Genomic DNA, 109335 nt, shown 5'->3' on the forward strand with positions numbered 1-109335 from the left:
AGTCAGAGGGTGGGGAATGGGGGGGGTTGAATGGGGGCAGGGGTCCTAGAGGGGCAGTCAGGAAGGAGGAGGGGTTGGATGGGGCGGTGGGGGGCAGTCAGGGGCAGGGGTTCTGGGGGCAGTCAGGGAGAAGGGGTGCTTGATGGCCTTGGGAGTTAGAAGTGAGCACCTTCTTTTGAAAACACCCTCTTTGAAAATAAATGTGGCAGCATTAAGACAACACCCAGACGGAAGCACTACGGATGACCAACTGACACAGACACAGATTTTGCATCTGGTACAGATTGGCATGAGAGGGAAGCTGCTATAAAAGTGAGGTGTCTTACAGAGGAACCCGGGTCTCGTCTTGTCAACATTGGAGCATCAATCCAGATCGACAGAAGCCCGGCTCCATCCCTCCCCCCATCTAACTCACCTGGCCAGTGCAGTTAAGGGGAGCAACTAGTTGGTAACAACATCAAGCCGGAGTGTGCTTGTGTGTGTATGTGAGTACATGACTGTAATATATATGATATGCATATGACACGGTGTTGATTGATACACGTATTACCAATAAATGTGGCCCTTTGCCTTATCCCCCTGAAAAGATCCTGTGCAGTACTTTAAGTACAACATGGGCTCTTCCGTTTTCAGATGACACAAACCTAGGGGGGTTGCCAGTACTTTGGAGGATGGAGTTAAAATTGGAGAACTGGTCTATAGACGACAAAATGAAATTCAACAAACAAATGTCAAGTGCTACATAAACCAAATGCACAAGTACAGAACGGGGGGGATCTGCCTTGGCAGCAGCACTGCTGAGAAGGATCTGGGAGTTCTGGTGGATCACAACCTCAACATGAGTCAGCAATGTGAGCCTGTTGCAAAAAAAGCAAATGCAATGTTAGGTTGCATTAACAGAGGCCTAGCAGGCAAGTTATGGGAGGTGGTGATAGTACCACTTTACTCGACACTGGTTAGGCCTCAGCTTGAGTACTGTGTCCAGTCTTGGTCACCGCTTATAGAAAGGATGTACTGAAACTGGAAAGGATCCAGAGGCAAGCAACAAAGATGATCAAAGGGATGGAACACCAGCCATACGAGCAAAGGCTGAAAGAACTGGGTATGTTTAGTTTGGAAAAGAGGAGATTAAGGGGGGACAGGAGAGTGGTCTTCAGATATGAAGGCTGCCATAAAAAAGATGGAGAAAAGTTCTCTTTTGCCACAGAGGTCTGACAAGAGGCATTGGGTTAAAAGTACAGCAGAGCAGCCAGATGAAATCTCAGGAAGAACTGCTTCACTGTAAGAACAGTAGGACGAAGAAACCGACGCCTGGAGAGGTTGTGGAAGCCCCTTCACTGGAGGTTTTCAATAGGAGGCTGGAGCCGTCTGCCTTGGGTGGTTTAAACACAACAAATCCGGCATCTTGGCAGGAGGTTAGACTGGATGACTCTTGCGGTCCCTTCTGACCCTGTGGTTCTGTGATTCTAGGAGCCAAAGGTGTAACAAGATCCAGTGGCTGGAAGTTGAAGCTAGACCAATGCAGACTAGAAATAAGGCACTAATTGTTAGCAGTGAGGGTGAATAGCCATTGGAACAATTTATCAAGCGTTGTAGTTGAATTCTCCATCACTGGCCATTTTTAAATCAAGATTGGATGTTTTTCTAAAAGAGCTGCTGTATGTGAAACAAGTTAATTCAGGGAAATCCTGTAGTGGAATATAGGTGGTCAGACTAGATGATCACGATTGACTTTACAATCTGAATGAAATCCAGAGACTGTGAAGGACTTTCCCACTGTGCATAACTCCATAACTAAAGGAACCAGCCATCTGGAAACTCCTGCCCAATTCAGGACACTACACAACAGATCTCTTAGTCTGTGGCTACCCTCTGGCATTGCCACCAATCTGACAACATGCAAGCAGCCGTAGCCATTCGGGATTACAAAGTCTGACAAGCTTGCTAAGTAAACTAAACGTGTGTAAGGCCAAACCAGAACTCTCTCTATCTGTGCTTTGCAAAAAAATAAATACTGAAAGAATTCTACAGCAAAACTAAATACTTCTTGCGTGATACACCAGATAGTGAAATATCACAACCTACTAAGCAATAACATTGAGATCCTGAGAACATCAAATGAACACTGAGGATCCTATATTATTTTTTGAATACTGGCTACTAGAAATATTCATGTGAGATCCCAAAGTGGATCCACTTGCCTCTAAAAGGGCTTGTCATGTTCCTAAAACAAGAGCAGAGCTGGTTGAAAGAACCTGACCTGGAACTGTGATCTGTTGTGCATCTCACTTGAGCAACAGTGGAAAATATTCATTCACTTGCACTATATGCTTACTTTTAAATAACCTGTAAATGACCACAATACTATTTCTTCTTGTCATACCCTCCTCCTGACAAGCTATGGGTGAGCATAATGTTAATATAGCCCAGTAAGCTAAGAATCCACTATGGTGATAATCTGTATCTTGCTACATGGAGGGCAGAGACTTCATTGGACTTAACAGAAAATAAGGACGTATATGGGATCTTATCAGCCCATTCAGAGCTAATGGAGATTCTCTCTTAAACTGTTTTAACATAGTGAAGGAGTGGTGGTATATTTAATGACATGCATCCTACGAAGTGGGTATTCACCCATGAAAGCTTATGCTCCAATACGTCTGTTAGTCTTAAAGGTGCCACAGGACCCTTTGTCGCTTTTTAATAATCTTTGTCTTTGAAGCATTTGATTTTAACTTTGTATAAAGTGATTTCTGCTATCCCTAAGTATTATGTCTAAAGGACAGTAAAGATCTCACCTAGACATTTAGGGCTTTGGAATATACTTTGTCTTATTTCTTCCTGATGCAAAACATGGAAAGTATAAATTGGAATTGTGCCTGTTTTGTAATAAACATGAAACACTGTGGACGGAAGCATGTCATGGGAGCAACATATTGCTTCAGGCTAATAAGTATAACCAGTTTATTTCAATTAAAATTTGCCAATCCATTGCTGGATGGCTGCAATGTGAACTCTGATCTGAATCAGAACTGGCCTATATGCTGTGCTGCCTTTCAATTGTATTTTCAGGGCATCTATACATGCACTATTCTGCTGCAGAAATCTGCTAAATATACTAGTTGGGCTATTTTGCACTAGTGAGATTAGCCATTTTTTCACTAAAGAAACATTTTAAGTGAGGGTGATGTTAAACACACGACCACCTACCCCATAGTCCAAACTGGAGAGGACACGAGCAGGGAGCGTTTTAACAATCAAAGTAGGTCCAAGCAGATCTGAAATCTATTGGTGTGCAGCAAGGGTTTTTTAAAAAAGTAATTAAAACTCACCCATGCCCTGCTGTTTACAAAATACATGACAATGGCTACGTGGCTGATACACTGCAACTGCTGCTAGTTCCACTAATGATAAACTTCTCACTGTTACCTTGTGCTTTCTCCACTGACCCATCCACTCAGCTGTTGTATTCACCTCTTGATGTGACACCTGAAGGCCGCTCAGAAGCCTCAGTGGGTGTGGAATGCAGTTGTCCATTTACACTGGTGCCTCCAGCAAATTACCCACAAGGGAGCCTGGTGCTGGAGTGAAGGGAAACCAAGGCTGGAGCGTGGATGGGTGTGGTAGGGGGAAAAGGGGAGCGGGAGGGTGAGAGCTGGGAGAGAAGGGGAAAAAGGAGTAGGGCCATAGGTGCTGGAACTTGGGGTGCTACTGTACCCCCTGGCTGGAAGTGGTTTCCATCATACACAGGGTTTACACTTTGGTTCCATGGCTCTCAGCTGCCCCACTATACACATTGTTCCAGCCCCTGAGTAGGGCCCAGATCCACACGGCCATGGATTTCAGGCTTTGAGGACAGGGCCGGCTCTGGCTTTTTTGCCACCCGAGGCAAAAAAGCCTCCCACTGCCCCCCCTCCCCGCCCCGCCGGGAGCACGGCAGGGGAGGGCGGTGAGCCCGCCGCGGCTCCGCTCTCCCCGGCGGCCAGAGCACCGGGGGGAGGGCAGCGAGCCCGGCCGTGACCCCGCTCTCCCTGGGTGAGCGCCGCCCCACTCCAGGTGCCGCCCCAAGCACACGTTTGGAGGGCTGGTGCCTGGAGCCAGGCCTGCCCTGTCTGAGGATGTGGGCTGGAGGCCATGGCTCATGGGTGGGAGGAGAAAAGAGCAGGGGAGACTCACTAGCTGTCCGGGGTTCAGGCTGACAGACTGTCACAGGGAAGGAGGGGGGAGGGGGCCCCTTTCTTCTGTCACCCACAGGTGCTAAAACTCTCACCTGCACGGAGGGTGACCGGAGTCCCTCAGTTAAAGGAACCGCCTATTAGTTCATGGCTTTGCCCCGAGGGGGGCCACCCGTCCCCGTCCCCGCTCTGAAGACGTGTTGACTGACACGTGTGTGACACCCGCTAACGAAAGTTCCAGGGCAACAAAGCGGCAGCCGCGGCCGGGGCCAAGTTTCCTCCGCCAGGGGCCGCTGCCGGCCCGCTCCGCCCCGCCGCTCCCGGGCCCCGGCAGCCAGGCCGCGGCTCCCCCCGGCGGCGCTCGCTCTGCTCCGCTCCGCCCGGCAGCGGGGCCGGGACCTGCCCGTGGCGAGGCGAGGCGAGGCGAGGCGAGGCGGCGCCGGGACTCTGCCCAGCCCGGAGCGGGAGCGGAGCTCGGCCGGGCCGGGCCGGGCCCGCTGGAGAAGCCCCGCCCGGGGGGGCCATGGCCGAGCGGGCCGCTGCCCAGGTAAGGGCCCGGCGCTGGGGCGCTGCGGTACGGTAGCCCCGGTGCCTGGCCCGTGGGCTCCGTGCAGAGCCGGGGCACGTTTGCCCAGCGCCCCCCGGCTCCCGCAGGGATTGGCTCGAGACCCCTTGGGCCGGGGGGGGCGCCCCTGACTTCCAGCCCTGGGGGGCGCGGGGCTGTGGGCCCCCTGCCCCGGGGCGCAGTTAACACCCCGCTTCCTAGCGCTAGCCAGGGCGGCCCTAGCACTGCCACTCCCCGTGTAGCCGGGCAGGGGGAAGGCCAGCAAGGAAATGCCTGGATTTAGGGTGACCAGACAGCAAGTGTGAAAAATCGGGATGGGGGTGGGGGGGTAATAGGAGCCTATATAAGAAAAAGACCCCAAAATCAGGACTGTCCCTATAAAATCGGGACATCTGGTCACCCTACCTGGATTCCTGGTTCGCGCCTCCGCTCACCTGCCTCAGGTGGGCTTTGGCGCTTGGGCAGGAGGGTAGTGGTCAGGGCCTGGCAGCTGCAGGGGGTGTTCACAGGGCACCAGCATCGCTTTCCGCAGGAAGCCCAGTGCAGTGTCCAGAGCGTTATCTAATGTCAGCAGGCTGGGTTCTATTTCGGACACTGCTACCGACTTGAGTGAGTTATTTCCAGGGCTTAATTTGTAATGAAAGTGGTGCTGGGGCTCAAGTAAATAGGTGCCGGGGTGTAAGCAATTTTTTGACTTTCATAACTGACCTGGCAAGGACAGAGGTGCTGGGGATATGAACTGCTAAGCCTAGAGGTGCCAGGGCCGGCTCTGACACAAATTAAGCACTGGTCATTTCATCCCTGACAGCCTGGCACACAGAAGCTGTAAACTGGGAGTGGGACTAGATTCTTATTTCTCACATAAGGATTTTGAAAATGCATTAATTGTTCTTAAAGTGCTCTGATGTGCAGGGTTGAAAGACTCTTGATTGGTAGGGGAGGAGCACAGTAGTTTGAACAGGTTGGGCCCAATGTTGAAAACTTTTAGATGTGCAAGTTTCACGTGCAGTTATGATTGTGCGCACAAACTGCGTAACTGCCAATGTTGTGTACGGTGTAGTTGTAGCCGTGTTGGTCCCAGGATATTAGAGAGACAAGGTGGGTGCAGTAATATCTTTTATTGGACCAACTTCTGTTGGTGAGAGAGAGGGTGACCAGATGTCCCGATTTTATAGGGTCAGTCCTGATTTTTGGGTCTTTTTCTTATATAGGCTCCTTTTACCCCCCTACCCCCTGTCCCAATTTTTCACACTTGCTGTCTGGGCACCCTAGTGAGAGAGACAAGCTTTTGAGCCACACAGAGCTCTTCTTCAGGTCTGGGAAATGAATGGAAATGACCAGAACCAGGCATATGCATGTGCAGTTACCTGGACTGTGTGTATGTAATTGTGAACTCATTTTGTATGGGCAGTTCCACACCTAACTTTTTCAAAACCAGGCTCGTAAAGCATTGCATAATTTTGTATTTAAAAGAAGTAACTGAATATTTGCATGCACTTGGTGTGGCTACACATCATCATTATAGTTATGTGCATGAAAGGGTTTTCTCTCTGCTTTTTAGGTGTCATTCAAATAAAAAGCCAAGGCGTTTGAAGAAGGGGGTGTTCTCGCGTCTTTGGATTCTGAGCGTTACACTGAACAGCTACAGTGTAAGAACTGTACTAGGAGACAAGGGATGCAACAACTCCCAGAGCTACTTAGAAACCTTTGAAGCCTCTTTCCTAACAGATCAGCTGGAGGAATCTCTAGAACTTGCCTGCTAGTGCCATTGTAACGTATACGTTACAAACCATGCCAGCCCGCTGCGTAGTGGCCAGGTGTTCCAACACCACCCAAGACGGTGTATCCTTGTTCAAATTTCCAAAAGACCCTCATGTTAGGAGCCTTTGGGACAGATTTGTTCGGATGAAGAGAGCAGACTGGAGAGGGGGACACGACCGCTCGCTGATCTGCTCCGCGCACTTCACGGATGAGTGCTTTGACATTTCAAGTGTGACGCAAAAAAAATTAGAATTTGGAAAGCGGTTACTTCTAACCAAAACAGCGGTTCCAACTCTGAACGTTTGCCCGAATGTGAACGGGAACCCACAGTCCCTATCGCAACCAAAAGGAAGAGGAGCCTTCCGGAAAAAAATCATCCAAGAGGTACCTAAATGTTGGTTGATAAATAACACTATGTGTTTATATTGAGAGGAAGAACAGATTCATGCCTGAAGCAAAGGATTGAGTGCCAGGAGTCATGGTTTCTGTTCCCACTTCTGTACTGACTTGCTATGTGATTTTTGGACAGGCCACTTGACCTCAGTTTCTCTGTCTCTACATGGGGAATAATACTTATGCCTCCCTGAGGTGGTTATGAGTCTTAATGTGTCTGTATTGGTAAATTGCTTTGAGATCCTCCAAGAGAAATGCAAAGTATTGGGATTAGAACTGGGTGAATATTTGTTGCCAAACTCTATGTGGAATTAGCTGGTTTTAGATTTTCGGAAACTTTGGCAAAAATGTAGCAGGTTTTTTTGGGGGGGAAAGTTGGTTGAGACAAAAAGAGGTGAGTGAAACTTCAACCTGGAGGATCTCTGCAGGCCTAGAGAAATGAGCACAGGCCTGTGACCCCTGAACCCTATTTCCATGTCTACTACTGACTGGCCTTAATAATCCTTTACACTTCTCTAGTGCTTTATAAGCAGGGTTCACGGCAGTCTTCTGTTTAATTGGGAGGGTGATAAATGGAGGTTCATGCTCTCACACACCTAGCTCTCCCGATGCTCTGGCCTGTATTTAAACTGCTGGACCACAATGCTCTTGAGGCAAGTTTCTTATCCCAAGCAGGTCTCAGTTTTCCCATCTGTAAAAACAGTGATAATCATGCTTTATTTAGGAAGCCAAGTAAGTTTGATGACTGAGGAGATCTTAAATCCTGTGTGCTTTCAGATTTTTAATACCCCATTTTACCGAGGGGAAAACTAGGACACAGTGAAATGATTTGCCTAGGAAGCACAGTGGTCTAGGGCATTAGGTATTGTTTGGGGATGGTTCTGGAAAAACCTCAAGTTAGTGACAAGGACATGAGGAGAAGAAGGGGACGTGGATTCAAATGTTGGTCCAGACATTTTTACTGTATGTCCTTGTGCAAGTTGCTTAACATTTCTAAATGCTGGAGATAAGGATACTTACCTACCTACCTGGGGTGTTGTGAGATTTAAGTTTGTACAGACTGTAGCACCGAGTTTGTACAGTTAGTTTGTTCCCATCCCGTCTGGTCACTGCTGGGATATAGCGCCATCTCCTGACGGGATAAATGTTGGTGCGCAGATGGGCCATAAGAGAGAGCGAGAGACCCAGAGTATGTCCACGCTTTGAGTTGGTTGTGTGATTCCCATTTTAAGGAGGCATATTTGCACTAGCTCTGATCGAGTTAGCATGCTAAAAATAGAGCACAGTTGTGGTGGTGCAAGCAGTGGGAGAGGCGAGCCCCCTGGAGTGTGTGCCGCTGGACTTGGGCAGTGTGTCTTCAGAACGGCTAGCGCTTCCTGCTACTCACTGCTGACACTTCACTTCTCTAGAGCTAGCGCTAGTATGTCTCTTCGCGCAGGGAATTCCCCCTCCAGCTCCAGTGCGGACATCCCCTGGGAGTGTCTGGGGCCCTGTGGCAAGGAGACCTCATGCCAGGCTCATTAATTCTCTTCTCATAAGACTGTTGTAGTGATTGACTCTTGTTTGTAAATGAACGTGATTAGAAAAGCTCTTGCCTTATATTGCAGTTTTCCTCAAACAAATTAGGACAAAACCCGAGATGCATGGGACATTTCAGTTCAATGCCATTCCCATTGACCCTTATAAATGAGGATTATAATGAAAATGTCAGCAGCTTTTTAACCATCACTTCTGGAATGTGAGCCGATGATGATGATAAAGATGCAACCCTTGAACAGTCTGGGCGGCCTATTGCATGTGAGCGGCTGCTTGTCCTGTTTCTTTGTAGCTAACTTTGCCGATAGGGAACGTGACCTCAACTCTGTTTTCATTTTCTGTCCTTGAAACAGGCTGATGAATGGGAGGTGGAATCGCAGCCCCTGGCCGCCTTACATCCACCAGTCCTCCCTGAGCAAACGTCTGTACAAGAAACACCACCTCCAAGTGCAGAGGCTTCCCTTCGGACTGTATTAGCCGCAGTCCAAGCTGTTGAGAAGAAATTAGATTCTCATGCCACGAGGTTGCTGGGTCTGGAAGGGAGAATGTGGATGGCTGAAAAAAAACTAATAGGCTGTGAGAGAACTGTAGTGGAGTTTGGGAACCAGCTGGAGAGTAAATGGGCCGTGCTGGGAACTCTGATCCAGGAGTACGGGCTGCTGCAGAGGAGGCTGGAGAACATGGAGAACCTGCTGAAGAACAGGAACTTCTGGATCCTGAGGCTCCCCCCAGGCACTAAGGGGGAGGTGCCCCAGGTAACTAGTATTATCTGAATGGTGGTAATGCCTAAGAGCCCCAGTCATGGACCAGGACCCTACTGTGGCAGGTGCTGTACAAACACAGAACAAAAAGACAGTCCCTGCCCCAAGGAATCTACAATAGAAATATCGGACGAGATGGAACCGGGGATACAGACAAGGAGACATTTCTTAGGGAGATATACCTATCTCCTAGAACTGCAAGGGACCCCGAAAGGTCATCGAGTCCAGCCCCCTGCCTTCACTAGCAGGACCAAGTACTGATTTTGCCCCAGATCCCTAAGTGGCCCCCTCAAGGATTGAACTCACAACCCTGGGTTTAGCAGGCCAATGCTCAAACCACTGAGCTGTCCCTCCCCTCCCTTGTTGATGTGCTTGTTGATGTGATTTGATGGGCAGTGGAGTGATGCAGAGAAGGGGGTGACATGGTCAAAGCGATGAGCTAGGAAAATAAGCATTATAGCAGCACATCTCCACTAGCACTAAGGAGGCGGAAGTCAGCCTAGAGTAGAAGAGATGGTCTTGTAGTTAATGCACAGGTCTGGGAATCGAGATCTGGGTCTAGTTATTATTTAGTCCTGCCTTGAGTGCAAGGGACTGGACTAGATGACCTCCTGAATCCCTTCCAGTCCTACCCTGCTATAATTCTATGATTCATTTCCCAGATCTGTCGCAAACTTTCTGTGTGATCTTGGACATGCCTCTTAACTTTTCTGAGCCTCATCTTTAAAATGGGGATGACATTTACCTCCTGCACAGGGGTACCTGAGGCTTAAGCCACCAGTATTAGTAAGGCATTTTTAGTGCTTCATATGGAAGGGGCCGTACCATGTTAAAAGATGTATTAAGTAAGTCCCTTCTATTACCAGATACACAAGGGATTTTTTTCACAGGCCCGTTCTTTTCCCCCATCCAATCTCTGTCTTCTCTGTTCTAAAAGTGCTCAGATTTGATGGGGCTTCAGAGGGTTTTTCGAGCCAACCGCCGCGCTGATCAGAACTAGTTAGACAACTTTCACCCCACGCCCTTCTCATGCTGGTGGGAGCAGTTTGGGGGGGGAAAAGGGAGGGAATGGAAGAACAAATCTAACATCTGGAAAAACCTCTCCAGATTAAGGAAAGCACAGAAGCCCAAAGTTCATAGCCAGAGAAGGGAGAAGGAACCCCCACTGTCTGTCTATTTTAGGTACTTATATGGCCCTGGATGAGAGTGCCTCTCCAGCTTTTAATGTATGTATCCTCACAACACCCCAGTGAGGTTGAGCAGTGCTATAATCCCCAGGTGTAAATCTCAGGCACACAGAGACTGAGATTTGCCCAAGGTTCCACAGAATATTCATGGAAGAACAAGAATTGAACCCCGGCTAGCGCTGTAACCACTGGACTAGCCTTCCGGTCTGCTCTTACCTGCTCTTTTCAGTTTTTGACTTTCCCCACTGCCTCTTTGCCATTTGAGAGCCTTCCTCTGCAGCACTCTGCACTTCTCTCAGGCAGAGCCCTCTGGGCCTGTGCATTTCAAAATGTTCCCCTCTTATCCCAGAGACCAGTTGAGCAGTTCTAATGAGCCTACCAGCCCGAAAGAGGTGGATTTTCCACACTCAAACTTTTCTTGTGTGTGTGAAACCCTACTTTGCCTCTCTCTGGTACGCTTTCCTGTCTGTTCTTCAGTGTGCCTTCAGAAACTTTGCTACACCTGGGAGAGAATTGTATAAATGGACCCATGAACAGAGGGGTGCAAATGGGAACTGCCTAGATCGGTTAACGTCCGTGTTACTCAAATGTAATGTTATGAAATTCCAACACTGTGAAAACAATCCATTCATATGTGCTCAGTTAATGCACCTTATTGATGGGCATTTACTGTGCCTGTCAGCTGAGTATGGTTCCTTGGAGCTGTTCAGTCAGATTCAGTCAATGTTAGTTAGACTCTTCTCACTGGAAAATCAAAGGTGCTTAAGCTGCAGATTGCAAAGTGAATCATTTTTATTGGATTAAACTCCCATTATCCTGCATGAGAGTGGATGGGTGGTTATGGGCTCAGACATTCTCTGCAGACAGGCATCCAATCACGGAAACCACTGGCACAGCTAGCGCTAACTGGTCCCTGGTTGGCAGATGGAAAAGTCAACGTCTGACTGGGCTGCAGACACGGAACGACCCTGTTCTTTAAATGTGATCCTTCCAGATGACAGTAAAGATGGGGGTGCCATTGCTTGCTCTGTGAATTAATAGAGGAGCTCAATGTTAGATTTGCTTTTATGAACAATTACCGGTAATTTAGAGATGGGCATGAACCAGAGCTCTGGTTTTAAGCATCCTGTTGCTATAATGGACAGAACAAAACCCCACATTCAGAAGAGTCCCAAACTGCAATGTTTGCAACCCAACATTTCCCTAAATCTGCATGTTCAAAGATAATCTGTGATAAACTCTCTGCTTCTCACGTGTTTCTGCAGCACCTAGGACAAGAGAGCTGGATCTTGACTGGAGCCCCTGGGACCTACTGTCATGTTAAATAATAACAATGTCAAGCTGCAAACTCTGACCCCTGGATGGGGCCAGATCCTCAGCTAGTGGAACTAGGCAGAGCTGCTTTGAAGTCAGAGGAGTATTGCTGATTTATACTAGCTGAATATCTGGCCCATAGTATCTTGATTGTGGCTAAACTCAAATTAAATTAACTTTAAAACATTCTTAGAGTTAAAATAAAAAGGAGGGTGTGACAGAGTCAGAAGGTGGTGGGTGTCTCCCCCTTGTGATTTCAGGTGCCGGTGACATTTGATGACATCTCAGTCTATTTCAATGAGCAGGAATGGAAAAGCTTGAGTGAATGGCAGAAGGAGCTTTACAAGAACACGATGAAGGGGAATTATGAGACCCTGATCTCACTGGGTAAGGATCCGTTTTCACTCCTTTATTAGAAGTGGTGAGATCTTTCATGGACTGGATTTCCTCCCGCTCACAGTTCCTTAGGTTTTTTTTGCTGGGCCAATGCCATTAGTCTTCCAGATTTTTAGGAAAGCTCAAGTTCCTCACATCCTTCTGTGGAAGAAGTACCAAAATATACACTGTTGGGCCTTAGGCCACCACTTCCTCTTATCCCATACTAGAAGCACAGTGGGATCTACATGTTCAAGTTCAATCTAGATACAGAAAGTTGCTAGTTTCCATGTCAGCTGTTGATGCAAAATCTCTCCAAAGAGAAACAACTGAAGAGTCAAGTCCAGGGTAATATAAACCCCAAGCAGGTGCAGATCCAGGGGAAGCATAAACCAGTTAGCACTGAGGATCCCGTCTGCACTGGGGAAGGAACAGTGCTTTAACTGGCATTGTGGGTTTTCCCCCCAGCATGACTGATTTTGTGTGGACAGGGACAGAATAGCTAATTAAAATTCACCGTTCTTGAGGAATTGTTGTTGCCCTCGGTGACTAAAGATGATGCTGATAACAGTGTTACGTTGGGGTCTAAAAGGCCGATGTGAGAGTGTCAGTCCTTTCCTCATCGAGGGCATCTGTAGCTCCGTATTGAGGAAGGGATTACGCTCTGTGCCTGCCGAATCCGCTGCTATGTATGACTCAGCACCTCAGGATCATGATCTGAGTAACCCCATCCCCGATTGCTCGCCAGCGCGATCTGTCTATTGCTGACAACTCCCAGCTGCAATGTTGCACTGCTTCAGATTGTGCTGCAGTGTGTCCTTGAAGCGTTTCTTCTGGCTGCCTCGTGTACGGTTACCCGCTTCCAGTTTTCCATTCCACAGCTGCTTTGGCATTCTGGTGTCCTCCATCCTCAACAGCATAGCTGTGATGCGATGAGCATGCGTCAATCCCTGTGGAGTTGCTCTGTTCTTGAGTAATATGCTGTATTGACATACAATAACTCTTGCATATAGGGACCCTTTCCCCCTTGGACAAATGACTGTATGGTGTAAAGAATGCTTGGAACCACTTAGAGTCCAACTCCCAGCCCCTGCTAGGAACAGAGGAGGAGGGTGTTGAATGATCGCTTCACATCCCCCACAGTAAACACCATCCCACAGTCCAACTCAGGCTCTGGCATCAAGCCTCGAAATAACCAGCCATTCAGTCATTCCCAAAGGAGAACGTAGAATGAACCTCCTCCATTGAAAGAGCTTCCAAGATCTTCCCCGGAATCTGGCCTCTCTGGAGCAGTGTCAGCAGTTTGGATGATGAATCCAGGCTATTCGTCCCAGCCTCATTATCCATAACATGGGGAGCGAAAAGAACCAGCGTTTGGGCAGTAGAGACAATGGGGCCCTGATCTTGTTTGGAGCCTCTCGGTGCTATTATATTGCAGGTAATAACAGCGATGACTGGGGAAGTTAATGGGCCTACTCACAGCAGTAAGTGCTGTGCTTGGTAGTAAGCACCTGCAGGATTGGCCCCTCACTAGACAATGTTTAAGTAAACCAGGTTCTACCTTTCATTGAAACTGATTGGTTATAAATGTGATATTGTTTTTAATAGCTAATGAATATCTCAGTTGAAAGGATTCTTTTAATCCCTGTGTAACTGATCTGAATAGAACATCCTACCGTATCCCACCTAATATCCTCTCCCATGAACAGACTATGCTGTTTCTAAACCTGACATCCTGTCCCGGATAGAGCGAGGGGAGGAGCCGTATATCGGGGATCCGCAGGCCTCTGAAGAAAGGAAAATCTCTATTGAACCATGTGTCAGTGAGTAATGGATTAAAATACAGTAATTTAGAAAGAGCACGGGAAGGACAAAGCGAGAACCAAAGTTCTCGTGACCCTCGGTGGTTCTAGCTTTCAGACATTGTAATGTGTTGCCAGCAGCTAAACAGATATTCGATAAACACAATGGAATTCTCTCTCTTTCCTCTCCCTCCCCCCCGAGCAGATTCTCCCGTTGCTGCACCTGGCCGGTTGTGCCAGACCGAACAAGGTGCAGAGCTGTGTGTCGGGGAACAGGGCGATGCTAAGGAAAGAGGTGTCCCTGCAGACCGCAGCACAGGTCAGTAATGGACTGAAACCATTCCAAAGGGTAAGATTCACCTCTTCAGACAGGGCACCTGCACAAAGGCTACACATCCCGTAAGTCCCATTGGGCTTGTGCTGTCCTGCTACACAGGGGTGAGTGAAGTAAAAAGTGGCAATTCTGCCCAAGCCTGACACCAATTGAATGCAACAGTAACAAGAAAAAACACATTTTCCGACTTACATTATTTTTGGTTGGTTAGCTGCTCTTGTAACTCGACAGTGGCTCACATTTGGGCCTCAACAACTAAAAGAAATTAAAGCTGTTGGAACAGCCAGAGTCAGACCAAATCAATTCCTTGGTCGCCTGCTGAACAGCTGTTCTCAAACTACGCTTGGAGTTGTGAGTTAGTGAAGAGGAAAAAGTGCGAGATGTTCGTATCAGTGGGGTAAAATAAATGCCTCTGAAATAGACACATTGATTGACAGCAAAATGAAGGTAATGGTGCGGGAGTAATCAGATCTACCTCAATTTACAGTATCTAATGCCAGCTTTTAACCACTGCCTAACAGCATGCATGCACTTACCACTCTACATTTAACATGTTTGATAGAAGGAAAGTTATTGATCTTCTGTCAAAATGCATGATAACGGGTAGAAATATTTACCTCCAAATACCCATCTCCTTATACCTGCTTGCACAGTGTGATCAGAGATGAAAAAAGTGGTGGGATTCTTCCCAAGACCCACTTCCAACCTCCGCTTTGCCATTTTGTGACTCCACAATGGATGACTCAGTTCATTACGTGATACTTCCCCTTTTTTTTCCTTGTGAGCTTTGATCAGCTGTGAAAGTTTAAAATGTTGGGAGTTCAGTTGCCATCAGTAGTCTCCAGAGGCAACACCTTGTCAATTTGAATAGGAGCAGTGTGTATCTTTCCAAGCTATTGTTTCAAGCTGTTTGCACGCTCAAGCAGATATAATTGTGTTGATTAAATTCAGTCGGCATGCCACCATGAGTGCCAGAATTTGTATTTATTTATTTATTTATTTATTTTTAAATGAAAGCTTAGATTCTGAAGCACAAGGTAACAGCAACTAGGAAATGTGGGCAGGCTGTCGTAGCCACTACAGACCGACCCAATTCAACCTCTCCTTATATATACCTGTACAGTACCTTCTAATTTAGCTAAGGCATTTGTAATACTCCCACTCTGTACTGATAGCATCAAGCCATATGTATAATACTATCTCTTTATCTATACCTGTGCCATTTATCGTGTGCTTGTATATACCTATTGTCTTTTGTATCACCAAGATCGCCTATACCTTCCCTTTTGCTAGTGTGTAGTTCAAAGCAAAGTTAGGGCTTGATGCAGAAATTGTTGGGTGATTTTCTTTGGTCTGCATTATGCAGGAGGTCAGGCAAGATATAATGGTCCCTTCTGGCATTAAAAATCTATGAATCTGAATACTTCAGTGTGGTTTGATGCGCTGTCTAGAGTCTGCAGCACTATCTAAATGATTTTTAACAATGACCTAAAGCTCTGTAATGTTGCACATGTGGTTATACCAATTGCCCACCTTTCGTCTTACCTCTGTGAGCATTCTCCGGATATCCACCGAGCGTAAAGAAAGAGAAACTAGCCTGCCAACAAAACCTTTGCTGGCTTCTACAGATTGTGTAATTCCCTGTCCATCTTGGGTATTTCTAGTGTGTCCATTGCTGGAGTAGCTAGGCCCTTTTATCATTTTCTACCATATCTATTTATATTTCTACAGCATCCATCGCTGCACTAAAGCACTTGTTACATAGTCAAGAGATATGAGAACACTTTCCAGAGTCTCCCCTTCTCTGTGAAACTGTCTTGGGGACTAATCTCTGCCCGTGTCAGCACTTAATAGGAAGGGATGGACAATCATGATGTTATTTCTAGTTTAGCCCTTGCGTGTGTGTGTCCAGATTAAAATCGCTCCAGGTGCTTGGTAAGAATGAGTCAGTGAGGTATATGAATAAAACACAGCCTCTATTTCCTCTTTCCAGGAACCAATTACACAGTCTCCGGCTGTGATGTTTTATCATGGATTAAACGAGAGGAACAGTCCAGTGCTGAGAATCAAGAACGCGTTGGGGAAGGAGAGCTCTCGACAGACCCCAGTGCTGGTGAGTGATGTGCTAAGCTGCCCAAATGGAGTGAAATCCAGTGAAACCTTTGGCCCAGACTCTGGCTGGTCCCTGGACAGATGAGCAAGAGATTATAGTGCAAGGAGCCTTCTCCTATCCTGGCAGTTGCAATCCTTGGTGCTGAGGTTGCTTCCTACTAGTCCCCCAGTGAGCTGTACCCCCAAAAGGAGACAATAGGTCCTTACCCCCTCCCCCCACCACTTCCACACCATCAGCAGGGCTGGCCAGCAACAGAGGTGAGTGCATGCTGCTCCCGCCAAAGGGCTGGTGCAGACTCTGGGCTCCCAGGGAGCTCGCCTGGGGCAATGCTGTTCTGCACAGCTCCATGCCTATCGGTACCACCTGCCCCTTTATGGACTCAGCCATCACCTTTGGATTTCCACCCCTCTCAAGTTCTCCCGGCTCTGAGCCCTTCTGCATTTGTTTCCTCTGGCTCCTCAGTGAAATGTTTGTAGCCAAGCAGAATGCGTGTCTCCTCCAGCCCAGAAACAGCACTGGGTTCCGATCAGTTTACGTTTCCTTGTGTATTGTTTGTGGAGATCAGCAAAGCAATACGTTACTCTGTCTGCCATGAACAGGACGCGCAGCTTCTGCACGTGACGCTTTCTGCCGGAGGGACGTCGAGGAAGAGCCAAGTGTGCCGGATATGCAGGTGTTGGAGGAAAAGCGACTCCATACAGAGCTCTGCGCAGGTGAGATGGATTGTAATAACTTCGATAGGCTGTGAAATAACAGCTGGAAATCCTCTTTCCCTCAAATCCAGGAGACGATTTGCAATCTCGACACTGTCAAAGGCAACTATTACAAGAGAAATGCTGTTTCCTAAGCTTGACAGTCGCATGATGTAGCTGAGTTAACATTATCAGAATCTTCACCTTTGCACCTAGTTCTTAGATCAAAACTGTGAGCCCAGCATTGCATTAACACAAGACTTATTTTGCATTTAATTTCTTTTTTCTTTTCTTTTAAAAAGACAGAAAAGAGGAAAAAAATAGGAGAGGCGGGAGAAGCTACCTGTGCTGCTATTGAGATGTGTCTGTCGGGTTTTTGCAACTCCGTACGTTGTGTTTGTTCGCAGCACTCTCAGTAAATCTATCAAATGCCTGGCAGCAGCATGGGACAGGGTAGCACAGTGTCAACTCTGCAGCTGTATTGAATCACGGACTAACTATTTAATAGACATTTTTACAGCACGTTCACAAAAAACACTTTTTATGTGTTATGACTTTACTGTTTAAAACTCTCCCCCCCCCCCCCCAAATGAACTAAGCAGTTATTCCTCACTGACTAGCCACACGTGACATTTGAAATGGGCTAGATCCTCCGCTGTTGTAAACTGGTGGAACTCCATCAAGGTCAATGGAGGAATCATAGGTGCCGACTTCTACTGGCGCCGGTGGATGCTCGACACCGCCCCCCGGCCCTGCCCCCTCCCACCCCCATTCCAACCCCTTCCCCAAAGTCTCCGCCGACTCCTTCCCCAAATCCCCACCCCAGCCCCATGCCTTCCCCGCCTCCTCCCCTGAGCGCGCCACGTTCCCGCTCTTTCCCCCTCCCTCCCGGAGCTTGCTACAGCTGTTTGGTGGTGGCAAGCGCTGGGAGGTAGGCGGAGGAGCGGGGTTGTGGCGTGCTCAGGGGAGGAGACGGAGGTGGGGCAGGGCAGGGAGCTTGGGATTTTTCCCCGTGGATGCTCCAGCCCCGGAGCACCCATGGAGTCGGCGCCTATGGGAGGAATGACAATTTATCCCAACTGAGAATTTGACCCACAAGTTTAAGATACTACTTAGCGCCAATATCAGCAGCAAAATTACAAAACTGAGAAGGTTAATTATCTTTTTTTCCATAAATGTCCAGACAGATCTCACTCAAACTTTTGGAAGGGTGGAAAAAGAAATCTCCTTTGGTTTCAGACCATGTATGAAAAGTTTCAGGGCAAAAGGGTAACTTTTGAAGACTGAGTTTCTGAAAATAGGATTATCATGGGAACACAATTACAACCTTAACTAAATAGTTTTTGCTCTCCAGTTGTCTAGACCTTCTGGACTCAGCGCTGACCCTTCATACGCCCTGGTACTTAAATACACCCTTTTCCCAGAGCTCCACCCAGTGTGAAGCTTCTGGTTTACAGACAAGTTTTCAGGCCAGAAATCTCTCAGTTTAGATGCTAATGGTCTGACTTTCAGAAGTGCTGAGCAGGAAGGGGGGTTGCTCTGCTGATTTGAAAACCAGGCCCTAGATTGCGTGTGCGCACTCATTATTTATCTTGGGTAAAGTTTTCAAAAGTGCCTAAATCCCAGTTTAAAAAGTTACTAGAAACTTTTTAAACGGGACTAAGTTTCATAAGTCCCCTGGGCTCTTTTGAAAACTGTACCCCTTGTCTACTTTATCGGCCAAGTTCAGTAAGCTGACACGTTTATTTTTTCTGCATCGAGTCACTGAATCAGCTGAGAATTCCTTTCTCTGGCTCACGCAGGCCAAGGGAGGGATGTCTCTGAGTCTCTCTCTATTGCTGCAGATGAGGTGATTGTGATGAAAACGGAGATGCAGGAGCATGAGGAAGATCCTGAAGACTTGGAGCCGCGTGACATGCTCCTGGGAATTTCAGGGGAAAGTGTTTCCCAGAGTCTGGTTGCTACAACAGCCTGGGAGGGTCAGTGCGGCTCTGTAACGCCGCCAAGGAGCCCGGCAGGCATTGTCTTGGAGGAGCCGACTCCACGTGGAAGAGATTTCGGTGGTATCAAGCCTCTCCATGTCCATCAGGCAAGCCACGCGGGAGGGAGGCCGTATATCAGGTGTACTAAGGGTGGGAATTGCTTCCGGTTGAAAGTGAGCTTTGGGAAACAGCCCAGGAGCCGTGCCAGAGAGAGACCTTGTCAGTGCACCGAGTGTGCCAGGACCTTCCGGTGCCATTCGGAGTTCAGCCGCCACTATGCGAGCCACACTGGGGAGAGGCCGTACAAATACACCAGCTGTGAGCAGACCTACAGCCGGAAGTGGTTCCTTCTGAATCACCGACAAGTCCGCGTGGAGGAGAAGCCATTCCAGTGCGTTGTGTGCGGGAAGAGCTTCCGGCTGAAGGGGAGTTTCCTCAGACACCAGCGGGGCCACGGGAAGGAGAATCCCCAGGATTGCACAGAGCACGGCAAGGACTGCAGCTGCCACGCCGAGCTCTGTGCGGGCCAGCGGCTCCAGGCTGGGGGGAAGGCCGGCCAGTGCGCTGAGGGTGGGGAGACGTCTGCTCAGAAGCAGCGTCTGCCCAATGGCCAGCGAGCGTGCTCTGGGCAGAGGTCGTTCCAATGCCCCATCTGCGAGAGGAGCTACAAGGTCAGGGCCAGCTTCCACAAGCATCTGCAGAGCCACGAGACCGGGACGCCCTGCAAGTGTGCAAAGTGCGGGGCTGACTTCCCAGGTACGACGGCACCACAGGATCAGCAGAGGGCAGACCAGACCGAGCAGGCTTCCCCAGGGCAAAGACTGGAGACCGGGAAAACACCAGGGGGTGGGATGGGTGACTAGGTTGTAACTAGCGCATCACGTCCAGACCAGTTCATCCCCGCGCTTGGTAGGCTGGAAAAGCACCCACAACCTCCTGTCGGCCTCAGGGCTGGAGTGTGAGTGGGTGGGGTGGGGCTCTCCATGGCCAATTGTAAATGACCCTGTTGGGCAGCAGTCTAAAGGACTGCTCCCCGGGCATCTCATCTTCCCACAGGCTCCCTGGCCAAACTCGTGAAGAGTGTCTGATCTCTGCTCCGCACCAGCTGACTAAAGCAGGCAAGATTGCAGTGCTTGCGGCAGCCCCCTCTTTGCTCGCTCGACGCTGCAGGGGAGGCAGGATCTGCCGAAGGGCAGGTGGTGTAAAAGCTGCTCTCTAGCTCGCCAGAGCCTGAAGAAATCTGCCTGCATGAAAGAGTTAATTGCTGTAGTTCGGCAAATACCTGGTACCTTCATAGTAAAAACCTCGGAGTGCTGAGTTCAGATCCTTCTTCCTAGGTCTGCCTGACTCCTCCCCTTCTCAGGATCATGCTCCCCCCCGGACCCCTGGAGCGGTCTCCATGTTCTCATCTGCACAGAGCCATTTCTCCTCTCCGAGCTACCCCTGCCCTTTCCTCCTCCTGCCAGTCAATAATCCCCACTGCCGCTCTGTTTTCCTGTGCCGTGTCTTGTCCTAATTCGCTGGTAAACTCTGGGGCCCTGGGGCTGTGTCCGAGTCTAGGTCTGTGCCACCTTGCCGTATAAATGACTTCTAAAAGCATCAGATCGAATGTTCACAAGCTTGCCCCACAGTTCACAGCGAGCTGGGCTGGTGGGGCAGCAGGTCTGGATCCCGAAGAGTAGAGTCAGGGCTAGGGTTTAAGTCAGAGTCAATGGGGCTGAAATCTCATCAGCTGTTCCTGCAAGATTTGTGTCCTAACACCTGCCCTCCTAGTGGGAAGGTGTCGCTGTCCTGCAATGCCGGAGCCCTTCTCTCGCTGGCTCTCCTCCAAAATAGGGTTCTTCTAGTCCAAGGTTCAGACGATAATCTCAGCATTAGGGCTGCACCTGGCCTGTCCTCCTCGAGTTTTGTTTGTTTAGGGTTTTTTTTCTTGCATCTCTCTGTGTGGGTTTTTATAGGGACGTGCGTTCTCACATGTATAATGGCAGCTAAACCCCATCATCGCTCACTGGTGGGAATAGCTGATGATCCTTCCCCACCATGAATGGTTTGCGGGGAATAATGGGGTGTTATGAACACTGAGAAGCTGAACTCGGATAGCGTCAACGAGTCTCCCAATGATGCTACGGTTTGGGAGCAGTTTCATAAATACTCTGAGCATGGAAATTCCAGGTTTGTAAAGTTATGGAAATGGTCCAGTTTTTCTTATGTAAGTGTGTGTATATTGCTTCTGATACCCCTTCCACTCGCACTGGTGTTTTAATAGCACCAGATGACTTACTTTCCCCTCTATTACTGCTGGGTTCCATTTTGCTTTTGCTTTTTGTACCATATGAGGCTTAATTTGGTTTTATTACTGCGTGGCCTGTATATAGTCTGCATCCGAATTGTCTTGAAATGGATATGTTTGCCATGCAAAGCTCGTTTGCCTTTCTTCTGTACCACTTTGTCTTGTCTTGTAACCTGGATGACAAATCTGTCATGTAACATTGTCCGTCTGACATTTATTCTGCTAAAAACAATTGTAACAAAAGTGAAATGGACATAAAACATATTGATTCAAAAAATAATTGTCCATTCTGGTGAGGGTTGGATGTGGTGACTACAAAAAACAGACGTGCCTCTTTGGAGGGCTATGGTAAAAACACACCATTCCTAAAGGTGAATTGCAAAGGGGATAGAAGAATTAGGTGTGCACCCTCTTAGGTTTCTTTATGGTGATGTATACAAAAGACCTGAAAGATTTTTATTACGTTCCAAAGAACGTTTCTTTTTCCTGCTCAACATCAAGTTTATTCTTCCCTGTTTTTCTAGAGGTCTTTTTGGAAGAGCTAGAAATGTAGATTGGGAGTTCTGTCAGCACTTAACTAGAAGAGCGAAAATGCTAAATATTTAATAGTGCTCTTTTTTTCCCGTTTTTGGTATTTGAGTTAAATGGCATGGAAGGTAAATTGGGTGCTTCTGTTTTCCCTGTCTCATAAAGAAAAGCAAGAGGATATCAAGTGAAATTGAAAGGCAACTAATTTAAACCCGATAAAAATAAATGCTATTTTACACAATAAATAATGAGCCAGTGGAACACTCTGCCACAAGATATTGTCAATGCCAGTTTCGTAGTAGGGTTCCACAAGCATGATTCAATGCTTATACAGATAATGAGAACAGCCACAATTACACTTATTAGGATAACAAGATATAACTGATCTAAACTCTCTTATTTCAGGGAATTTATTCTCCCCTGCCCCCAATGTATTATTTATACTATGGTTGAGCCTACAGGCCTCAGTCACCGATGAAGGTGCCATTGGATAAACTTGTCACGAACTGCCTGGGATTAGGAAGAAGCTTCCACTATGGAATTTGTTGTTCCCCTGAAGGAGCTGGTATTGGTCGCTGTCAGAGACGGACCATTGGATGTGGATGGAGAACTGGTCTCATCTGGAACAGCAATTCTTTTGTCTCCGACTTCAGTCATCAAGACAGTATATGAGAAGCAGCACATTTCAATCCAAAACCCTAGCTCACCTAGAATTTGGAGAGCAAAAATGAGCACCTGAAACTATTTATAAAGCATAATGTCTTGGTGCATTACTTTAAGTATGAGTTGTCCTATTGAAATCATAGTTGAGAGTTGGTAAACGTTAATGCTTGTAATGCTGTGGTAATCTAAAACCAGCCAAAGAGAGCATGTGTTTCAGAATCTAGTGTTTTTTATTCAAGTTATGGCTGCAGGTCTCATGATTGCCAAGATACACTCAGTTCAAGTTTCCAAGGTTAAGGGCTGGTCTTCACGTACACCGCTGTAGTGCTTTAGCGCCAATGTGAGAGCTTCTCGCATGGGTGTCGTTAATTCACTTCCCTTAGAGGCAACAGCTATGGGGGTGGGAGAAGCTCTCCTGCCAACAGCGCTGTCGATGGGCGGGGTTAGGTGGGTGTAACTATCGCTTGGGGAGTGGATTTTTCACACCCTGGGTACGTCTTCACTACCCGCCATATCTGCGGGTAGCAATCGATTTATCCGGGATCGATATATCATGTCTTGTTAAGATGCGATATATCGATCCCCAAACACGCTCACCGTTGACTCCGGAACTCCACCAGAGCGAGCGGCGGTAGCGCAGTCGGCGGGGGAGCCGCAGCCGTCGATCCTGCGCCATATGGACCCCAGGTAATTCGATCTAAGATACTTCGACTTCAGCTACGCTATTCGCGTAGCTGATGTTGCGTATCTTAGATCGATTCTCTCCCCCCCCCGCCCCCGTGTAGACCAGACCCCTGAGTGACACAGTTATACTGATATAGGTCTGTAGTTTAGACCTGGCCTAAGTCATGCAGTGTGACTTTCTTGTGTTGGCAGACTGTCTGAAATGACTCACCCTACACATCTGTATAGGGTGCTACCTCTGGAGCCTAACGGGTAATTTAAATGTAAAAATCAGTGTCTGCTACTCATTTTAGCAGAAACATCAAACTAATGTGCTTATCCTACAGTCTGAAACTGCCTTTAATGTCTCAATTCGTGCTAATCCTCCAATTTCCAGCTGCCTGAATCTGTCCCTCAAGACAACTTCAATGATGCGTGGTTGATATAAAAATCTATGGCCTATTGAATGCTGAAAAGGTGGGGGCAACATAAATTGTGCTCAGTATCCAAAGGAATAACATGCAGGCTCCTGTACTGATCATACTGTTCATTTCATATTCCGCTCAGTTAACAAAATCTAGGCCCAGCTCCTTAGGGGGTGTATCACCCTAGTTCAGCTGAAGTCAACAGAGCAAGGCTGCTCTAGGCCATCTGAGGACCTGACCTGTAATTTCTTAATTGAAACTAAACGGCTGTAGACTCCAGGCAGCCTGCTGCAGAAGGTGGTTTAGTTGTGAGGGAGGGTGGAGGGCTGGGTTTGGAAGTCGCCCCACTGAAGTCTTTCCACTGTTCACAAGAGCAAATCGAGGGAGGACTGAGCCCTTGATCTTCTCCGCAAGGTTGCCAACTTTGGCTGGACGAATTCCTGGAGATTTCATCACATGACATAATCTTTAATTCCTGGAGGGTTGGCAACCCTACTTCTGTGTGACCCTTCAAAGCCAATGGGCAGGGGCTCGCTCGGCGGGTGATCTCACTGTCTTAACGGCCCAGCCTGGACCCTAGGGTTACCATTCGTCCGGATTCCCCCGGACATGTCCGGCTTTTTCGGGTTAAAAATAGCGTCCGGGGGGAATTTGTCAATGTCCGGACTTCCCCTCCTCCCCCCTCCCATGCAGAGCGTGCGCGCGGCTTACAAAGCAGCCGGGGCTCCGACAGCCAGAGCCAGAGCCCTTCCTGCACGTCCCCCCTCCTCTCTCCTGAAACTTGACACCCCTCCCCTCCTCTCCCTCCCTGCATTCACAGATCGTCGGCCCTTCGCCGTCTGGAGCTCCGACCCTGCTCCCCTCCCCCGCTGTCGAGCGCGCTGCTCTGCAGCACAGTAAGGGGGCCGGGGGCCAGAGAAGCGGCAGGGAGGTTCTGGGGGGGGGGTAGTCAAGAGACAGGGAGCAGGGGGAGGGTTGGATGGGTCAGAAGTTCGGGGGGGGGGCTGTCTGGGGGTTGGGGGTGTAAGGTTTTGGGCAGTCAGAGTACAGGTGGGGGGGTCTCGGGAGGGGGCAGTTAGGGGACAAGGCACAGGGAGGCTTAGGTAGGGGCTGGGGTTCTGGAGGGCAGTTAGGAGCAGGGGTCCCAGGAGGGGGCAGTCAGGGGACAAGGAGCGGGGGGGGGTTGGGAGTTCCGGGGGGGCTTTCTGGGGGTGTGGATAAGGTTTTGGGCAGTCAGGGTACAGGTAGGAGGTAGGGTCCTGGGGGGCAGTTAGGGAGAGGGGTCTTAGGAAGGGGCAGTTAGGGGATAAGGAACAGGGAGGCTTAGGGAGGGGGTGGGGTTCTGGAGGGCAGTTAGGAGCAGGGGTCCCAGGAGGGGGGGACAGGGAGCAGAGGGGTTTAGATGGGTCAGGAGTTCTGGGGGGGGCTGTCAGGGGGTGGGGGTGTGGATAAGGGTTGGGGCAGTCAGGGGACAGGTAGGGGGGTAGGGTACTAGGGGGCCAGTTAGGATGGGGGGAGGGTCTCAGGAGGGGGCAGTCAGGGGACAGGGAGCAGAGGGGTTTAGATGGGTCGGGAGTTCTGGGGGGGGCTGTCAGGGGGTGGGGAGTGGTTGGATGGGGCGTGGGAGTCCCTGGTATCTGTCAGCGGGTGGGGGTGTGGATAAGGGTTGGGGCAGTCAGGGTACAGGTAGGGGGTAGTGTCCTAGGGGGCCAGTTAGGATGTGGGGAAGGTCTCAGGAGGAGGCAGTCAGGGGACAAGAGGCAGGGAGGCTTAGGGAGGGGGTGGAGTCCTGGGGGGCAGTCACAGGGACAAGGAGTGGGGGGGAGGGTTGGGGGTTCTGAGGGGGCAGGAAGTGGGAGGGAGTGGAAGGGGCAGGGGCGGGGCTAGGACAGGACAGGGGCGGGGCTAGGGCGGGGCTCCTCCCATCCTCTTTTTTGATTGTTGAAATATGGTAACCCTACTGGACCCTGCCCCGAGGGCCAGGTATTTACTACCCGCTGTGGCTATTTAAGGGGATTTCTTTCTGCTTTAGGCAGCCAGGAGTGCTTGGCTCAGGACAGGTAAGGGTGCAATGGCAGGGCTGGTACAGGAGCTCAGTCCAGGGGACTCTATGGGCCCTGGGGGGTTAAAATCTCCGACTCAATATCCGTATGTTGCAGGGTCAGCGCTGCCTGGCGCTGGGGAGGGCTCGCACACCGGGGGGATGGACAGGCCCTTTGGGGGCGAAGCTCCCAGGCCACGAGCTGCGTTCTCCGCCGCGCCCTGCAGGCGGCGCTGTCCGCTCGCGGCGGCCCTGCGGATCCCGCGCCAGCTGCTTCTCTTGCTGGGACCCCGCGGGCGAGGCCGCGGCTCCCCCCGGCGCTCGCTCTGCTCCGCTCCGCCCGGCAGCGGGGCCGGGACCTGCCCGTGGCGAGGCGAGGCGAGGCGAGGCGGCGCCGGGACTCTGCCCAGCCCGGAGCGGGAGCGGAGCTCGGCCGGGCCGGGCCGGGCCCGCTGGAGAAGCCCCGCCCGGGGGGGCCATGGCCGAGCGGGCCGCTGCCCAGGTAAGGGCCCGGCGCTGGGGCGGGGGAGCCTCGGGCCCCGGGACAAGGCGATCCCCGCCCGGCCTGGGCCCCGGGAGCCGGGCCGCGGGGAGCGCGGGGCTGCCCGGCCGGGCCGGTGCCGGGGGTTTGACATCCGCCCCGGGCGCGGTGTCCCCCCCGCAGGCTCCGGGCGCTGGAGGGAAGGAGCCCGGTTCCCGGGGGCGCCCTTGGGCGCACGTCTGGCCCAGCCCGGTCCGGCCCGGCGGGGGAGGTTCTGGTCTGTGCCGGAGCCTCCCTTGCCCCGGAGAAACCCGCCCTCGTGTTCGGGCTTCGTGCTGTTGTGTTCAGCCCCCGGGGAGCCGCCGGCAGCGGGCACCCTGGGGTGGGCACCCTGGGGTGCTGCAGGTCCCCGCCGGGGCAGAGCACGGGCTTGGGGACAGTGTCAAGACACCAGCTCCCGGTTTGCCAGTTCGTGTATCAAGGGCTGGGTCAATGGTGCTGACTGGAGCCACCAGGGTCCCCTTTGACCAGACATTCTCGCTGAAAACAGGCCACCTGGCAACCCTACCCGCCACCTGCGGCTTCAGCCCCTGCAACCAGGGCCGACGGGAGTGGGGGAAGCCGGTATAAATTACCGGGGCCCGGCTTCCCCCCTCTTGTGGGCCCTGTTTAGCCAGCCCGCCCTTGCTGGGTGGCCCAAAAAATTTTTTTCACCAGGGCCTGAACCCGCTCTCGGCAGCCCTGCCCGCAACCTCATGAAAACGGAGTCCGGTTTGCGACCCACAAGTTGAGAACCGCTACACTAGTTATTTGGCTCAGTATAGGGGTAATTGGGTAAAACTGAATGGCCTCTGGTGTGCAGGAGATCAGGCTAGATAATCAAATGGTCCCTTTTTGCCCTAAAGCTTATGAATGGTCCACATTTCATATGAGTCAGACATTGTGGGGTTTCCATTTCAAATCTGCTTCAGTACAGGAAGGGAAACAGTTCTTGGGCTATTTTTCGCTGATGCTGACTTTGTTTCTCTTCATGCAAGCAGACTCCTGCTGTTCCCGAACAAACTCCCGTGAGAGAACCCCATCATCACAGTACAGAGATCTCCTTGTGGACAGTAGTGGCTGCCATCCAAGCCGTGGAGAGGAAGGTGAATTCCCATGCCTCACAATTACTGAATCTGGAGGCGAGAACAGGGACAACCGAGAAGAAGTTAACAGGCTGTGAGAGGACAGCGATGGAATTTGGTAACCAGCTGGAGAGTAAATGGACTATTTTGGGAACTCTGATCCAGGAGAATAACTTCCTGCAGAGGAGGCTGGAGAACCTGGAGAACCTGCTGAGAAACAGGAACTTCTGGATCTTAAGACTGCCCCCAGGCACTAAGGGAGAAGTCCCCAAGGTAACAATATCCCAGCTAGTGCTAAGGGGTAGAAACTTAGGTACTGAACGGGCTTTCCTATCTTCTGATATGCAGGCCCTTTAATTCACTTTATTACACCTTAGATGCAGGGAGTGATCTTACTGGCCTCAAGGTGTCCAATAACTCACTGGCCAGACCCAGTTGGTCCAGTCGTTTGTGGATAATGTACGGGACTGAGAGTCAGGACATCTGGGCTCTGTTTCCAGCTCAGTCACTGAGTAGCTGTTCATCTCCAGCAAGTGCTGAGGTGGAAAAGTAATACTAGGAGCATACTTGTGCATCACTTCTGATGCAATTTGGTTGGAAATGATGCAAAGTGGTTGGAAACCTAGGCCAGAGCTGGCCCACCAGATGCTCTCAACAGACCACCTGCAAATGCTCCATTTGGTCAGTGGGAGGTGAGGGTGCTATGCGCTTTTCAGGAGACACATATCTTCTTGCTGAATTTGGCCCTGATTCTTCAGAGTTTCTGCTAAAATTAGTCCTCTGCTCTTGGTGAATCTAAGAGCACAGCACAAGATGCATTCCCTGCCATAAGGATCTCCTCCAAAACCTATGGAAGTCCGTGGCATTCACTTGAGTGAGCTTTGGGTCAGGTCCTTATAGTCTAAGAAAGAAGTTTATTATAACCCTTATGATTCCAGGTGCCGGTGACATTTGATGACATCTCAGTTTATTTTAACGAGCAGGAGTGGGAGAACTTAGAGGAATGGCAGAAAGAGCTTTACAAGAATGTGATGAAGGGGAACTATGAGACCCTGATCTCTCTGGGTAAGGATCAGTTTTCATAAGAACGGCCAGACTGTGTCGGAACAAAGGTCCATCTAGCCCAGTATCCTGTCTTCCAACAGTGGCCAATGCCAGGTGCCCCAGAGGGAATGAACAGAACAGGGAATCACCAAGTGATCCATCCCCTCTTGCCTGTTCCCAGCTTTTGGCAAACAGAGGCTAGGGACACCATCCTTGCCCAGCCTGGCTAATAGCCATTGATCCTGGCTAATAGCCATTTCACTCTCTGATTAGAAACAGTTCCTACTCTGGTTCCCGTTGCAGGTTATTCTCCAGTTTCTTTAATTTCCAGTGGATCACTACTTCCCAGAGCATTAGCAATAGACAGCTCATACCACACACCCTCCTATTTAAAACTAAATGGGAAACTGCAGATACAGATCTGGTCCAGTGCTTCCTAGCTGCAGATAACTGTTGTAGTTACATGCCGCAGAGTACGTGAATAGCCTGTTCATAGCTGTGATGCCGCTCTTATTCTAATACCTAGTTTTCCCAAACCCTTTGAAGCATGTCGAATGTCTCCCATTGACTTGAGAGGCCTTCAGACAGGACCGGCTTTAGCAAGTGCGGGGTCCGATTCCTGGGGCGGCACTTCGGATTGCCAGCTGGGGGAGGGGGGTCCATGGGGCTTGCTGCGCTCCGGCCAGGGCCGCAGGGCTTGCCGCGCTCCGGACGGTGCTCTGGCCGGGAGAGCGGGGCCCCCGAAGACGACCGCCGCCTGGGTGAGTGCGTGGGGCCCTCTTAGGTGTGGGGCCCGATTCCGGGGAATCGGACAAATTGGCCTAAAGCCGGCCCTGCCTTCAGATCAGGTTCAGCAAGTTTAAGCGACCTGTCAGGTCATGAAGGGAGACTGTGGCAGAGCCAGGAATTGAACCCAGGTGTGCTGAGTAGCAGGCCAGTGCCTGAATTACAAGACCCTCCTTCGTTTCCTTAACGAGCCAGATCACCCCATCCGATGGTAAAATCAGACTTCTGCTGATTTAAAATCTCCGTCCTACCATTGTATCGGCTAGTTCTTTGAGTGTATGTCCATAGGGTGCAGCACTGTAGGATGCACGCACACCATGCGTTCTTGACTGGAGACTACCAAGCACTGTCTGCAGGCCCATGCCTGCCAGAGTGGCGCCTTCAAATGATGGGATATAGGGGGGCGCAGACCTGCTGCCACTCGGTTCCTTCTCAACCGCCTGCGGCTCGAGATGGAGTGGTTGCATATCCGCTGGTTCTCGGCTTCCTGCCTTTCTCAATATAGTGATTTATTCTTCGTTTTTTCCTATGTTTGTGTAGTTCTTTTATTTCTGCTTTTAGTTTTAATACTTCTGTGTTTAGAAGGAAGATTATCCGGTCCCCTTCTTCTTTCTATCGTCCGCTTTGGTCCATTAACCTTCTGCATTATGCCAAAGATCCCGGGGTTTAAGTCCTGCCAAACCTGCCACGGGTCTTTTCCCTGTAGTGACAGATTCGAGTTGCTTTGGAGACAGCCACATTCTGTCAAGGTGTAAGATCAGTTCCGGGTTTAAAGGCAGGTCTCGGAAAGACAGAGAGGCTAGACTGAAGCTCCTTCTAATGGAATGCTCACTAGCCCCGGTGGGGCCTGCCTCCTCTTCCGTTCTCTCATGGATTGGTTACTGGTTAAAAGATGGGAAACAAAGGGTAGGAATAAATGGTCAGTTTTCAGAACAGAGAGAGGTAAATAGTGGTGTCCCCCTGGGGTCTGTACTGGGACCAGTCCTATTCAACATATTCATAAATGATCTGGAAAAATGGGTAAACAGTGAGGTGGCAAAATTTGCAGATGATACAAAATTACTCAAGATAGTTAAGTCCCAGGCAGACTGCAAAAAGCTACAAAAGGATCTCTCAAAACTGGGTGACTGGGCAACAAAATGTCAGATGAAATTCAATGTTGATAAATGTAAGGTAATGCACATTGGAAAACATAATCCCAACTGTACATACAAAATGATGGGGTCTAAATTATCTGTTACCACTCAAGAAAGAGATCTTGGAGTGATTGTGGATAGTTCTCTGACAAAATCTACTCAGTGTGCAGCGGCAGTCAAAAAAGCAAACAGAATGTTGGGAATCATTAAGAAGGGGATAGCTAATAAGACACTCCGACTGTCTAATGGTTGCAATTCAACTTGTTTAGAACCCGCTGCGATGCGGCCCCCTCACAGAGTGACAGCACACTCCCCCTGGACTTCAGTCCACAGCTATCGCTCTGCTGAAAGACATTCCCATACCAGAAATGTGTAGGACTACAACTTGGTCTTCCATTCCCGTCTTTGCCAAGCATTCCGCCATCTTACCTACTTCTAGGGATGATACTACCTTTGGTGACGCAGTCCTCTGAACCATCTTGGACTTGCCTCGCCGTTGAGTTACTGCTTGGGAGTCTCCTCTGGTGGAGCACCCATAGGGACATATGCACTCAAAGGAGGAGGAGAGGTTACTTACCTTATAGGACCTTGAGTTCTTTGAGATGCTTTGTCCCTATGGTTGCTCCACCTTCCTTCCCCTCGGCTGTAGGGGCTCTGCTAGGTGGTAGAGAAGGAACTGAGTGGCGACGAGTCCACTGCTCCTTATAGGCTCTTGTTTGGAGGCATGAGGGGCTGCTCTGCGCAGGCCTGCAGACACTGCTGTCTCTCATTGAGAGCACATGGCTGTGCACGTGTAACCTAGTGCCTAAAAAACTCCAACTCCCGTAGAAAAGCAGCTGGAGACAGAGTTCAGTCTAAGGCTTTTCAGCAAGGATTGCACAGGGACAACCTCCCCACATTCAAGTCCCCAAAAGAACAAAAGGAATGAACTTAATTAAGTACCAACATTATAATTATTATGATAAAGAAACAGTGAATAATAATAACTTAATTTCTACAACATAACATGGCAACTTTATAATCCACATACACTGTCTTCACAGTTATGCATAAACAGAAATAAAGAAAACAAATTAAACAGCTCAGCCTCCACAGAAAGACAGTGAGAGGAAACTCAAAGTTCCCAAAAGTTTAGGTTGAATTCACCTGAGTCTGAGTCTTTGACCACCAAATCTGTACAGTCTGCGAGTCAAAAGCATCATCTTCCCTCCACTTGCTGGCGGGAATCTTCAGTTGGAATCCAGGCGGACTCTTCCTCTGCTGAAATCACGGCTAGCCAGTCAGCGGCCTGATTAACCCACCACTCAGTTACGTGTCTAGATTGAAAACAAACCCTGTTACAAGAAAATGCAAAATATAAATGACTCCTTCCCCAGGATCAAATTTAAAGAAAAGCTGGGGAATCATACTAGTTGAGTTAATGTAATTAAAACACTTTGGATAAAATCAATACAACAGTCACCATATACAATTACAATAAAATAAATTACTTTTCCTTCCCAATTTCCCCTTTTTTAAATTAATACTGGCGGTGCTTCCCTGTTGTCGGGTTAACAACATCACTAACCTGCTGCAAAATGATTCAGAGTTAGGGAAAACAACCTGCTTTCTGCTCCTGGGGTCAGCTTCTCCCAACCCATGCAGGGCACAGGGCAGCTGTTTTGAAAAAGGCCCTGCCTGCTCGCCCTCCTGGTGTCTGACCCCAGCAACAGGGAACCTATTGGAGCAGACCCAAAACTACCACACCCTATTCCAGAAACTTCTGGATGTGGAGTTCTAAATCTGCCTAGCAACAATGACCCCGGAACAACTTATTCCTCTCCCCTCCCCTCATAGATCTCTTAAAGCAGTGGTTCTCAACTGATTCACCAGTGTGGGCTACATATGTAGAATCATAGAATATCAGGGTTGGAAGGGACCTCAGGAGGTCATCTAGTCCAACCCCCTGCTCAAAGCAGGACCAATTCCCAACTAAATCATCCCCGCCAGGGCTTTGTCAAGCCTGACCTTAAAAACCTCTAAAGAAGGAGATTCCACCACCTCCCCAGGTAACGCATTCCAGTGCTTCACCACCCTGCTAGTGAAATAGTTTTTCCTAATATCCAACCTAGACCTCCCCCACTGCAACTTGAGACCATATGTAGTTCTCTATATGTTAGGTGAGCCACATCCACGCAATATATAAACTACCTGTATGGCCCTCGGAATGTCACATGGGCCACAGCTGTGTGCTGATTGGGCTGCGGGTTGAGATCCACTGTCTTAGAGATATCTCCCTCTTAGGCAAGTTGGGTACACGCGCATCTTATGGTGAGCATACCCATAGGGATAAAACATCTCGAAGAACTCAAGTTACCGTACGGTAAGTAAGATCTCCTTTTGTGTCACCTGGTAATATAGCATTGAACATTCTTCCCTGAACTGGCTCTGGCATATCAACTCCCCTTCTATGCGGCAACCCCCGGCTCTTCTGTGGGGGAGCACACCCGACCACCACAAGGAATGGTATCTTTTTACAGGATCCTTATTAGGTATTGGCCTCCTTTCAGATCTGTCGTCAGCTCCAGCGAGAGAAGGGGAGCTGGATTTAAATCATTTAGCATTATTTGCAATGAATATTAATAGGCCATGATGTTCCCTTAACATCTGCTACCATGAACAGACTACGCTGTTTCTAAGCCAGACGTTTTATCCCGCATTGAACGAGGGGAGGAGCCGTGCGTCGGGGATCAGCGGGAATCTCTGGAAGGATTGGAGGAAAGAGTCCAGAAGAAGGAAGGGCTGGTGGAAAGAGAAATCCCTGTGGACCCCAGCGCAGGTGAGTTCTACCAAGTATCACAAACCCACACGTCCACTGTAAGGGCTTGAAAGTGCAGGGTTTGGGTGAGGGCTGGGAGAATCGTCGGCAGGGCTGCAGAGCCCAGCGCTTTGTTACTCATCATCCAACAAGCTGAAGGAAGAGGAGAGGAGCGGGGCTGCAGGCCAGTGGGCCACGAAGCGCCCTGTGCTCAGCATATGAGGCACTGAACTCCCTGTTGGAAGCGCAGCTCCAGAGCGCACTCAGGGGAACTGCTCCTCCTGGCTGGCAATAGGAGTCTCTCAGAGCCCTCAAAGTACCTGCCAGGCACGTCGTTTTCTTGAACTGGATTTGCACTTTAAAACCTACATGTCAGCCACGCCCTGTCTCAGCCCCTGCCACGCCCCCTTTTCACCCTAATCCCCGCCCAGGCAGAAGTTAACCCACTGAGACAAGAGGATGAAAAGTGGGCATGGCAGGGGCAGCTGTGTGGGCCTGCAGGCAACAATATTACAGGAGTGTAGGGATTCCTCAGGCTCCCCCGGGAAAAGCAATCCATTTCCTAGCAGAGATCTGCTTTCCTGAGGATCACCAGTTCTGCCTCTGTTCAGCTCAGGTTTAAAATCACATGTAAGTGCCTGGTGAATATGAATAAAACACTCCTTTCCCCTCCTCTCTGTCTTCATGAATAGGCCAGGCCATTTCCAACCCTGACATCCTGCCCCGGGCTGAAGGAGGGGAGGAGCCGTGTATCAGGGCCCAGGGGGGTTCGCCAGACAGAGAAATTCCCCTGGAGCCCAGCGCAGGTGAGCAGAGGGTTCGAACTCGGACTCAGTGAGGGGAGTGAATAGCCCCGGCCCATCAACTTGTATAACCGCATCTGTCTGGATGTGTTTGCTCATCTGTTTTTCCTTCTCTCCACAAAATGTCACTGATCCTTCCACCCATCCCAGACAGCTCCAGCCCCAAACCCTTTGCACAAAGAGGTCAATAGGGGTTGGTAAAACCCACTTGGATTTGTTTCTGTGTCTCATTAACATCATCAATCACCAGGTTCCACATCTGCCACTTCACCCTGGATCAAAGGAGAGGAAGAGCTGGATGCTGGGGACCAGCAGGAATTGGGGGAAGGAAGAATTCTCACAGGCTCCTGCATGGGTGAGCAATGGCTGGCTGCTCTTGTGCAAAACTCCCATTGGCTCTGAGGGGGAGTGGGTGTGACGGGTTGCCCCCCCGCTCCGGGGTGCCACCTGATGTACTGGGGTACCATTGCGCCTGCCTGACCCACCAGCCTGGGTTCCCTTAACACTGTACTGCTATGCAGCCTGTCAAGCCCTTCCCCAGGCTTCAGGCTGCACTTTACCAGCCCGCATACGGGTAAGGACACCCCCAGGTGCAGAAACACAGACCTGGAGATCAGCTCTGCATGGGAAGGCTCAGCTAAGGAACTGCCCAGTTACTCGAGTGCCCACCCCCCTCTGGAGTGTAAACCCAAAAGAACTGTGCAGCGTAAGTTAATAAAATTTGCTCTCTCCCTCAATGTAGAGGGAGAGATGCCCAGCTTTTTGCCCCCCAGTTATGAAGTCCACAAACTGGTTTTAGAGAAAAAAAAGTTTAACAACTACAAAAGATAGATTTGAAGTGATTATAAGTGATAGCAAATAGACCAAAGCACATTACCTTCGTAAATAAACAAAAAACGCAAACTGAGTTTAAAACACTAAATAGGTAGGATATAAATTAGCAAATTCTCACCCTGAGTGATAAACAGGCTGGCAGATTCTTAAGGCACATGTTGCCTTGGCTTGCCCAGGTTTTCATACTCAGGCTAAAAATCCTTCTAGCCTGGGACCATCACTTCCCACAGTTCAGTCCTTGCCCCCCCAGGTGTTTCCAGGGGTGGTGGTGTTGCAGGGAGAGTGAGGTACCATCATGATGTCATTGTCCCCCTTTTATATCTTCTCCCCACTTGCTAGAAAGCTCTTTTCCTGTGACTTGGGTCAAAGAGTTCCTATTGTACAGTGCTATCTCCAAGAAGATTCTATTGTACACAGTTCCTGGGGTAGTCCCTGTGTTTGTGTGCATTTCCTCAATAATCCATTAACATTGTTTGGCCTTTTTACTGTTGTACCTGAAAGGCTGCTTGTGGGTGTTTTCAACCCCCCAACATGTCTCAGTAACACATACATAGCCAAACTTCATAACTTCACATACAACAATAGCACATACAATCCAACGAGATAGTAATGTCTAGCAGATGAAGACTTTTAGAGTGATGCCTCACAAGACATACTTTGTACAAAAGATATCCTAACTACATGATAGTGGTGAATATTGAAGTGTCAGGGTGTCCCAGTGGAGCTCTAAGGGATTGAAGCACCTCAAAGGAGTTTTGTAGATACAGACTAACACGGCTACCCCCTGATACCTCAAAGGAGGTGAGTGGAATAGGTACTTGCGGCTCCTCAGAGCTCCTCCGCCACTGTGTGCTCTTACCTGTTCTAAGTGATCATTGATTGTTGTTTGTATTGCAGTCCCGAATCAGGGCCCCGTTGTGCTAGCTGTCTTTTTGTTCTGTGTTCATACAGCAATCTCTGCCCCAAAGAGTTTACAGCCTAACAGTAGTAGGCATCCTTCAGTTTTGGGAGCCCATGAGTGTGCGCCCCTGAGAAGTAAAGAATTTACTCAGTTGGTTTTATGGCTGAAGAGACCCACTTGAGAGAGAGAATCTCTGCCGCATCTGTCACGTTTAAAGGTGGTGTCTTGACCCTTTGGGCTCTGCCTTCTGCGAGCTCTTTTCTCCTCTCCTAAGCTGGACGGCTTCCTCTCGGAACTCCGGAGACTTGTGTTAAGCTCTTGTTTCCAATGGCTGTGGTCTTGAGTGTGATCTTCCCATTTGTCCACATCCACGTCCTTTTCTTTGCGGTCTCGCTTGCACACATCCTTGAAATGCAATTTTGGGCGTCCTATTTCCAGATGCCTTGGCAGGCTTTGGAAAAACTGTACATGAGGCTTTGAAGATGAGCTTCTGTGTGGGTTGTCACTGCTGCGTCATCAGCGAAGAGAAGGTGCTGGATAATGGCCTCCCGGGTCTTGGTTTTAGATCTGAGTCTTTCAAGATTGAACAGCTTTCCATCAGACCTTGTGTGCAAGTAGATTCCCCCAGTTGAAGAACCAATGCTTGTTTCAGTAGCAGGGAGAAGAAGATCCCAAACCGAGCTGGGGCAAGTACACAGCCTTGCTTAACTCTGCTACGAATCTGGAAAGCCTCAGAACGCTGAGCCGTCATATTAGACTGTGCCATACATGTTTTCATGGAGGGATCAAATCATGCTTACGAGCTTGGGGGGACATCCTTTCCATTGGGGAGGCCATCTATGGCAAGGCTAAGCTCCTCGACAGTTGGTTCATTGTCGAGTTGGTTCATAACAAGCAGGCTTTTTATGGCGGTGATGGCTATGTCCGTAACAATATTTTAATGGGAGTAAAGCTCAGAGTAGTATCCTACACAGCGATCCATCTGCTTAGTGCGGTCGTTGATTGTTTCCCTGGTTGTTGATTTCAATGGGGCTGTCTTCTTTGAAGTTGAACCCAAAGCTTTCTTGATCCCGTCATACGTGTTTTTGATGTTATCTGCATCAGCTGCTACTTGGATGCTTTCACATAAGTGCAGCCAATAGTCATTGGCACAGTGTCGAGCAGTTTGTTGTGCCTTGGTTCTTGCCACTCTCAACACTTGTAAGGTTTTTTCATTTGGGTCTCTCTTGTAGTTGGTTTGGGCTGTGCATTTAGCTTCTATGACTGGTGTCAACACACTGGAATATGCATCAAACCAGTCGTTGGTCTTGTTTTCCTTCTTCCTAAAGACACAGAGCTGCATCGTAGATTGTGTTCTTCAGGTGCTCCCACTTCAGCTGGTTACTTGTGGCCCAATCACTGCTATCAAGGGCTTGTTGTAGTACAGGGGTCGGCAACCTACGGCACGCGTGCCGATTTTGAGTTGCACACTGCCTCCCGGTGAGAGGAGGAGGAGGAGGGGCCGGAAAGCGCCACGCTGGGAGAAGAAACGGGGGAGATGTGGAACTTGGCTGCCGCAGGACCAAGCTTCTGCCTCCTGCCCCCGCAGGGGAGAGCAGTGGGGGGGGGTGTCCCAGCCCCCCGCCCCACTCAGCCCTCCGCTCTCCCCTGCAGGGGCAGGAGGCAGAAGCTTGGTCCTGTGGCAGCCAAGCTCCCCCCACCCCCATTTCTTCCCACAACATGGTGCATTCTGGCCCCTCCTCCTCCCAGAGGAGCAGAGCTGAGCGCAGCGTGCTCGCTGCTCCGTAGAGGAGGCAGAGAGAGGTAGGGACGGGCCTGGGGGAAGGGGGTGGAACAGGGCATATCCCTTCCAGCCCCCTTCCTTGGGCCACTCAGGGCAGGGGGCTGGGAGCACCACAGCCCTCTGTCCTGAACCCCCCACCCCAACACATACCCATCCCTCTGCCCTGAACCCCCCCACCCAGCCTTGTGCCCTGCACCTCCACACACCCCCAACCCTCTGCCCTGAACCCCCCCCACACCCAGCCTTGTGCCCTGCACCTCCACCCCCCCCAGCCCTCTGCCCTGAACCCCTCCCCCACACCCAGCCTTGTGCCCTGCACCTCCACCCCCCCGAGCTCTCTGCCCTGACCTCGAGTCCCCCCCCAACATCCAGCCCTCTGCCCTGAACCCTCCCCACACCCAGCCTTGTGCCCTACACCTCCACCCCCCCCCCCCCAGCTCTCTGCCCTGACCTCGAGTCCCCCCCCAACACCCAGCCCTCTGCCCTGAACCCCCCACACCCAGCGGGCTGAGCAGGCTGGCGGCGTAAGATCAGCGTTTTAATTTAATTTTAAATGAAGCTTCTTAAACATTTTGAAAACCTTGTTTACTTTACATACAACAATAGTTTAGTTATATAATATAGACTTAGAGAGACACCTTCTAAAAAAACGTTAAAATGTATTACCGGCACGCGAAACCTTTAATTAAAGTGAATAAATGAAGACTCGGCACACCACTTCTGAAAGGTTGCCGACCCCTGTTGTTGTATGTTCTTGCACTGCTGTGACTTTTCTTGGTCCGCTATGGTACTAAGGTTAATACGAAGACATCCTTTTACTTTAGATCTGTGTATTTTCTTTAGTTTAAGTCTGATCTTGCTGCATACCAGAGTGTGGTCTGTGTTGCAATCGGCATTTTGATAACTGTGGGTAATGAGGACAATGTTAAGGTTGGCATGCCTTGTGATGATAAGATCCAGTTGATGCCAGTGGCCGGATCTGGGTTGTTTCCAAGACACTTCGTGTTGCAACTTTGTCTGGAAGAATAAGTTTGTTACACAGAGATAATAGGAATAAAATTCTAGCCGTCTCTGATCATTTACATTCATCTTACCAGTTCCGTGTTGACCAAGACAGTTGGTCCATGCTTTACGATCAGCTCCCACCCTTGCATTAAGTCCCCTAGCAGAAAAACATATTTGTGTTTCAGAATCCTGCTGATGGTGGTGTTCAACTGGTCATAGAACTGGTCCTTGATGTCAGAAGACGAGGAGAGTGTTGGGGCATACACACTCACAAGGTTGACTGGGCCCTCAGATGTGAACAAGTGTGGTGCCAAAATTCTCTCTGATCCATTTGTAGGTGGCTCAGTCATCCCCAAAAGTGAGTTCTTGATGGCAAATCCAACTCTGTGCTCTTGTGTTTCTTCTGCACTTTTCCCCTGCCAGATAAATGTGTAGTCTTTTTCTCTGAGAGATCTGCTTGATGCTAGCCGAGTTTCTTGGAGGGATGTGATAATCACGTTGAGTTGTTTCAGCTCGTCATTGATCACGCCAGTTTTACGTGCATCGTTGATCTGTTGAAGGTCCTCAGGCAATCCAGTTGTTATGGTACAAATGTTCCAGCACCCTATCTTTAAGGATGTTTTCTTTCTTTTACTTGATTTGCCTTGTGTATTGGTCACAGGCAACTTGTCAAGTTATAAAATTCTAAGCTCCAAGCACCCATTTGAAGCAGGCAGACTGTGGCAGGACAACACCCTATTGTCTGGGGGTTGCCCAGTTTTATGGCGGGCAGTTGTTGTCCAGTAAGATACGATGATCTCTGCCACCATCAGAGACTGCTGCTGGCGCTCAATTCTACGCCAATAGAGTAAGAGCTTAGAACCGGTGACTGCTGCCTCCCGAGTTGTGTCGACGCTCGAGGCGAAGCTGGAGTACCTAATCCAGGGCCCAAGCCTGGGAAAATGATATGGAGGCCCTGAGTTGCCCATGCATCAGGACCCCGCTCTCGGTGTCACTGGTAAAATCCAGAGGAGAGAAAGACCCAATACGTCTGGTACCCAATCTGCTGCAGGAGTTGCCGGAAAGATACTAAAATATTAGTTCCTGAGCGCCTTTGGGGCTCCACTCCAGATTTTCTATCTGAGTTTACTCGCATAGACTTACATTCTCCCGAATTCACCCACAAGGCAGTGAGGCTTTTCTGTTAGGGTTTGCTCCCTTAGCCTTATGCCCTCCCGAACTACCCACAAAGCAGTGGGTTTGATGAGCCGCAAGTAGTACCATCTACTCTCATTACGGTAGCAGGCATAGCCTGACCTGACGCTTACAGTCTAATAAACCCATTGTAACTGTATAGCCATTACATGATGGTGGATGTCAGTCACAGCTCCCCCCCCTGTGTGACTAATGGGAGCAGTTGATCCTGCCTTTCTGAGTGTTTGATGTGATGCAGAAGAACGGGGCCCCTCCTTTACCCTGCCCCCATGCCTTCTGTGGGGGAAAGTTTACCCCTTGACACCCAGCTTGGAGGGGTGGTTTCAGGCTCATAACATCAGTCGTGCTGTGATGCAGGAGGTGTGTAGGCTAGAAGTGTCATGACATCCAACCCAAATTGTGCGGTCTAGCACATAAGATTTCAAGCCAAGTCGAGCCCTACTTCAGGTCTGTTGAGTTCATACGCTGAGGCAATAAATTATTCATTGGGCCATTAAAAAGTGTCAGGTTTCTTCTGCACAGTATCTCTTAGCCAGGGAAGCTTTCTTTCCAGATCAAAGCACTAATGCCCATCTCTCTCTCTCTGTAATCTAGCAAATGATGGGACAGCAAGCAAACAGGAGGAGAAGCCCCAGGAGGGATGTCTGGAAAAGTTAGAATCACACAGGACTTTGTTGGTGAAATCAGAAGAGGAGGTTTTGCAGAGCCTACAGCAGGGAGCGGCTGCACAGCTGGCTAGCCCCACAGTCATCAGAATGGAGCAATCAACCCAGTGCGGCCGAGACTTCAGCCTGCTCAAGGGCTTCGTGGTGCAGCCGGGAGAGAAGCCCTTTGCCTGCAGTGAATGCGGGAAGAGCTTCCGGCTGAAGGGGAATTTGGTCAAGCACCTGCGGAGCCACGCCAAGGTGCGGCCCTACAAGTGCACCGAGTGCGAGAAGAGCTTCAACTGCCAGTCAGACCTGCTGCGACACCAGATGATTCACCGCGGGGAGAAGCCCTACAAGTGCAGTGAGTGCGAGAAGAGCTACAGCCGCAAGGTGTATCTGCTCAACCACCAGCGTGTGCACACGGGGGAACGGCCCTTCCAGTGCACGGCGTGCGAGAAAAGCTTCCGGCAGAAGGCCGTGCTCATCTCGCACCAGCGCCTGCACACCGGCGAGCGCCCCTACAAGTGCACCCAATGCGACAACAGCTTCAGCGAGAAGTCCAAGCTCAACAACCACTTCCGCATCCACACGGGAGAATGGCCCTACAAGTGCACCAAGTGTGACAAGAGCTACAGCCGCAAGGTGTACCTGCTCAACCACCAGCGCCTGCACACCGGCGAGCGGCCCTTCCAGTGCACGGCGTGCAGCAAGAGCTTCATGCTCAAGACGAGCTTCATGAAGCACCAAAGAAATCACGTGGAAGAGAGACACCACCAGGGCGGCCCAGCTGCTAAAAGCCATGGCAGGTCTGTCGACCATCAGGGTAACGACCCGGGAGAAGGGCTGAAACGCCACATTGAGTGTGGGAAAAGCATCACGGGGAAGCCTGAGCTAGAGACGCTCCAGCAGGTCCATGTCCGGGAGCGGCCACATCAGTGTGGTGCGTGTGAGAAAAGCTTCCGATACGAGGAATCTCTGAGAGAACATCAGAGTCTTCATATTACAGAGCAAGGGCATCCGGAGGTTTCTCTGAGCCCCGGACAGGGAGCAGAGGCCGGACTCCTTGTTGTAAAGATGGAAGATACGTGGTAGCCAGTGGAGTTAACGTTCAGCAGGTGCGTTAGTCAGACGAAAGGCAAGAGGAGGAGTTGAAACGTCCATGGTTTAGAGAGAGCTTCACCTCATCAGATCTGACTGTGTCTGAGCCCCTGGAGGAGAGGTGGAAATCCAGCCTGTAGACTTCCTTCTGTCACTACCTGAAAGGGGAACCAGGGACACCAGCTGAGGGGGATTCTTCTCTCTCAACTGAAAATGCAGCAACAGGACCTTGGGGACACGCAGGGGAACCAACTTCTGCTTGGGAAATATCCCCACACGATGGCAGGGGTACGGCACCGGGAGAGAAAGAAGTTGGAGGAACATGAATGACTGGGAGTAGGAGGGGGATGGGCACTCTGTATAGAAGGCCTGTCGCTGGGCCTCACTGGACAAGACTGAATTGCAGTTGCTTAGGATATAAGCTGACATCTCAAGTTCAGCCCCATGGCCCACGTCCAATATAGTTTAGGAGGTCTGGTCTGCTCTTGTTACTAATGTGACCCTCGCTTTAGCCTTCACTCACCTTGAGGACCTGTGAATTCTCTAGTGACTCCAGCAGAAGAGGGACTCAGGAGTAAAATAAAAAAGGGGAGATAATGAGAAATGCCCTGAAAAAATTGGGAACACATGGGAAGTTAGTACTGTCGGTAAATTCAAAGAGATGATTTCCCCGAGTCCTGACCCAGGAACTATCTGGGCAGGTCACCACAGTGGAGCTTTTCACTTGGGCAGGGGGGGTGCGTGTGTGTGGGGGGAGGAAGGGGGGGATAGTTGAGGTGCTTCTTATCATGTAACATGTACAAATCTGATCATGACTCTTAAGACCTAAAGTTAACATGATCACCTCATCCTTCAGAGTGAGAAGGCAGTTGTTCCTATCTTCCCCGCAACACCACCTCGGCCATTTCATTTTATTTTGATGTATGTACTGTAATAGCATCGTCCGCTGTTAACCAAGGCTTAACAGGGCCTCTTGAATGAGTCCAGCAATAGGGACACATACTGCTACATCGCAGCGAGCTTGCAGTTACCTGCTACAGTGTTCAGGATATTGTTAATATCATTAATAAGCAAATCACACTTTTAACTTTTAAATCACACTTGTAGAGCAGTTTTTAAACTAGGAGATGGGGGAAAGCCGACTGCTGCAGAGGAGCATGTGGCTCGGACAGAGACTTCTCTTAGGGGAGAGTCTAATGATAGAGAATCTCCAGGGTATAGTCAGGAGCAGAGGATGGAGGAGGATAATGTAAGGGCCAGATCAGATGAGAAACATTCACATAAAAAAGAATCTGACACATCAGAAAAGGGCAGACAAATAAACAGTGACAAGTTTTTAAAGTGCTTGTACACAAATGCTAGAAGTCTAAATAATAAGATGGGTGAACTAGAGTGCCTCGTGATAAAGGAGGATATTGATATAATAGGCCTCACAGAAACCTGGTGGACTGAGAGCAATCAATGGGACACAATCATTCTGGGGTACAAAATATATCGGAAGGACAGAACAGGTTGTGCAGGGGGGGAGTGGCACTATATGTGAAAGAAAATGTAGAATCAAATGAAGTAAAAATCTTAAGTGAATCCACATGTTCCATAAACTCTCTATAGATAGAAATCTTACATAAAGTAAGCTGTCATGGGATAAAAGCAAAGGTCCTTTCATGGATTGAGAACTGGTTAAAAGACAGGGAACAAAGTGTAGGAATTAATGGTAAATTCTCAGAATGGAGAGGGGTAACTAGTGGTGTTCCCCAAGGGTCAGTCCTCGGACCAATCCTATTCAACTTATTCATAAATGATCTGGAGAAAGGGGTAAACAGTGACGTGGCAAAGTTTGTAGATGATACTAAACTGCTCAAGTTAGTTAAGACCAAAGCAGACTGTAACAAACTTTAAAAAATCTCACAAAACTAAGTGATTGGGCAACAAAATGGCAAATGAAATTTAATGTGGATAAATGTAAAGTAATGCACATTGGAAAAAATAACCCCAACTATACATACAATATGAAGGGGGCTAATTTAGCTACAACAAGTCAGGACAAAAATCTTGGAGTCATCGTGCATAGTTCTCTGAAGATGTCCATGCAGTGTGTAGAGGTGGTCAAAAAAGCAAACGGGATGTTAGGAATCATTAGAAAGGGGCTAGAGAATAAGACTGAGAATATATTATTGCCCTTATATAAATCGATGGTACGCCCTCATCTTGAATACTGCGTACAGATGTGGTCTCATCTCAAAAAAGATATACTGGCACTAGAAAAGGTTCAGAAAAGGGCAACTAAAATGATTAGGAGTTTGGAACGGGTCCCATATGAGGAGAGATTAAAGAGGCTAGGACTCTTCAGCTTGGAAAAGAGGAGACTAAGGGGGGATATGATAGAGGTATATAAAATCATGAGTGATGTGGAGAAAGTGGATAAGGAAAAGTTATTTACTTATTCCCATAACACAAGAACTAGGGGTCACCAAATGAAATTAATAGGCAGCAGGTTTAAAACAAATAAAAGGAAGTTCTTCTTCAAACAGCACACAGTCAACCTGTGGAACTCCTTGCCTGAGGAGGTTGTAAAGGCTAGGACTATAACAGCGTTTAAAAGAGAACTGGATAAAATTCATGGAGGTTAAGTCCATTCATGGCTATTAGCCAGGATGGGTAAGGAATGGTGTCCCTAGCCTCTGTTTGTCAGAGGGTGGAGATGGATGGCAGGAGAGAGATCACTTGATCATTGCCTGTTAGGTCCATTTCGTTTGGGGCACCTGGCAGTGGCCACTGTCGGTAGACAGGATACTGGGCTAGATGGACCTTTGGTCTGATCCGGTACGGCCGTTCTTATGATGGACCCTATTGCAATGTGTAGACAGGCAGTGGAGTGAAGGGTGCTGTTGCTTACTCCTTCCAACTGCTCAGGTGCTTCTTCAGTCCCCATTGCATTGGTTTTCGCCTTACTGATTTTTAATACGTTTACACTAATTGGGAAGCAGAGCCTTCACTCTCACCCAAAAGACACTGTTAACTCTTGCAATCGTGTCTTGAGTCTTGGGATATTGGGTGTTTTTCAAGACCCATCTCCTAGAGGCAACTGATTACAGGAGGCTCTACGCTTTAGTTTAAACCCTTCCCCCTCTCCCCATTTCTGTTCCTTGTTGTGGAGAAAAACTTGAAAATGTGACCAAGTGTAACCTAAAATCTCAAGTATCAGAGGGGTAGCCATGTTAGTCTGTATCCACAAAACTAACCAGGAGTCCGGTGGCATCTTAAAGACTAACAGATTTATTTGGGCATAAGCTTTTGTAGGTAAAAAACCCACTTCTTCAGATGCACGGAGTGAAAAATACAGCCTGTAATTTTCACTCTATGCATCTGAAGAAGTGGGTTTTCTACCTATGAAAGCTTATGCCCAAATAAACTTGTTAGTCTTTAAGGTGCTAAAATCTCAGAAGGCCAAAAAGAAGAACCCAACATTTATTAGTTTTTAAATCATGATTTTGAGGGGCCTGACTCATGATTTTTGAACCTGTGGCATTGGCAGTGATGCAAGTATCTCTTTTGTGTGGCTACATCACATGGGTGGAGTCCCCCCTGTACAGAGACTGCTCAAGGCTTCTGTCCCATAGCGGTTACCCCATTTCAGCTTCTTTTGGCCTGACTCTTATCTCATGTAGGGCAGTGTTACTCCTTTGACTTCAATGGAGTTACTGTTGATTTACACCACTATGAGTGAGAGTAGTCTCAGGGCCTGTGTTTTCCTAACAGATTTTCCTCAAAGCAGGCATGTCTGTCGTTCCTCACAATACCCCTTTCCTAGCAAAGCCTTCCTTTTGATAACACTCTGCCCCTCTCTGGCTGCTAAGTTTAATCCATCCTCTGGATCATCGTTTCTGTTTTGGATACTGTGTTTTAAAAACTGATTTTGTGATTGATGAGAACTAAAGGCAAAGTTTAAGAATATGAGGGTGCCTTATTTACTTGAGCAACAAAAAAATACCCATTGCCAATGTCATAAGAGCATAACGTAGGAGTGGCCCTACTGGGTCAGACCAATGGTCCGTCTAGCCCAGTGTCCTGTCTTCTGACAGTGGCCGGTGCCAGATGCTTCAGGCAGTTGGAGGTTTAGGGACATCCGGTGTATAGGGCTGTGTCCTTTGGCCATCTTGGCTATAGCCATTGATGGACCTGTCCTCCATGAACTTACCTAATTTTTTTAACCTAGCTATAATCTTGGCCTTCACACTGTCCAGTGGCAATGAGTTCCACAGGTTTACTGTGTGGTGTGTGAAGAAGTACTTCCTTTGTTTTAAACCTGGTGTGGATTATCTCCTATCCCCCCAGCACAGTGTGGGTGCTAGCGATGGAACTGAGCCCATTACAATCGGGGAGAGGGAACGGGGAATTTACCTGTCAGCTCTCAGAAGGAAAATGCAGGTGACTCACAGCATCCACAAATGGGTTGGCGCTGAGGAGGGGAGACAAAAGGCCTAGAGTTATTTTAGATTCTTTTAAACACCCTCCCTAAGTCACTGACCATATGATACCAAGCAAACTTTCCAACAACTTTGCATTACAAATATCTTCAGCCCCTTTTCTCCTCCCTCCCTGTGGGTTTTACTGCAGGCCCAGTAGCCCAAGCACCACTCCCTGTTTTGTTCTGGTCCCAGACCTGGTTTCCTGGGGGACAATTTGGTACTGGCTGGAACCCCCCCCCAGGCCAAGGCAGCCCCCGGAGGGAGCTCGGGGTCACCTGAGATGGGGCCCATGGCCCTGGCTAGTGGCGGGCGGTCAGTGCTTTGTCCCACGCGTGGACCGTGGACTAGGGGCAAGTGCCCTGCGGTCCCCCCACTTCCCCCATTGCTGTCGCCGGCTCTCTGGCTGGCGGGGGCCGCCCGTGGCCTGAGGACACGGGGATGGGCGGGTCCCCCGGGGGCGGAGCCTGGTCTCGCCCGGTGACGGCGGGGAAAGGGAGGCGATTCCCGCCACCAGGGGCCGCTGCCGCCCCGCTCCTCCCCGCCCCGCCGCTCCCGGGCCCCGGCAGCCAGGCCGCGGCTCCCCCCGGCGGCGCTCGCTCTGCTCCGCTCCGCCCGGCAGCGGGGCCGGGACCTGCCCGTGGCGAGGCGAGGCGAGGCGAGGCGGCGCCGGGACTCTGCCCAGCCCGGAGCGGGAGCGGAGCTCGGCCGGGCCGGGCCGGGCCCGCTGGAGAAGCCCCGCCCGGGGGGGCCATGGCCGAGCGGGCCGCTGCCCAGGTAAGGGCCCGGCGCTGGGGCGGGGGAGCCTCGGGCCCCGGGACAAGGCGATCCCCGCCCGGCCTGGGCCCCGGGAGCCGGGGAGCGCGGGGCTGCCCGGCCGGGCCGGTGCCGGGGGTTTGACATCCGCCCCGGGCGCGGTGTCCCCCCCGCAGGCTCCGGGCGCTGGAGGGAAGGAGCCCGGTTCCCGGGGGCGCCCTTGGGCGCACGTCTGGCCCAGCCCGGTCCGGCCCGGCGGGGGAGGTTCTGGTCTGTGCCGGAGCCTCCCTTGCCCCGGAGAAACCCGCCCTCGTGTTCGGGCTTCGTGCTGTTGTGTTCAGCCCCCGGGGAGCCGCCGGCAGCGGGCACCCTGGGGTGGGCACCCTGGGGTGCTGCAGGTCCCCGCCGGGGCAGAGCGCGGGCTTGGGGACAGTGTCAAGACACCAGCTCCCGGCGGCTGGAACGCACTAGTTACTGGCCTGAGTCTAGGACTAACAAGTGGGTAAAAGGGACTGGCCTGTTGTGTGCTGGTCAGGATAGATCAGGGGGTCTCAAACTGGGGGGTCACGAGCTGTCAGCCTCCACCCCAAACCTCGCTTTGCCGCCAGCGTTTATCATGGTGTTAAATGTATACAAAAGTGGTTTTAATTTATAAGGGGCTTGCTATGTGAAAGGGGGCACCCGTACAAAAGTTTGAGAACCACTGGGCTAGATGATGGAATGGTCCCTTTTAGCCCTATAGCCTATGAATATCCCATACTTCAAATGAGTCAGACATTGTGGGGTTTCCATTTCAAATCCCCTTCAGGACAGGAAGGGAAATAGTTTTCCCCTGTGTGGATCCTGACTGTAGGAGAAGATCCAGCCCCAGGTAGGCTGTTTTTTCCTGCTTTCTTTTTTTTAATGTTCTCATTACAATAAAATCGACTTAGAGCCACTTTTAAAACCGTACATAAAATCTCACTCGCAGTTCCCATCCCTGAGTGAACAGGACTAAAAAATATCAAACAAACCAACCCACGCTTGTTTCTCTCCCTGCTCAGCCCTTAGCATAGCGACACGCTCAGTGGGTTTTTGTTAGAGAGGTTCTTTCGGGGGATGGGTGCTGACTTTCAGTTTCTCTTCTTGCAAACAGGATCCCGCTGTCCCTGAACACACTCCTGTGAGCGAAGCCCATCCTCACACTACAGAGATCTCCTTGTGGACAGTAGTGGCTGCCATCCAAGCCGTGGAGAGGAAGGTGAATTCCCATGCCACGCGATTACTGAATCTGGAGGGGAGAACAGGGACAACCGAGAAGAAGTTAGCAGGCTGTGAGAGGACAGCGATGGAATTTGGTAACCAGCTGGAGAGTAAATGGACTATTTTGGGAACTCTGATCCAGGAGAATAACTTCCTGCATAGGAGGCTGGAGAACATGGAGAACCTGCTGAAGAACAGGAACTTCTGGATTTTAAGACTGCCCCCAGGCACTAAGGGAGAAGTCCCCAAGGTAACAATATCCTAGCTAGTGTTGAGGGGTAGAAACTTAGGTACTGAACGGGCTTTCCTATCTTCTGATATGCAGGCCCTTTAATTCACCACTGTATAAGAGTGTGGATGCAGGGAGTGATCTTATTGGCTTCATGGTATCCAATAACTCACTTGCCAGACTCGGTCGGTCCAATCATTTATGTATAATGTACAGGACATCTGGGTTCTGTTTCCAGCTCAGTCACTGATTTGCTGTTCACCTCCAGCAAGAGCTGATGTGGAAAAGTAATATTAGGAACGTACTTACGCATCACTTCTGATGCAATTTGGAAACAGTGGTTGGAAACCTAGATGAGAGCCAGTCCCATGTGCCCAGCCAACCAGATGCTCTCCACAGACTACCTGCTGCAAATACTGGCGAGGCGAAGGGTGCTCTGCACCTTTCAGGAGACACATATCTTTTTGCTGATTTTGGCCCTGACTCTTCAAAGTTTCTGCTAAAATTGTTCGTCCAGACTTGGTGCATCTAAGAGCACAGCATAAGATACATTTCCTGCCATAAGGATCTTCTCCAAAGCCTGTGGAAGTCAATGGCATTCACTTTGGCGGGCTTCGAGTCAAGCCGATATAGTCTAAGAAAGAAGCTTACTGTAACCCTTGTGATTCCAGGTGCCGGTGACATTTGATGATGTCTCCGTCTATTTCAACGAGCAGGAGTGGGAGAACTTAGACGAATGGCAGAAAGAGCTTTACAAGAACGTGATGAAGGGGAACTATGAGACCCTGATCTCCCTGGGTAAGGATCGGTTTTCACTCTCTGATTAGAAATAGTTGCTACTCTGGTTCCCGTTGTAGGTTATTCTCCAGTTCTTTTGATTTCCAGTGAATCACTACTTCCCAGAGCATTAGCAATAGACAGCTCATACCACACACCCTCCTATTTAAAACTCTTTTCTTCTAATATCTAGTTTTCCCAAACCCTTTGAAGGATATGGAATGTCTCCCATTGACTTCCAAGGGCTTGGGATCACGTTCGGCAAGTTTAAGTGACTTCCCAGGTCCCCCAGGGAGTCTGTGGCAGAGCCAGGAATTGAACCCAGATGTGCTGAGTTACAGGCCAGTGCCTGAATTACAAGACCCTCCTTTGTTTCCATAACGAGCCAGATCACCCCATCCTATGGTAAAATCAGACTTCTGCTGATTTAAAATCTCCGTCCTACCATTGTATCAGCTAGTTCTTTGAGTGTATGTCCATAGGGTGCTGCACCGTAGGATGCACGCACGCCATGCGCTCTTGACTAGAGACTATCAAGCAGTGTCTGTGGGCCCATGCGTGCCAGAGTGGCGCCTTCAAACGAGGGCATATAGGGGGGCGCAGACCTGCTGCCACTCAGTTCCTTCTCAACTGCCTGCGGCTCGAGATGGAGTGGTTGCATGTCCGCTGGTTCTCGGCTTCCTGCCTTTCTCAACATAGTGATTTATTCTTTGTTTTTGCTTTATTTGTATGATTATTTTATTTCTGCTTTTAGTTTTAACACAGCTGTCTTGGGAGGAGGGATCCCCCCACCCTTTTTCTTTCGATCATCCGTTTTGGTCCATTAACGCTCAGCATTATGCCAAAGATCCCAGGGTTTAAGTCCTGCCAAACCTGCCACAGGTCTTTTCCCTGTAGTGACAAGCATTTGAGCTGCTTTGGAGACAGCCACATTCTGTCCAAGTGTAAGATCAGTTCCGGGTTTAAAGGCAGGTCTCGGAAAGACAGAGAGGCTAGACTGAAGCTCCTTCTAATGGAATGCTCGCTAGCCCCGGTGGGGCCCACCTCCTCCTCTGTACGTTGGCCTCCACATCCCAGGCCGCTCCATCAGCACTTTGAGTGGCGAGGAGTTCTGAGAAGCAGCAGCCCTTTGCCCTTATCAGGGAAACAAGAAAGAGGGGTGGGTCACCCCCTAATTCTCACTCTAAGGAGGCCTCGCGTCCCTCTAAGGGCACAGCTGAGGCTCCGTCTGATTCCAGGACTGACCCGCCAGCCCCTCACAAGAAGCAGTGTGCAGAGAAGTCTTCTAATAGCACAGGGAGTCATCTATCTCTGTACCGAGTGACCCGTCTCAGCACTGAGATGTACACAGGCCTCCTTCTCACACTCCAGTACTGTTGCCTTCCCTGCACCGAGCTCGGCGCTCAAAGAACTTTCTCTACAAGCCTCTCTGGTACCGCGCTCACCATCTCAGCACTATGCCCTTGTCCAGGCTTTGGAACAAACGCAGACTTGTGCATACCGTAACCCTTTAGTACCCTCCAGGTTTCTCTCTCCAGAGGGCCTTTTTATACCAGAGGAGCCGGCATCTCCCCTGTCACTGACCTCTACGAAAGCTCCTTCCCTGGTACCGCTCAGACACCTGCAACCACAATCCTCCTGGATTGAACGCCAGTCGGACGTCCAGCCTCTGCTTCTGGCATCTGTATCTGGTTCTCCCGCTTTCAGCCCAGGGGATGATACTTCTTTGGACTCTGAGGTCTCAGTACAAGGTTCTTTTTCAGCATTATACCATCACACCCTGCTGAGCCATTATTTTGAGGAGTGCTCAGTACCCCATCAGATGCTCCAGATCCAGGCGTAGCAAGTATCTGTGGGGACCTTCCCCTATCAGCTTCCTGGAATCCCTGGGGTCACCTCGGTGAACAATTTTATAGAATACCAGCCAGAAAGAGGCCCCAGTACTGCCAGTACCACATCGCTCTAGGTGAATTTTGAGCATGGAAGTAACCCATTCGGATAAGGTCCAGTCAGTTCTCCTATCTAGCAGTAAAACTAGTACTTGCGAACTTGCCTTCAAAAGTGGAAAAGCTTCCATTCCTGCGGTTCTCTGCACATGTCTCAAGCATAATAATAAATAATGTAATATATGGAGATATCCTATCTCCTAGAACTGGAAGGGACCCCGAAAGGTCATCGAGTCCAGCCCCCTGTCTTCACTAGCAGGACCAAGTACTGATTTTGCCCCAGATCCCTAAGTGGCCCCCTGAAGGATTGCACTCATAACCCTGGGTTTAGCAGGCCAATGTTCAAACCACTGAGCTACCCCTCCCCCCATCAGAGGTTCCACTCTCCAAAATCCTGGGCTGCCTGTTGGATTTGAAAACACAGGGTCTAGCAGTGAATCCAGGGCAGGCCTACACTTAAAATGCTGCAGCTGTGCAGTTGCACCACTTGATTAAAGATACTACTATGCCGACGGGAGAGCTTCTCCAGTCAGTGTAGTTAATCCGCTTCTGTGAGAGGCGGTAGCTACGTCGACGGGAGAAGCCCTCGTCTTGACATAGTGCTGTCTACACCGGGGCTTAGGTTGGTATAACTGTTGCTCGGGGTTGTGAAAAATCCACACCCTGAGTGACTTAGTTATACTGATGCCAGGTCCACACTATAAACTTGCCTTACTCAAAGTACGTTTGGCTGCTGTCACAGTCGTCCACTCGCCCGTTGAGGGCTTCTTGGTTTTTGCCCACATCACTTATGCCCGATTCCTCAAGGGCTACACAACTTGTTTCTCCCTGTAGAGACTCTGGATCCCAAGTGAGACCTTAATTTGGTTCAGTGTCTTGAGGACCCCCAGCTTTGTACTTATGGTCACCTGTTCTCTCCTGCACTTCTCCCTCAGGACTTAGTTCTTTATAGCCATCTCTTAAAGAATAGAGAGCTTGGTGTCGTTATGGCAGACCCGCCATTTACTACTTTCTATAGAGATGAGGTTACACTGCATCCCCATCCTCAGGTCTCTTCAGAATACCACATTAATGAAGAGTGTTTTACCCAAAGCCTCTAGAGGGGAGACCAGTCTACTTACATTAGGTGTCAGAAGGGATCTTACCTTCTCCCTTGACAGGACTAAGACCCTCTGGACTTCTCCAAGATTATTTGTGTCATTTGCAGAGAGGAGGAATGGACAACCTATTTCAACTCTGATTGTCTAAAGAGTTCCAGGTTGCATTTCAACCTGTTAGAACAGCACACTCCTCCAGAGCTCTAGCTCTGCTGAAAGATGTTCCCATAACAGAAATGTGTAGTTCTGCAACTTGGTCTTCTGTTCACAACTTTGCCAAGCATTCCACCATCTTACCTACTCCTAGGGGTACTACCTTTGGTGAAGCAATCCTCCAAACAATCTTGGACTTGCCTCCCGTCAAGTTACTGCGTGGGAGTCTCCCCTGGTGGAGCACCCATAGGGACATATATACACTTGAAGGTGGAGGAGAGGTTACGTACCTTATAGGACCTTGAGTACTTTGAGATGCTTTGTCTCTATGGATGCTCCACCTCCCACCTTCCTTCCCCTCGGCTGTAGAGGCTCTGCTAGGTGGTAGAGACGGAACTGAGTGGCGACGAGTCCACTCCTCCTTATAGGCTCTTGTTTGGAGGCATGAGGGGCTGCTCTGTGCAGGTCTGCAGATACTGCTTTGCTGTCTCTGGTTGAGAGCACACAGGTGTGCACGTATCTTACGGTGAGCACACCCATATGGACACAACATCTCGAAGAACTCAAGTTACTGTAAGGTAGGTAACCTCTCCTTTGTCACCTGGTAATATAGCATTGCGCATTCCTCCCTGAACTGGCTCTGGCCTCCAAGGGGCTCTGTAGACCTTGTCCAGGGTTAGGTTCACAAACAAATGGGTTAATATACCACTGTGCATATCAACTCCCCTTCAATGTGGTGACCCCCGGCTCTTCTGCTGGGGAGCACACCCGACCGCCACAAGGAATGGTATCTTTTTACAGGATCCTTATTAGGTATTGGCCTCCTTTCAGATCTGTCGTCAGCTCCAGCGAGAGAAGGGGAGCTGGTTTAAAATCATTTAGCATTATTTGTAATGAATATTAATAGGCCATGATGTTCCCTTAACATCTGCTACCATGAACAGACTACGCTGTTTCTAAGCCAGACGTTTTATCCCGCATTGAACGAGGGGAGGAGCCGTGTGTCGGGGATCAGCGGGAATCCCTGGAAGGATTGGAGGAAAGAGACCAGAAGAAGGAAGGGCTGGTGGAAAGAGAAATCCCTGTGGACCCCAGCGCAGGTGAGTTCTACCAAGTATCACAAACCCACACGTCCACTGTAAGGGCTTGAAAGTGCAGGGTTTGGGTGAGGGCTGGGAGAGTCGTCGGCAGGGCTGCAGAGCCCAGCGCTTTGTTACTCATCATCCAACAAGCTGAAGGAAGAGGAGAGGAGCGGGGCTGCAGCCAGTGGGCCACGAAGCGCCCTGTGCTCAGCATATGAGGCACTGAACTCCCTGTTGGAAGCGCAGCTCCAGAGCGCGCTCAGGGGAACTGCTCCTCCTGGCTGGCAATAGGAGTCTCTCAGAGCCCTCAAAGTACCTGCCAGGCACGTCGTTTTCTTGAACTGGATTTGCACTTTAAAACCTACATGTCAGCCACGCCCTGTCTCAGCCCCTGCCACGCCCCCTTTTCACCCTAATCCCCGCCCAGGCAGAAGTGAACCCACTGGGACAAGAGGATGAAAAGTGGGCATGGCAGGGGCAGCTGTGTGGCCCTTCAGGCAACAATATTACAGGAGTGTGGGGATTCCTCAGGCTCCCCCGGGAAAAGCAATCCATTTCCTAGCAGAGATCTGCTTTCCTGAGGATCACCAGTTCTGCCTCTGTTCAGCTCAGGTTTAAAATCACATGTAAGTGCCTGGTGAATATGAATAAAACACTCCTTTCCCCTCCTCTCTGTCTTCATGAATAGGCCAGGCTGTTTCCAACCCTGACATCCTGCCCCGGGCTGAAGGAGGGGAGGAGCCGTGTATCAGGGCCCAAGGGGGTTCGCCAGACAGAGAAATTCCCCTGGAGCCCAGCGCAGGTGAGCAGAGGGTTCGAACTCGGACTCAGTGAGGGGAGTGAACAGCCCCGGCCCATCAACTTGTATAACCGCATCTGTCTGGATGTGTTTGCTCGTCTGTTTTTCCTTCTCTCCACAAAATGTCACTGATCCTTCCACCCATCCCAGACAGCTCCAGCCCCAAACCCTTTGCACAAAGAGGTCAATAGGTGTTGGTAAAACCCACTCTGATTTGTTTCTGTGTCTCATTAACATCATCAATCACCAGGTTCCACATCTGCCACTTCACCCTGGATCAAAGGAGAGGAAGAGCTGGATGCTGGGGACCAGCAGGAATTGGGGGAAGGAAGAATTCTCACAGGCTCCCGCATGGGTGAGCAATGGCTGGCTGCCCTTGTGCAAAGCTCCCATTGGCTCTGAGGGGGAGTGGGGCCCTAAGGGATTGAAACACCTCAACGGAGGTGAGCGGAGTAGCTACCTGCGGCTCCTCGGAGCTCCTCCACTTCTGGGTTTTCTTCCTATTAATGAACATTGATTGTTGTTTGTATTGCAGTCCCGAATCAGGGCCCCCGTTGTGCTAGGTGCTGTATGAACACACAACAAGAAGACAATCTCTGCCCCAAAGAGCTTACAGTCAAATAGCCCCATTGGAAATGTACAGCCGTCACTCAATGGCTCCCCACCTCTCGGGAGTAATAGGGGGCACTTATCCCGTCTTTCAACTTTCTGAGTGTTTGATGGGATGCAGAGGAACAGGGCACCTCCTTTACCCTGCCCCCATGCCTTCTGCGGGGGAATGTTTACCCCTCGACACCCAGCTTGGAGGGGTGGTTTCAGGCTCATAACATCAGTCGTGCTGTGATGCAGGAGGTGTGCAGGCTAGAAGTGTCATGACATCCAACCCAAATTGTGCGGTTTAGCACACAAGATTTCAAGCCAAGACAAGCCCTACTTCAGGTCTGTTGAATTCATACGCTGAAGCTATAAACTATTTATTGGGCCATTAAAAAGTGTCCGTTTTTTCTGAACAGAATCTCTTAGCCAGGGAAGTTTCCTTCCAGATCAAAGCCCGTCCTAATGCCCGTCTCTCTCTCTCTCTGTATTCTAGCAGATGATGAGACAGCGAGCAAAGAGGAGGAGAAGCCCCGGAAGGGATGTCTGGAGAAGCTGGAGCTGCATGGGATGTCATCGGTGAAATCAGAAGAGGAGGTTTTGCAGAGCCTACAGCAGGGAGCGGCTGCACAGCTGGCTAGCCCCGCAGTCATCAGAGTGGAGAAATCCACCCAGTGCGACCGAGACTTCGGCCTGCTCAAGGGCTTCGTGGTGCAGCCGGGAGAGAAGCCCTTTGCCTGCAGTGAATGCGGGAAGAGCTTCCGGCTGAAGGGGAATTTCGTCAAACACCTGCGGAGCCACGCCAAGGTGCGGCCCTACAAGTGCACCGAGTGCGAGAAGAGCTTCAACTGCCAGTCGGAGCTGCTGCGACACCAGATGATTCACCGCGGGGAGAAGCCCTACAAGTGCAGTGAGTGCGAGAAGAGCTACAGCCGCAAGGTGTATCTGCTCAACCACCAGCGTGTGCACACGGGGGAACGGCCCTTCCAGTGCACGGCGTGCGAGAAAAGCTTCCGGCAGAAGGCCGTGCTCATCTCGCACCAGCGCCTGCACACCGGCGAGCGCCCCTACAAGTGCAGCGAGTGCGGTAAGAGCTTCACTCAGCAGTCCAAGCTGACCAACCACTACCGTATCCACACAGGCGAGCGCCCCTACAAGTGCACCCAGTGCGACAACAGCTTCAGCGAGAAGTCCAAGCTCAACAACCACTTCCGCATCCACACGGGAGAGCGGCCCTACAAGTGCACCGAGTGTGAGAAGAGCTACTGCCGCAAGGAGTATCTGCTCAACCACCAGCGCCTGCACACCGGCGAGCGGCCCTTCCAGTGCACGGCGTGCAGCAAGAGCTTCATGCTGAAGAGGAGCTTCATGAAGCACCAAAGAAATCACGTGGAAGAGAGACCCCACCAGGGCGGCCCTGTTGCTAAAAGCCATGGCGGGTCTGTCGGCCATCAGGGTAACGACCCGGGAGAAGGGCTGAAGCGTTGCACTGAATGCGGGGAAAGCTTCATGGGGAAGCCTGAGCTAGAGACACACCAACAGGTCCATGTCCGGGAGTGGCCACATCAATGTGCCACGTGTGAGAAAAGTTTCCGATACGAGGAATCTCTGAGAGAACATCAGAGTCTCCACATCACAGAGCAAGGGCATCCGGAGGTTTCTCGGAGCCCCGGACAGGGAGCAGAGGCCGGACTCCTTGTTGTAAAGATGGAAGATACGTGGTAGCCAGTGGAGTTACCGTTCAGCAGGTGCGTTAGTCAGACGAAAGGCAAGAGGAGGAGTTGAAACGTCCATGGTTTAGAGAGAGCTTCACCTCATCAGATCTGACTGTGTCTGAGCCCCTGGAGGAGAGGTGGAAACCCAGCCAGTAGACTTCCTTCTGTCACCCCTGAAAGGGGAACCAGGGACACCAGCTGAGGAGGATTCTTCTCTCTCAACTGAAAATGCAGCAACGGTACCATGGGGACACGCAGGGGAACCAACTTCAGCTTGGGAAACATCCCCACACGATGGCAGGCGGACGGCACCGGGAGATAGAAGGGACAATGACTAGGAGGGTGATGGGCACTCTGTATAGAAGGCCTGTCGCTGGGCCTTACTGGACAAGACTGAATTGCAGTTGCTTAGGATATAAGCTGACATCTCAAGTTCAGCCCCATGGCCCACGTCCAATATAGTTTAGGAGGTCTGGTCTGCTCTTGTTACTAATGCGACCCTCGCTTTAGCCTTCACTCGCCTTGAGGACATCTGAGGTTCTGTGACTCCAGCAGAGGAGGGAGTCGGGAGTAAAATAAAGGGGAGATACCCTGAAAAAAAATGGGGCACACATGGGAGATTAGTAGGCACAGGTGCTGGAACAATTTGTATAGTGGGGTATAATGAGAGCCACTGAACCAAACTGTAAACCCTTTATATGATGGACACCCTTTCAAGCCAGCACCCTTACTTCCTGCACCTATGTTAGTAGGTAAATCCAAAGAGATGTTCTCCCAGGCTCCGGACCCAGGTCACCACCGTGGAGCTTTTCACTTGGGCAGGTGGGGAGCGCGCGTGTGTGTGTGTGGGGTATTTGTGTTATTTTTTTATTATGTAACATGTACAGATCTGATCATGACTTTTAAAACCTAAAGGTAACACTGCCACCTCATCCTTCAGAGTGAGAAGGCAGTTATTCCCACCAACATTTCCTCAGCCATTTCAGGGTTTCTCCCTGGAGCTTTTATTTTGATATACATACTATAATTTGCATTTTCCGCTGTTCTTTCGTATGGCTGGTGTAGAGCAGCAACTACAATTTCACCTGAAGTTGATCGAGCCAAATGGCTACGTCAGGAGTAGCAGAATTTATTGCAGTGATGCCTCCTTCATATTTATCAGTTGGGCAGTAGGTAGTGATATGGTCGATGGTCAGTCCTGGGGAACCACACTTGCACACCGGGGAGTCCTTGATTTTCCATTTGTGCATTAGCTAGCCGCATCTACCATGGTTGGTTTGAGTTTGGTTCAGAGTTGACCAAGATGACCGTGGAAGGTCAAACCCAGGAACCTTCTGCATGGGATCTGGCACAAGGTGTTTAGTCTTGTTTAGCCCAATCTGCTTTCCAACCCTCCTGATCATAACCTGATTGCATGAGGCTAAATGAGTGTCCCCAGAAAGGTTTGTGGGACTTAAGACCTTGCGGGTGGGGGGTGGGGGTGGGGGGGGTGTTGTCAAGGTCTTGATGAATAGGAAGGCATCTGTTTTCCTGAATTCGCTGAGCTTTGTTGTATGTTGCAGCCGTTTGGTGTATCGGCAGGAGAGCGATGTTAGACAGAACAGGCAGCCGTGGTGTTGGAGTTGACTTAAGGGTTCCTGTGATGCACTGCATCACTATTTAGCTGAGTATCCACAAGTCGTGTGTGGCTGTATCTGCTCCATTCAGGTGCACAATATTCAGCTACTGAATATACAAGTGTTATTGCAGATGTTCGCAACCCTGATGCTCATGCACCCCAGGTTGTACCTGTTAGTTTCTGGATTATGCTGGCTCTCGTTTTTATCTTTGCAGCTACCTTCTCAAGATGATCATGGGGATAGGGTGTGATCGAGTTTCACTCCCAGATATGTTTACCACAGAAAGCTACCGGCCAATGAAAAGGGGCGTCACGTCCGGCTCTTCGGTGGCAATTCGGCGGCGGGTCCCTCAGTCACTCTTGGAGGGAAGGACCTGCTGCCGAATTGCTGCAGAAGAATGAAGCGGCGGCTGTAGCACTGCCGCCGAAGTGCCGCCGATCGCGGCTTTTTTTTTTTTTTTTGCCCCCCGCCGCTTGGGGCGGCAAAAACGCTGGAGCCGGCCCTGGGAGTGTAGCAGGGCTTTTGCAATATGAGAGCCCTGGTCTGATTGTACTGCCGGAACAACTCCTGCATCTCTCCCGTCCAGCACGGACTGTGCTTTCTCTGGAAGCCTCAAGGAATGTTCTTCTTTCCTGCTACTTTCAAGAGGCCTGTGAACCGTTGATAGCATTCTGGTCTCACTGGAATCCTTGCAACAGTTTTCTCAACAGTCTGTTTGTAGACATCCTAATCAGCTTTAGCAAAATTCCATCGTGGTACCTGTTTCAGAAAGAACACAGGAATTTTGATGTCTACATAGATCATTATAGGCCTGTGTTGGCTGTTTGGAAATGTCAATAGTTCTTCACATGTTGTGGTAAGAGTATTACCACATTGGTCTTTAGACACGAATGTTAGGTCTGGCTTGTACTCACATTGCCAGCGGCTTGAATGGAATGTTGATTGTTGTTTTAGTTCATAGATTAGTTGTAAGTCTTGTGCAGATATCCAGTCCATGAGATCTTCGCCATCGGTTTCATTTGTTTTATAGCCCCACATAGTGTGGTGACAATTAAAATCACCTGCATAGATGCATGGACTAGTAGTGCTGGGTAGCGCTGGTTTTGGCCATCTTGTGCTAGGGGCTGTATAGACGTTAGTAATGTGGAGCTCTCCTATTTTGATAGTTGTGGTAAATGTGGTGGTCTCTTCGGTTGGTGGAATAACATTAAAATCTGTGATGGTGTCCTTGATGTATATTGCCAAGCCATATTTAGGATGATGATGGCTAGTCATTAGGTTGTATCCATAGATACGGTAGCGCCTAGCCTGTTGGTCATTGCCAACATGGGTCTCTTGCAACGTGAGGACATCTATGTTATAAGTCTTCAGCAAGTTTCCAAGATATTTGTATTTTGCCCATGAGACTCCTTCATCATTAAGTTGCAGGATTCTTATTCAAGTGCCTATTTGGCATATTGTATGGCCCTGAGGAGGAACTTTAGGATTTGTTGAGTTGCTGCTCTGATGACCAGGAGATGGCTGAGCGATATTCGGTCGTTGAGTTGATGGCATTCATTGTGAATTCTCACTTAGCAGAGTGGGCCCCCGTGAAGGCTGCCATCTTCCACTCCATTGTCCACTGTTAACCAAGATTTAACGGAGCCTCTTGAGTGAGCCCAGCAATAGGGACACGTACTGCTACATCGCAGCGAGCTTCCAGTTACCTGCTACAGTGTTCAGGATATTGTAAATATCAATAAGCAAATCACACTTTTAAACATGGCCCCTATTGCAATGTGTAGAGACAGGCAGTGGGGTGAAAGCTCCCGTGGCTTTCAGCTAGAGCCCTCCGCCTGATTTTTTTTTTTTAATCCTGCTCCCATTCCGCCCTGCAATACCCACTGCTACTTTCACCTGCTCCTGTGTTGTTTCTTGCATTTTTATCCTGCTTCTACCCTGAAAAACCTTAGATCCGGCAAGAGAAAGAGATTCCCCCATGGTACTTAAAAACATCAAATAAACAAACATGGTCAGTTAATATATTATATGGGGGGGTGTATGTGTGTGTATATATATATAAAAAAATGGAATTCAGACACAATTTTTACCTCTAAAACAATAAAACAAATCTTGCTTAAACCATGAAAAAAAAAAAACACAACCAACCTTTAACTCCTGTTATAATAGAAATCAAATCTTTCTATTCCTTGCTTAAATTTAAGTATTAAAGCCTTTATTTAAAAAAAAAAAGAAAATCTTGTTTTACATTGCTGAAAATCTATTTTTGACAAACTGCTGCTGTTTATAATACATGAAATGTCAAAACAAAGTGCACCACAGTTTTGCCTTATAAGGTGCAGGGTTTTTTAAATGATTATAAAAAGTAAGTTATTAAAAAAAAACTGGAATTTTTAAAACTGTGTAAGCACTGATTTTAGAACTTTGAAACATATCATCCAAGTTATTTATATGTCAGGATTATTATTGCTTTTTAAAAAATGTTTAACGGAAACACTGTTCACAGCCCTGACAGCAAACTGATACACCAGTGACTGAGTGCGCATAGGTGATGTTACCGAACAACACAATCTGTGGGTGTGATTCTCTGACCTGACTTGAGCTGGTGTATTACACCACATTCAGAGAGAAGGAGATAAACACATGTAGGAAAGATAAACTCAAACAAAATCATTAGCAATTTCTCAGAGAGGCTACTCTTGATAAATTGATGAGAGATTTAGTGTTTGTGTGCAAATTACAGCAGTCTGGGGTTTTCTGCCTCTACTTCCAGCTGCTCATGTGCTCCTGCACTCCCCATTGATGGGGTTTTCTCCTTACTGATTTTTAATACGTTTACACTAATCAGGAAGCAGAACCTTCAGTCCCACCCCAAAGACACTGTTAACTCTTGCAGTCTTGTCTTGAGTCTTGGGACATTTATTATTTTTAAATCATATTTTTGGGGGGGCTGACTTACGATTTTTTAACCTGTGGGGTTGGCAATGCTGCGAGTATTTATTTTGTGTGGCAACATCACATGGGTAGAGTCCACACTGTACAGAGACTGCTCAAGGCCTCTGGCCCATTGGAGTTACTCCATTTCAGCTTCCTTTGGCCTGACTCTTATCTCACGTAGGGCAGTGTTACTCCTTTGACTTCAGTGGAGTTACTTTTGATTTACACCACTATGAGTGAGAGCAGACTCAAGGCCTGTGTTTTCCTAACAGATTTTCCTCAAAGCATGTCTGTTTTTCCTCACCAAACCACTCCCTGGCCTAAGCCTTCTCATGATGCTGTGTGCCTCCCTGGCTGCCGCTAAGTTAATTCATCGTCTGTATCATAGTTTCTTATACACACCTGCGCTATTTTGGAAACTTAAAAATTTTGTGAAGCAAAGTTTAAGCATCTGAGGTGCCTCATTTACTTGAGCAATACAATTAGTAAACCAAAACCCCCCATATCCAATCTCGTAAGACCATAACACAAGAACAGACATAGGGGTCAGACTAATGGTCCAATCAGGGGAGAGGGAACGGGGAATATACCTGTCAGCTCTCAGAAGGAAAATATAGGTGACTCACAGCATCCAAAAATGGGTTGGCGCTGAGGAGGGGAGACAAAAGGCCTAGAGTTATTTTAGATTCTTTTAAACACCCTCCCTAAGTCACTGACAATATGATACCAAGCAAACTTTCCAACAACTTTGCATTACAAATATCTTCAGCCCCTTTTCTCCTCCCTCCCTGTGGGTTTTACTGCAGGCCCAGTAGCCCAAGCACCACTCTCTGTTTTGTTGTAGAGACGGGCAACTAAAATAATTGGGGTTTGGAACAGGTCCCATATGAGGAGAGATTAAAGAGGCTAGGACTTTTCAGCTTGGAAAAGAGGAGACTAAGGCGGGATATGATAGAGGTCTATAAAATCATGAGTGGTGGGGAGAAAGTGAATAAGGAAAAGTTATTTACTTGTTCCCATAATATAAGAACTAGGGGCCACCAAATGAAATTAATGGCCAGCAGGTTTAAAACAAATAAAAGGAAGTTCTTCACACAGCGCATAGTCAACCTGTGGAACTCCTTGCCTGAGGAGGTTGTGAAGGCTAGGACTTTAACAGGGTTTAAAAGAGAACTAGATAAATTCATGGAGGTTAAGTCCATTAATGGCTATTAGCCAGGATGGGTAAGGAATGGTGTCCCTAGCCCAGGGGTCAGCAACGTTTCAGAAGCGGTGTGCTGAGTCTTCATTTATTCACTCTAATTTAAGGTTTTGCGTGCCAGTAATACATTTTGACATTTTTAGAAGGTCTCTTTCTACAAGTCTACAATATAGAACTAAACTATTGTTGTATGTAAAGTAAATAAGGTTTTTTTAAATGTTTAAGAAGCTTAAAATGCAGAGCCCCCTGGACTGGTGGCCAGGACCCAGGCAGTGTGAGTGCCACTGAAAATCAGCTCGCGTGCCTCCTTCGACACTACCCCTGCCCTAGGCTCTGTTTGTCAGAGGCTGGAGATGGATGGCAGGAGAGAGATCACTTGATCATTACCTGTTAGGTTCACTCCCTCTGGGGCACCTGGCACTGGCCAGTGGCGGTAGACTGGATACTGGGCTGGATGGACCTTTGGTCTGACCCAGTACGGCCGTTCTTATGTTCTGTTCCCAGACCCGGTTTCCTGGGGGACAATTTGGTACTGGCTGGAACCCCCCCTCCCCCGAGGCCAAGGCAGCCCCCGGAGGGAGCTCGGGGTCACCTGAGATGGGGCCCATGGCACTGGCTAGTGGTGGGCCCTCAGTGCTTTGTCCCACGCGTGGACCGTGGACTAGGAGCAAGGGCCCTGTGGCCAGGGCCGGCTCCAGGCACCAGCTTAACAAGCAGGTGCTTGGGGCGGCCAAGGGAGAGGGGCGGCATGTGCGGCAATTCGGGGGTGGCAGGTCCCTCACTCCCTCTAGGAGCGAAGGACCTGCTGCCGCCGCCGATGGCGGGTTTTTTGTTGTTGTTTTTTTTTTGCTTGGGGCGGCAGAAATGCTGGAGCCGGCCCTGCCTCCCCCCCCACTTCCCCCATTGCTGTCCCCGGCTCTCTGGCTGGCGGGGGCCGCCCGTGGTCTGAGGACACGGGGATGGGCGGGTCCCCCGGGGGCGGAGCCTGGTCTCGCCCGGTGACGGCGGGGAAAGGGAGGCGATTCCCCCCGCCAGGGGCCGCTGCCGCCCCGCTCCTCCCCGCCCCGCCGCTCCCGGGCCCCGGCAGCCAGGCCGCGGCTCCCCCCGGCGGCGCTCGCTCTGCTCCGCTCCGCCCGGCAGCGGGGCCGGGACCTGCCCGTGGCGAGGCGAGGCGAGGCGAGGCGAGGCGGCGCCGGGACTCTGCCCAGCCCGGAGCGGGAGCGGAGCTCGGCCGGGCCGGGCCGGGCCCGCTGGAGAAGCCCCGCCCGGGGGGGCCATGGCCGAGCGGGCCGCTGCCCAGGTAAGGGCCCGGCGCTGGGGCGGGGGAGCCTCGGGCCCCGGGACAAGGCGATCCCCGCCCGGCCTGGGCCCCGGGAGCCGGGCCGCGGGGATCGTGCGGGGGGCTCCGGGCTCGGTGCGGGTGAAAGCGAGACCCCGTCCCGGCGCCGGCGGGGCTGTGAGCCCGGCGGGAGCTGGCATCGCCCCCTTGGGTTGTTTTCCTCCTGCTGCCTCGGGATCCTCCTCCGGCCCCGGCTTCCCTCCCTCGCCGTCGAGTAGCGCAGGTGCGAGCCCCGGGCTTTGCTCCCTGTCATGCTGCCTTCTCAAGCCCCTTTCTCCTGGGCCACAGCTGGGGCATGGGCGCCCCCCTTTTCTTCGTGCATCTGGCCTGTTAGCTGGGAATGTGCCCCCCAACTTCAGCTTGGTGTCTTGTCCTGAACAGGCTCTGGCCACCCCCCGCCCTGTGTCTGTGCAGCCCCTCCCCGCTTCCGAAGGGACCCCCGGGAGAGCGAGCGCGCTGCACCCCGCAGAGATTTCCCTCCCGGCCCTGGCTGCCCTCCAAGCCGTGGGGAGGAAGGTGGACTCTCAGGCTGCACAGTTGCTGAATCTGGACGGGAGAATGGGGACGGCTGAGAAGAAACTAGTCAGCTGTGAGAAAACAATGGTGGAGTTTGGGAACCAGCTGGAGAGTAAATGGGCCGCGCTGGGAACTCTGATCCAGGAGAATAATCTGCTGCAGAGGAGGCTGGAGAACATGGAGAACCTGCTGAGGAACAGGAACTTCTGCATCCTGAGGCTCCCCCCAGGCTCTAAGGAGGAAGTTCCTAAGGTAACTGTCTGTCTAGGGACCTCTGTTGTCTCATCACTGTAGTATCTGAGGCCCAGATCCTCAAAGGTATTTAGGCCCCAAGTGCGACTATCCCAGCTCGCAATGAGGAGCAGAAGTAAAGCTTGGTGCTGGATCACCTTTTGACAAGTATCGGGGGTAGCCATGTTAGTCTGTATCTACAAAAACAACAAGGAGTCTGGTGGCACCTTAAAGACTAACAGATTTATTTGGGCATAAGCTTTTGTGGGTAAAAACCTCTGAAGAAGTGAGGTTTTTACCCATGAAAGCTTATGCCCAAATAAATCTGTTAGTCTTTAAGGTGTCACCTTTTGACAGGATCTTTAATATTCCCATGGTCTCTGCGCTATCCTGGAACAGTCTGACTTGGGAGCGTGATGGGGTGAGGTAAACACCTGCCTAGTGTTTGATTGACGGACCTGGTTTATCGTTCTCTGCCATTACTCTTATGATCTCCAAAATGCTTTTCCAATCGGCTGCATACTTCCTGCCAGTCAGCTGGGCTTCCCGCTTTGGCATTTACTGGGCCTCGGACAGAGCAAGCCACAAAGCATCCAGCAGAGAACGTAAGAATGGCCACACTGAGTCAGATCAATGGTCCTTCTGGCCCAGTGTCCTGTCCTCCAACAAGCGACGGGTGCCAGATGCTTCAGAGGGAGGGAATAGCACAGGGCATTTTATTGAGTCATCCATCCCCTGTCATCCAGTCCCAGCTTCTAGTAGTCAGAAGCTAGGGACTCCCAGAGCATGGGGTTGTGTCCCTGACCCTCTTGGCTACTAGCCATTGATGGACCCATGAATGTATCCAAGAGATGCTGAGCTAGTGGGCCTGTTGTGGGGGAGCAGTGCCATAGCTCCTGCGCTGAATGGTGCGAGAGAACTGGGTAATTGTGGGCAGATATATGAATGCTGCAGTTTGTTTTAGACCAAGGCATCTTTATCTTTCCAGTCTGGTCTCCAGTTGGACACAGTTTAAACCAGGTGTAACCTGTCATGAGCAGCAGAAAGAGGTAGCCTAGAAGGAGACGTCTCCTTTGCATGTGTATAGCACCTTTCAGCTGAGCTATAAGCACATTACAGTGCTGGGGAAGCAGCATTATCCCCATTGTACATATGGGGAAACAGAGGCACAGGCTGGTCAAGGGAGATGGGATGGATTACCTGATGGCTGCCTGTTCTGTTCATTCCCTCCGGGGCACCTGGCATTGGCCATTGTCAAAAGACAGGATACTGGGCTAGATGGATCGTTGATCTGACCCAGTACGGCTGTTCTTATGAGACTGCGTGTCCGTATCAGAGCTGAGGTTAGATCCCAAGCCTGCTAACTTGAGTTTTCCTTCCTTACCACTAGGCCATGCTCCTTCCCATTAATCCTCACTTGTAAGGATCAGAGAGTAAATTCTCTCTCCTTATCCATCCTGGTCTCCTCTGGCAAGAATACCAGCAAGGGTACCCGTTCGTGCCATTTGTGATGTGGCTGCCTGTCTGAGAAGAACTAGCCCAAGACATTTCATGTATATTACCAAACAGCTGGTGGGACATGCTGGGTGTTGATGGCTGGGCAGGCACCAACAGTGACCTTTTAATATAAGATAAAAAGCAGGATGTGTGCAGATGGGATGGCAGTGGAAAGTGCTGTGTGTGTAATGCTTGTGATTTCAGGTCCCGGTTATGTTTGAAGACATCTCAGTCCACTTCTCCAGGGAGGAGTGGGAGAATTTAGAAGAATGGCAGAAGGAGCTTTACAAGAACTTGAGGAAAGACAACTATGACTCTTTGATCTCCCTGGGTAAAGCTCAGATTTCACATATTGATGAGAAGCTGTGAGCTTAGCAAAGTGCCAGGTTGCCAGATTCACTGAGTAAAGCTTAGGCCTCGCGGGAGCCTAGGGTGATGAAAGAAAGATGGGGACAGCCCCTCAGCTAGTTCTTGGTAGTTTTTCCCCTTGTCGAGCTGCATAAATAAATAGGAGGTGACAGCTCCTTTGGTTTCTGGTGAATGAACATGTAGGTCCCACAGAGCCTTTGCTAGGTGGTCAGTTCCACCCATCCTCCATTGGAAAGGAGACGGGAACACACACAGCCCTGGCTCTGATACCTTCAACTCGCGTCCTGTTTGTTTATTTGCAGGTTGCATTGATTCGCCCCAGCATGGAAAAAACTGTGCTAGTCTGCGTGCTGGGTTTATGTGCTGCTGCCTTCGTGAAAGGGTGTTTCTTGAATCAAAGCTGCGTAGATTATAAAGGGAACAGTGGTAGCCTCTAGCAGTTTATCATTATGTTCCATATTTATTACTAATACCATTTAAAACCCTACACACGTGTGCACACACGCAGGTTTTAGAGGAGATTGTGTTAGGAGTCAAGGGAGCTGCTGTTTTCCCCCCAGTATAGTAATTAACAAGCAATAAACCAAAACGATATTTTAATTTCTACTGGCTCAGACACATGCGATTATATAAACCATTCTGTCTTCCCTCTCTGGCCTGGCCTGGCCTTTGAAATGGACTCTGGCCTTTCTGCAGGTTTGTCGATGGACAAAGGGATTATATTGATGCAGTGAAGAAGTCTTCAAATTGCATCATTTCTGGGAACCCCGCATCTCTTCTAGGAGTTACAATCCTGCTCCTCCCAGCGCTTTAATGTACCTTCTTGTATGGTCTTAGGCCTGGTCTACACTACGACTTTAATTCGGATTTATCAGCTTTAATTCGAATTAACCCTGTAACCGTCCACACAACGACGCCATTTAATTCGATGTAAAGGGCCCTTTAAATCGATTTCTGTACTCCACCCCAACGAGCGGAGTAGCGCCAAAATCGATTTTAGCAATTCGAATTAGGGTTAGTGTGGCCGCAATTCGATGGTATTGGCCTCCGGGAGCTATCCCACAGTGCATCATTGTGACCGCTCTGGACAGCAATCCGAACTCGGATGCACTGGCCAGGTAGACAGGAAAAGCCCCGCGAACATTTGAACTTCATTTCCTGTTTGCCCAGCGTGGAGAGCACAGGTGACCACAGATACCTCATCAGCACAGGTAACCATGCAGGCTGATAATCGAAAAAGAGCACCAGCATGGACCGTGAGGGAGGTACTGGATCTGATCGCTGTATGGGGAGAGGATTCAGTGCTTGCAGAACTTCGTTCTAAAAGACGAAATGCAAAAACTTTTGAAAAAATTTCCAAGGGCATGATGGAGAGAGGCCACAATAGGGACTCTGAGCAGTGCCGCGTGAAGGTCAAGGAGCTCAGACAAGCCTATCAAAAAACAAAGGAGGCAAACGGTCGCTCCGGGTCAGAGCCGCGGACATGCCGCTACTACGCCGAGCTGCATGCAATTCTAGGGGGGGCTGCCACCACTACCCCACCTTTGTTCGTGGATTCTGGGTCGGGGATAGTCTCGACGCCTGAGGATTCTGCCGATGGGGTAGAGGAGGAGGAGGAGGAGGATGAGCTTGCAGAGAGCACACAGCACTCCATTCTCCCCAACAGCCAGGATCTTTTTCTCACCCTGACTGAAGTACCCTCCCAAGCCTCCCAAGCCAGTACCCAAGACTCTGACCCCATGGAAGGGACCTCAGGTGAGTTTACCTTTTAAAATATAAAACTTGTTTTAAAAGCAAACGGTTTTTAATGATTACTTTGCCTGACTTTGCATTCGCGGTCAGTTCAGCTACTGGAAAAGTCTGTAGCTACTGGAAAAGTCTGTTAACGTGTCTGGGGATGGAGCGGAAATCCTCCAGGGACATCTCCATGAAGCTCTCCTGGAGGTACTCCGAAAGCCTTGCCAGAAGGTTTCTGGGCAGTGCATCCTTATTCCCTCCTCCATGGTAGGACACTTGACCACGCCATGCTTGCAGCAAGTAATCTGGTATCATTGCCTGACAAAGCCTAGCAGCGTATGGTCCCGGTGTTTGCTGGCATTCAAGCAACATCCGTTCTTTATCTTGTTGTGTAATCCTCAGGAGAGTGATATCACTCCTGGTAACCTGGTTGAAATACGGGAACTTAATTAAGGGGACAGAGGTGGCCGTTCCTACTGGGCTGTTTGCCTGTGGCGGAAAATAAATCCTTCCCTGCAGTTAGCCAAGCGCAGATGGGAAATTGGCCCTGAAGTTTTCCGCGTTTGGCTAGCAGGGTTCTTCCCTGTTACCAGCCACGCGGTGGGGGGAGGGTACCGTGATCATCCCAGAGAATTCATGGCGGGGGGGGGGGTTAGTTTGTTTTCTGGTGCTGCTGAATGTTAACAGAAAAACCGCAGCACTCTACTTGCCTGAAGGGGCCCAGACAAGCCCCCTCCACACTGCCCCCCCCCCAACTGGCTGAGATTGGCCAGGCTTCTGCAGCACTCTACAGGCTATGCTTGGTATGTGGGAAAGGAGGGTGCAGAAGCTGTAAAACAATGGCTTACCATGGCCGCATGCAAGCCGAATTCTGTTGCCCAGACCTGTGATCTCTAGCAGCAAAGCCACAAGCACTCAGCATTAAGAGGCAAAATGCGACCTTGCACAGAAATCACATGTGCTATGTAATGTGAACAGTGTTGGTCACCGTGAAAGAGTATAAGCATTGTTCTGCAAAATGTAGCTTTTAAAACAATTCTCTCTTTTTTCCCCTCCCTACAGCAGCTGCAAATTCCTCAAGCCTCCCTCCTCCATCCCGAAGGTTATCACAGATAAGGCGTCGTAAGAAGAAGACGCGGGAGGACATGTTTTCTGAAATTATGCAATCCAGCAGGAGTGACAGAGCTCATCTGAATGAGTGGAAGGAAACAGTTTCAAAGTATAGGAAAGAAGTCAGTGAACGTGAGGAGAGGAGGGACCAACGTGAGGAGAGGAGGGACCAACGTGAGGAGAGGAGAGACGATCGAGATGAGAGATGGCGGCAGGAAGACCAGAGGATGAAGGATGCAACGCTGGGGCTGCTCCGGCGTCTGGTGGAGGTTCAGGAACGGCTGCTGGAAAATAGACTGCCGCTTCAGCCCCTGTTCCACCCTCCCCCCTCCCCATGTTCCGTATCCTCCTCACCCAGACGTGTAAGAACGCGGGGGGGGAGGCTCCGTACACCTTCCCATTCCACCCCAGTAGACAGCCCAAGCAAAAGGCTGTCATTTTTTTAACCTTTTCTTTGTGGCTTTTTCCTTCCCAGCAATCCTCCTCCCAAATACCACCCGGGTTCCCTCCCTCTTTTTCTAATCTATTAATAAAGAATAAATGATTTTTAAATGATAGTGACTTTATTTGGTTTGAAAGAAAGCTGGGGGAAGGGGCAGGGTGGGTTCCTTACAGAAAATCAGTCAGTAAAGGGGGAGGGTTTTCATGAAGGAGAAACAAACAGATATTTCACACGGTAGCCTGGCCAGCCATGAAACTGGTTTTCAAAGCTTCTCTGATGCACAGCGCTTCATGGTGTGATCTTCTAATCGCCCTGGTGTCTGGCTGCGCGTAATCAGCAGCCAGGCGATTTGCCTCAGCCTCCCACCCCGCCATAAAGGTTTCCCCCTTACTTTCACAGAGATTGTGGAGCACACAGCAAGCAGAAATAACAATGGGGAGATTTCTTTGGCTGAGGTCAGAGCGAGTCAATAATGAACGCCAGCGACCTTTTAAACGGCCAAATGCACATTCTACCACCATTCTGCACTTGCTTAGCCTGTAGTTAAACAGCTCCTGACTCCTGTCCAGGCTGCCTGTGTATGGCTTCATAAGCCATGGCATTAAGGGGTAGGCTGGGTCCCCAAGAATAACTATGGGCATTTCAACATCCCCAACGGTTATTTTCTGGTCCGGAAAGTAAGTCCCTTGCTGCAGCCCTTTAAACAGAGTAGTGTTCCTGAAGACGCGAGCGTCATGAACCCTTCCCGCCCAGCCCGCGTTGATGTTGGTGAAACGTCCCTTGTGATCCACAAGTGCTTGCAGCACCATTGAAAAGTACCCCTTGCGGTTTATGTACTCGGTGGCTTGGTGCTCCGGTGCCAAGATAGGGATATGGGTTCCGTCTATTGCCCCACCACAGTTAGGGAATCCCATTGCAGCAAAACCATCCACTATAGCCTGCACATTTCCCAGAGTCACTAACTTTCGTAGCAGCACCTGAGTGATTGCTTTGGCTACTTGCATCACAGCAGCCCCCACCGTAGATTTGCCCACTCCAAATTGATTCCCGACTGACCGGTAGCTGTCTGGCGTTGCAAGCTTCCACAGGGCTATCGCCACGCGCTTCTCAACTGTGAGGGCTGCTCTCATCTTGGTATTCTGGCATTTCAGGGCAGGGGAAAGCAAGTCACAAAGTTCCATGAAAGTGCCCTTACGCATGCGAAAGTTCCGCAGCCACTGGGAATCGTCCCAGACCTGCAACACTATGCGGTCCCACCAGTCTGTGCTTGTTTCCCTTGCCCAGAATCGGCGTTCCATGGATAGAATCTGCCCCATTAACAACATGATCTCCAAAGCACTGGGGCCTGTGGTTTCACTGAATTCTGTGTCCGTGTCCGTGTCCATGTCCTCATCATGCTTGTCGCTGCGCTGCCGCCGCCGCTGCCTCCTCGCCTCGTTTTTCTGGTCCTGGCTGAGCATAAACTCCACAAGAACGCGCGAGGTGTTTGCAATATTCATGAGTGCTGTCTTGACCTCAGCGGGCTCCATGCTTGCCGTGGTATGGAGTCTGCAGTGTTCACCCACCCAGGAAAAAAGGCGCGAAAATGGTTGTCTGCCGTCCGTTGCTTTCATGCAGGGAGGGAGGGAGGGAGGGAGTGAGGCTGTACCCAGAACCACCTGCGACGATGTTTTTTGTCCCATCAGGCACTGGGATCTTAACCCACAATCCCAATGGGCGCAGGAGACTGCGGGAACTATGGGATAGCTATGGAATTGCTACCCACAGTGCAACGGTGCAGAAATCGACGCTAGCCCCGGTACTTGGACGCACACCACCGAATTACTGTGCTAGTGTGGCCGCACTCATTTCGACTTTATACAACCTGTTTCTCAAATCCGAATTATCTAAATTCGGATTAATCCCGTAGTGTAGACATACCCTTAGTCAGAGGTGGGCAAACTTTTTGGAGCAAGGGCCACATCGGGGTTGCGCAACTGTATGGAGGGCTGGGTAGAGAAGGCTGTGCCTCCGCAAACAGCCTGCCCCCCGCCCCCTATCAACCCCCTCCGACTTCCCACCCCCTGACTGCCCCCCTCAGAACCCCTGACCCATCCAACTCCCCCTGCTCCTTATCCCCTGACCGCCCCCTCCCAGGAACCCTGCCCCAACTGCCCCTGGAACCCCCACCCCCATCCAACCCCCCCTTGCTCCCTGTCTCCTGACTGCCCCGACCCCTATCCACACACCTGCCCCCGATAGGCCCCCCGGAACTCCCACTCCTATCCAACCCCCCCCCGCTCCCTGTCCCCTGACCACCCCCTCCCAGGATCCCCTGCCCCTAACCGCCCCCCCCGGAACCCCACCCCCATCCAATCCCCCTGCTCCCTGTCCCCTGACTTCCCCCCTCAGAACCCCTGACCCATCCAACCCCCCCCTGCTCCTTGACCTCTGACTGCCCCCTCCCGGGACCCTCTGCCCCAATCGCCCCCCCGGGCCTCCCACGCCTATCCAACCCCCCCTGCTCCCTGTCCCCTGACTGCCCCAACCCCTATCCACACACATGCCCCCTGACAGGCCCCTCGGGACTCCCACGCCTATCCAACCCCCCCTGTTCCCCATCCCCTGACCGCCCCCCCAAACCTCTGCCCATCCAACCACCCCCCGCTCCCTTCCCCCCCCGGACCCTCTGCCCCTTATCCAACCCCCCCTGCTCCCCACCCCTTTACCATGCTACTCAGAGCAGCAGGAGCTCGCAGCCCCGCCGGAGCCAGCCACGCCGCCACGCTGCCCGGCAGGAGTGGCAGGCCAGAGCACTGGTGGCTCGGCGAACTGAGGCTGCGGGGGACGGGGGAGAGCAGGGGAGGGGCCGGGGACTAGCCTCCCCGCCGGGAGCTCAAGGGCCAGGCAGGACGGTCGCATAGGCCAGAGGTGGCCCGTGGGCTGTAGTTTGCCCACCTCTGGTCTTAGTTAACATTAGAATCTGTTCAGATCGCTCTCTTCCTTCTGGTGAGGAACAGAAGCTGTGGGGCTTGGGTGCCTAGCGAATATTAATCCGACACTTTGTCTTTTAATGTCTCTTTCCATGAACAGACTGTACCATCTCCAAACCTGACATCCTATCACCGACTGCACAGGAGGAAGAACCAGGTGTCAGGGTGCAGAGAGATCTGGAGGAGAGAGGAACCCCTGTGGATCCCAGCACTGGTGAGTAATAGATCTGAAACGGATAGTGGTGTGTCAATTGACTAATTATATCTTCAGATTAAAAGATCACTATCCAACAGTTTGCTTTCTTTAACCTTTGTAAACTTACCAGATGAAGGACTAAACTCTCTCTAAGAACTTGAGTACTTGTGGCACCTTAGAGACTAACAAATTTATTAGAGCATAAGCTTTCGTGGACTACAGCCCACTTCTTCGGATGCATAAGTGGGCTGTAGTCCACGAAAGCTTATGCTCTAATAAATGTGTTAGTCTCTAAGATGCCACAAGTACTCCTGTTCTTTTTGCGGATACAGACTAACACGGCTGCTACTCTGAAACCATCTAAGAACTTGCACAGTGCCCTTCACTGTGGGATCTGTGTGTTTACCTGGTATCTGACCTTCCACTTAAACTTTCTTTTTGTGTAAACATATATATGATGTGGTTTCAATGCTCCTGGAAGAGGCTATATTGACAGCCCAGGACTCCACATTTGTCCTGTTTATTCATTTTATTTACTTAGCTAAAAATCGGATAAACCCTTTAGTAGCTCCTATTGTTTCCAACACGATCCCCTTGCCCATGGATTTCTGTTGTCCTTGCCTGTGAGAGCTGTCACTCTCGGAATCTCCACCGATTTCATTCCCAGCTGACTCTGAATCTAACCCTCTATGTTCTCAGCATTCTGGGCATTCCGCACATCCTGACTCTACAGTTTCCCTTTGTCCCATCTGGAGCCTTCTTAATGTCCATGCCCATGCCCATTCAGCACATGCCTCACCCCAGCAAAGGTCTGAGATCCAGTTTTAATTTCTCAGAGACAATTTAAAAAATGTTTCTCCTATGTGTAAACAGCATTTGACATTTATAAAGGGCCTTACATCCAACAGCCGTCACAAACTACATGTGCACAGCACCACTGAAATGCAGCCACCTCTGGGCTGGAATGCCATAATGCCCACGTTGCATGCTGTACAGAAGTAGTAGAAAGAGGATACTTGGGCTAATGATGAGTACTCCTGAGGAATGTGTCTGAGCTCCTACTATCTCCAGAGAGCACCTCTATTTTTAAGGTCTTCTCTGAATAGCTTCCCCAGCACCCACATTGTAAACAGCATGAGACTCCATTTCTCTATCGGAGAAGGATTAAGAGCTCAGTGGACTCTCCTGGGATTTGAACCTGTGGTTCCAGAGTGTTTGGGTATTTCAGATCTGATGCTAAGCCATCGCCTCTCATATGAGCTCACAGGAATGAGTGTGATAGAAGGAGCTAGTTAACATGGCCAAAAAGGCATGAATAAAAAATTTCCAAAGCTGAAGGAATGTACCTGATACCAAAGCACCCACGGTTTGCAGTCTGTTATAAAGCGTTCAGTGGTTTCTGTGGCTTAGGGGATCAGATTCAGGACTGGGAGTCGGGAGGCTGGAATTCTCTTCCTGGTACACCACTGCCTTGCTTTGTGGCCTGAGGCAAGCCAGGTCAGCCTCCTGGTGCTTTCGAAGTGGATGTGTCTGAGAGAGGATAATAATGTGTACCCATTTGGTACAACATTTTGAGCTTTCTGCATGAAAAATAATATGCAAGTATTACTGTTAGTCTGGAGAAGAGAAGACTGAGAGGGGACATAACAGTTTTCAAGTACATAAAAGGTTGTTACAAGGAGGAGGGAGAAAAATTATTGTTCTTAACCTCTGAGGATAGGCCAAGAAGCAATGGGCTTAAATTGCAGCAAGGGAGGTTTAGACTGAACATTAGCAAAAACTTCCTGTCAGGGTGGTTAAGCACTGGAATAAATTGCCTAGGGAGGTTGTGGAATATCAGTCATTGGAGATTTTTAAGAGCAGGTTGGACAAACACCTGTCAGGGATGGTCTAGATAATACTTAGCCCTGCCATGAGTGCAGGGGACTGGACTAGACGACCCTGAGATCCCTTCCAGTCCTATGATTCTGTGAAGCATTATAATTGCATTAGAAAAGTATATACAAATCTGTGTTTGCACAGAACCTAGCAGGATGGGCGCTTGGGCTGTGACCGGGCTGCTAAGCGATACAGCAATAAAATAACTCTATTTACATGAACAGACTCTCCAGTTTTGACACCTGAGGTTTTATCCCAGGTTAAACTAGAGGAGGGGTCGTGCAGCAGAGTTCAGCAAGAATTGGAAGAGAGAGAAATCCCTGCGGATCCCAGCCTGTGTGAGTTATAGAGTAATAGACTTTCGTAAACTGGGAGAGACGTTAAATGAGTGTCCAGCAAATCTGTTGTGGGTATCACACTGAGCAGGTGTGTGTGTGTGGGGAATAGTTAGCCCTTCCACAGCTCTTCTTTTATCCATAGGGACTTGGAAAATGCCATTGTTCCCGTTTTACAGACTGGGAGACTGAAGCACAAACGTGACTTGCCCGAGGTCACGCAGAGTCAGTGATCAGAAGACTGGGGTCTCTGCCAGCTCGGAAATGTCAGCCCTGTGCCTTAGCCTGACCCATGTGACGTTACTGAGCAGTGCTGGGCTCTGGACTGGAGAAGGGGAACATTGAAATGGTCACTGTAGTATATCCGCTGCCCCTGTGGATCTGGCTGGTTGGTAATTCAGCACGCGTTCGGGTTAGGGCCAGCAGGTCATGGCGGCGTTGGTCCAGCTGCCAGCCCAAGCCCCTGGAGTAACTTCGTTAGCTGTCGGGAAGTAGGAAGCTCTTGTATTTGCTATGCCCAGCGCAGGGGACATGATCACATGTATTAAGCGAATACATTCCCAGTGGTTTCTTGTGGCCCAAGTAGATGAAATGGGGGGAAATAAAACCAGTGCTGGATTCTGTTCTATTTTGTTGCAGCAGGTGACGGGCTTGTGATCAAAACGGAGGAGGGGACGGTCAGGGAAGGCCACAACAGCCCAGAGCCACGTGGAGTGCAACTGGGGACGTGCAGAAAGAGCGAGGGGCAGGCTCCCGAGTGGGGAGCACCCTGTGAGAATCTGCCTGGCCTGGTGACGCATCTGAGGATCGACCTGGAGCAGCCCAACGAATGCAGGGGGGGCCGGAATGAAATCGCTGAGCCCCAGGGCGGCGTCGCCGTCTCCCGGCTCTGCCAGCCCGCGGAGAGGCCCTTTCATTGCCTGCAGTGTGGCAAGAGCTTCACCCGGAAAGACACCCTGCTGTCCCACCAGCGCACCCACACCGGGGAGCGGCCCTACGCCTGCGCCCAGTGCGGGAAGACCTTTGCACAGCAGTCCAAGCTCAGCAGCCACCGCCACACCCACATGGGCGAGCGGCCCTACGCCTGCAGCCAGTGCGCCAAGACCTTCGGCCGCAAGGAGCACTACACCCAGCACCAGAGGACCCACACGGAGGAGCGGCCCTTCATCTGCAGCCAGTGCGGGAAGAGCTTCCGCAGGTACTTCAACCTGACGGTGCACCAGCGCACCCACACGGGGGAGCGCCCCTACCAGTGCAGCCAGTGCAACAAAAGCTTCATCCACCAGTCGTGCCTCAACTACCACGCCCGCATCCACTCGGGGGAGCGGCCCTACGCCTGCGCCCAGTGTGCCAAGCGCTTTGCCGAACCCTCCAAGCTGGCGGTACATTGCCGAGTTCACACCGGCGAGCAGCCCTACTCCTGCCTCCAGTGCGGCAAGAGCTTCGGCCTGAAGAAAAGCCTCGTCGTCCACCAGCGGAGCCACGCTCAGGAGCGGCCCTACCAGTGCTCCGAGTGCGGTGTCCACTTCATCTGCCAGTCCTACCTTGTCCGGCACCGGCTGGTCCACACCGGGGAGCGGCCCTACAAATGTACCGAGTGCGGCAAAAGCTACAGCCGCAAGGAGCACCTGCAGAACCATTGGCGTATCCACACCGGGGAGCGGCCCTTCCAGTGCACCGCTTGCGGGAAGAGCTTCATCCAGAAACATCACCTCCTGAAGCACCAGCGCATCCACACCGGGGAGCGCCCCTACCAGTGCGGGGAGTGCGGGAGGAGCTTCCGCTGCAAGGAGTCCCTGAAGGATCACGCCAGGGTTCACGGCACAGAGCTGGGTCACCTGCAGGCTGCGCCCAGTCTCACGCAGGTATTGAAGATGGGCACCGTGGGGTGAGAATAAACCCTGGGGCTGATGGCAGCCCAGTGAACAGGCACTGAGAACAGCAGCACGGCAATGCAACAGGAAACGGACAAGCCCCAAGCACCTGTCTGTCCCTACGCCCCAGGGGAAATTGCACAGTCCACGAGAACCTGTGTGCGCTCCCACCTGTCACAGCCGTGCGGCTTGACAAAGAGCACTAGCCGCGTGGGTGTGAGGGAGCGTGGCCGTGTCTTTAAACCAAAAAGCGAGAGCAGTCTTACCCGCAGGCTGTTTGTGCAGAGGAAGTATCGGCCAAGGGAATGTGGGATGCCAGGCTGCTTTTTTGATGCAGGAAAACAACTCCTATTGCTTTACGTTTATAGTTGCACCCCCAGTATCTGAGGTTAGAATTGGGGGCCATAGCGTGAAAGCCACGTCCCTAAAGATAACCATGCGGCGGGGTGAGGGAAACGGCTGTGGGGCATGAGGAAGACACGCTGAAGGGGAGAGAGATTGAGGCACTCACCGAATGAGGGGGCCAAGTGAATCAGTAAATGGCGGTGTAAGTTGTATGTTCCATGAGTTGCTCGTGAGAGATAAGAAGATGCCAGCAGTCAGTGGTTAGCCAATGGGGGTAACTGGCAAAATGGTGTACTTTGCAAGTAATGTTGGGGTTTCCCCTGCAATACAGCCCGAGTGGAGATCTTGGCAGGTAAAAACCCTTTCAAGTTACCTTTTAAAAATGTGTCTAGGTAACTTCAAGCCTGGCCATGTGTTCTCTTAATGGGGTGGGATCTCAAACCCTGTAGTTTTTATTTAATAATAATAATAATACTTTAATACGTTTAAATTGGGAAACGCCCCTCATCACAGCCAAAAACTGGTGCCTGAGCTCACAGCCTGTCTATGGAGAAAGCTGTATATAAAACAAGAATAAGGTTTGAAATTTGTATCTACCTTGACACTAGCATGAAAGGCAAGAAAAAGAAAAAGCCCTATCACTACAACCTCTGGGATTCTGCTGTTCCTACTACCCTTGTGACTGCTGGAGAACATGCTCACCTGCTCCGGAGCCAGCCGTTCTGGTCATCTATTTGCAGAAACGGTATCTTTCTTTATCTCTGGTTTTAAAAAGTGGCGTGTTGTTACCTTATGGCTTAACGTGTACGGTATGTGTGTGATCTAGAATGATATCATTACTTGTATGTATGTGTTAAAAATAGTTTTCTAATAATGTTCTTTCACCTTAATAATAAAAATTATTTTTAGCAAAGCGGTTCTGTTCCAGCATTTGGGTCTTCAGCCTCTAGATGGCGCTGTTGGTGCTCAAGTTCTGTGATGAATATTTTTGCTTTGCTCTATCTGAGCAGTGGGGGGCCCAACTGAGCTTTGATAGGTGGGGTCAGAGCACAGGACTGGGAGCAGGGAATTCCTGTCCTAGTGCGGACTCGTTCCCTCGGTGACTTTGGGCAAATCACTTCTCTCTCTCTGTTTCCCAGTGGTTAAAATGAGGATTAGTTCCTGGCCTACTGTGAGGGTTGGTTTGTTAGTGGAGGCGCTCGACAGCCGTGGTTCTCAACTAGGGGTATGCGTACCCCTGGGGGGACGCAGAGGTCTTCCGGGGGTACCTCAACTCATCTAGGGATTTGCCTGGTTTTACAGCAGGTTACATAAAAAGCACTAGTGAAGTCAGTACAAACTAAAACTTCATACAGACAGTGACTTGTTTATACTGCTCTATAGACTATACACTGAAATGTAAGTACAATATTTATATTCCAATTGATTTATTTTATAATTATATGGTGAAAATAAGATAGTCAACAATTTTTCAGTAATGTGCTGTCACACTTTTGTGTTTTTATGTCTGATTTTGTAAGCAAGTGCTTTTTAAGTGAGGTGAAACTTAGGGTACACAAGCCAGATCCAATCCATGCAACAAACCTCGATGCCAACTCTGCCCACATATCTACACCAACAACACCATCACAGGACCTAACCAGATCAGCTACAACATCACCGGCTCATTCACCTGCACGTCCACCAATGTTATATATGCCATCATATGCCAGCAATGCCCCTTTGCTATGTACATTGGCCAAACTGGACAGTCACTACGCAAGAGGATAAATGGACACAAGTCAGATATCAGGAATGGCAATATACAAAAACCTGTAGGAGAACACTTCAACCTCCCTGGCCACACAATAGCAGATGTTAAGGTAGCCATCTTACAGCAAAAAAACTTCAGGACCAGACTCCAAAGAGAAACTGTTGAGCTTCAGTTCATTTGCAAATTTGACACCATCAGATCAGGATTAAACAAAGACTGTGAATGGCTTTCCAACTACAGAAGCAGTTTCTCCTCCCTTGGGGTACGTCTTCACTTACCGGGGGGTCCGGCGGCAGGCAATCGATGTTCTGGGATCGATCCTGGAAGTGCTCACCGTCGACGCCGGTACTCTAGCTCGGCGAGAGGAGTACGCGGCATCGACGGGGGAGCCTCCCTGCCGCGTCTGGACCCACGGTAAGTTCAGACTAAGGTACTTCGAATTCAGCTACGTTATTAACGTAGCTGAATTTGCGTACCTTAGTCCCAAGTGGGGGGTTAGTGGGGACCAGGCCTTGGTGTTCGCACCTCAACTGCTAGAAGAGGACCTCACCCTCCCTGATTGAACTGACCTCGTTATCTCCAGACTGATTCTTGCCTGCATATTTATACCTGCCTCTGGAAATTTCCATTACATGCATCCGACGAAGTGGGCATTCACCCACAAAAGCTTATGCTCCAATACATCTGTTAGTCTTAAAGGTGCCACAGGACTCTCTGTTGCTTTAAGCCAGATCCAACTCCTGAAAGGGGTCCAGTAGTCTGGAAAGGTTCAGAGCCACTGCTCTAGAGCAACTGAGCAGTAAAATGATCCATCCCTGGAGGGCTGCGTCCCCTGACAGTTCTAGTGAGGATTTGCTTCTGATCTTGTGGGTCTTAGGCCAGTGTAGTTTCACTGATTTCGGTGACTGACACTGGTGTAAGAGATGGGGATCAGGCCATCAGCTTTTATAGAGCTCTTTGCATATTTAAAGCACTGCACAGACGCTGAGCTAATTCATCCTTGGGTCACTCCTGGAAGGTAGGTGGCTGAGTATCATTATCCTCATTTTACAGATGGGTAAACTGAAGCATGGGGATGCTGTGACTGGCCTAAGTGAATCAGTGGAAAAACCAGCATTCCCCCTTCCAACATTTCCATGGAGCAGAGACTTTCTTCTGAGGCAAATACTGGCCCTGTCTCTCACTCTGTCACCCCAGTGTGACTCCAGTGGGTGCATTACACCAGCATAGTCTGTGAGGGGGTGTTGAATCAGGTCCACTATTCTGCACAGAGTGGGAAACTGAGGCACAGGTATCTCCTCTGGCTAGGGATTTATACCACCCTCAACCTCAGGTATCCTAGCACTTGCGGTTGGTGATTTGCCTGCTCCTGTTTTCCTCAGAAAGCTCTGCTGTGAGAATGGGCAGCATCCCCCTTTCCCCTCCTCCCTCGGGGGATATGGTGGCTTAGGGCTGCAAGAGCGAAATAGAATATGGGATAGAGCAGTGAGTTATTCCCCGATTGCCAGTCGTGTTAGTGACTCAGTCCAGACCGTTTATATTGGGAGCTGGGGATTGCTGGACAGCCCCCTCATGGTCAGATAAGTGTATTTGAATACATGGTTGATGCCGGGTCTCCAAAGGTATGTCTACCCTGCAATAAAACAGGCTGGCCTGTGGCAGCTGACTCGGGCTTGGGAAGCTATAAAATTGACATGTTGTCAGGTGGGCTCCGGGACCCTGTGAGGGGTGGCGGTCCTAGAGCCCAGTCAGCTGATGTGGACCAGCCCAGGGCATTTTATTGCAGTGGAGATGTACCCTGAGGGTCTGATCCTGCAACGAGCTGACTGCCCCCAACTCAGCAGGAGTTGATGTGAGCAGGATCAAAGCTTGGCCCCAAATATCAATTATTTGTGTACATATTTATGTGCCTTCTCCTTGAGCCTTTCTTCAGGGGCCTCAGGGCCCAGCTTTTCTCTGCAGCCCCAGGGGCTAGAAACCCCACCGCTTCTTTTTCAATGAAAACCGAGGGACGGCAGGTGCTGGGGCTTTAAGAAGAGCACCCCAGGCTGGGGCTAAAATCGGGGCTGCCCAGATAGCCAGTGTGAAAAACCAGGCTGGGGCAGAGGGTAAGAGGAGCCTATATAAGACAAAGCCCCGAATCTAGGGACTGTCCCTATAACACCAGCTAGGGTGACCAGACAGCAAATGTGAAATATCGGGACGGGGTGGGGGTAATAGGAGCCTATATCAGAAAAAGACCCAAAAATTGGGACTGTCCCTATAAAATCGGGACATCTGGTCCCCCTAACACCAGGACAGCTGGGACGAGGGGTAAGCGGGTGAGCTAGGACGTGCGCGGCGCTGCTGTGACACTGTCGGTCCCAGGAGAGCCGGGGGAGCCGGGGGGAGCTCAGGGTTTGGTTGGAGGGGGCGAGCGAGCCCAGGCTGGAGTCCCCGCAGGGCGCTGGCGTGGCCGGGCATCCCTCGCCCCAGCGGCTGAAGGCTAAGCCCTTGTCCCGGCTATGGCCCGGCCCCGGTCCGAGGGGGCCCCGGCGGCGGGCTCGGAGCTCGCTGCGCCCGTGCCCGGTAGGCGGCACTGCTCGGGCTCGCCGCCCCTGGCGCGCCGGCCGCCCGCGCTCTTCGCAGGACCAACGAGGCGGCGGCGGCGGCCGCCCTCCCTCCCAGGCTGCACTCGGGCCGCTCCCTCCCCAGCATGGCAGCGGGACCCAGCCCACGCCCCTAGCGAGCCCCGGCCCGGCCGCGTCCCCCGAGAGCCACCCAGCGCGGGGCCATGGCCGAGTGGGCCCCCGCCCAGGTAAGGGCCCCGCGGGGAGCGGGGACCGGCCCGGCTCGTGCCGCGGGTCCGGCCCGGGGGCTCGGGGCAGGACAGGCTGGCCCCGGGGGGGGGCAGCTGCGAGTCGTCCCCCGCCGCATCGCCTCCCAAGCATAATAATTTCTCCCGTCCCGGCCCTCCTGGGCCATCCCAACCCCCCCGCTCCCCACAGCCGCAGCCCCGCCGAGATGCAGCCACCTCTGGGGGGCAGGACCTCAGCGCAGGGCCCCCGTGGCGTGCGGGGATGTCTGAGCAGGGGCCGTGGGGGGAGGCCTTTGGGCTTGGGAAGTGCCCTGCCCTCCTTATTGTCCACACGGAACAGCGGGCGTGAGGGGACTGACTCGACCCTGCTGGGATTTGAACCTTTGGATTCAGGGTGGCTGGGGACTTAGGGCTGGGAAAGGGACACTGGGGCTTCAGGGTGGCAGGAAAGTTGTTTTCAGCTGAGCTGGGGAATCATCAGCGTTACAAACTCTTGCCCAGTCGGCTCATTCCCTGAAGCATTTCTACATTGCCAACCGTATCGGGAGGCGTTTATGATTCACGGGAATGTCCAGTCCTTTGTTCATCCTTATGGAGCTCTTGGCCTCACACACATGTTGTGGCAGTGAGTTCCACCGGCTTACACAATTTTGCTTGCTTAAAATAATGTATTTTTCACTTTAATTGACAAGCCCCTAGTTCTTATGCTCTGAGAGAAGGTGAGTAGAGGCTCCTGACTGTCTCTAGACCATTCGCTATTCTGTAGACCTGTGTCGTCTCCCGCTCTGTCTATACTAAGCAGCCCCAAGCGTGTCGATCTCTTCCCATAAGGAAGTCTTTTTCAGGCCTCTAATCGTTTGTTGTTCATCTCTAATCCCCTTCTGCTCTGCTTATTCTAGCTGAGAAAGAGTGACCAGCACTGACCCCAGGAGTCCAGCTCTGGGGGTCCCATTGACTAGTATGATGGTGTAAAAACTAGAGCTGGCAGAAAACACAAATTCAATTTTGCAAAAAAAATTTGAGATTTCAGAATTTATTTTCATTCTGCATCAGAAGGAAACCAGGACCTTTTGAAATTTTCCATGAAAAAACACGAATGAGAGATTCCCTCTAGAATAGCCAATAGCCCAGTGGTGGGATGTCAGAGACCCCAGTTCAAATCCCTGTTCTCACCATTGGGGTGAGATGCTTTCTGGTTTTGACCAGAAATTCCATCCTAGACCCGGGGAAGCTTCTGGACAAAAGTTTCCTCAAAACTGATCCATTTCTGTGAAAAATTTCAGGTTCGACAAATCAGCATTTTCCAGCCGGGGGGGGGGGGGGGGGGAATTCCGTTGAAAAATTCCCAGCCCACTAGAACAATAACCTGCTCAGTATTGTTTTCTGTCCTGCTCCTCATGCATCTGACATTTTGTTTGCTTTTTCTGACCACAGCTACATGTTGATTTGCTAGACTGAAGTTTGAATGTCACACAGCGTGCTCGGGAAGCTCAAAATACATCCTCCAGCCTGGGTTACGTTGTGTTGTCAACAAGGAATTTCATCTGCCCTTGTGCTGCCCATTCGCTTAGCCTGGAAAGGTCCCTCTTGAGTCTTTTTTAGTCCTGACTAACCTGAATTTCTTTTGCCATCATCAGACCTTTGCCCCCTTCTTCCCAGTTAGTAAATAGCTTAGTCACTGATCCTAGTGCGGATCCGTGGGGCACCTCACTCTTCACCATTTGCCATGATGGAAAATGGGCCATTCATTCCTAGTGGCCATGAAAGGTCAGCCCAAAGCCAGTTAGAGTCCATAGACTATGGCTTCTACTTTTCTGCTAAACTCTTTTGATCTGTGTTGCCCTCATCCTCCCAACCTGCACCCTCCTCATTTGATTAGTCCGTCTGTTGTGTCCTGTCTCTGGCCCGTAGATTGTGAGCTCTCTTGAGCAAAATGTCTCATTTTTCGGTGCAGCATCTCCCGCTACAGAGCCTTGATCCTCGGTTAGGCTCCCTAACTCCTGCTGTGATAACAATGAAGGGAAAGACTCCCATTGGTTTCAGTCGGCTTTGGATCAAGTCCTAACTGGTGTTACTGGGAGCAAATGACTATTCCAGCTACCCCACCGATGAGCATGGCATAAATACCTAGATAGGCTCCACTGAAAGAACTGAGCGCAGGACAGTGTGCGGGTGACAATGTAACATCAGGGAGGTGTTTTGTTTGGATGTCTCTCAAGTGCTGTGTGCTTTGTTTGTTGTGACTGAAGCTAATTTCTGTTGTCTCCCCTGCACATGCTCCCTTCCTCCCTTGGCCGTGCTTCTCATCCATCGCGTTCTCTTGTCCCCACGCTTGCCTGGCCTGGTCTGGCCGGACATTCCTCGGCAGGTTAGAACGTTGCTGTGGGAGGAGGAATTAGCTACAATGAGAACTGACCTAGTTTGCCTCTTTTCCTTTTGGCCTGTGGATTTTTGCCAGTCTCTGCCCTTTCTTTCCAGTTGGGATTGGAAGCCGAAGTAGTGAAGTACAGTGAGGGGGAAAGGATGGCCTTGCATTTCTAGATTGGCTGGAAACAGGATGCACTGGAATTCACAGCCGAGAGCTTGAGTTCCTTATTGATCCAGGCCAATTCCCAGCCAGTGAGGTTCAGACAAGCATTGGGGCGTTTGGATCCTGATCCGCATCCTCCCGGTTCCTTTAGCGTTTTGCCACTGAATAAACCCGACTTCAGCCATTGTCGATCTCTCTCCCTGCAAACAGATTCAGGAATGGAACGTCGAGGCGCAACATCTGCTGCCTTTGCAGCCGCCCCTTGTCCCCGAGCGCGCTCACATGAGAGAAGCACAGCTGCACACGGCAGAGGCCTCTCTCTGGACTGTGGTGGCTACGGTGCAGGCCATGGAGCGGAAGATCGATCTGCTGGCCACGCGCCTGCTGAGCCTGGAGGGGAGATCTGGGACGGCCGAGAAGAAATTAATAGACTGTGAAAAAACAGCAATGGAGTTCAATAACCAGCTGGAGAGTAAGTGGGCCGTGCTGGGAACTCTGATCCAGGAGTACGGGCTGCTGCAGAGGAGGCTGGAGAACGTGGAGAACCTGCTGAAGAACAGGAACTTCTGGGTCCTGAGGCTCCCCCCAGGCACTAAAGGGGAGGTCCCCAAGGTAATGATATCCCAGCTAGTGCTGAGAAGCATGTGCTGAAATGTTCTGTGCTATCCCCAGGATGTGTTTACTGCTATGGAATGGCTTGGAATGAGGAGGAGTGGGAATGCTGGACAATACGGTGGGTCAGTGTAACTCCGCTTTCTTTCCTGTGAATCTTTGCATGAATTGGACGTTGGGGGAAGGTGTTGGCTGGGGGGCACTGGAGACCGAAGTCTTCCTGTGTCTGAGAGCAGCGGGCAGCACTCCGAGCTTCCCTCTGCTGCCTCACAGCAACCCTCTCCTGGAAGAGCCGTTGAACTAGGGCAGTTCAGTCTCCATGGCCCATTCGGTCTTTGGCCTGTTTGCTGAGACTGCCAACAAAGGGGTCAGTTGGCACCAAAAGGGATGTGTGGACACTGTTCCCTGGGCGTTGGACTGAGACTGCCAGCTTACACAGGTAGATTTTTAGGGCCCATTGCGATTGTCTGGTCCGAACTCCTGCCTAACGCAGGCCAGTACTACTGACCTCCCACACGCTTGTGATTGCAGATGCCGGTGACGTTCGTCGACGTGGCTGTCTATTTCTCCGCGGAGGAGTGGAAGAATTTGGAAGACTGGCAGAAGGAGCTATACAATAACCTGGTGAAGGAGAACTATGAATCTTTGAGCTCGCTGGGTAAACATGCGTTTTCACGTGCTTACCGAATGGTGTGTGTGACATCTGTGGCAGCCCCAGCCCCTGCTCTAGGCAAAACCCCAGGCCTTTTCATTTCAGCTGGAGCAGTGGCTATACCCTCCCGAAGGCTAGAAATTAGACCTCAAATCCACACGTCCTCCCATTTAATGGGAGAGACTCACCTACCCTGTGGTGGGTCCAATCCGTCCGTCTCCAGGGTTTGTTATATCTGGAGTCGTGCTTGCCGACATCAGAGCTAAAATTGGCCCAATGCTGATCTTTACTTGTGCACGTTCAGCATGGCCCTGGTGAAAAATCTGCTTCGTTAATGCGAAGCCAGGTGAGTAAATGGTACAGGTGGGTGTTGCTTGCCCTGCCTTAGGCTGGTTTAAGCGTCTGTAGTTTTTTGAATAGGTGAGTGGTTTACCATTGGTACTTTGTGAGCTTCTCTCCATATGGAGATCTCTGAATTCAGAGCACAGCTCACCTTCCGCTGAATGCTTTACCTTCCCACAGGCTCTTTGTCAATAGCTTTTGCTGCAAAGTTTCCCCCCGTCCCCTCCAGTGACGAGAGGGGGCTGGCTTGAAATAAATGAAAGGTCTCTAACAATCGCACGCTGTGAAATGAACCATTGGGTCCCCCTGCTATCTTTTCTGTGAACAGACCGGACCCGTTCCAAAGCGGACCCCGAGCCCCGGATTGAACGAGGGGAAGAGGCTTGTGTCCAAGAGCAGCAGAACTTAAAGGAGAGAGAAATCCCTCCAGAGCCCTGCACAGGTGAGGAATGAGATTCAAGCAAATCCGAGGCAAGGAGTGGAATGCGAATTGCAGCTGATGTGGCCGTATCCCGTTCATGGTATCGCTCAGGGTTTGCCTCCAGTCCTGACTTCTTCCGCTTCGGCTCTTTTTGGTCTTGTAACCATTCAGGACATCTGCCCGTTGGTGTACCCTTTTACTTGGCGACGCTCCGCTGCCTCTCACGGCTCGCTCCGTATCTCTGGCGATGGCTGTACCTTGGGCGCTAGACCACTTCTCTTAAGGCTTAACTCCTGCTCCGCTTCGCCTGGGGATGTTGTGAAGGCAAAAGTGTAACTGGATTCAGAAAAGAACTGGATACATTCCTGGAGGACGGGTCTGCCAATGGCCATTAGCCAGGAGGGTCAGGGACGCAGCCCTATGATCTGGGTGTCCCTAAACTTCTGGCTGTCAGAAGTCGAGAGTGGAAGACAGGTGGATCATTCCTTGATTGCCTTGTTCTGTTCACTGCCCCTGAAGCTCTGGTACTGGCCACGGTTGGAGGCAGGACGCTGGGCTAGATGGGCCATTGGTCTAACCCAGTACATCAGCTCTTACGTAATGGGAAAGCAGTGAATTCTAGCTGGTGCGCGTTGAGGTCGGAGTGAGGACTCCTGGGTTCTGCTCCTAATTTTGCCACTGACTTGCTGTGGGATATTGAGCAAGTCCCTTAGGCTCATATTTTCAAAAGTGGCCTGATTTTGGGGGTCCCCATTTTGTAGTGCCTAGCTTGAGACCCCCTCAGACCTGGTTTTTCAGAGATGTTGATCACCTGGAGCTCCCGTTGACTTCAGATTAATGGATGCTCAGCACCTGGATAATGAGTTAGTTTAAAGTTAGGTCCCTATTGGAAAGTAAAGGCGTACCTGCTCCGTGCCTCAGTTTCCCCAGCTGTGGAAGTGATCAATGCTTAATACTGAACTTACCTCACAGGGCGATTTTGGAGCTTAATGAATTAATATTTCTAAAGCACCTCAGCAGGTCCCGTGTTCCAAATAGCTAATGTGAAACAGAATCCAGGAGCAGACTGGAACTCAGGAAGGTTTCACTCTCTGTTGTTATATATATTTACATAAGAACGGCCATACTGGGTCAGACCAATGGTCCATGTAGCCCAGTATCCTGTTGGCTGACAGTGGCCAGTGTCAGATGCTTCAGAGGCAATGAACAAAGCAGGCAATCATCGAGTGATCCGTCCTTTATCGTCCAGTCCCAGCTTCTAGCAGTCAAAGGCTTAGGGACACCCAGAGCATGGGGTTGTGCCCCCTGATCATCTTGTAATAGCCATTGATGGACCTATCTTCAATCAACGTATCTAATTCTTTTTTTAATCCAGTTATAATTTTTACCTTCCCAACATCCCCTGGCAATGCGTTCTGTGGGTTGACTGTGCGTTGTGGGAAGAAATACTTCCTTGTGTTTGTTTTAAACCTGCTGCCTGTTAATTTATCGGGTGACCTCTAATTCTTGTGATATGTGAAGGGGTAAATAACACTTCCCTAGTCGCTTTCTCCACACCGGTCATCGATGTTCTAGATGTCTGTCATATCCTCCCTTAGTCGTCTCTTCTCTAAGCTGAACGGTCCCAGGCTTTTTAGTCTCTCCTATGGAAGCTGTTCCAGACCCCTAATAATGTTTGTTGCCCTTTGCTGTCCTTTTTCCAATTCTAATGCACCTTGTTTGAGATGGGGCGACCAGAACTGCACCCTGTGTTCAGTTCATATTTGGTCACTTTTTTTGAGGCCTCCTGGAGAAAAGGGACTTTTAGGGCACGTCTACACTGCAATAAAACGCTGTCAGCTGGCCTGGGCTGCAGGGCTATCAAACTATAGTGTAGACATTTGGGCTCGGGTTGCAGCCTGGCTCTGGGACCCTGGGAGGGAGAGGATCCCGGAGCCCGGGCCCTGGCCCAAGTCAGCTGACATGGGCCAGCTGCATGTGTGTTACTGCAGAGTAGATCTACTCTTAGGAAGGGATTCACCCTGACTGCAATGTTCCCGCTGATGTCACTTCCACGCACAGCAAGGTGATATGCCATGTAGTGTATTCACCCCTCGGCCAAGCCCCTTGCTAACACGTTCGTGTCTATTCAGAACACGCCCCCTCCGGCGGGCGAAATGGCATTGCTTTGAGATGGGTGTGAACGGTTCAGCAGCTGATACACGAACGGCTTCTAATTCTCTGTCCCTCGAACAGAATCCCTGATGTCAACGCCCGACATTCTGTCCCGGATCAAACAAGAGGAGGGGCCTTTTGTCGGGGAGCAGCAGTTCTCGGAGGAGAGAGGAATTCCCGCGGACCCCTGCGCAGGTGACTAATCGATTCAAACAACTTGCAAATGACGAGTGCGGCAAAGAGCAGGAAATTGAGTGTAGCTTCCTCTCAGAAGCCTGCTAGTTCTGTAGCTTTGCTCGTCCAGTTCATGGGTCTTGTCCTGCCTGCCACTGACCTGTTGTACGACCATGGGCAAGTCACTTGAGGCCCACATTTAGCAGCCTCTGATTTTTTGGGGGAGGGGAGGCCTCCATTTCCTCCTAGATGCCAACTTCTTCTGATTCTAATCCCTCCTTTTTGTGAGCAGTCCCCTCTAGGGCACAGTACAGACCGGAATTGCCTCGTGCACCTGTTCGCATCCCTTCTGGCTGCCCCAACGCAGAGCCCGCCCAGTTTGAGAGCAAGGTGTTCCGTGGGTAATAGAACATAATGTGTTTTCATTTTCTCCCTCAGGAGCAGACGCTCTGATTTCTGCCCATGACTTTTTATCCTGGATTAAACAAGAGGAAGAGCCCTGTGTCCGGGATTCGTGGGAGTTGGCTGAAAGAGAGATCCTCACTGGCCCTGGCCCAGGTGAGCAATGGCTTTAAAGCAGCCAGAACCAGTGAGTAAAGCGCAGAAGTCAGCAGTCTGGCTGCCCTGTGGGCGCTCTGCGGAGGGGAAGGTTTGTCCTGTCTTCGTGGCAGACACCAGTTCGTAGATTTTAAGGCCGGAAGGGACTAGTGTGATCGGGTCGTCTGATCTCGTGTATAAGGCTGGCCAAAGAATCTCCCTCCAAGTGATCCTTGCAGAAGCTTCCGGATAGGTCCAGGGCTGGGCAGCGTCTCTCTTCCTTCGGTCACACGGCCTCTCGCAGAGGCTTCGTCTGGCTGCGGCTGAAGCGGCGTCAGGCTGGGGCTACATCGGAATATTCTGCGGGCATAGCTGTGTTGGTGAAAAGTGTGAAAAATCCCCTCCACACACACAACCAACAGAGCTGTGCCATCGACAGCCCCAGTGTAGACACGGTTAGGGCAACAAAAAGTCTCTTTGCTGGGATAGCTCGTGTCGTTTGGGGAACGGGTCTCAGCACTACTGGCAGAAGGACTCTTGCTGGTATAAGCTACATCTCCACGAAGAGGGTTTGCTGGTCGAGCCGGACCGGAATCCTTTCCTAGCGCAGTGACAGACTCCAGGAGCTCAGTGGGGTTAGCTCAACAAAGAGGAGGTGAAGGGGTGACTTGCTGACAGTCTGTAAGTACCTACCTGGGGAACAATGTTCAGACTAGCAGCGACAGCAGGTCTAACACCACCCAAAGGCTGGAAGCTGAAACTAGACCAGTTCAGACAGGCGGCAAGGTGCAGTTTTTAACAGTGAGGGTCGTTAACCGTGGGAACGTTTTACCAGGGGCTGGGGTGGGTTCTCCAGCACTGGCCATTTTTAAATCAAGATGGGATGTTTTTCAAAAAAGAAAATCTGCTCTAGGGTTTATTTGGGGGCAGGTCTCTGTTATACCGGAGGTCAGACTGGCTGATCCCAGTGGTCCCTTCTGGTCTCATGCAGACCAGGCCTTCGTCTCCTCTGTAGATGGGGATGCTGCCCGGTGTTCCCTCTAGTTTTTTATGTCCATGTGCGGAATGAATTTTGTTATGTGCACCAGTATGGAGGTTGTGTGTGACACATCACCTTCGTATCAGTGTACATAACAAAATCCATGTGGTGGGGATGGGGCCGAGGGGTTTGGAGTGTGTGGGGGGTGCTCAGGGCTGGGGCAGAGGGTTGGGGTGCAGGGGTGTGAGGGCTCCGGCTGGGGGTGTGGGCTCGGGGGTGGGGCTGGGGATGAGGGGCTCAGGGCTGGGGCAGAGGGTTGGGGTGCAGGCTCTGGGGTGGGATCGGGTGCAGGCTGTCCTGGGGCTGCGGTGGGGAAAGAGGACCCTTAAACCCGCCCCCCCCCCCTCCGCCCCCTCAGCCCTCTCTCACCACAGCAGCTTGGGGCCGGGGGAGAGGCACCTCTCCCTGGGGCAGCTCCGGCGGGGCTGAGCTGGGCTGAGGGAGGGGCTCCTCTCCCCTGGCGGTGGCAAGTCCGGGGCAGGTCTGTGCTGGGGCAGAGGCATCTCTCCCCGCCACAGCTCTGAGCCCTTGCGTGGAGCTTAATAGGCAACTGCGTGGCCACGCAACTTAGAGAGAACTTAGATGCTGCCTCCTCTCCTGTGCCCGGTCCTAGATGGCCCAGAGCTGATCCCTGTACAGAGTGCATGCGTGGGGCCCTGGGGGGAACTGCCCCCGCTGTTCAGTCCCAGGGCAGGGTTGTGCGGCTCAGGTGGTTAGAGCCTCAGGGATTGTAGCCTTGGATCTCGTGATACATTCCCCCACCTCCCAGCACCCATTCAGCTCCGTGTGTGCCCAACCCTTGGGAGACAGCTGCTCCCAGCTAGGAATAGGCACCCAGCTGGGAAGTGTTGGCTTTAGCCTGCGACTGGTTAACGTGCTCAGCTGTGAAAATACAACTTTGGGTTGGTTTGTTTTCGTGGCTGAGCGGCTGGTTGGTGTTGGCCGTGATGAGCTCCTTTGGGGGTTGGTAGCACCTGGAGGCTCTAACTGTGATTATGCCGGGTGCTGCATGGCCCCGCAGCGAGAGACGGCCCCGCCACCAGAGCTCATGAGCGCCATAGACCAGACAGAGAAAATCCCCATTTACAGATGAGGAACTGAGCCTCGGAGAGACGAATGCCTTGGCCGAGGTGGATGTGACCGAGCTGGGAATGGAACCCAGATCTCCCGAGTGCCAGCCCGGTGCCTGTTCGACCGAGATCTTAGTAATCTGCTTAGAGTGGACAATTGGCACACACAATCCCTTCCCAAGCCAGAAACCTTTATTCGCACTCCACTGTCTGATCGCCACGTGACGGAGGGTCATCACGCCGCTTAGAGCATGACTGGAAGGTGCTCAGATGCTGTAGCGATGAGGATGGTGTAAAGACCTGCCCAGAACAGAGTAGAACTGGGACAAAAGATGCTCTCGAGGGAGGGAGTTGGGACTCCTGGGTTCTCTCCTGGCAGGAAGTTGGGAGGGAGTGTACTGTAGGTGTTACGAGCCGGGACCCAGCTCTCCTGGGCTGTTCAGAGATTGTGAGGCAGTAGGGACCGTTAGCTCATCCGGCCGGAGGTGAAGTGGTTAATGTTTGCTGAGTTTTTTGAGCTCCTCGGTTGGGAGGTGTGCTAGGAGGGCCAAGTACTGTTCTGACACATTCAAACAAACAGGGATTTTTGCCCCGCTGCCCTGGCCCTGGCCCTGCGAGGACGTGTCGGGAGTGATCTGCAAAGCCCTGTTTCCTACGTGGCTGGGACCAGAGAGTGCTTTGGGTGACGGTCACCCAATTCTCTCTGGCTGAAATCCACCCCTGGGCCAGGGAGTGGATTGGGTCAATGGGACTTAAATAGAGCTCAGGCCTGGTACTGACTCTCTCCCGGGGCTGGGGCTGGCCTTCTGCAGACAGCTGGATGTAACCGAGAGAGCTCAAACCCTTCTCACCGCCGGTCTCCATCCCAGGTTCATCCTAGCCCAGGCCACTGAGACCCACCCTCGGCTCCGTGGGACAGTGCTGTGGATCGGGGCCCTTTCCCCCAAAGAGCCAGGGATGAGAATCTCTTTCTTTCTTCCGGCAGGCGACGGGCTCATGGTGAAGTCGGAGGAGCAGCGTCACCGCCAGGCAGGCCCGGAAGAGTTGGGGTTGCTGGGGGGCTCTGGGGAGCCGCTCTACCAGGCCCCGGCCTACGGGAGCCAGCGTGGCTCGGTGACGCAGCAAGCCGACCCTGGCGAGAACAGACTGGGTAAATCCTTCCGCTCGGACGCCAGCTTCGGCGAGTTACCAGGCACCTTGATCCCGCGGGGAGCCGGCGCGCTGGGGGAGGAGCGGCCGCACGGCTGTGCCGAGTGCGGGAAGAGCTTCAGCGTGAAGAAGAGCCTGAAGATTCACCAGCGGAGCCATGCCAAGGAGCGGCCCTACGCCTGTGGGGAGTGCGGCAAGAGCTTCAACTGCCACTCGGGGCTAGTGCGGCACCAGATGATCCACCGCGGCGAGCGGCCCTACAAGTGCGAGGAGTGCGGGAAGTGCTACAGCCGCAAGGAGCACCTCCAGAACCACCAGCGGCTGCACACCGGCGAGCGGCCCTTCCAGTGCGCCGCCTGCGGGAAGAGCTTCATCCGCAAGCAGAACCTGCTAAAGCACCAGCGCATCCACACCGGGGAGCGGCCCTACCAGTGCGGGGAGTGCGGGAGGAGCTTCCGCTACAAGGAGTCCCTCAAGGACCATCAGCGGGTTCACGGCGCGGAGCTGGGGGCCCCCCCTGGGCTCCCGCCGGCCCTGGGCAGTGGGGACTAGATCCTGGGACTCCGTGGACTAGACCACATGGCAGCTCGGGACTGGGTCGTAACCGACCGCGAGTTAAATCCAAGGCAGCGAAGTGAAAACCAGTGCCAGAAACGAAGCTTTTACCAAATACGTCCGTGGGGCACGAGGCAGCCAGGGTGTCTGGCACGTCCTCGGAGGGACCCCCAGCACGTTTTTCATACCCATCTCCCATCCCCTGGACAAGCCCCTTCCACGCAACCTGCAGAGAGAGCCGGAAAGGCCGGTGCATGCGCCGAACGCTGCTCCCCGCCTCCTCCCGTGCCCAAAGAGCAACCTCGTCCCCACTAACGTCCCGCTCCGGTTCTGAACCCCCCCATGGCCTCACTCCTGGGGCTCTTCTCTAGAACCCGCTTCCTTTCTCCCGCTCCACACCCACAGCGGCAAGATTGTGTGAGAGCCTTCTCCTCTGCAGCTCCTGCCCCCAGAGCCGCCTCTCCCCACATTTCTCCTCCCACTGGATGTAGATTGATTCTTTCTCACCCGTTGCTCTGTGTCCCGCCCCCTCCCCCCCATTGTTTTTACATTTTAATTTCATAAGCGTGCAGTTAAACTCTGTCAAGTGTTTGGCGGTGTAGTTTTATATGGCAGATGCAATGCAAAATAAAGTTGTGTTGGGCTGTTCCTGGTGTTGGATTGTTCCTACAGCTAACCCTACGTAGCCGGCCGGCCTCCTGAAATTCTATGGGAGACCATTGCCAAGAACGCAGCAATCCGTGGCCGCCTGGGTTTTTCCACTGCTGGTGGCCCACCAGGGCCAATGCACCCTGCCCGGATTCTTGTTTACGCTAAAGCTCTGCTAGCATGAAGGGGCCGGGAGAACTCCACCCACTTTCCAAGCTCCTCTATGCTGCTGGAGCGGGGGCAGGGCTTCTCATGTAAACGAGGATCGGGCCCCTTTTCTCCATCAGAACCTCCCTCCTGGCGGGTTTGCTCCTGCCCACGTTGGGTGCAGTGAGAGTGCCACTGGCGTCCGCGGGGGTGGGCTCATCTGACGTGCACCACACTAGGACAGCCCCCCCCGCTGGGTCCCCACGAGCTGCCCGCTGGGATCACCGGAGCGAGGGCCGCTACAGGCCAAATGAACCTGTCGCCAGGCAGAGGCACGTGAGAACCTGGCACGTGGAAGTGGCTGGTTCTGGCCCTGTCGGGTTGGGCTGATCCGCAGTGGTGTGATTAGAGTCTTCGCGTGTGTGCGGGGAGACGATGCTAACCAGGAACTGGGTATTGACCCAGCAACACGCTGCTCCTTTCCCCACGAGCTGGCAGCCCCTGAACTCTGTCGTTTCCTTATTTGTTAGCCCGGCGGGTGCGAGGAAACGCTCTAATCTCCAGTTAGGAGCCTCTTTGCCTGCACAGCCCAGTGACTTCATAGGACTTCAGTGGTCCTTCATCCTGGCTTCTGCACACCCAGAGAGGTAGCGATGAGAGGAAGCCCCTCCTACTGCTAGCTGCCTGAGATGCATACTGCGGGGGAGGGGTTACCACCAATCTCCCATCCTCCCCGTGCCCAAGAGGTGGTCCAGAGTCTCCGTGGACCTGACCGGCTGACGTGGGTCTGCTCTAGTCTGTGATGGGCCTGCCACCGGGTTCTCCTGTTGGGTCCTTCTGGTGCATCTTGTCCCTACCCTAGTCCTCCCTGGCCTCAGTCACTGTCTCTCCTCAGTAGAGTCCTTTGGGCTCGGGCAATGACAGGTGCTTGGTTCCAAGTCCTCGTAAAGTGGCCAGTGACTGATGGTGAAATGTAACCGCCTCTGATGTCCTTTTCCAGATGGTGCTATTTGCAAACCGTACCTCCTGTCCTGGACGGAAGAACCGTGTGTCCGGGACCGGGGGGGCTTAGCAGAGCGCGAGATCCCCACGGGACTCGGGACAGGTTAGTAATCACCTACAGCAGCTGGAGCTGGAAAGAAAATCAGACCTAACCGAATCCTCGTAAGCTCTTCTGTAGTGAGGAAGGCCGGTGCAGTGGTCAGTGGACTAGCCTATAACTCCGGAGATCTGAGTTCATTCCCTGCCTGCGTGAATCACGCTGTGCTGCGGTTCCCCATCTGCGTAACGAGGCTAACAGGGCTGCCTCTGTGTGAGGATAAACATGAAAGGTTGGGAGGTGCTTGGGGCCACAGGTGAAGTCCGTGTCCCCCCAAGCCAGCGGCTCATTGGGCTGAGGCAGTTAAGGCCTGTCGGTTTCATAGCCAACAGTACACGAGGGAGCGCTGTGGTCAGCATCACACGCGGCCGCCTGTGACTGCCCTAAGCCGACCAGGGCGAGTGGCCTGAGCAAGGCGAAACCCACGCCCTTCAGGCCTGCAGCGGAGCACCTTAGCCACTCAGCCCCCGCCCTCGAACCCTGGCAGAGCCAGAGGTAGAAATGACGTTTGCCAGAGAATTGCTCCAGTCTCATTGCTTCCTGATCGGTGTACTGCAGCAGCATCAACAAGGAGCTAGTGCGGACACAAGCCCGCCCCTATAACGGACCATCACTCATGGCTTCCCACCAATCACCGCTGGTTTTTTTGACCTTTCGACAGGTCTCGAGGCCCCCTGGTTTCCTTTGGCTCCGGATCCCCAGGTGTGTCCGTTTAGCCCGCCCCCCAGAGAGAACACTGCTGGGTGGAGCCCTGTTTCGGGAGCTGCTGTTCTGATCTCCACGGGACACTTGGTAATGTTGTTCTCTCTCCCGCCAACAGAATCTCTCGTTTCCCCAGCTGGAGCTGTGGCCCGGACAGAACAGGGGGGAGAGGCCTGTGCAGGGAGCCGGCAGGACTCCGAGGAAAGAGAAACATCGGTGGCTCTGAGCACCGGTGAGTGATAGTTTGAATGTGGCCTTTTGGGCTTCACAAACTCTAGCTAATGAGAGAAGGCAGCACCGGGCTGGGCCTTTCTCCCCAGCCCGCACTGGTCAGTTTCGATTCTGTCTGTCTAGGTGGATTCTCAGACGGCCCTTAGCAGCGTAGTACCGGAGCTCTTCAGAGCAGGGATGTCTCGTATCGTGTTCGGATCATGCCAGGCACAGTGGGGATCTGATCTCGGTTGGAGCCGAGCGGGGGCTCGTTCTCCTGGCACAAGGGTGGCTGGATTCTCTGTATGTTCCAGGTGGGATCGTAGCGGAGGCGCAGCGTCTTGAGGCGCATCTCCCCCACCGCGAGCAGCGCCAGATGGCGTCGGGAAGGCGGGTTTTCTGGAGTCCCGAGCAGAGAGATCCCCAGGATGCCCACAGGGTGGAGGATCAGTGTGGAGCTGCCCTCAGTAATTCCCCTGAGCAGCCAGCCCTGCTCCCAGGGTCGGAACCTCCCTTGCCCTCCGCGGGGGCAGGATCGGGCCCTGGGTGGGCCAGAGTTCCCTGCGAGAGCCGAGACGTGGCTGCCCCTTACGCCGCGCAGGCCGGGGAGCGGCCCCATGCCTCGAGTGCCGTGAAATCCCAGGCCCACTCCCCAGCAGATGAGCCAGTCCAGTGCAAAAGGAGCTTCCCCCAGCCCATGAGCCTGGCCGCCCACCAGCCCAAGCCCAGTGGGCAGAGGCCCCATGCCTGCAGCGAGGGCGGCCAGAGCTTCAAGCAGCAGCAGAACCCGATTATCCACCTGAGAACCCACGTCAAGGCCAAGCCCCACCAGTGCAGCCAGTGCGGGCAAAGCTTCCTCCACCGCTCCCGGCTCACCTACCACGCCCGCATCCACACCGGCGAGCGGCCCTACGCCTGCGCCCAGTGCGGGAAGTGCTACAGCCGCAAGGAGCATCTCCAGAACCACCAGCGGCTGCACACGGGCGAGCGGCCCTTCCAGTGCCACGAGTGCGGGAAATGCTACATCCGCAAGGAGCACCTGCAGTACCACCAGCGCGTCCACACCGGCGAGCGGCCCTTCCAGTGCGCCGCCTGCGGGAGGAGCTTCATCCGCAAGCAGAACCTGCTGAAGCACCAGCGCGTCCACACCGGGGAGCGGCCCTACCAGTGTGGGGAGTGCGGGAGGAGCTTCCGCTACAAGGAGTCCCTCAAGGACCATCAGAGAACTCACGATGCTGAGCCAGGGTTGCCCCCCCGGCCTGCACCCAGGAGCCGGGCTCAGGAAGCAGATGCCTCTGTGTGAGAGGGGAGCCAAGGGGGGGTCGGGGAGCTGATGATAATACTCAGCCCTTGTGCAGTGTTTCCCCTGGGCTGGGCCCAGAGGAGCCTGGCTCTCCCCAAGCGTGCGCCAGGAAAAGTGAAAGGACTTGGTCACAACACGGTGCCAGGAATCGAACTTGGGTCTCCTGAATCCCAGCCCTGTGCTCTAACCACTAGTCCACACTGCTTTCCTGTAGCAGGAAACTTCTTTTGGCTAAAACCCCCTCTGAAAGTGAGCTGGGCACATTGCTCGTGTAGAACTGGTCTCTGCCACCCGGAGCAGTGTCCCAGCTCCGGGCATTACAGCCTTCTCCTCTGGAGCTCCTGCTGCCCTGAACCTCTCCAGCCGCTTTCAGATCTCCTGGGGCTGTAGGTAGCCATCCTTGCTCCCATCCCCCTCTGTTTCTCGTGCACAATGGAAAATAAAGTTTGGCTGAATTCTGCTGGACTGGGCCTTTTTTCCCCCCAAGCCAAAGGCAATTCAGGCAGCGCGCTCTCTCTCCTGCTCTCACAGCAGGGCTGTTCGCACTGGGGAGCCAGCATCTGCTTGAAAACATAACTGTGCAGTGACGTCGGGGGGAAGTGGAGCTGCCGGGATGGCGCAGCCGGCTGAATTTGCAGCTCACGTGTCTCTCTGGCCTTTGGGCGCCTGGGAGCGCCCTGCATGTCGGTGCAAAGATTGCCGTGCTCGGGAGAACTGCAGCCCCCTCCCGCGGGGACGCTGCACTGGTGAACGGCTGGGGAAAGTCCCCCTGTTTTGAACGGCGTCAGCCCTTCTGCGTTAGGGGTTTGCACCGGGGTACCTACCCAGGCACACGTTGCCCAAATGCAGCCAGGCCTCGCCCTCAGTGACCCGGGGACCACTGACACGCTGTCCACACTAACGCTCCCACCACCGTGGGCAATGCTAAGGCTCAGATTTCAGAGTAACAGCCGTGTTAGTCTGTATCCGCAAAAAGAAGAACAGGAGTACTTGTGGCACCTTAGAGACTAACAAATTTATTAGAGCATAAGCTTTCGTGGTCTGGCTAAGGCTAAGACTAAGCTAAGGCTGTGGTCTGCAAGGCCACAGAGCCGCTTCACCTCGGTAGGCTGGGAGCGGTGAACCGCCATGGGCTGCCCGCCTCCCGTTTGGGCCAGGGAAGAGGGTGCCCCGAGGTTGGCCTGCGGTGGTAATCGTGCAATAGTCTGTGGCAAGGGGAGGAGGAGAAATGGGAAAAAGGGACCCCGCTAGCAGTCCTCTCTGGTGTCCCTCCCATGCGCAGACCCAGAACAAGGAGAATCAGGGCTTGCGGCACTATAAATGCCTGGTATAGCTAGGCCGGCAGCGCCCCCTAGTGGAGACACGGGGTGTGCCAACAGACAGATTATTTTTCTACCACCACGTACCCCCATGTCCCTGAACGCCGTTCGCTAGGCCAGGACAAGGCAGGGAGGTCGTATCTTTCCCTGGACCAACCTCTGCTGGGGAGAGAGACGTGCTTTGAGCTTGTCGCGGTTGAAAGCTCGTCTCTCTCCCCAACAGAAGTTGGTCCAACAAAAGCTCTGACCTCACCCAGCTTCTCTCGAATATCCTGGGACCGACGTGGCTACAACAATGCTGCACGTGAGCTCGGCTGCCAGAAGCATTTGATAGTTGCACCTACCGCTGGGGGTTTTGCCGGCATAGCTGGGGGGGGTTCCCCCCACCCCGGCACTCCTGGCCCACAGAGCTATGCCGCCAAACCTTCGTAGTGTAGTCAGCCTGCGTGTGACAGACACTTGGGAAAATGCAGCGGATGCATCTGGGGAAAGACGATCCAATGGGAGGGAGAGATCTAGGAACCAGCAATGACTGAATGGGATGCAGGGGAGGGAGCAGGCAGCAAATTAGACCCGAGTTTGCAATGGGATATGGCTGCAAAAAAGGCCGATCCGAGTCGCCAAATCACACTGCTTGGCGTGGCCAGTACCCACCCCGATCTCTTTCCCCTTCCCTTGTCTGCCTGCTTTGCTCTCTGCGGGGCAGGGCCTGTGCCCTATGCGGGTGGTCCTGGAGCCAGTTGTTAGGAGCAGCATTGAGGCGCATATGGGAAGGCGGCCCCGTCCTGGAGCAGGGGTGGGTCCTAACCCCTGGAGTCCTGTGGCCAGCTTTACGCATGGCAGAGTGGACACCGCTGAACTGGAAGGCCTTTAGAGAACAACCTGGGGGCTGGAGGAGCTGAGCTCTGAGGAATGATTGAGTGTGAAATGTGTAGTTTGGCTAAACAGGGACTACAGGACTCCCCTGCCTCTTCTAATGTGATGCTTAGAGAACTTTGCAGCTCTGTGGCACAGGGCAGACACAGCTCCCGTTCTGTCCTGCTCTCCAGCAGTGGGTCAGCCCTTCACCACTAAAGACCATAAGAATGGCCAGAGGGTCAGACCAAAGGTCCATCTAGCCCAGTATCCCATCTTCCGACAGTGGCCAGTGCCAGGTGCTTCAGAGGGAGTGAACAGAACAGGGCCATTCATAGAATCATGAATCATAGAAGATCAGGGTTGGAAGGGACCTCAGGAGGTATCTAGTCCAACCCCCTGATCAAAGCAGGACCAATCCCCAACTAAACCATCCCAGCCAGGGCTTTGTCAAGCCTGACCTTAAAAACCTCTAAGGATGGAGATTCCACCACCTCCCTAGGTAACCCATTCCAGTGCTTCACCACCCTCCTAGTGAAATAGTGTTTCCTGATATCCAACCTAGACCTCCCCCACTGCAACTTGAGACCGTTATTCCTTGTTCTGTCATCTGCCACCACTGAGAACAGCCGAGCTCCATCCTCTTTGGAACCCTCCTTCAGGTAGTTGAAAGCAGCTATCAATCCCCTGTGACAGACCCAGACCAGTGGGGTACAGGAATCTGGTAGAGGGCAAATATACTGGTCACTGGATGAGTAGTTTTCTGTTCCCTGAGTGACCAGAGCAGGGGCTGCACTAGAGTAAACAGGAACCTGCTAGAAGCAGTTAAGGCAGGCAGGCTAATTAGGGCACCTGGAGCCAATTAAGAAGAAGCTGCTAGAATCCATTAAGGCAGGCTAATCAGGGCACCTGGGTTTTAAAAAGGAGCTCACTTCAGTTTGTGGTGTGAGGAGCTGGGACCAAGAGGTGCAAGGAGCTGAGAGGGTGTGCTGTGCTGTTGGAGGACTGAGGCGCACAAGTGTTATCAGACACCAGGAGGAAGGTCCTGTGGTGAGAATAAGGAAGGTGTTTGGAGGAGGCCATGGGGAAGTAGCCCAGGGAGTTGTAGCTGTCATGCAGCTGTTACAGGAGGCACTATAGACAGCTGCAGTCCACAGGGCCCTGGGCTGGAACCCGGAGTAGAGGGTGGGCCCGGGTTCCAAACCTCCCAATTGACCTGGACTGTGGGTTCTTCCAGAGGGGGAGGTCTGTGGGCTGTTCCCCAACTCACGTGGTGAATCTCTAAGGCAAGAAAATCTGCCAATAAGCACAGGACCCAGCCTCTCTTATAAATCATGTGCCCCAGCCCCCTAATCATTTTCGTTGCCCTCTGTGGACTCTCCAATTTGTCCACATCCCTTCTGTAGTGGGGAGACCACAACTGGACCCAATACTCCAGGTGTGGCCTCACCAATGGAGGGGAATAATCACTTCCCTCGATCTGCTGGCAATGCTCCTACCAATACAGCCTAATATGCCATTAGCCTTCTTGGCAACAAGGGCACACTGTTGATTCATATCCAGCTTCTCGTCCACTGTAACCCCTAGGTCCTTTTCTGCAGAACTGCTGCCTAGCCACTTGGTCCCTAGTCTGTAACAGTGAATGGGATTCTTCCATCCTAAGTGCAGGACTCTGCACTTGTCCTTGTTGAACCTCATCAGGTTTCTCTTGGCCCAATCTTCTAATTTGTCTAGGTCACTCTGGACCCTATCTCTACCCTCCAGTGTATCTACCTCTCCCCACAGCTTAGTGTCATCTGTGAACTTGTTGAGGGTGCAATTAATCCCATCATCCAGATAATTGATACCGGCTGCCAACTAGACATTGAGTTGTTGATCATTACCAATTGAGCCCGACGATCTAGCCAGCTTTCTATCCACCTTATAGTCCATTCATCCAATCCATACTTCTTTAACTTGCTGGCAAGAATACTGTGGGAGACGGTATCAAAAGCTTTGCTAAAGTCAAGATATATCACATCCACCACTTTCCCCATATCCACCGAGCCACTTATCTCATCATAGAAGGCAATCAGGTTGGTCAGGCATGACTTGCCCTTGGTGAATCCATCCTGACTGTTCCTGATCACCTTCCTCTCCTCCAAGTGCTTCAAAATGGATTCCTTGAGGACCTGCTTCATGATTTTGCCAGAGACTGAAGTGAGGCTCTTTCTTCCCTTTTTAAAATATAGGCACTATATTTGTCTTTTTCCAATTGTCTGGGACCTCCCCCTATCACCATGAGTTTTCAGAGATAATGGCCAATGGCTCTGCAATCACATCAGCCAACTCCCTCAGCACACTTGGATGCATTAGATCTGGACCCATGGACTTGTGCATGTCCAACTTTTCTAAATAGTCCTTACCCTGTTCTTTCACCACTGAGGGCTGCTCACCTCCACCCCATAATGTGCTGCCCAGTGCAGTAGTCTGGGAGCTGACCTTGTCCATGAAGACAGAGGCAAAAAAAGCATTGAGTACTTCGGCTTTCTCCACATCATCTGTCATTATGTTGCCTCCCCCATTCAGTAAGTGTCCCACACTTTCCCTGACCTTCTTGTTGCTAACATACCTGTAGAAACCCTTCTTATTACCCTTCACATCCCTTGCTAGCTGCAACTCCAATTGTGCCTTGGCCTTCCTGATTACACCCCTGCATGCTCGAGCAATATTTTTATACTCCTCCCTAGTCATCTGTCCAAATTTCCACTTCTTGTAAGCTTCCTTTTTGAGTTTAAGCTCACTGAAGATTTCACTGTTAAGCCAAGCTGGTCGCCTGCCATATTTGCTATTCTTTCTGCTCATCGGGATGGTTTGTTCCTGTGCCCTCAATAAGCCTTCTTTAAAATACGCCAGCTCTCCTGGACTCCTTTCCCCCTCATATTAGCCTCCCAGGGGATCCTGCCCATCAGTTCCCTGAGGGAGTCTAAGTCTGCTTTTCTAAGTCTGTGTTTTGCTACTCTCGTTTCTTTCTTTTGTGAGGATCCTGAACTCAACCATCTCCTGGTCACTGCTGCCTACGTTGCTACCCACTTCTACTTCCCCTCCCAATTCTTCCCTGTTTGTGAGCAGCAGGTCAAGAGGAGCACAGCCCCTAGTTGGTTCCTCCAGCACTTGTACCAGGAAGTTGTCCCCAACACCCTCCAAATCCTTCCTGGATTGTCTGTGCACTGCTGTATTGCTCTCCCAGCAGATGTCAGGGTGATTGAAGTCCCCCATTAGAATCAGGGTCTGTGATCTGGAAACTTCAGTTAGTTGTCCAAAGAAATCCTCGTCTACCTCATCCTCCTGGTCTGGTGGTCTATAGCACACGCCCACCATGACATCACCCTTGTTGCTCTTGCCTCTAAATGTAACCCAAAGACTCTCAACAGGCTTTTCTCCAGTTTCATACTGGAGCTCTGAGCAATCATACTGCTCTCTTACATACAATGCAACTCCTCCACCTTTCCTCCCATACCTGTCCTTCCTGAACAGTTTATACCCATCCATGACAGTGCTCCAGTCATGTGAACTGCTCCACCACGTCTCTGTTATTCCAGTCACGTCATAGTTCCCTTGACTGTGCCAGGACTTCCAATTCTTCCTGCTTGTTTCCCAGGCTTCTTGCATTCGTGTACAAGCACCTAAGATAACTAGCCGATTGCCCTGCTTTCTCAGTATGAATCAGGAGGCTTCCCGTCTTGTACCCTCCTCCTTGTGTTTCCTCCCAGTATCCCACTCCCCCACTTACCTCTGGGTTTAGGTCACCATCCCCCGGCAAACCTAGTTTAAAGCCCTCTTCACTAGGTTAGCAAGCCTGCCTGCAAAGATGCTCTTCCCTCTCTTTGTTAGGTGGAGCCCATCTCTTCCTGGCAGTCCGTCTTCCCAGAACAACATCCCATGGTCAAAGAATCCAAAGCCCTCTCTCCGACACCACCTGCATAACCACGCATTCACCTCCACAATTCGATGTTCCCTACCTGGGCCTTTTCCTTCAACAGGGAGGATGGACGAGAACACGATTTGCGCCTCAAACTCCTTTATCCTTCTTCCCAAAGCCATACAGTCTGCAGTGATCCACTCAAGGTCATTCTTGTCAGTATCATGGGTGCCCACGTGGAGAAGTCGGAAGGGGTAGCAGTCCAAGGTCTTGATCAGTCTCGGCAAACACTCTGTCACATCTTGGATTCTAGCTCCAAGCAAGCAGCACACTTCTCGAGTCTCCCGGTCTGGTCGGCAGATGGATGACTCCGTCCCCTTAGGAGGGAGTCCCTGACCACCACCACCCTTCTCCTCCTTTTGGGAGTGGTGGTCATGGAACCCCCATCCCTAGGACAATGCATCCCATGCCTTCCTGCCGATGGGGTCTCCTTCTGATCCCTTCCCTCAGAGGGCTCTTCCAAATCATTCTCCGCTGTAGTACCTGTGCAGAGAGCCTGAAAACAGTTTCTTACCTCTATCTGCATTGGGGGTACATGAGTTCTCTGTCTTCTTCTGGAGGTCACATGCTGCCAATTTTCTTCCCTCCCCTGCTCTGCACTCTCTGATTCTTCAGCATGTTTTGCTTCCGGTACCAAACACTGACTTCTATCCAGAAAATCTTCATTTTCTCTGATGCAGTCAGGGTTGATACTTGGTTCTCTAGTCCTCTAACCTTCTCTTCCAATATGCAGACCAGCTTGCACTTCGTAGAAACGAAGTCACGTCTGTCCTCTGGGAGAAAGACAAACATGGCACGTTCTGAGCAGGTCACAACAGCTGATCGCTTGCTCACTATCCATGTCTTCCTTCTAAGAGGCTCCTCCGATGTTGTATGTACTGCTCACAGGAGCCTGAAAGGCAGAAACACTCTGTGCGAACTCCCCGCAGGCAAACTCTCTCTGTTTGCCTGTCCTCTGTTCGCTGCTCACTTGGTTCGCAACTGGCTGCCTTTTTATAAGGCTGCTGGCTCGAAGCAGGTGGCCCAGCTCAAAGCCTTCCCGCCAATCAACCACTCAAGGCCATTGAGTGATGACTCAATTATCAAGTGATGTCCCCCATCTTCCACTCCTGGCTTCTGAGGATTTCACAGTCTATGTCTCCCAGGAGGAGTGGGGGATTTTAGAAGAATGTCAGGAGCTATATCAAGAGGATGAAGGAGATCTATGAAGCATTGATCTTACTAGGTAAGGAGTAATTTATTCATGTAATTACATAAGAACGGCCATACTACGTCAGACCGATGGTCCATCTAGCCCAGTGTCCTGTCACCCAATTGTTTGTTTAAAACCTGCTGCCTATTAATTTAATTGGGTGACCCTTAATTTTTGTGCTATGTGAAGGGGTAAATAACACTTTCTTATTCACTTTCACCACACCAGTCATGAGTTTATAGACCTTTATCATATCCCCCTTAGTGGTCTCTTTTCTAAGATGAACAGTTCCAATCTTATTAATCTCTCCTCATATGGAAGCTGTTCCATACCCCTCATCATTTTTGTTGTTCTCTGTATTTTTTCCAGTTCTAATCAGGGCCGGTGCTACCATTTAGGCCAACTAGGCGGTTGCCTAGGGTGCCAAGATTTGGGGGTGCCAAAAGGCAGCACCCCCCCTCTTTTTTTTTTTTTAACAGCGGCCGCTGCCCTGGGAGGGAGAGGGAGTCTGAGCTGCCGGCAGCCCAGGGGTTCCCCTGGGTCAGAGCTGCCGCGTGAATCCCTGGAATGGGGGGTGGGGAGCTGCCTCGTGGGGGTGCCTCAGGGCAGGGGGGAGCTGCTGCACGGCTCCCTGGGCCGGGGGGGGAGTTACTGTGGGGGGGGCGCCTCAGGGTGGAGGGGGGGCGGGGAGCTGCTGCAGGGCTGGTGGGGGGCGCAAGGTGGAAGTTTTGCCTAGGGCGCGAAACTTCCTTGCACCAGCCCTGGTTCTAATGTATCTTTTTTGAGATGAGATGACCACATCTGCACATAGTATTCAAAGTGTGGGCGTATCATGGATTTATATAAAGGCAATATGATATTTTCTGCTTTATTATCTATTCCTTTCCTAATGAGTCCTAACATTCTGTTTGCTTTTTTGACTGCCGCTGCAGGTTGGACGGATGTTTTCAAAGAACTATCCGTGATGACTCCAAGATCTCTTTCTTGAGTGTAGGGTGACCAAATGTCCCGATTTTATAGGGACAGTCCCGAGTTTGGGGTCTTTTTCTTTATAGGCTCCTATTACCCCCCACCCACTGTCCTGATTTTTCACACTTGCTGTCTGGTCACCCTACTTGAGTGGTAACAGCTAATTTAGACCCCATCATTTTATATGTATAGTTGGGATTATGTTTTCCAATGTGCATTACTTTGCATTTATCGACCAGATGGCATTCATGTGAGTTCTGAAGGAAATTGCAGAACTACTAGCTGTAATATGTAACCTATCGCTTAAATCGGATTCTGTACCAGATGACTGAAGGGTAGTTAATGTAATACTGATTTAAAAAAAAAAAAAAAAGGTCTCCAGAGGTGATTCTGGGAATTACAGGCCAGTAAGGAACAGAATTATCCCTGACACACAAACACAATTTGTTGGGGAAGAGTCAACATGGCTTTTGTAAAGGGAAATCATACCTCACCAGTCTAGTAGGATTCTTTGAGGACATGGGACAAGGGTGATCCGGTGGATATAGTGTACTTGATTGAAGAGTGATCTTGCCATGCATAAGAAAAGTCACCTGCAGGAGATTGTGCATAAATGCCTGGTCAGTGGGAAGAACTACCTTTGTAAGTGTTACCTTCAACTGCACTATACATCCCACACAGGGGAGAGCAAATGGAACAAGTGTGGGGGGAAAATCTTTAGCTCCAAGTAATACCTGAAGGCACAGCAGAGAATTCGCTGGGGGGAGGAGCTGAGTGTGGGCAAACATTCACATTCCAACAAAACCCATAATCCCACCCAAATTGTCCCCAAGGGCAGCCACTACACAACGGCTCTGAATGTGGGAAAAGTTTAAATGCTGTCGCACCAGAGACTTCAGTACAAAAAGAGAGCCTATAAATGTCCGGTATGTGGTAACCGCTGCAGTTCCCAGCATTATCTTTCTATGCACCAGAGATCTCATGCCGGGGAAAACACGTGTACAGAGTATGATAGGAGCATCATCTCCAAGAGTTATCGGCGCAAGCACCAGCAATGTCACCGGGCCGAGAGATTGTTTGCATGCACGGTGTGTGGGAAGAGCCTGAACGCTAAGAATTATCTCCGGGCCCATCAAATGACACATGCAGGCAAGGAGCTGCATGGCTGCGACAGGAAGCGTACAAATGTCACCTTACTAAACACCTGAAAACCCACCGTGGGGAGGAATCTCTCCAGTGCCCCGAGTGTGGGAAAAGCTTCATTTGGGCGGATTATCTGCACAAGCATCAGATAAAGCACAGGGTCAAAGAGCCGTATACATGTGCCCAGTGCAGGCGGAGCTTTGTGGAGAAGTCCATACTGGATGGGCATCAGAGATCCCACAAGGGAAAGGCTTTTCTTCCCGGGCTACCCAGCAGGCGTTCCACGCAGGTACCGGTGCCCCAACTGTGGCAGCAGACACGCTTTCAGGAGCTCTTTGTCCAGCACCGGAAGTGTCCCGGAGGGCAGGACCCAGCCCAATGCTCCGGCTATGGGAATAGCCGCCATTCCAAGCACTGCCTCTGTGCGCTTGGGAGGACCCCAAGGAGGAAGGGCGACATGGATGCAGCGAAGGAGGGAACCGGGTTAGGGTTCAGAGGATTACCTGGCCAGGTATCATGGCCTCCGTGTGGGAGACCGATACCAAGGTACGGAGTGCGGGAAGAGCCGTCGCTCCTGTATCTGCACTGGCGCAGCCGCTCCACAGACTGGTCACGTGGGCTCGCCAAGAGCTACCTTCAGAAGCTGCATCTGACAAATGATCAGCGGAGCCGCGCTGGGGAGGAGCCAGTCTATGAACGTGGGAAAGGCGTTGTCTCCTGGAGCCCCCTGCGCGTACGTGGCAGGGAGCGCACGGGAGAGGGGACTGTGAAGGAGTGTACTGCCCCTGCCAAGACAGCCTGGGGGGGATAAAACAGGGCCCTGCCCTGGGGCTGGACTATGTAACCAGGTGCAGGACAGCGCACTGGAAGCCATGCAAGTGGCAGTGGGCCGTTTGTTTTCTCTTTGGCTCCCAGGGTCTGGTCTTACTGGGCCTAGAGACTTTAGGAGCCCTGAACCAGGGTCTCTGAGCTAAGGGCCCGACGAACTGTTGTTACAACAGGTCCTTTGCTGAGGCTTCACCAAAGAGGACTTGGTTTGTTTTAGCTTCCCCTTGTCTGGATCCTAGACAGTGAATTTATTGACAACCCACCTGGGGAAATGAAGGCAGAGTACATCTGTAGTGCCACACTGGGCCACCAGGGAGTGTGTGGGGGATAAAAAAAAAATATATAGAACTGGAAGGGACCTTGAAAGGTCCTCGAGTCCAGCCCCCTGCCTTCACTAGCAGGACCAAGTACTGATTCTGCCCCAGATCCCCAAGTGGCCCCCTCAAGGATTGAACTGGGAAAGCTTCACTGCCAGCCGCTATCTCAGCATGCCTGGAGCGGGGCAGAGACCGTACTACGATGCCCGGAGCAGGCAGGGCTGTGCCAGCAAGCAGGGCCTCGTTACCCTTGCTAGCATCACCAGTCAGGGCCTGCAGCAGAACCAGTCTCCCGGCAACCGACCGAGGAGCAGAGTGCCTGATCGGTTGGAAGAATCAGCAGCCGGGCTCTCAAGCCCAGGAGCAGCTCAGGGGCTGCTCTAAGTATTTGCCCATGGCTTGTGAGAGCTGCTGCACCTGCTGGTTCCCAGCCCCGCCCCACACGCAGCCCTGCTTCTGCCTTGCCTCACACCCGGTAAGCCGGGCCTGTCCCTCGGCTCGGATTCTCAGCTACCGACATCTGCTCTGACCCCTGGCCTGTCACCTGCTCTGAGCACTAGGCACAACACCCCACGTTCCGGTCCCTGACAGCCAGCGGGCTCCTGGAGGAGAGGGGCCATAGAAATGCACCCTCTCCTGGGAAGGCTGGGGAGCGGGGTCAGGGCATGGGGGTTTGCCCCGCTCTGCCTGCCTGGTGCTCCTGCCGGGGAGCGGGTTGGGGCATGGGGTTTGCCCTGCTCTGCCCAGCGCTCCTGCCCCACAAGGAGTGCCGAGTGGGTGGGGGTGTGGGGGCACCCCAATTGGCCAGGGCCTCTGGGCATGGGCCGTGTTGGCCCAGTGGCTAATCTGCCCCTGTGCAGAGTGAGCCTCAATCCGACAGTGGATGTGAAAGCACAGCCAACAACTCACACCTGTGTCCATCCAGAGGGACAGCCCATGGCCAACGCACCCCACTGGAGCCCCAAGTGTCCATGGTGCTGTGCTGTGCATCTCGCTCTCCGAGTGTACGAGGAACTTCTGCCCAGGAAACACTGTACTGTGGGCAAGGGACTGCCGAGAATTAACCATTGGTGCGAACTCCCAGGGCACATGGGCGATTCTCCACTTCTTGGCGTCTGCAGATCCAGCCTGGCTCCTTCCTGGAAGATGCTTTAGCCAAACACAAGCCATGTGGCTTAGCAGAGGGGTAGGTGGGGGACAGTCTCTGGCTGTGTTGTACAGGAGGTCAGACCACATGATCTGATGGTCCATTCTGCTCTCTGCTCCCGGGTCCTGATTTAGAGCCCTCTCCGGGGTGTGTGTGCGTGTGTCCGTCCGTCCGTCCTCCGCCTCCAGGGCAGGATTTGCCTGCTCAGTTGGGGGCTGATCCCGTGAGGGTTTGAGCATTGAACACTGGCTGGTCAGCAGCATGTGACTAACTTCAACTCCTTAATAACACCTGACCCCCCCCGTCCCCAGCTATTTTCACGGGCTCCTCCTTCTGGATCGGTTTTCTGTTCCAAATGTGCTTTCCCTCACTGGCAGCTGCCCAAGAAGTGGTTTTGCTTTCAGACAAGCCCACTGTGTGGTGGGGAAGGGGACCAGGGTGCATCATTCTGGCTGTCTGCTCTTTGGGAGTCGGCTCACTGTTCGTGGTAGTGCACTGCCGGGTGTGCAATAGCTCACCCACAGTGCCAGTGTTACACACGAACAGCTTTCACTCCTGCCTCAGTCTGTATCGCTGTGTACACGGGTATCCCATGATCCTTTGCCTTGCTGCTGGGCTCAGTGCATTCTGGGATTTATAACACAGTTCTAAAAATCTGCATGGCCCATCAGCTCTAACGGCAAATGATGTTCTTGGACGTCCCCACATCAACCTGTGGATCTAACTCGTTGTTTGTCCCCATTTTATAACGAGCTTTTTAGCAGTCTCTGTGGGTTAGGCCGTGTAGTTTCTTGGGCCGGGCACAGAGCAGAGACTTCGGTACAGAGCTAGGGTTCCCCCCACCCCTCCCCACAAGGACTTTTCTACGTGCGCCGCACTGGGGCCGGCTCAGGGTGAACTCCTGGCCTGTTGAAGTCAAGGGGAAGTTTGCGTCAGCTTTATTATTGACTCAGCAAAGTAGGGCTTGAAAAAGGCGTCTCCGAGCCTGGCCCTGGGGTAGGAACACCTGGATGGGATGCAAGA

General features: G+C 51.5%; 5 protein-coding genes across 8 annotated transcripts; all 5 read left to right on the top strand.

The window, feature by feature from the left end:
- The first annotated feature begins 4493 nt into the window (after nucleotides 1–4493).
- LOC128830930 (zinc finger protein 282-like) lies at nucleotides 4494–21082 on the top strand. Of its 4 annotated transcripts, none has more exons than XM_054016865.1 (9): nucleotides 4494–4722; nucleotides 6302–6885; nucleotides 8784–9185; nucleotides 11953–12079; nucleotides 13777–13890; nucleotides 14075–14188; nucleotides 16197–16316; nucleotides 16916–17029; nucleotides 18811–21082. In XM_054016865.1, the coding sequence occupies exons 2-9, from the start codon at nucleotides 6532–6534 to the stop codon at nucleotides 19851–19853; spliced, it is 2388 nt and encodes a 795-aa protein (XP_053872840.1). In that variant the 5' UTR covers nucleotides 4494–4722; nucleotides 6302–6531; the 3' UTR covers nucleotides 19854–21082. The 4 variants fall into 4 exon arrangements, with proteins under 4 accessions (XP_053872840.1, XP_053872841.1, XP_053872843.1 ...); XM_054016866.1 differs by having other exon boundaries at nucleotides 18853–21082; XM_054016868.1 differs by having other exon boundaries at nucleotides 11998–12079.
- A 4816-nt stretch (nucleotides 21083–25898) lies between these two features.
- On the top strand, nucleotides 25899–59735 carry LOC128831351 (uncharacterized). The gene is made up of 15 exons (XM_054017662.1): nucleotides 25899–26102; nucleotides 27122–27478; nucleotides 28144–28270; nucleotides 32834–32989; nucleotides 33661–33774; nucleotides 34022–34126; nucleotides 40083–41223; nucleotides 44769–44820; nucleotides 46051–46476; nucleotides 47591–47947; nucleotides 48598–48724; nucleotides 52844–52999; nucleotides 53670–53783; nucleotides 54031–54135; nucleotides 54871–59735. The coding sequence occupies exons 1-15, from the start codon at nucleotides 26079–26081 to the stop codon at nucleotides 56097–56099; spliced, it is 4590 nt and encodes a 1529-aa protein (XP_053873637.1). The 5' UTR covers nucleotides 25899–26078; the 3' UTR covers nucleotides 56100–59735.
- A 3182-nt stretch (nucleotides 59736–62917) lies between these two features.
- On the top strand, nucleotides 62918–93120 carry LOC128831352 (uncharacterized). Its single transcript, XM_054017663.1, has 12 exons — nucleotides 62918–63146; nucleotides 63567–63953; nucleotides 65634–65760; nucleotides 72160–72273; nucleotides 74358–74471; nucleotides 75108–76351; nucleotides 83978–84379; nucleotides 84911–85037; nucleotides 85702–85815; nucleotides 88030–88143; nucleotides 88561–88680; nucleotides 91754–93120. Exons 1-12 carry the CDS (start codon nucleotides 63123–63125, stop codon nucleotides 92467–92469), a joined length of 3603 nt encoding a protein of 1200 aa, XP_053873638.1. The 5' UTR covers nucleotides 62918–63122; the 3' UTR covers nucleotides 92470–93120.
- LOC128830967 (SRRM2 protein homolog rsr-2-like) lies at nucleotides 67152–69197 on the top strand. The gene is made up of 2 exons (XM_054016961.1): nucleotides 67152–67553; nucleotides 68598–69197. The coding sequence occupies exons 1-2, from the start codon at nucleotides 67163–67165 to the stop codon at nucleotides 69089–69091; spliced, it is 885 nt and encodes a 294-aa protein (XP_053872936.1). The 5' UTR covers nucleotides 67152–67162; the 3' UTR covers nucleotides 69092–69197.
- A 1908-nt stretch (nucleotides 93121–95028) lies between the features above and the next one.
- LOC128830964 (gastrula zinc finger protein XlCGF7.1-like) lies at nucleotides 95029–97041 on the top strand. Its single transcript, XM_054016957.1, has 3 exons — nucleotides 95029–95068; nucleotides 95187–95300; nucleotides 95593–97041. Exon 3 carries the CDS (start codon nucleotides 95655–95657, stop codon nucleotides 96579–96581), a length of 927 nt encoding a protein of 308 aa, XP_053872932.1. The 5' UTR covers nucleotides 95029–95068; nucleotides 95187–95300; nucleotides 95593–95654; the 3' UTR covers nucleotides 96582–97041.
- Nucleotides 97042–109335: the final 12294 nt, after the last annotated feature.

This window comes from Malaclemys terrapin, chromosome 2 (assembly GCF_027887155.1).
Source record: "Malaclemys terrapin pileata isolate rMalTer1 chromosome 2, rMalTer1.hap1, whole genome shotgun sequence".
Lineage (NCBI taxonomy): Eukaryota > Metazoa > Chordata > Testudines > Emydidae > Malaclemys > Malaclemys terrapin.

Bases quoted from the DNA above. Each gene is read 5' to 3' on its own strand.
- LOC128830930 (XM_054016865.1), top strand. From the start codon at position 6,532: ATGCCAGCCCGCTGCGTAGTGGCCAGGTGTTCCAACACCACCCAAGAC. The intron at 13,891-14,074 runs GTGAGTAATGGA...CCCCCCGAGCAG, and splicing joins CTCTATTGAACCATGTGTCA to ATTCTCCCGTTGCTGCACCT. The intron at 17,030-18,810 runs GTGAGATGGATT...TGGCTCACGCAG, and splicing joins CCATACAGAGCTCTGCGCAG to GCCAAGGGAGGGATGTCTCT.
- LOC128830964 (XM_054016957.1), top strand. From the start codon at position 95,655: ATGGCGTCGGGAAGGCGGGTTTTCTGGAGTCCCGAGCAGAGAGATCCC.
- LOC128831352 (XM_054017663.1), top strand. From the start codon at position 63,123: ATGGCCGAGCGGGCCGCTGCCCAG. The intron at 63,147-63,566 runs GTAAGGGCCCGG...TGTCCTGAACAG, and splicing joins CCGAGCGGGCCGCTGCCCAG to GCTCTGGCCACCCCCCGCCC. The intron at 76,352-83,977 runs GTGGGGTGAGAA...CCCTGCAAACAG, and splicing joins AGGTATTGAAGATGGGCACC to ATTCAGGAATGGAACGTCGA.
- LOC128830967 (XM_054016961.1), top strand. From the start codon at position 67,163: ATGATGGAGAGAGGCCACAATAGGGACTCTGAGCAGTGCCGCGTGAAG. The intron at 67,554-68,597 runs GTGAGTTTACCT...CCCTCCCTACAG, and splicing joins CCCCATGGAAGGGACCTCAG to CAGCTGCAAATTCCTCAAGC.
- LOC128831351 (XM_054017662.1), top strand. From the start codon at position 26,079: ATGGCCGAGCGGGCCGCTGCCCAG. The intron at 26,103-27,121 runs GTAAGGGCCCGG...TCATGCAAGCAG, and splicing joins CCGAGCGGGCCGCTGCCCAG to ACTCCTGCTGTTCCCGAACA. The intron at 44,821-46,050 runs GTACAGAGACTG...ACCGTGGACTAG, and splicing joins ACATGGGTGGAGTCCCCCCT to GGGCAAGTGCCCTGCGGTCC.